The following is a 113,637-nucleotide window of genomic DNA, read 5'->3' as shown; positions in this document are numbered from 1 at the left end:
TACTAATCCAAGGGGCAGATGAATTAGAGGGAGTTAGTGAATGGGTGAATGGGGTGGAGATGAAAAGGAGATTTACCATGTGCTGTCGATAATTGCCACATTTGGGTGATGGGTACCTGGGCTGAAGGCTGAAGGGATGCGAGGAGTAATTATACTATTCTACTTTTTGTTATGGGAATTCCAGATATATACTTAAGTTTAAAACAAATGAACAAAACCCAAAAAGCTATGTATCAGATTAAGAGGAACTGGGTGCTTGTTTGGTTTCTAATTTGTTGTGTGTGACTTAGGTATTCACTTAAAATTTCATCAAGCCCTCTATTTTCTCATCTGTAAAATGAGGGCTTCATGACTGTGAATATTTATATCTAAGCATCTGGGCAATTTGACGACATTTGGTATCATGCAGGATTTTAAATCCTTTGCTTTTATTTATTTAAGCAATCTTTACATAAAACGTGGGGCTTGAACTTACAACCCCGAGATCAAGAGTCACATGCTCCACCTCCTAAGCCAGCCAGGAGCCCCAATCATTTGCCTTTTCTTTTTTAAAGATTTTATTCCTAAGTAATCTCTACACCCAATGCAGGGCTCAAACTCACGACCCTGAGATCAAGAGTCACAGGCACCACCTACTGAGCCAGCCAGGCGTCCCCACCAGTCATTTGCTTTTAAATAAAGATCTAATTCATGGTATTTTCTTAAATTTCACAATTTGTTTTCCATGAGTATGGTTCAGATTTAAGATAGAATAAAATCTTACTTCTAAATACCAGCAAAGTGTTCTTCGAACATTTCTTCTAATACTCTTCACTTAAAAAATAGTTTAATTTGCTTACTTTAACATTAAGCAAATTCATTAACATACCTAGTTACAAATTAAGGCAAAATAGACTGCTAGATTTCTAGAACTTTAAGAATTCAAAACACTGCATACAATAGTGTATTTCCCACTAGACGTATCGCACAATCTACCACATATTTTAGATATCTGCTATTCTATATTTTAAATAAACGTGAAGTTTTCAGTGACTTGAATTTTGGAGGAAAAAAACCTTTTAGCTATATTTTTTTTACCAAGTTATGATTTAATATTTATCAGATGTGTAAATATACAAACATGATAGCAACTTTAAAAACTTGTGAATAGTTGGCCTTACAAAATTACAACACACTGTAAATAAATCCCTCCCGCATTTTATACAAACTACATGATTTTGATATACAAAGATTCTGTTTTTATTACACTGACAATGTACAACCAAGACTATTTACAATGCAAAAAAAGTATATAAACCACAATTTAACATTTTGCTACTGGCAGCCACTATAGTTTAGGAGGTAGCTTTAATTAAACGAAATGAACAGAAGCCACATTTCCCAACTTGTGTTCTAAAAATAATTTACATAAGATAAAAATTCATTATATGCACAGTATATACAGTTTAATTATTAAACTGCAATCTAGCTTAATGTTTTTTAGTATATCCTGAATAACTAATATGGCAGTGGGTCTGCTATTGATTTAGCATATTGTTCAAAAACATACTGAACATTTATAACTTTAAGACTCCACATAGTGACATGTCAAAAGTCCATAGATAAGAATCAAGTAAAATTTTTAATTGTTAAAGACCTAGGCCTAAGCCTTATTCCGTTTTTCTTTTTCTTTAATGACACATTTGTTTTGTCTCACAAGAACACAGTATCTGAACTGTTGCATAGGCTCTTTTGTGTTTAAATCACAGTAAGGGGGAAATGTATGGAAGCTACCATATTAACAGCACAGGTTTAGGGGAATCTGGCTCACTAAGAAACCATTATAAGTGCTTTGTATCAATAATTACTCCCAATTTCTTCCACCTTGACACAATAATTTACCACTGTTTATCTTCTGTATAATTCAAACTATACGTAGGTAACATACCAACAAAATTGGAAAATATTGGTACAGCCAATGATATTAAGAACTGTTTATGAATGAGAACATTCCACGGAGCCATCAAATCCCTCAGATGCTATTAAAATCCCATATTAGTTAGTAGTTTATCCAAATCTACCAAACCCACACAACAATTAGTCCTTTACCTTTTCCTAGTGTGGTCACAAGACATTGAGGAAAAAAAAAAATCACTGTGAGCACACCAAAGAGATGCGTAATGTCTGAAAACCAAATGTTCAGCTATTCTTTTAAAATCTAACAGTTGTTAATATTGTTTTAAAAACATCTTCAGGTTTTAGATTTGTAAGTCACTTAAACAAAATTTATGATTCTATTATGTCAGAGATGGGACCCGAAAATGCAATAGGGTGATGATGCCTACTCTTCTACCCTCACAGTTCTACCTGGGAGACAATCCCTTTTTTGGCCCTGCAGTAAATTGTCCTGAGATTAATGATGCAACATTAGGTAAAATTAGCAAGACTTTTTCTTAGTTACATAAAATCACATTTTAAAACATTCTTAAAAAAATATTAACAGCTGTTCTTCATCTTGTGCTTAATTCAGAAACAGGTATAAATTTGCTTCTTAGGGATCAGGAAAACGACGTTATATTGCTATGATATACATAAATTCTTTTTCAAGTTATAAATTTGTTCCAAATAGACCACACATTGCTTGGACATTGCATTTTTTATCGACAGACAGTTTAGGCACTTGTTCTCTGAAAATGTCTGGTTTAAGAAATAAACTGCCACCTTCTCCTCCTTCTAAGTGACACACCAGGCAGTGATCACAGAAGTGCTTCCCAGATGAAAGAGCAGACGAGGGTTCAGTCTATAAACGCTGTGATTTTGGTTGATGGGGGAAACAGTTACAAACACATCAATTCAGTCTTTAACTCTTGGTAGATTGTAAGCATAGCGCACCAAAGGGAATCCTCGACTCTGATAGAAGCAGGCTCGTCCACAGGCCTGCACCTGCTCAGAACTGTCGGAGACAAAGGAATCTTCTTCATCTGCATAATCAGAGTGGGCCGACTGTGTGCCGCAGTCGGACCAGTAGCTGTCTGGTCTTTGGCAAGAACCCACTGCCAATGCAGGACAGCTGTGTGATTTTATTAAGTGTTTGCATGACACTGGCTTTGTCAAAAGAAAAGATTCACAGCAGTCACACACAGTCAGGTTGCCCTGCAAATGTGAGTACATGCCACAGTCATAGTAGAAATCCTGTTCCACACAGCCAGCTTGGCTACTGATGGAAACCGAAACCGACCCGCTTTTCTTGGTCATGTGTCGCTTCAGTAACTTCCAGTCTTCTTTAAACTTTGGGTTGAAGAAAACATATAGGACCGGATTCAGGCAAGCGGGCAACGGGAAAAATATCAGAGTAACGGACTTCATTATTTCAGGGCTGATGGAGATTGCAGTGATCAGTGGCGCAAACGAGAAAAATGCAACGGGGCAGAAAAAGATGCAATTGGTGAAGATGAGCCACGCAACATGCTTAATCATGCTAGAGTGTGAGTTCTCTGAAAGGTCCTCTTTTTCCAAGTTGCAGTAAAGTTTTGTATAGATAATGGCCATTAACAAAAACGCTAATGAGTTTAATAGCACTAAGGTTACAGTAAATCCTAACGATGGTGTTTCTCCTGTGGGGAATGGCAAGCATAGGGGTGATGCAGAATATTCCCCTCTATGGAAAAGTGGAAAACAGCCTGCCACAGCCGCTCCCAAAAAAGCCAAAAGGGCGGCAATCCGGAACTGTTTGAGAGGATTACTTTTCCCATTTTTCATTATATCTTTTGCAGATAAGCTTCTTTCGACAGCTGCCAACATTAATAAAAATATGGCACTTTCTGAGGAGAAGATAGCAAGAAACCCAGCTATTCTGCACCCACTGCCAATCTCCCACCAAATGCCAAATTCAGCAAATCTGCCCCAGGACACGGCATCCAGAAAAGTTAAGATGCCGGTATAAGCTCCCATGAATAAGTTGGATACAGAAATCAGGCCTATGAACAATTTGGAGGAAGGCAGTGATGAACAAGACACAAATGTTGTTAAAATGACAAGCAGGTTGAAAAACAACGCAACCAAGAAAATGAACCACACAGTAAGACGGATCATCCAACTTCCCAGTAAATATTCGCAGGGCTTAAAAGCACCTAAAACAAGAGAGAGAAATAAAAGATAATTTAGAAAACACCATATTCCCATATGCTATGGATTCAGAGAAGAACTAAAGATGGTTAATCTAGGATATTTAAATGTGCTACCAAAATTGAATTGAACCAAATTGAAAAGATTACTATTTCTTAGCTATTTTAGTCATTGGACTAGGCAATTTTAAAAAATAACTGACTTTAGGGGCGCCTGGGTGGCTCAGTTGGTTGAGCGGCTGCCTTCGGCTCAGGTCATGATCCTGGAGTCCCGGGATCGAGTCCCGCATCGGGCTCCCTGCTCAGCATGGTATCTGCTTCTCCCTCTGACCCTCCCCCCTCTCATGCTATCTCATTCTCTCTCTCAAATAAAATAAATAAAATCTTTAAAAAAAATTGACTTTAATTTCTTTTATTAAATATTTGGTAAAGCCGTATAGTGATATGCATATATATAGTACAGTATCTTATATATGAAAAGTACTTGATATACTGAAGGCTTGGAATCAGATAAACTAGGGTTTTAATTTAGGGTTCATAACTTGTTGTTCTTCCTTGAGAAAGCAGCTTAAACTTGTATAAATTTCATTTTCTCGCCTATGGATAATAATGCCTATTTCGGGGCGCCTGGGTGGCTCAGTCGGTTAAGCGTCTGCCTTCAGCTCAGGTCATGATCCCAGGGTCCCGGGATCAAGCTCCGCATCGGGCTCCCTGCTCAGCAGGGAGCTTGCTTCTCCCTCTCCCTCTGCCTGCTGCTCTGCCTGTTTGTGCTCTCTACCTCTCAGTCAAATAAATAAATAAAATTAAAAAAAAAATGCCTATTTCATAGCATGGTGTAGCTTAAGTAAAATTATATACAAGAGGTACCTAAGCAGGTTACTAAGTACATATAGTTGGACTTCAATAAATGAGGTCCTTTTCTTCCTCCTTCCTAGTCCTAATTCAGCTTTTAAAAATTATATATGTACATGTATGTATGTATACAACTAGTTTTTCCCACATTTCTTATGGCTTTCAAGGGCAACCTGATGAAGCTGGTTAAGACAGGTATAATTATACCCACTTTTCATCCAGAGAAATTGAGATGTCAAAAGTGTTCGATTGACCTGACAAAGGTTATTCAATAAGACAGTGAAGTGAGAGCAAAACCACATGGATGTTAAATACATACCAATAAAATCCTGTGAAACTTACACTAGGATTCCAACAACTAATTTAGTAACTAAATTGTATGTTCTAGTAACGGGCTTTGACAGGCTAGTTATGTCACAAATGACAACTATTTTATTTTAAAATTAGTAAAGAAAAATGAAATGTTGTTTACAGAGCACAAGAAAACTATGTATTACAGTTGCCTAAAACACATGTTCTGATTTATCCTTCTAAACTGTCAGGAAGTTTGATACATCCCATAAGGCATTTTAAATCACTGAGACATTCACAGACCTAACAATACATCCCTGCAATATTTGTCTTGTGATATCCCAAATATCACAAGAAACTTTAAAAAACATTTTTAATTAAGTAATTAACTATTTTTATTCCCCCCCCCACCCTCAGGGAGTGTTAAGAGGAAGCTTTCACCTTTATCTCTGTATCTGAACTCATCCTCCTTTCAAGGAAGAAGGAGTAGTAGCTCATCTGACCTGAGAGAACAGTTCACCCTTTTGGAAGGTGGAGGTAATTTCCCTCAAAAGCAGGCTCCACCCCAGCCTCTGTCTTTGAAAACCTGCTGCCTCCTCCAGTTCTAACAGAAGGACCCCACTCTCCGCTACTTCCTGCTTCTGAGTGAGCACATGGGTGTCTGTGTGTTACTACAACTGAGTGGGGAGGCAGGCCTGCAGTGTATCTCTACTGCAGCCTGGGGAGTGAGTTTCAGACCAACGTTCCTCCTGGCCAACTAAGGAGGAATCCTTAGAGAATCCCTGCCTGGTCAGGTCTAGTCTCCCCTTTAAGAAAGCTGTTCCCTTCTCATTGGGTTGTCAGTTCCTTATGTACATCCTCCAGCACAAGGACCCCAGTAAGGCCAGTGAGCAAGCTGCACCCTCTTAACTTCCAACAATTTATTCAGAAACTAGACAAAATACATTGCCTAAACAAATGATTCTTGCCAATTCTATTCTCTCATCTGGTCACTTTAAGTTCATTCTCTACATAGGCACTGTACTAAGTATTTAAAAGAATACAAACAAAGTCCCTTAAAAAGCTCACGATTTGGGGCACCCGGGTGGCTCAGTCGGTTAAGCTTCTGCCTTCAGTTCAGGTCATGATCCCAGGGTCCTGGGATCGAGCCCCACACTGGGCTCCCTGCTTAGTAGAGAGTCTGCTTCTCCTCCCTCTGGCCCTCCCCTCTGCTCGTGCGCTCTCTCTCTCTCTCTCTCTCAAATGAATAAATAAAAAATCTTTAAAAAGCGGGGGGGGGGGGGGCACCTGGGTGGTTCAGGCAGTTAAGCGGCTGCCTTTTGGCTCAGGTCATGATCTCAGAGTCCTGAGATCAAGCCCCACATCAGGCTCCTTCCTCAGAGGGGAGTCTGCTTCTCCCTCTCCCACTCACCCCTGTTTGTGCTTTCTTGCTCGTTCTCTAAGTAAATAAAATCTTTAAAAAGAAAAACCTACTTCATAGCATACAAGTTAGCCAATTATTTGTTTTTCCTTTTACAGTAAAATTCCAAATCCATCTTCCCTCATAGATGAGGCCTAATCCAACATTACATCACAACTAAATATGTGGTCTCATTTTAGTAACTTTCCCAAGTTACTAAAGTTTGATGAAATAAAGTAGAAAGAAAAGGAAAAGCAAGGTTGCATTTAAGAAAAAAAAAGGATAACACTAAAAATCCTTGCAGATTCAGTAACTTCTAGAACTAGTCCTAGAGTTAAAGAAGCGCTCAATTTTGCCTCTCAATTTTGAATGCACATAACCCTCTGGTGAGCTTGTTAACACCAAGACTCCAAGTAATGAAGTCTGGGACTGAGATTCTGTAAGAGATGCCTAAGCTCCGGGTACACAGACCACACTTTAAGGCAGAAGGCCTTATGACATCATCTAGTCCCACTCCTGTTACAAAAAATCACATCTTTCCCCCACACATTTCAGATATATTTGCCTAATGTTCATTTAAAGCAAGAAACTGCAGCAAAATGTGTTGGGCATACCTGTGGAGGGTGTACAGTGGATAATTATTTGACTATGTTCTTCATTTTCCACACTGCTTGTGACACCTGCTACATCAGTGGGACCTGAATATATAACATAAACTGTGTTTAATTCAAGCTTTATGCAATTGAAAAGAGCCACACTTTTCTGCAATCTTCTCTCTTGTACAGGATGTAAGTTCAGCTTGCATGAAGCTTCCTAACAAAGATGCCAATAACACAGTAAATGCCATTTTCTCCCATATTTCATATTTATCCTTCACAAATGATCACAATAGCAGAGACTTGAATTAATGCCATCAAGATTGTTCTATTTTTAGAAGTGCATGCACTCGCCTTTATCCTTTGCCACACTGTGGTCTTGGAGGCTAGTATCTTCCGTGTTTGAATGTGCATACGAGTCACAACCCCAAAATGCACAGCACTGATAAGCATACGGTACTGATAAAGACCTGGAAAAAATGGTAAAATCTACATTGAATAACAACTTCACAGACATGCTTTTGTTTTGTAAAAAGTACTTCCATCTTTAAGAGCCCCAGGAGTCAAAAGACCTGACTGTCACATGCTTTAAAAGCTGGTCATTAGCCTCAGTTTCCTCATCTGTGAAAAGAACTCTCCTGTCAGATGACATCATGACTTTCTCTTTTCATATAAGATATGCTTTTAAAAACTGAATTTAAAACAAACCATATTTAAAATCTAGCACTAATAACTGCAATTTAAAGTGAAATCTTATCAGACCCCTTTTATACATGAAATAACCATGCCTAATTTATCATATGATACTGGTAGTTTCACTTAAAAATCAATGTCCCAGATGCTTTGCGACTGTATACCACTAAATGAATGCACTTTGTTCACATAAGTATAGTAAGCATATTTATTCTCTTCTCCCACAGTACTATCCCCAAGCCCTGTCTCCACTGCATCAAATGTCTTTATGAAGTATTAGAACATTGTGTCAATTTTCTGTAGGTTCACACTTATGTGGTTCCTGCCACATTTTTAATGACAAATCTGCTATATAAAAAGCTAGTCTGATGAACGGCTATGTTCTCTCTCTGACAGTCTCAAGGGCTCCAATTCATATTCTCAGAAACTATGGAATAATGCTCATGTTCTATTTTTTACCAAATTTGTGAGGACTGAGGTAGAAAATACTCAAATTATAGCCTCCCAGAGAATCTGGGAACCACAGCAAAAAATTAGCATACTCTATAATTTAGGGGGCCACCATAACTTCAACAAAAAAGAAAAATAAGCAAAAACACACCTGAGATTAACAAAATCTTTTGCTGCTAAGGCCTCTTTTAGCTTGAAGTTGCCAACAAGTTTCAGTTGATTTAGCCCATTCAGGCCTTCCGTAGGAAATGAAGTTAATTCATTGAAACTTATATCTCTGAAATGTGAATCAGACTTCAAGTTAACTCCTAGGATGCAAGTTACACAAAACATCCGTACATGTATAAATATCATAAATATTGGAGCTCTACGGGGAAGTTTGAGTGTCCTGAAACAATAGATCTGGCATTCATCTTGCCATCTAAGAAGGCATTAACAATATGAATGCAACTTAGCATTTACACAAGGGAGCAACCAAACAGAAAAATATTTCCAAAGTACAAGGCTAACACACAAGTTTCTGTAGACTATTCATTTCTTTCATGATATTACTGCACAAAATCATCAACTTACAGGTTAGTTATTGACCCAAGCTTGGCAAAAGCTCTGTTATGAATTTCATGGATCAGGTTTCTACTTAGATCTCTGCAATTACAAGAGTAGCATGTTAATCTTTTCAAATAAACTCAAATTGCAGTTACTTTGACCACACTGTGGAATCCGAGGTAGTCACAGTATCTCTGATAAGATAACAAATCTTATTCATCTTGCCCAACAACTTCATGTTTATGTTGAATCCCTCCCCTTCACAAAAATCTATTTCTTGGAATGGGTTCCATGGAGCAGTAATTCTAGTTGGTATCTGTTTCAAAACAGTTGTGAATTTTCTCCACCTTATCATTCTGGTACTAGTTCAAAAATATAAATGATATGATATAACCTTTGGTACTATTAAGTAGGCAAAGAAAAACTCAGCTCCTGACAAAGCTGAAAATAAAAACAGGTTTTATACTATTTGCCTTCTCAAAGGTCAGTGATAAGGCCCCGAGGGAAGACAAATAATCAATATGTAAACAAGAGCATTCCAGAAGGACTTCAGATATCATTCTTTCCCAAGCAGGAAATAAAAATCCTATCAACACCAAAGCTGTGCTATATTCAGAAACACACCCTGAGAAATTCTGATCTTGCAGAATTAATAAAAACAGAGAAATAATCTGCAACCACACAACCACACTTAAACTGAGCATTCATGGAAATTTAAAGGCTGGATAAATTCATTCCATTACACATCTCCTGGATCACAGAACCACAGACAAATTTGGTTCCAAATCATGAAAAGGCCAGCTTTTCATTGTTGTCACTTATCAGTGCTCTAGAAGTGATGGCAGCTAGGAGCCAGTCCCCTTCCTCACTACTGCCCAGACCCCCACACAGTAAGACTGTCAGACACCAGGAAAGATCCCAACCTCAAATAACATATTTTCCAGGAGAAAGCATTTTCAGTTTCTTACTGGGAATCCACTGGAAGACAGGATTCAATATATGTAATTTCACTTCACCTTCAATTTTCTAATTTTCTCCGTATTTTAAAAATGGTCACTATATCAGCGTATTGTGTTTTCTGCACTCAAGTTCTGTGAAGGCGGGGACAAGGCCTGTCTTAGCCACCTCTCGATCCCCAAGTGCTTAAGAGAATATTTGGCACAAATACACACTCAAATACAAATACATTTTTTCCAATGAGTGCTTCTGCTGCGTATTAGCTATATTTGTGACGATACATACCCCAGCACAAGGGTCAGCACATTTTTTCTGTAGAGGGCCAGATAGTAAATATTTTCACCTCTAGGTCATATGGTCTCTACTCCCAGCTATTCAACTCTGCCACAGTATGGTAAAAGCACCTTTAGACAACACTTACACAAAAGGGCATGGCTGTGTTCCAGTAAAACCTAATTTACAAAAACTGGAGGCAGGCTGGACCTGGCCCACAGGCTAGAGTTTGCCTACCTCTGCCCTAATGGAGTGGCAAACCTCATCAGTATGACAAGAAAACAAACAAGCTCCATCTCTCAGGTTATACACATTATGCTTTTTCACTTACCAACATACAATAAATACGTAAATCAGCTAAGGTAAAAAATACTAAATAAAAAGCTAAGGTAAAAAAAATACTGAAAGTGGATTATTGATAAAGTACCATGTGGTAAAATTTGAACAATATTTACACGTAATAAATTGTATCTTTAAGTATATCTATCATGGGAATTGTAATGATATATTAATTTATAACTGGACAAAAACTGTATTTGTTTCTAATAATCAGAAAGAAACTTACAGAATCCTCAGAGATATCAGGCCTTGAAAAGTACCTTCTTTTATTTGGTGGATCTGATTACGTTGCAAAGAACTAAAAAAAAAAAGAGGAAGAAGAAGAATGAAAGAAAAAAGAGGAAAAAAAGAAAATTATTTTTGATTTTGAAAGATAACATTTCTTCAACTTTTTCTAAGTTTAAATACTCATTCATAAGTAACACTGATTGATCTTATTGAAAGTAAAGACAGCTGCTACTTCCTTGTCTATAACACGAAAGGGTTAGACTAATTGGTATCCATCCCAAATTATACTGGGAATTAATGTATACCATCTAAATTCCTTAACAACCCCGCTCAGGAGAGCCGGAAGACAACATGGTAAAAAGGATCCAGGACAACACAACCATACCAAGTACTGTAGAAAGAAGGCCAGAGGAAGAAAGGGATCAGGAACGGGAGAATTAACGTCTTCCTCTCCCTTCTCCCAACCAACTGCCACCTGAGCTTATAGGTACACAGTAGGCATCCATGTTTAGTTTCCCTCGATAGCCAAGAATAGTTTTTGTTTGTTTTTTGTATACACAGCCCTCCCCCTATAATGTCTCCCAAATGCCTCATAAGTACCTAGGAAATGCTGGTTGCATGACCATGCCTAGTGCAATTTGACATTCATTCACAGAAACACCTGATTATATGCATCTATTTCCTTAATGTTTCTAATTTCTTAATATTAAAGTCATTATTTAAAATAGGAAACATTCAGTGAATCAACAATAAACCACAGCAAAAAGAGTAAGTCAAAGACCAACTTACATTTCTTCCAGAGCATGGCAACCATTAAAGCTTGGAAGGTCTTTTATATTGTTGTAAGACAAGTCCCTTAAAACAATGAAAATTAACAAATTAATTTCTATGTCATCAGAACACTAAGTTAGAAGAGCTATACTCAGAAGGATTGAAAGCAGCACTAAGATTTGTAATAAAGAGAGAGCTGAAGAAAAGCAACTATTTTTTTCTAAGACTTGTAAGCTTCTAGAGTACCTCAGTGATATAGCAGGCTTACGATTTGCAAACTTCAAGTACATAATGTTGAGTATAGACAATATAAAATATATTAAAAACATTTAAATGTTTTTTCAATTTTTAAGTAAAATTATTAAAAACATTAGGCATATAAAATTAAATATAAAAATATGGAAAATATATAAAATTACATCTAAGTGGTAGATTATGTGGTTTTTTATATTTTTATATTATTTATATTATAAACAATTTCTATGTTGTTATTTAATTATAAAGCTGTGAGAGGTGGTGTGCATAGCTCACATTTTCAAAAAAAATTACATTAAATCAAATACAGGGACTCAATAACTCTCAGTTAATCCCACTGCAGTGTTTCCTCAGTAGTGGTCACTATGTTTGATACTCCACAACATTTAATGATTTACTTCATCAGTCACTTATTTTGTTACTATCTCTCTCCACTGAATACTTATTAACAGCTTAGTAACTTAATTGTTTGTTCTTGTGACGTTTTTACATCCTTTATTTACTTTTAATTTCCAGGATAGTTTTAAGTTTTTGGAAAGCTCCATGCTTAGCTGGTTCCTGACCCAAGGAAGATTTGGGTTCTGCTTCGGTTATGGATGAAAGAGAAAGACATGGAGAGCTGACACTCCTGGGGAGTCCAGATAAGAAAAATACCAAGGAAGAGCCTAATCTGGTTTTACTTTGTTCAAAGTAAAAGTCTCAAGATCTGTGACATATATATCACCCTAAAACCAAATTGAAATAAACGTTACCTACGCCGGTCACGAAAACACCTGCTCATTTCCATAAAGGGTACAAATAAGACATAATTCTACCCTAAAATCAGCTAATAGCTTATCAAAAATAAAACAATATATGTGATGCTCATACAAGAAGAAGTATAAAAAGGGAAGAGGGACCCAACTTACAAAGTCCTAAGCATCTTTTGTTCTTGGCACAAGTTACTGGATATGCTGCTTATCTTTGTGCCTGTCAAGGTCCTGTGGAAAAACAATGTTCATCTAAGAAATGGTTCAAGTTGAGATGGTAAACAAAATGCTATTCTCACATGGAAAAAGAAACAGATATTTGCCCATGAACTAAAGTCTGTGTATCCTACTGCCTACTTACTCCTTAAAGTCAGGCATGTGGGAAAATGAATTAAGCTTCCATTATGGATTTCATTTTCACAGTAAGGCAGAAAAGCTTGTGACACGAGATGTTAATATTGTCCAGACAATGAGGCTGATTTCTCATGTGGACCAACAGAAAAACACTAATCCACAGCCACAGCCTGACTACAATCACCTGCAACACCACCTCATACCCAAAACATGCAAAGCCAACTTAGCACCCTGCCTCCCAAACCTAGCCAACCTAACTCACCATTTTGAAATGTTCTCTTCCTCCCTCCCTTTCCATGTTCCCGTCTGCAGTCAATACGAATTTCTGTGCTCTCCTCCTTTGTGGTGTGTCCAGCATCTGACCCTCTCTTCATTTTTACTGCTATTATGCAGATCACGCACGGAATGATGCAGAGAGGGGTGTAGGAATAGCAGGCCACCCAGAGGAACGCCAGTGGTGTTAAAGGTGTTCATTTAGCAAGGGGATTATTCCCAGGACCTCTTTGTGGTCCTTCCCATCTCTAGTCTCTCTCACCTTCCTCATACCACCTGCTGCCATGTACTAGACACATCCAAACTACCTTAACAGTCAAGTTTAAACTCCTGAGCCCAGTGCTTCCTGATCCCTTTTTCCTGACATCTTGACACATGTGAAAATCATAACATTTATGTGACCTACTCTGGTAAGGCTCCTTGTGGCTGGAGACCCTTAGCCACCTCAGGCTCTTTCTGGCTGTCTGGAGGGCTGAGGTCAGCAAGAGCTTGGATCCATCTGTACCCCATTCACAGACCATCCACTGGGAAGATTTGCCATAACCAAAAGTTCAACGTTTAATGGTTGCCATTTTAAAACTGTGACCCAAATGATTTTCTAAATTTCTCCATATCACACTGCATTCCATTAAACACATGGAATTCTAGCTATATGTGAGCATCTGTATTCCATCCCTGAGGAAATTTTCAGTATTCCCCATTTTACTAAATCCTGCCTTTCTAAATGAAAGCCCCAGCTCTGGGAAACCTGACAGTATTCAATTTTGAAAACATTACACCGCCTCCCTAAAGCTTTCTCCAATACTCTATATCAATTGCCCCACTTCTGAATTCCTAAATCACTGCTTCGCATTTGGCATTTACTTACTGCCTTACATTTTCAGTGAACTTTTCAGATAAAATATCCATATACCAGGCTATCCTCTACCTGAGCTGACTGAATCCAAACCCAATATATATCCATCTCCACGCATGCTATTCACAAAGAGAGATTACAGGAATCAACACAAACCCAGCATCATCGCCAAAAAGCACTGGCACCCTGCCGACAGGCCTGCACGTTATATTTACACTATCCCTCTTCAAAGATCTGCACTTACAGACTCTCCAGATGGACAGTTCCAGTCAGATTGGGGAACTGCTGTACCATGCTTGCACCTCGAATGACTCTTTAAGAAATTGGGAGAGAAAACGTAATTTAAAATAAAGAATTTTCATGGATAATATTTTCATTTTATTTTTTGAATACTTTAAAATTACAGTACTACTATACCTAAAAATAAAATCAGTTTCAATTCTTGAATGTACCTGAAACTGTGAAAATTTAGCCAAGTATTCACATAAATAAGAACCATCATAAATCTTCAGAATTGTCCTTTGGACTTTCGCCCAAGGGAAAAAAAAAATAAAAGATTTTTGTCTTCTGGAGCTACAATAATACATTCTAGTTTTCTATTAAAGCAACTGCACAAATATTCAGGTATGTTTTAAAATTTGTATAATACTAAAAAATAAGTAAAAATTTAAAAAAACAAAATTTGTATAATACTTACAAGGAATGCAGATCAGATAAATTGTGAAATGCTGAGTTCCCCACAAAAGACAGAGGATTATCATACAAATGTCTGTAAAAATACCCAAAAAAAGTAAAGTTTTCCTATGTTCACAAGCCGTCCAACACTACATTTATGTTCACAAGTCCATATATCTAAAAGCCTAAATTTCCATTCTTCATCGAGATGTCTGGCATCGTACAGACATGCTTTACATGATTCTATATTAAAACAAACCTTCAGGGGTGCCTGGGTGGCTCAGTTGGTTAAGCGACTGCCTTCAGCTCAGGTCATGATCCTAGAGTCTCAGGATTGAGTCCCACATCAGGATCCCTGCTCAGCGGGGAGTCTGTTTCTCCCTCTGACCCTCCCCCAACTTATGCTCTCTCTCATTCTCTCTCTCTCTCATAAACAAAAAATCTTAAAAAAAAAAAAAAACCTTCAAAACTACTTACATAGTTCTTAAGAGTGGATTGCCGTCAAATGCTCCGTCAGGGATAACAGAAATAGAATTACTATGAAATAACCTAAAGAGGGAGGAGAAAAATATTTTGAAACACATGTCCCCTTTGAAATAAATTAAAACCTGAATATCTAGCCCTGTTCAGTATTATGTGAAACACAACTGATAACTACATGAAAATTCCAAAAGTGTGAGGAAACTGAAGTTTTAGTTCCATCTCATCCTTTCCAGGACCATTTCCTAATTCTTCTTAAACCCACGGCTTAACCTGGTATCTCTCAAGTCTCTCATACACGCTGAGCGGTTGCTTTGTCAACAAAGAACTTTAGACCATGAGTGAGAATCATAAGGTGATTTTTAACCTCCATATTCCTCCGTCACCTGCATTTAGTTCTTAAGCAATGCATTTCAGAGTATTTACTGTCAAGGCATGACACACCAGCCCCGTGATGCCATGTACATTCCTATCTCTGCCCTTGACAAAGCCAACATCTCAAATGCTCCCTTAGCCTTTCATTTATTTAAATATTTCCACCCTTTTGGGTGCCTAGGTGGCTCAGCTGGTTAAGTGATCTCAGGGTTGTGAGCCTGGGTGGCCCAGGTCATGATCTCAGGGTTGTGAGATCGAGCCCTGCATCTGGCTCTGCACTGGGCGTGGAGTCTGCCTGAGATTCTCTCTCTCCCTCTGCCCCTCCCCCAATTCATGTGCATGCATGCTCTCTCTCTCAAATAAATAAAATCTTTACAATAAATACACACACACACATATCTATCCTTTTAACTCCAGTCAAATTCTTTCTCTTTAGCACTACCTTTTCCAATGACCCCAGTTCTCAGTGAGGTCTTTTTCTGGAATGATTCATTTAGCACTTATTTCTACCTAGCAACTGCTCTCTGTCTTACGTGGTCAGCCCCCCCAGTGCCAGTAAGTCTCCAAGCTCCTAACTGGCAAGGACCATACATTATGGCTCTTGTTTCAGCAGTATGGAGCCGAGTACAGAAATCTAGGCTCAAAACTGTCTGCGCTAACATAATCCAGTCTGTATAATCAGATGTGTGTCTGTGTGTGTCTGTGTATTGTGATATATGTAATGGAGCAAAGTTTTCAAATCTCACTGTCAGAACATTAAGTGATGAGTTCGAAGGATACTAAGGCAAAGAGAGAGCAAAACAATACTCACAGCTCTTTTAGGCTAGGAAGGGCTTTAATAGCCTGAGGAAATTCCCCCAAGTTATTATAATTCAAGTCCCTAGGAAAAAAAGGGGGAAACATGTAAGAACACTAAAGAGTACTCACAATTTATGAGGCATTTTGGTACGAATGTATTCCTAAAAAAATCACATCTTCTGGATGGTAATCTCTCCTCACCAACCATAGGGCCATTTAAAACCCTGTGGTTTACCTTACACCTTTTCATAGAATACTGAATAGAAAAAAAGAATCATAATTCATCTATGACTGTTTTAAGTTCATTTTACAAGGCCAAGGAATTCTCAATCACATATTATTCATGCATTAAATAAACAAGTCATCTGAATGACATTTCTCAGGAAATTCACCATAAAACAGAATTTATGGAATATCCATTTATGAATGACAATAGCCTGTAACCAAGGTTTCTGTTTGGGGTTTGGAGTGACTTCCTGAAATTCTGGCATGAGGGCAGCTGACCTCAGCCCTACTATCAGGTGGATGACCAGAGATAAGTATGAACAAGGGGAAGGACCAGGATGGCTTCCCACAATTATTGTTTTGAAGCAGGTTATAATTTGTTGAAGATGTTACATTAATTAGGAGACAGAAAGGCCACAATGATCTTGATCTGTACTAAAAAGTCTTAATTCTGAGTGTTTAAGTTTTCTTTTATAACCTAAATAGCATGTTGGCATATGATTATCATGGTTGATTTCAGAATGAGAGTAACATAAAATCAAAGGCCCAGCTCTTTAGGCACCTATTTTGTTTTTCTTTTCTACATAGAAAGAAAAATGGCAAATAAAAATTTAGCTGGGAAGAAGAGGTTTCATTTTCATATAATTGGAAGAGTATAGATAGTCTAGTATTAGAAGATCCATCTGGTCTTCTGGTACACTGGTATTTATATACTTAGTAAAGGAGAACTGAGCTGGGAACTATCTTCTTCAAGAGCTTCAACCTTCAAATAGCCATTGATGTTCATTATCCTTTGGTTGTTTAGACAGGAAAGTAGATTAATAAAGAACTAAAAGATTTTAAGTCTTCTCATTAACTGACAACTAACCAGAATAGTCAGTTTAACAAAATACTACAAACCCTGAGCATCCCAATCAAATATTACTAACCCAACTAATTGGGACATTTTCTGAGTTATTTATTATACCACAATAGCAAATACTATAAATCTTCTAATAAAGATCCTACTCTTAATTACACGTAGCTGCACGATGTCTTTGCTCAGTGGTGCAATGCACAGTTGAAACAGCCAGTATTCCCAAATACTTTAACTAGTATGAATAACAATAATAAGTATCCTAAGCAAAATGGAAAAGTTTATTTCATTTAGCATATAAGAAAGCAGAGAAAATATTTAAACCTAGGGTTAATAATTCAGTAAGGCAAATGAAATCATGGAAAAAAACAAAAAAAGATTTTTTTCCCAGAATTAATTTTATAAGGTTCAATGTTCCAAAACTGTCATACATTTTAACAAAACCAAAATTTTTGAGAAAGTAGACAGACAGCCCGGCAGATTGAGCTGCATTTTACACGTACTTTTGAAAGAAATATCAAGTCTAAACTTGTGCACCATTTTTAGCCATAAACTGAGATTAGTATTCCTAACTGTGTTATTTGATGGCAAGAATTTAGTCATGTATTTAAGCCAAATAATAGTGAATTGAACTCAAGACCATTATTTTTCCCTTTTCTGCAAGGAAATACAAAATTCCATCAATATCACAACGTAACCATCTGAAATACAAATCAACTTACAAGGTCTCCAGGTTATCTAGTCCATCGAAACAGTGCTGACCCAAGTTTTTAATTTTATTGTTATGAAGATGCCTATGGAAAAAAGCATCGAAATGACTTTTACATCACCCAACAGCAACTATTATAATGTTTTATGCGTCTAAATTGGCTTTTAAAGGAACCATGTAAACATTTCAGCCTTTGACTAATGAACAACAAATAGCAGGTATCTCTTGATCTAGGCTACACAGACTCGGATTCACTGAACATGGAATGCCAATGGAAAAGGAAAGGATCTCTCGTGGAAAAATGGTACGCATATTGAAGATTCTTTACTATTTACCCATATCAGAAGAAAAGCTCTGGTGAGCCTTTCACTCTGTGAAGTGACATTTTTGGTGAGCTCCCCCTGTGAGGAAGTGAGGGAACCAGCATGGAGGGAAGCACATCACTTTACACCAGTGAGAGTGAGTAACAGATTTTAAAAGAAATGCCATTTTTTTATGTCCAAGTTTTCAAAGATTAAAACACAGAGAATTATATACTCTTTGAGCAGACAAACTGGTCAAAAAATGAAATATCACTGAAACTTATTTTCTGTGAGCTCCTGAAAATAATGCCCCTTCTTTTAACACTGAATGCATTGCTGGTACACAAGTAAAAGCTGTCCAAGTATTTGCTGAGGGTCCCAATTTCTTCTTATGATTACAAAAGGCCACATATCTTAGAAAGATTCAACAGTGATTGGATGTTAATTTTTTAATTATCCTATCTTGTATTTTTAAAAGTCAGCACATCCAATTTTGTTTAAAAAAAAAAAAAAAAGGCAACTTCCCCAAACAGGTATCTCTTCGGAAGCATAATCAAAAATGTGGTACTTTCATAATAATTTGTCACAAGAAATCTGCTTTTGGCCGCTAATTCACACAAACATATGGTATTTAAAGGGAATGATACTTACAGAACTACCAGGCTTGAAAGATTGGTAAATGCATAGTCAGGGATGCTTGAGATTTTGTTGAGAGCCAAGGTCAGTGCCTGCAGAGTCGGCAGATTGCTGAGGGGATGCACGGGCACCTCCGTCAAGCTGTTGTCATCCAGCCACAGATGTCGTAACTGAGCGAGCCCCTCAAAACTGTCCTCGGGGACTGAGGTAATATGGTTGGCATCCAAACGCCTGACAGAAACAGAAACAACCATGTTCAGGAACGAATTCTAGCAGAATGAGCCAAATCACACACAACTCTCAGTTTTCAAAACAGAAAGGAGTTACCAAAATAACCAGTCATGGCAGTCCTTATGTCTTCAATTTCTCTAGAAAGTCTCATAAACTCTAACAACTTTACTAAGACCATAGTGTGGAAGTCCGTTCTTTCCCTTCCTACATAACAAAGGGATGAATGCAAATCTCAGTCTCTCAAGAGTCTTTGGCTAAGAGTAACTATAGCAAGACGATTTTTTTTTTTAAAGAAAACTCAGAAAGTTCAAGCTAGAATTTTATGTTTCAGAATCTATTTAAATCAAAAGTACAAAAAAAGAGAAGAAACTAAGCTGAGTAAATAAGCTACTGTCCTTAAAATTTTACATCACAACTAATATCTGATATTAAATTTAACCACTATTTTGACTTGGAACTGAGGGGAAAAAATAAGGAAATATTTACCCCCAAAAAATGTTTACAGCAAGAGATTATTAACAATCATTATTACACCACCAGCCAAGTTAAAACTATAGGTGTCATGTACTGGTCAAATAACCCTCTCCTCTTCTCTTAGCACCAAGTTCAAAATTAACAGTTACTAAGAAAAGACAAACTGTCCACAGGAAAAATTAAACAGCTACTCTGGTCAATGTTATTGTGGCCTTAGGGTTTCTTTAAATTTTTCCCAAAATTCTGAAATTAAAGACACCTTGCTAATAGGATTACTCACACTTAAAATTAAATCCCCATCTAAAAATCTGGAAAATAATGTCCTAAGTATTATTATCAGTGTAATTGGGCATAACTGTTGGAATAATCCCTTTTTGACACAAAGACAACCTGATATTAATATGATGAAGGCCAGGCAAATCACAACTGTCTTCATGAATCCCTTGATGATATAACTTCACTACTTAAATTCATACCTTTCAGGTGTGGACTTCTTTGGTGAAAATCAGGGAACACAAAAAATGTGAAAAGTCAAAATGACAGCATATTTTTAAAGACATGGATTTTGGCAGCTGTCGAGATCAGGAATTTCTGACTTTTAGAGGGGTGCCTATGCCTTCTGTTGCCTTACGCTGCTCCAGCTTCAGGTCTGCCATAATTGCCCCTTTCCCCTCCAGGCAAATGCTGAGCCCTGCACCCAACCACCTGCTCCAGCCTCAGATTAGCAGGGGTTAAAGACCCTTGGTCCTGGTGAGAATCTGATGGTAGCTTCTTTTTGATAAAGTCGAGATAAGCACTAAAGAGGACAGCACAGGGAACTGAGCAGCTAACTTAAGAATTCATTTAGGAACAGACATTTTTAGGCTGTTTATTCCTTAGACTCTCTAGCACCCATCCCTGAGAAGAGACAAGCATCCTTTATATACAGACTGGCAAAGTCCTGGCTATGGAGCTGCTTAGGAGATTTGCTTTAATGTGTGGGTATTATTCTTTCTCTCTCCCTCCTCTCTCTCTCTCTCTCTCTCTCTCTCACACACACACACACACACACACACGCATACACAATCTTGAGGAACTCCCACTCAGGGAAAGAGAGACACTGGACATATAATCAACCATATAATGTAACTAAATATTTAATGCAATTAAATTCTACTTGTAGTTGATTTAATTATCTGCAATTCATTCAACACATCTAAACTGAGCATCTTGTTAGGCACAAAAGATAAAAATGATGAACACATACATGTGGCCTATCCTCATGAGACTGACATTCTAAAGGAGAATGACCCACAATACAATACACTTTAAAAGTGATTAACACATTAACTTAAGAAGTGCTATGAAATAAATAAACAGGGTCATGAGATAAAGACCAACAGGGACTAAGGGGGAAGGGTAGCTACTTAAAATGCACTGGTCAGGAAAAGCACCTCTAAAAAGGTGCTATTCAAACTGAAATCCAGAGGGCAGAGATTCAGCAGAAACCAGTGCGGTGTGGTCCCAGCAACTCCCAGAAGATCAGTGATCAGAACACAAGTGGAAGGTGTGGAGGGTCCAGCGAGACATAGGGGATGCAAACAGGGACCAAGTTATATAGACCTGGTAGGCCAGGCAAGGGGTTTGGATTGTACCTTAATTGTACAAACTGAAGTCCCTTTCCAGTTTCTCAGCATTAGAGCAGTTCAAAAGTTTAAATTGCTTATGTTATCTTATTGATGATAATGTGCATTCATATTCAACAAAATAATGAGCAAGGCTCGCCCACATATGCACACAACACTCTACTGAAATTAAGCCCTCTCTATAAAAGCGTTTCATTAAGATGTGGTAAAATACTATAAAGATAGCTATCTGTACCTTTTAAGCATAATTTCAGTATTATATACACCACTTATGCTCCTGCAGAATTCTGTACCATGTACTCATAGAAAAGAGATGGCCTTTGATTAGGGCAAGATATCCAGGCAAGTTTTGAGCTAAGATAGTAATGAAACTATCTTCTTCTTTTTTTTTTTTAAAAGATTTTATTTATTTATTTGACAGAGAGAGACACAGCGAGAGAGGGAACACAAACAGGGGGAGTGGGAGAGGGAGAAGCAGGCTCCTTGCAGAGCAGGGAGCCGATGTGGGACTCGATCCCAGGACCCCGGGATCATGACCCAAGCCGAAGGCAGTCGCTTAACCGACTGAGCCACTCAGGCGCCCAATGAAACTACCTTCTGTGCAAAATAGTAATACAACAATAAACACACGATTTCCCCTGTGCTAAAAACTTCCCCAAATTGTAAAGTCACCCATAAGTAAGAGATCAAAAGGAAGAACTCTGGAAAAATGAGACACTTAAATAAGAAGCTAAATGAGGCAAAGGATTTGTGGTGACTCAGTGGTTAATCTTTACACCTCAATTCACATGCGGATGTTAGGGGTACACTCATAAATGTAAAGAGTTTGCCCCTACACCAAGATGAATGTTTCACAGAGAAACTGTCTTAGAATTACGGCTTTGTACCAATAACCTACACATTTAATATTCATCCTAACTAAGAGACCAAGAAAATACTATCACTGGTTCAGTAGATGCATGAAAAGCATCAGATATCTCACGTGGGTAGATAACGTGGGCTTGTTTAATGTAATCTACCCTTGAAATGCCATCTGGCAAGAAAGAACTATTACTTTAAGTGTACTTTAGTTGTTAAAGGGTTAACATTGTATTAACTGAATTCCCTTACTATTTTTGTCTTTAAAATGTGCTTCTCTTCCCTATTCTCAAAAGCCTGTTTTATATCTTACTGAGACTCGATACTTTTTTCCTTGCCCTAAATGAAATTACAATAACAAATAATCCCATATGCAGATTTCACTGATGAATGTCTGTTATCAACATCTATTCTGTGTAATCAAAAGCTTTCCCTTTTTTTCTCTACTTCTAACTTACCAGTAATGTATATATAATAATATTATATTTTGTTACCAGTTTCAAGTATAAATTGTTAAGATAATACATTATTGTGGAAAACCTAGGAAATTTAGTCTTTGAAATCATCCTTTACTATTCAATAGAAGTGTGATCCAATTTAAGGGGAAAAGAATCCAGTGGAGCAAATCCTGACATGTCATTTTAATAGCCTGTTCAGATAATGCTTTAGCCATTTTCGTGGCTTTGTGGAAGGCTGTTGTGCTACCTTTGTACTAACACTGACAATTCACTTTCAGGTTTTATAGTCATCCTCACACCCTCGGCATCAAACCACTTCTGGTCAATTTCAACCCCAAACGAACTTTGCTCCTTATAAGCACTACAGAACCACAAGGAAATCTTTCTTCTAACTCGGGTCTGAAGATCAGATTTGCAAACTGAACAAGTGCCGATAAGACTGTTTTACACCGGGACAGAATTTCAATTGTATCTAACTTGACTGCTACACCCACTATGCTAACAAACCCATGTACATTTCCTTTTTAAGTAAAACAGGCCTGACACTTAGCTCCTTGTATTTCTGATGCAGATAAAAACATCCCAATGCCCTTTTTAAAAAAAAATGGTTTGCTTTGACTCCTCTCCACCCCCACCCCCATCCCAATTTTGGAGATAATTTAAACTATGCAATTCGCTCCATGAATGATGAGCACAACATCCTTTTTTAAAAATATTATTTAAGAGGGAGAAACCTACTGTGAAAAACACTTTAAATCATCTAAATTATCAATAAATGTCATGTGGACGTTAATGTGCTTATTGACCACAATCTATTTGTATGTGTTCTTAGTAGTTTTTCTGTTCTAAAACCCAAAAGATTTTAGCTTTGTCTTTTTCAACCTTCCAACTAGATAAAAGGACTGAATATTTTGATCATTTTAGTGTTGGGAAATGAGAACAATTCTGTATGAAGTTCTTGAAGTAAAATGAATTCTGAAGAAGCACAAGAAAATGACTATTTAAAATATCTAATGAATTTGGCTCTGATGGAGGTAAAAGGACTCCCTCTGTGTACATCTGTCCAAGGTCAGAAATGGTGTAGAGGTGACACAGTCACATGTCTATGAAGGAACTCATTCCAGTTGATACACTGGAGTCTACTCAGACTCTACTCAAGTAGTTAAGGCAAATAATGAATCCTATGTTCCACAACTTGGCCTTGTGGCAAAAGTAGCTATTTAATATATTTCTACCTTAAATTAAACTTCTATTTAAACTAGAAATTAGGGGCTTCTGGGTGGCTCAGTCAGTTAAGCGTCTGCCTTTGGCTCAGGTCATGATCCCAGAGTCCCAGGATCGAGCCCTGCATCTGGCTCCCCGCTCAGCGGAGAGCCTGCTTCTCCCTCTGCCCCTCACCCTGCTCGTTGCTGTCTCTCTCTCTTACTCTCTCTTTCTCTCAAATAAATAAATCTTTAAAAAAATAAAAATTAAAATTAAAAAATAAATTAGAAATTAAATGGTGAATGCGTCGGATACTCCTTTTTTATGACCTTAGATACATTTTAAAGTTTAACCTCTACAGTGTATAATATGCTTTATAGTACGTATTTTTTTAAAGATTTATTTATTTGAGAGAGAATGAGAGCGCACGCAAGCAGGGGCAGAGGGAGAGGGAGAGAATCTCCAGCAAACTCCATGCTGAGCACAGAGCGTGACATGGGGCTTGATCTCACGACCCCAAGATCATGACCTGAGCCTAAATCAAGAGTCAGACGCCCAATCAACTGAGCCACCCAGGCACCCCTTTATTAGTATATGTTTTTATTTTCACATTAACTAGGAGATTATCTAATCTAAATGAAAAGGTAATCTTTTCCAGTGATGTGTTTTGGGTGCAGTTAAAAATGGTTTTATAGGGGCACCTGGGTGGCTCAGTTGGTTAAGCATCTGCCTTCAGCTCAGGTCATGATCTCAGGGTCCTGGGATCGAGTCCCACATCGGGCTCCCTGCTCAGCGGGGAGCCTGCTTTTGAGTCCCACATCAAGCTCCCTGCTCAGCGGGGAGCCTGCTTCTCCCTCTGCCACTCCCCCTGCTTGTGCTCTGTCAAATAAATAAATAAAATCTTTAAAAAAATGGTTTTAGGGGTGCCTCGGTGGCTCAGTCATTAGGCGTCTGCCTTCGGCTCAGGTCATGGTCCCAGGGTCCTGGGATCAAGCCCCGCATTGGGCTCCATTGGAAGCCTGCTTCTCCCTCTCCCACTCCCTCTGCATGTGTTCCCTCTCTCACTCTCTCTGTGTCAAATAAATAAATAAAAGCTTTTTAAAAAATGGTTTTACATCAGCAAGCAGAGACAAGCAGTTCAATCATTTTCAATCAAGTCTTCTACTATAGGCGTGTCCTACAAAAGCATACATTTAAAGTTATTTCAAAGGGCAACAACAACAAAAAAAAAACGTATGGGACAGATTAGATTACACAACTACATGATATAGTTAAAACCTAATTTTGTAATCCAGAACAGGTACATGTGCTAACTATTACAAGTTTTTATTCAGAGTGATTCTCAAAACTTCCATGCACATGAGAATTTCCTGGGGCAATTTTTAAAAATATAGCTTGCTAGATCTTCCCTTTAAAGAGAAAATACCATTACTTCTAGGATATGGCCTACGGGTCTGCATTGCAGGTGGTCAAAGTGCCACAATTTCACAAACTACACCTTCCTCCCACTGTATTTGGAATTAGGACATGAGCCGAAACAATGTACATTGGTATTTGTTATTCTAGTAGAATGACAAACTAACCAAGTTCCTTGTTTTAATGAATCCTTTTTTCATTACTTTCAAACATTCCCATCACCTAGTTATGTAAATTGGGTAAACTAAAAATCGAAAGAAAGCACTGATAAAATATATCATTATTACTATTGGCAGATTCCACAAATGTTTCTTGAACACCTACTACATGTCAGATATTGTTACAAGTGCTTTTCATGCATTCAAGTATATGACAAGTAATGAGCATACTACTGTATGGAGAATTTTAAATAACTTGCATAACTTCACACAGCTAGTAAGTGGCAAAGTGGGGATCCCAAACCAGACAAACCTGATAAAAACGCTAACAGTGTTTCCTAATCTTGGCAAAAAGCAAATTGCAATAATCACATGCATCAGTTCAGTGCTTCTTACTCTTTTTCCGGAAGATGTCCCTTGAGACAGAGGAACTGGATCTTCCAGTCCCAAAGATGAGAAAAACTAAAGTTGTAGTCCTAACAGCACTAGTTTATAACATTCATTCTAGTCATTAACAAATATGTTTATTTAATATAAAAATTGGTTGTTTCTTCAAAATCTTCCATGGATTTTTCATGGCCCCGGTGATACCATTGGCGGGTACTTACCTAATCCACCCGCCGGAGGGGGAAGGGAGGTATGGGTTTGTGTATCAAAACAGTGGAAGCAGTGACCACTGTCCTCCAGGTTCATATACACGCAGATACACACACACACACACACACACACACACACACACACACACACACACGGGAAAGAATGCAAAAAAGGACAAAGTGAAGTGATATATGAAAAACTTTTGGGGCGCTTGGGTGGCTCAGTTGGTTGAGCATCTGACTCTTGATTTCGGCTCAGGTCATGATCTCCAGGTTGTGAGACGGAGTCTCTTGCAGGGCTCTAGGCTCAGTGGAGAGTCTGCTTGGGCTTCTCTCTCTCCCTCTGCCTCTGCCCCTCCCCCTACTCACTCTCACTAGCTCGCCCTCTCTTCCTAAAATAAATAAATCTTAAAAAAAAAAAAAAAGCTTTTGAAATTAATGAAAACCAAGCATCTGAACATGGTAAAAACCAAGAATTGAAATCTTGAACACTCCACATAAAACCAAACTCTCCTCAAAAGGAAAAATTTGGGAAGAAGGCAATACAAGAGACTAAGTTACCAACCCCATTGTGAGTTCAGGGTCCACAGATGAATAATTATAATCAATTTGTTCTGATTATCATTACCGCCTAAAAGAGAAACCTCTCTGTAACTGGGACCATCATGGCACAAGACACTAGAACTTCTGTACACACATAACTCTGATTCTAAAGAGGTGAAGATCACCTGCCATATAAAAGCTCCTGGAATTATACCTAGCCGTGTATGCTTGTGACTTTTCTCCCAGCATCTGAGACAAGAGAGGGAGTAAACTGAACCACCTCCTTCTCTCTCTCACCAAAGGGCATTTTGATAACAGCACCTGGCCATCTCCAATTTATCCCAGATGAGAGATTAAATCTCCCCTTTTCCTGGGATTCCAGTTCTTTACACTTTTAGCAGCCAGAGTGGTCTACTAATGATTCAAGAATACAGAAAACCAAAAAGCTACTTACAAAGACTGCAAAGCACTCAGTCCTCGAATGGCTTCACTGGGTACTGTTTTCAACTGATTGTTTTGCAGGGTTCTGGAAGGAAATTTTTGGTTAGTGAATAACAAGCACTTGTTACTATTTTTTCTTAGAAGAATTCAGAGCCATTTCTATCCAAAAAATATTTCCAACGGCAGAAAAGGGGGAGAGATCAAGGTGGAGAGCACCCAAGGAAAGAAAACTGCAAAAAAGCAAGAAGCATTTGCTATAAATCCAGAAATGAGACCTAAGCTGCTATCCCTAAGCCATCTCGTCACACAGACCTCCTGGCAATACACATTTCCAGGGGTGTTTCACTCTCAGGAATTAAGGCACCCTAATTAATGTTCATCACCCTAGGGACTGTTAATGTTAATTAGGAAGCACAGCAAGTTAACTGAGAGGTATAACAAGCAAACCTGTTGGAATCCCTAGTGCCTTTTCAAATTGGAATAAAGCAGAGCCTAGAAATATGGGCATTAGGTCAAGGCAATTCTTCCAAGAAGACAGCAGACCCTGGGCTCTTAGGGAGCACGGACATGCCCTCAGTGAATGGAGGGCCAGAGCAGAAAAGGAGCTGTAGAAGAGAGGCATAGATCAATACTAAAAATGAAATCTTTATTATTTTTGCCTGAAGCCATTTCTAGTCATATTAATAAAATGACTTCTTGACATGAATCATAACCACAGAATGAAGTGGTAAAAGCCACGTAGAACTCCCTGAACCAGAGAAGTCTGGTGACTTGCAGAGGGTTACCCAGCAAAGTACTGGCAGAAATGGGGCTGGCAGTCAGTTTACCTGTTCCCTAATCTGCCATAGTCCAAACCCCTAAACCACTGCCAGGAATTTACTTCCTGGTCCCTCACAGATTCTGTAAATTATAGGCATCTTAATTCCTTTTAGCTTTAAAATGATATTAACATTTTGAGCTTTTGTAAGCCTTTTTTCCCCTTTAGGGTCAGCTAATTCAAAGTTTTTACAGCTATACAATAAGTAGAAACAAAACTCTACCAATAAAGCTTAAATATGATTTTGATTCAATCCATTAGCCCGACAAAAAGCCTAAGACATTCAACTGTAATGCACTGAAGGTCAGAACACCTATTATTTAGAGTTTTAACTTTTGTTATCTAGACCCAAGGTTGCCTAAATCAACCCTCGCCTCCCACACTACCCATTGGCCACTCCTTAAATCTTTTTAATCCTGAACTAAAAGAAACTGTGCTTACCCTAGCTCCAAGCATGTTGACTATGCAAAAAGAAAATACACAGCCAGCTGTGAAACTCTAAAATTGCATTACTTACAGAACTTTGAGTTCTTTCAACCCAGACAAGGCCTTTGGGTGGATAAAAGAAAGGTCGTTGCCAGCCAATCGTCTAGGGGGAAAAAAGTAGCAAGAAGGAAAAAAAAAAGGTAATTTAGGCCCTTAAAAATTCAGAACTCACAATAAACTAATCTGTGATTAAGGCTCTATGTTAAACATTTCTCAAGTCTATCTGACATTAAACATGGACTTAAACCTTTGCTAAAGCGATCCCAAGATTCTTCCAATGAGATAAATGTCTCTAGAATTTTTTTTTAAACTCCCAATACAATAATTCAAACAGGCACATTTTTATTCTGGTGAGGTCAAGCAAGCCAAAACACATTAAACCAAATTAAGTTTGCTATTCATGGTCACTCTCTGCAGCTTGCAGTGTTTTCCAAGTGCCTCATAAATACAGACCACTGGTCAGCAGGCAGGAGTGTTTATACCGATCAGAGCAAACCAGTCTGTTAAGGAGGAATGCCTTCTGGAGGCAAGTCAGCCTGTTATCTCTCCATTACCAAGGGCGGCATTTTCTGTGCAAAAGGGAAGCAAAAAGTGAAAGTCACTGTAAGCATAATTTTCCAAGCAAAGGCATGTGTGTGTATATACACACACATACATACACATGTGTATATATATGCATACACACACACATACATACAAACAGGTGAACTGAAGGAAGGTTTCCAAGCACTGACTTAGAAATGACAGTTGTGTGCCCATATGTTAAGCACAGGACTGTCCCAGTTTCCTGGTTTCACGAGGGGTACTCTCTCAAGCAACAAGATTTTTTATCTGTAATTTTTTTTTAATGCTCTCTCCCTCCTTGTTTCTTAGGATCACATAGTCATCAAGTCATATTAATTTCTCCTTTAAAGGTTCTTTTTTCATTCCTTTCTCTTCTCTCTGCAAGTACCCTGCACCCTGGAGCCTTATTCATCAATTCACTAATTCACTAAAAAGTTTCATTCATTCATTAACAAATAGGAGTGTCTACTAAGCGCCAGGCATAGGACATCTCTTCTTACACTTCCGCCCCCACCCCACTTTCCAATACGCTCCTCTTATACACCCTGATTTTAGGGACACAAGGAAAGCTCCTTCATTTGAAGTCACTGAGGTCTGAAACTCTACCATTCAGATGCATTATTTTCTCTGGAACTCTTTGTCCCAGTTAAAATGCAAATAGCCCTGGAAAGGACAATATATGATCCTTACCTAGCATTAACACAGAAATGTGCCCTGAAGGTGTGTATGGGTGGGGCGGGGGGGGGTGGGGATGCGGGATGCGGGTGGAGAACCAGAGGACTCAGAAACCAAGAATGAGTATATAGAATTATTTCTTCAGTAGCAAGGATCACAACACTGACTTCTCAGGCAACACCACAGGTGTAACACAGGGTTTATGCCCCTAAATGAAATTCCTCCTAAAAAGCCTCTTACCACACACTTTGATCTCACAAGGCACCCTAGCACCTTTCAAGCCTTCCCAAAATCCAGCCTCAAAATAGCTTACTTTGTACCACTAGTCTCTTGGCCTTTTACCTCCTAGGGTTCACCATATGTAAAATGAGGGATTGGAAAAGACAGTTTTAATACCTCCTGAGGGTTAAAAATATTTAAAACTATTTCTCCTTAGCAATCCTCTAGGTTCTAGACTAGTCAGTGTCACCACTTGTCTTTAAATGCTTCACCTCACAACCTCACCTTCGCTCCTTGAATACTCAACTCCAGTGTTACTTCCATGAAGACTTCAGTTCTCATGAACATGCCTCATGTGTAAATTCCTAGAACTCGTAATTAAACACAAGCTACACTCTATTAGTTGTTTCTTGCACATTAGTCTTGTAGGTCAAGTACAAACAGTGCCCAGAACAGGGCATGCATCTCACACTTCTGTTATTACCCACCAACGTGACAACTCATTAGTCAGAAACTTATTTCTCAGAATTTCCCCCTCAAAAATGCCCGCCATTCCAATGCCATAGCATCCCACAGTCTACCTTAGGGCAGGCTTGGTGCAAGCTCTCTCAGGGGACTTTCTATGCCAGATTCACTAACTAAGATTCAGTTGATAATGCTGACAGCTGAAATGGGAGTGTTTAAAAGATCACATTTTAAAAAATCAAATTGTTAAAAAAAAAAAAAAAAATCGAATTCCACCATAAGGGGCAATAGCCTTCTCCCCTCCAGGGCTGCAAGTAATCAGGTGACTATGACTGTTCTTCCAAGTTATCTGAAAGATGTGCCTTAAAGTCTGGGGTGCCTGGCTGGTTCAGTCGGTAGAGCATGTGATTCTTGATCTCTGGGTTATAAATTCTAGGCCCGTGATGGGTGTAGAGATTACTCAAAAATAAAATCTTAAAAAAGTGGGAGGTACCTGGCTGGCTCAGTTGGAAGGGCAAACAACTCTTGATCTCAGGGTTGTAAGTTTGAGCCCCACATTGGACGTAGAGATTACTTAAAATCTTTTAAAAAAGAAGGATTAAAAAAAAAAAGCTCAGGTCTACTAAAAGACAAACACTATAAACAGACCGAAATTGTTGTAGGATTCTTTTTTTTTTTTAATTTATTTATTTGTCAGAGAGAGAGAGAGAGCACAAGCAGCACTGTCAGAGTGGCAGGCAGAGGGAGAAGCAGACTCCCCGCTAAGCACGAAGCCCGATGTGGAGCTCGATCCCAGGACCCTGCGATCATGACCTGAGCCGAAGGCAGACGCTTAACCGACTGAGCCACCCAGGCATCCCTTGTTGTAGGATTCTTAATTTTTTGTCTCTAATATTAGTTTTTAATGTCCCCATATCTATGGGCTTTCCTTGAGGAGTTCAATTTATTATACTAGGGCTCATGAAAGAAGAGTATTTTATAAAATAACAAAGGAAGTGGCAAAATGCAGAGCGCCTGATTACCTATACTTGTCAACAGAAGAGAGTGTTTAACCACATTAGCCAAGATATTTGCTGCCTTTTCCCAAATCTCTGCCCCCTTTATAAGCCAAGGGAAAACTAAAGTAACCTAACTTCAAAAAGTATCCTCTCTTTCTCTACTACCTATTGTTCATAGAAATAACCAAATGAGCTCTCTGCATGCAATTTCTCCTGAAATACAAGCCCACTATCTGGAGAAATAAACACGTGGAGGATGCAGCAGATGGTGATAATGCAGAGTAAGAAGGCACACTATCGTACACTACTACAATTATTTCGTTTCTTACTAGAATAAACATATCACGTGGAGCCTTTAGGAATGCATCAACCCATGCTTCCCAAGCTGCTGTGTTCATGACTAATAAACACAACAGCTTGGAAAAGGCTCTACAGATCCAGCAATCGCATGACCTAAAGTCTCATCCCATTTTGCTTCCTACATGGGTCTGTATTTCTTATCGGAGATGCTGGGGATGCTTCACATCCAAAACCTCAGATCCGGAAGAGAGCAAAGTGAATAAGTAACAGGGTCAGGGACAAAGTTCCAAAAACTCTGAAAGAAAAGAAACCTATGTAATGAGCTCACAGTAGTTGCAGGCACCGAGATACATGGTTTACAGACATTCTTCCATTTTAATCATCTTGTTGCTACGGCCCCGCTTCTCTGAGTCCCTGAGAGGCTGCGTGGCATAAGGCACACGGAAGGGAAATGGAGGAGCCAGCATTCCAGTTCTTGCCTGGCTAGCTTCAATGCTTATTCACGTCAATGCCTCTGGTGTGTCACCAAGAGGTTGGGAAATAATTCCCAGAGAGGTGGAACAGAGTGGACTTGGGCAATAGCCTTGTTTTGAGTATCAACAGCTCCCCCCCAGTAGACTGGAGCTCACAAGCCGGGACGATAGCATTAGGAGCTCAGAACTGCAACTATGGAGGAATTTCCAACAGACCAACAGTGCCATCCTTCCCACAGCAATGGGAAAGGGGGTAAGGATGGGATCCCTGAGTGCTCCCAGGGTGAGGGCAAGCCCTAAACTCACTGGGACTTTACTTAGGACATAGAGTATTCTTGGTTGTGCTTCTTTTAATGCATCTCTCATGGAAAAGAGGTGGCTGGTCCTGAGGAAGGGTCCCCAATTGTCCTCTACTAGCAAAGACCAGCCACTTCCAATTCTATACCTGGGTTTGTCTGTGCTAGACCCAACAGTTTTCTCAAAGTCTCACATCATGAGGATGTACTGGCTGGCCCCAGAAAACCTTTTTATTTTGCTAAATGAGGATATATAGATATCTACTATTACTATTCTTCCAATGGCTGTGAAGACCTAAGGGGGAAATGATCATTAGTGTAAGAACAGAAAGGTGAACATGGTATAATTTTCTGTGTGCTAAGGGTACAGGGTCCCAGGCATCACTTCTTTCTCATCTATACCCTGTAGCTCCTGTCTCCAAAGACCAAGAGCCTCCTTGCAAGGTTTCAACCCATTCACTCTTTTGCTCTTCCTGCTGTCACCTGAGCTTAAGCCCTCAATTCCCCTCCACCTTCCACTGGCTTACTGCCATGAACCTCCACAAGACTCCTGCCTCAACCACCTAATTATAATACTGTAAGAGCTAAATCTTAAAAAAGCACAACTCTGAGCATTTTCCCAAAGGCTTTTTTCCCCTGCTGACTTAGCTGGAACTTCACTACGGATCCTCTCTTCCTTTCTTAGCTGATTCTGCAACGTTCCCTGTGTCCTACAGTTTAGCACACCGTGCTTTTCCACCTCTGACTCTTTGCTCATAACACTTCCTTCACCTGAAATACCCTGACTCCAGTCTCTGCCAAGTGAAACATTACTCATCATTATTGTCCAAGTTGGATACTACCACAAACATGAAACCATCATGGTATCAGCTTCCTTTGATTCCACTGGTACTTAGACGAAGCTCTCATCGGGCACATCTTCTTTTGCCTCTAGTTACTACAAACTTGTCACATCTCCTTAAGTTGTATGATATGTCCCTTATGGGCAGAGACCAAGTCATATTCATTTTGTATTTTCTCGCATGGGACCTTACGTATAGCAGACACTTGGTATTTGCTGTAATGCCTCAGCGAAGCCCTGGTAGGAGTCTGGATTTGACTGCTACTAAAAGAGTGGGGAAAGCTTCCTGTTTATCTTCTCTTTTCTGCATGTTTTCTCCTCTTGTTTCATTTCTGCTCCCCTACTGCCCTTCACTCTCCTGACAAGAAAGAACTACTTGGCTAGATCTTAAAGTGCTATGGCAACAATTTTCTTTCTTAACATCTGCCGGGAGTACATTTTCTTAGGGAAGGGTAGGGGGTGGACCTTAAACACGGGAACACCAATCCACTGGTCAACAGTATTATCTCAACACACTCTGGGTTGTGCACATGATCACACAAAATTAAAACAAGTCTAGCAGGACTTCAAATGGGGACACAGTCTACCTCAAGGCAACTCCTATTTATTCTGCTTGTTACAACAGTCTCAAAAGCAGAGAGTGCAAAGACAGGGCGGGGAGAGACAGAGAGCGGGTGGAGGAGAGGGAAAGGGCAAGCCATTAGACTTCCGCTCTCCCACTGGATCTGGAACACTTCCAGGAAACAGGATACAAGTGGCTCAGTGTGTAATGTCTTTATGAATCTGTTGTGTGCACATTTATTATTCATAAGGTCCATGGATTCACATTAGCGGCTCTTTCCGGGGAAGCTAGAGTTTTGAATTATATCCTCTCTTCTTAATGCATATGCTACATGATATTTCGATCTGCCATCCGTCCCAGAAGGGGGAAGCAGGAACAGCGCTGGTTATACGGGCACTGGTCAATGGTGGGTATGAACAAGTAGGCCACATTTCAGTATGTAATTCGCGCCAGAGGGTGCATGCTTTCATGAAATGTGCTGAATTAGATTGGGATTTCTTCACTTGGGAAGCAATTTTAAGAAACAAGAGAGGCAACTGTGAAACATAATAAAACAGTTGGTGTTACTTCTCTAAGAAAGGCCTGGATTTAGGTTTCTTCTGGCCTATTACAGAAATTTCATTGTAGCCATTTGGCTGGAATTCTGGCCAAGAACCAGGGGACTCAGAACTATAATCCACACCCTGACTAGACATATGTACCAAGCCGGGAGGAGGGCAGACGAGGGTTCAGTAGCTTCCAGCAGCTGTCATGGGGAGCCTGGCATGGAGAAAGCAGGAGCTGAAGGAACTGCAGCAGTCGGGCCCAAGCCGGAAGCACGTGTGCACACGAACGATTTCTCTAGCATACTACGGAGAGGTTGGGGGTAGAGGACAAAGCCCCCCGTCCATTCGTGTGCCTACCTTCCTTCTGCAGAGGTGGTTACCCGATGGGCTCCCCTACGCTACTGTCAAGGTCTGACATAGAAGTACTTGGCACACCACCCTTCCCTTCTGAGCTATATTCATCTACCCCTTCCACAATGTCTTCTCTCCTCCCTCACCACTTCTTTCTACACCTACGTTTCCCCACCTGACAGATCTTCATTTGAAGCCACACATAGGAACTATCACAGATCGCACCCAAACACGTCCAGGCTGCCTCTCCTGCTCCATTAAATTCTCTCATGCAGGTGGGTCAGCACAGCATCATGCTACATGCATCAAAACTGAACTGGGCAAGTATGGCCACAGGAAACCATCTAACGGGAGGTGAGTGGCATTCTCTTAATACATGTAATTTGAAATCCGCAGGTTCTAAAATGTTGGCAACCATTTTAAAGTAAAAGCAAAAAACGCTGCAACACATACCTCTAATAGAAGTCCTCAACCATATATCTATTTATGTATTAAGGTCCTACTATGTGCTTGGAACTCTGCTGCCTCCTGTGAAAAATAAAGACCTCAAGAGGTGCACTGGTTTCCAGGGATTGATATTTAGTATCAATATATATTGCCAAAAAGTTGGGGCGCCTGGGTGGCTCAGTCTGTTGAACGTTCAACTCTTGGTTTTGGCTCAAGTCATGATCTTAGGGTCATGAGCTCGAGCCCTCTGTCAGGCTCCGTGCTCAGTGGGGGGTCTGCTTGAGTCTCTCCCTCTCCCTCCCGGCTCTGCCCCTCCTGTGTGCTCTCTCTATATATATATACAAAATAAATAAATAAATCTTTAAATATATATATATGTGTGTGTGTATTGACAAAAAGCAGCATAACTGTAGCACCTCTTCATTTTCATTATCCTACTATACTGGCCCTCATTATCACCATCTCCCTATTGTTTTTTTTAAACCGAACAAAGTGCCTCTGTTCCCTTTGTGCCTTGCCCAAGGTCCTATACCACAGCTAAAAATGTAAATCCTAGAAATAAAACAAGATAAATAAGGTAAAATAATGTAAATTCCAGAAACAGAACAATGTTGTTTTGTGTATTTTCTATGAATGGCTTTAAGAGAACCAAAGGATGTAGTTATTTTCTTAGTAAACAGAAGGGCTAATAACTAAATAGCTCCCTTTGGACATTTTTCCTATTAAGGTTAAATAAACTTCATCTGACAGTGTTTTACTCACCCTATTTCTTCACATGCCAGGAAGAGTTTTACATCTTCATATAATTTTATGTAAGTGCACGTAAAAATTGAATGTTTTAAGGACATGCATGTAATAAGAACCCTTATTAGAGAAATTCCCAAGGTTTTTAAAGTAGATTTCCTTCACAGAGAAGAGGAAAATTATTTCATATATCTATTTGAATATACCTACATATATCATAGGTAAAGCAATAAAACCCTGGCAATGGTCACATTTCCTGAGCAGAATTATCCTGACAACCTCTGGCAATAAACACATGCAATATCCACCCATATGAGAAAATATGTTATAGCTTTTAAAAAGTTTTACAACTCACATCTACCCACAAATATTGACTTTCGACTACAGGCCAAGCACCATAGGTTTGGCAAAATAAGTACTGAGTTTTCCCAAGACACTTCTCATTTCATTTCTTTTAAATAAGGATAATTCATTAAATATAAAACTTTAGTGGAATTTAGTTTTTACATAGTCTGATATAGTTTCTGACATCAATAAACTCAAAGTAAGAAAAAGTCCTTTGTTCTAATGTTCCTCCCTCAATTTCAAGCTCAAAAATGTGGTTACCTTCACCAGGTGATACGGAAGTGTGTAACAACAGGCCCTGCCCTTAGAGAAAAGTCAGAGGAGCTGGAGACACAAGTGCACATTGATACACCTTGAGCACAAAATAACAGGGCACTCAAGCCAGCACTTCGTGGAGAGGAACAAAGAAAGTGCAAGAGGAACTTGGAAAAGAAAGACCAGGGAAGGCTTCCGATGGCAGAAAGGGCTCAAAATGGACCCGTATGGAATGCGTAAGGTGTGAAGAGGAGAGAGAGGAAACATGCTTATCAAATACTCATTCATGCCTTCCTGGCAGAGCCTGGTTTGTTCAAATATCACATCCTTCACATGACGCAGCTCCGTGAGTAAATCTTGATTGGTTTTAACCGATCATACTGATCCCATTCCAGTGACTTGGTTTAGAGCTGGACCTGTGAGTCCAGCTCTGGTTACAGGAAGTCTGCTGGGGGTTTCTGGGAAAGGTAGCTTTCTTCCTAAATGGGATGCAGTAGAAGGGATGACTCTCTTCTCTTTCTGGATGCTATCATGTCTAAATATACTAACTAATTGCCCAACCAATAACCATTCTTCCCTTCTTACCTAGTAACAGAACCCTGATTTTGGTCTAGACAACAATATGCCCAATTCAAAAGCCATACTTCCCAGCATCCCATTGTTAAGTGTGCCCATGTAACTAAGTTCTAGACAATGAGATGTGAGCAGAAGTATTATATGGGAGGCTTAAGATGGCTTCTTGAAGCTGACTACTGGGAAATATCCCCCTCTTTCTTTCCTCCTTCATCTTTCCTGTTGTCGAGAACTGGGTCATGATGGCTACAGCTTACGTAGATGGTTATTTTGTGATCTTGACATGGTAGCTATACAATGAGAAGTGCAGAGTATCAGATCCTACATCCCTGCTGACTTTGTGATGTACCATAATAGTTCCCTAGATACGTGTGTGTGTGTGTGTGTGTGTGTGTGTGCGCGCGCACATGCACCTTACATACTTAAGCCATTGTTGTTTGAGATAATGGGTGCTTACTTTTTCTTCTGTTATCTACCTTATCTTTCTAGGCATCCAGATTTTAAAAATCGGATATACTTTATTTTTATGATCATTTTCTTAAAAAGTTAAGTGTGTCTGTGATACAGACTTTTTAGCACCTCCAACATTATCTTCTTTGATATAAACATATAGTCTGAACTAAGAGGTAGTGAAAATACCTATTAGGGGAAAATAATAAACAAATTTCGAATTAAAGGTTCTACTAAAGCATATAATACTATGTTAAACAAGCATGGATTGGTGAAGAATGGACAATACATGGAAGAAATGACTTAGCCTATTTCCTCGCTGGAAATTATATTATGCTAGTAGAAAGGCAAATACATATTCACTTACTTGAAGTCACTACTATTTTTAGTCAAAGAACAAATAATTAGCTTTGATTAAAATACATAAATAAACCAGCAAACTGTGGTTTCAGTTGCTTGTCTACACTTTCTGAATCCCATGTCAAACCTTTTAACAATGAACTGCTTGATTCTCCTGCTTGATTTCCCCTGAGTACCTGACTTATCAAACCCAAAATGTGAGTACACCCCATGTTTCATCACCTCTACTTCTTTTTTTTTTTTTAAAGATTTTATTTATTTATTTATTTGAGAGAGAGAGAGAGAGCATGAGAGCGGGGAGGGTCAGAGGGAGAAGCAGACTCCCTGCTGAGCAGGGAGCCTGATGTGGGACTCAATCCCTTAACCAACTGAGCCACCCAGGCGCCCCATCACCTCTACTTCTAAACTTCAATGTACAAGACAAAGTTACAGAACCCGTTGGTTCCACTATAAATATTACCTAGGCTTTAACTGAGACCTTTCTATATTCTTCATTGATCCTTTGTTCATTTCAGATTGACTCCATTAAACAACCATTCCCTACAATATGTCTAGTTACTAGACTCTAATGGGCCGAGATAACTATGGTTTCTTTCTGCCAGTCTTTCTTCCTCCTTCTGCTTCCTTTCAGGGGGATTGTCCACCTGTAGTCCCAGTGGGTGGGGATGAATTCATAGGCCAGATTGGACCATGCCATCCCAAACAAAGTAACTGGTTCAAGGACAAGCACATGAGGTAAGTCTGGCTAACCAAAGTCCTCCTCAGAGTTTTCTGCTGAAAGCAGCGAGGAAGACTTTAGATACTCATTTGGGATCTCAAGATGCAAAGATGTGCTCGGGGCTACCAAAGGCTTGATTTCCCACCATATGGAGACAGGCTATATGCAACAGGAAAGAATGAAGCCAAAATACAACATTAGAGACAATCAAAGTTAAGAAATGGAGGGCATGAGAAAACCCTCATAATGTTTAAACCTTGAGATCGAGTACCATCTGAAGTCAACTCCACCTCTGGACTTTCTAGTTCTCCATGAAACAATAAATCCTCTATTATGCCTCAGCTGAGTTTCTGTCTCTTAATCCCTAGGGACTCCCGTCAAATACAGTACATATTCAAAGCTTTAGCTACTCTCCCCAAACCAGAAACCACCTACAGCAGTCCCCACAGGCCAGCCTCTTGATGCACTTCTTGACCCCAAAGTCAATCTCACAACTCCACTGAAATGATTCTTTAAAAAACTTAAATGCAAGGCCTTTTCTCAATATCTGGCCACAGGTACCTTTCTCCAGCCTGTCAATGTTGATCCTTCATTTCTTGTGACAAATCTCTCCTCCCACAGCTCCTGGGGCACAGTTCTGCCCTAGTTCTCCTGCTCCTCTGGCACTTGGTCTTCTTCCCACACCCAGATTCAAGTGTTTCCCAAGGAGTTGTCTTTGGCTTCCTTCCCTTTTCTTTTGCCCTCTCTCTCGGCAAGCTCTTTTCATCTCGTGTTTCCAGTAATCACCTTAAAATAAAGGACTCCCAAATATAGACCCATAGTACTCTAATTCTATAATCTATACCCATGAATCTCTATCCTGGACTCCACGCCTAAATTTCCAGAGACCCCTACTCATATCCCATCTAAATTCTACATGTATATTCAAGAATAATAGCTTCTCTCCCAAAACAATTTCTCTTTCTGTATTGTCTATATGTCTGCATCCTTATCAAAGCACACCAGACTTCTGGTACTCCTAAATGAAAGTGTTACAGATGTCACCCCCATCACACTAGCTGAGACATCCTCTTGATTCTACTTCCATGCATCTTTTGCAGAGGTTCCCTCTTCTCTCTTATTGCCTCTCATCTGCCCTAGTTCAGATTCCCATAATTCTCACCTGGACTATTGCCATCAGCATCTTCATTTGTCTCCCTGTACTGTCTCAATCACAAACATCCTACTGTCTACGATGAGATTACCTTCACCTAAGGTCATATCTGGTCAAGTCATTTCTTAGCTCAAAAAACTTCAATAGTCACTCAAAAGTAGAAACTCCTCATTCATCTGCCAGGAAAGAGGCCCAAGACTGAAGCTTCAGTCTGGCCCCAAACTCCTTTCTAGGTTTCTTTCCTATAACTTCCTTTCAGGAACTCAGCACTACAACAAAACCAAACACCACATCATTCCGAACACCTGTACCAGTCTTTATATCTTTTCTCATGCTCCTTCTTCCACATCTCCTTATGAATTAACTCCTACCATCCCTCAAGACTCTCCAGAAATACTAACTCTTGGATGAGGTCTCCCCTACTCTTTCTTAATGAGTAGAAATTTCTTTCTCCTTTGAACTCTCCAAACTCTAATACACCACCCATCTGTCTTGAAGGCAAGGATCCCATTTAATTCAACACTGAACATAGAGTTTTACCTAACAAAGTTTGTTGAATTAACAAATTGTCTTACAAGTCTTTCCCCATCCTCTCCACATCTACAGGGGCATAGCCTGGGATGAAAGCCAGGTCCATTAATAACATGCTATGTAACCTCGGGCAAGTTACTTAACCTATCTGAGGAAAACCTCAGCTTCCTCATCAGCAAAACGGGACTGAATATGTAGTTCAGCATTTTATGAATTAAAACAAAACCATGTATATTCAGGGAGAGGGTTATCCAATACATAGCAGGTTCAATTAGTACAAGCTCTCTTCTCATTTTTCTTTTTCCACCCTTCCTCCTTAATCTGACAGCTTTCCAAATGACACAGAGAAATTAAGATGAACCAGACAAGCCATGTCCCTCTGTGAACTCACTGTGTACTTCCGAACAGTAAGGGCAGTGATCTTTGCTACCAAATCATCCCAACAGAGCACTAGAAAGGGCAAGAGAATGCCCCTAAGAATAGAGTATTTTTAACTATCAAACATCACCAGAGGAACTGAGAAACTCTTTTACATTCTCTGGGGAAAAAAAAGATTTTTTGAAATTTAAAATAAATTATCAAGACACAGCAACCTGATACAACTTGTGGTTCTAGACTGTATGCTGGACCAGAATTTTATTTTTCTTTTGCTATAGAGAATTATCTATGGAACAGCTGTCAAATTTGAATGAGAATTACAGATCAGACAATAATATACATCAACACTATTTTTCTGAGTTTGGCAACTGTACTGCAGTTATCTAAATGAGTATCTTTGTGTTTGGAAGAACAATGCAGTGTTTAGTGGTAAAGGGGAATTATGACTGCAACTTACTCTCAACTGGTTCAGGGAAAAAATGTACATACACTTTAGATCTCCTATCATGTGCATGTATATGGAAAGAGAATATTAACATCTGGGGAATCTGACTAAACGGTATGTGCGAAAATTCTTTATGCTTGCAACATTTTATAAGTCTGAAATGTTATGTACGTGTGTGTGTATCCATGTTCTATATTTAAGTTTTGGCTATATTAAACTATTTAGTTTTGATCCACTGTTTGTATCTGATTCGAAATCTCCCTGTTCAAATTATTCACTAGTCCTCTTTTGCAAAGTAATGCCTTAATTTAGAATTAATTGTCCTACAGATGAAAAAAACGAGTGAGCTTGAATCGTACTCAGAGATCTAAATTTTACTTTAGCACTGTGAGTCTTCCAAAGTCAAAGTACATTTTGAAACAAATGGAATTATACTCATCTTCTAGAATGTATTAAGCAATAAACTGTACAAGTGCCAGAGCTGGCAATGGTTTCTACCTGCTACTGCAACATCTAAACTCAAAGTAACATCCACGGACTTTTTTTGGTGGCAGCCTATGGAGAAGCAGTTGGATATTCCCTCTGCTGTTTCTAATTAAATCATTTTCACAACTCCACATTTCAGCCATTCCCCAAATGCCTATCAATGCCCTGCAGGTCTCAATGAAAGCCAAAATTAGCCGTGCCAGCATCACATCAGACGAGATTCTGTGGATGCTGAGTGTTTTCTAAGAATTCTGGCTTTCCTTTGACACTGCTAAAAGAAACCTATATTGACCCATTCCAGCTTCCATTCCCAAGCAAAATAACCTCTCCCTGAAATACTTCAAGAAAAAGAAAGACTGTAATATTCATGAGGATTGGTGAAATTTACCTCACTCCTATGGACATAGCTTTTATGGCCACAAAGCACTTTTACATAAATTATTCCATTTTCCCTTTACAATACTACTGTGAGGAGCTCCATGTTAAAGAGTGGGAAACCAAGGTGCAAAAATCAAGAGACTGTCCCAAATTTTCAGATGTATGTATTGAATTGAATGTTTTTGTATTCCCAGAGAGGGGGAGGAAAATCAGTGAATGGCATCTAGTCATTTGGGGCAAAAATCCTAGTCTCCTCCCTACTGCTCACCCTCATATCCAATTCAGCTCCTTCAGGATTAAGTCTAAACTGTTTAGCTTAAAAAGTCCCTTTATGATCTGGCCTCATATACTGATACTTCTCCATCTTTCAATATTTCAAATTTCTTTATATTTCATTAGGAATAACTGTTACTAAAACAGCAGTGTTTTAACACTTCTGAAATGCCTACCTCTATGTCTCTGCACATGTTAAAAGGTTCTTCCTGGAGCACCCATACTTATACCCATCTGATAATTCCCAGGTGTCCTTCAAGATTCTGCTGAAGCTATTCTAGGAAGCCTTTCCCAAATCCTAGAATATCAAGTAAATGTATTACTTTAGGCTTTCACTGACCTTACACACACTTCTATGACAGTCTTCATCATGCTGTACCAAGTGATAGGTCCATACATTTCTCCGGACCCATGTTGTACAACTGAACTTTCTTCAAATACAATAGCCCCTAGCCACAGGTGGCTACTGAGTACTTGAAAGATGGCTAGTTTAACTAAGGAGCTGGACTTTTTATTTAATTTTAATTATTTTAAATGTAAAACTAAATAGCCACCTAGAGCTAATAGCTATGATATTAGCACAGATACAGACTGTCACCTCCAAGGACAAAGACCATATTTACTTGTCTCTGTACCCCTGGTACCTACTACAGAACATGGCACAGAGCAGGATTCAGTGCTTGTTGAAAGAATAAGTAAATGTTTAAGTATCTATAAACACTTCTTATGTATTGCTGGGAAGTGATTCCACCCAATACTCCAAGCAGTCTGGATCATCATATAAAATTTGGCCAACCCGGTTACATCTTGTAAAGTGCACCTCATTAACTATAATGGGGAAAAAAAAAAAAAAACCTCAGCAAATCATTCATTTTGACTCAGGGCACTTCAGCTTCACAATCACTCTTAAATGACTTCCAGATGACTTCTGGATAAATGGTTACACTGTTTATGAAATATTACAATAGTCATGGCAGCATCATTTTGGAATGTCAAAATCAACTACAGTGTTTTATTAAAAAAAAAATGGGCTTTTTACCATGCTTTTATTAACATGGAAAAAAATTCCTTTAAATGCCTGAAGTATTCCCAGAGTATGAAAGAGTATTCTGAAGTATTCTTTAAAAATACCCATCAGCTCTCCTAACTGAATTCATTTTTGAAATACCATCCAATATTTGGAGAAAATGTGCTGACTTGATTCGATGGGCTCCGTCACTGACAAAGCAGAATATAGAGGGAAAGTAACCTACCTACAAAGAACTAACAGTCAAATGCAATTTGGTTCCAGTGAAAAGTCTCAACTGACAGAATTCATGAGCTTGACATCAGAGATTTTAAGAAATCCAAGATGTGAACTTCACAAAGCAGAGACTAAGCATGTTTGACTCCATATCCAGGCCCTCACTGCACAATCCCTTAGAGTGGCGCTGGCAATGCAAGGCATCAACAAAGGTGGTATGCACCCAATCACCCCACCCAGAGCTAGGAGAGCCTCTCCATCTCCTACCTGGTGCATCACACATCCCACAGTAGTTATACAATGGATGAACAACATTTGTAAATGTCCTTTCATTGTATAATTACTTCTGTAAAGGTAGACTAATCCTAACATCTAAAACTTTATAAATAAATATATAAATAAATTTATATATTTATAAATATATAAATAATAAACAAGAATAAATAGGTAAAGCATCTTAAAAGCTTGACTGGTGGGAATCAGGAGGTAGGGGCTTCAAACACATAATTCACTCTTTTTTAATTTAAATTTAAAAAATGAATAATTAGGGGTGGGGTAGGCAAAATGGGTGAAGAGGGTCAAAAGGAACCAACTTCCGGTTATAAAATAAGTAAGTCATGGGGATGTAAGATACAGCATGGTGACTATACTTAATAATACTGTATTGCCTATCTGAAAGTTGCTGAGAGTAAATCTTAAAAGTTCTCATCACAAGAAAAAATGTGTAACTAATGGTGATGAATGTTAACTAGAATTATTGTGGTGATCATTTCATAATATATACAAATATTGAATCATGTTGAACACCTGAGGCTAGAATGTTATAGTCAATTGTATCTCAATAAAAAAATGAATGCCATTTATTACAAAATAATTAATATTCACTATAGGAAAAACAAGAGAGGCAAAAATAAAATATACATTTAATTTTTTTACCCAAAGATAACATTTAGTATTCCACTTTTTTTTCTTGCGCACTTTTAAAATAGTAAAATAAATACTAGCTACTATTTACATAACACTTGCTCTGTTTCATGCACTGTCCTAAGCATTTAATATCTATTAATTCATTCTGTCTTCACCAGAATACTATGAGGGAGACTGTTGCTATCTGTACCTTATAGACAAAGAAACTGAGCAGAGGGAGGTTAAGTAACTTGACCCAGTTCACAAGCTTAGAAGTGGCAAATAATCTCTGTTCAATTTCTGCTGTGGGAACATTGTGTTCAGCTTAGTGTGGGAAGAAAAATTTCGCCTAAACTTCATTAAATCCTTAACTGCTATTGCAATGGTCTTGTCAGAAGCAAGAGAGCACATATAACCTACCTGGCTTAGATTTGATTCCTGTTTCCCATGTTGGGGGACAGGCTGAACTAAGATAGGAGACATTCGCTGACTTGGATCTAATACTCAACAGCTGGGCTGTAGGATACAATCTGTAATATGAATTTAGATTCTTTCAGGGCTATATCTCTTTCATATTCTTAGTATCAAACTGTCGCCTTCTTACCTACATGTATTACCTAATCCATTAGCCTGGCCTTTAAAAACCTATATTTAACTTGATTTAAGTCTGATTTTATTTTATTTTTTACCTGGATTCTCAATATAATGTATAGTTTCCAACTACTTTAAAATGTAATCGTGCCTATTTTGATCACAAACTTCAAAAAAGTGTGGAAAGCAAAATGAAATGGAGGTTAAAACAGATGGAAATAACTTCTCCACAAGGTAAACTATTAAACTGGAAGTGTGAGCTGCACTTCCTAAGAAGTTTCTGGACTGCACTTCCTAAGAAGTTTCTGGACTTCTTCTCCTGAAACATTCTTAAAGGTGTTCTAAGAGACTGGATGTTCTATGCCTTCTCCCAATCCCCAAATGTGCAAATGTCCCAAGGGACCTACACTCAGTTTTCTGCTCACTTGCAACATTACTGTCTCCTGCATCATGACCCTAAAATTCCTTGTATTATTTTTTATGGTTGTGTTACCCACACAGCAACTCCTTTGGCAACAATAGTAATTACCCTAGCCTTGTTATCTCAGGATAACACTGTACTTGTGTCATTGTAGCAAAAAATTCCAATGAAAGTAACATTTTTAGGGCGCCTGGATGGCTCAGTTGGTTAAGCGACTGCCTTCGGCTCAGGTCATGATCCTGGAGTCCCGGAATCGAGTCCCACATCGGGCTCCCTGCTCGGCAGGGAGTCTGCTTATCCCTCTGACCCTCTTCCCTCTCGTGCTCTCTATCTCTCAAATAAATAAAATCTTAAAAAAAAAAACACTTAAAGAAAGTAACATTCTTAGTTCTGGCATTAAAAAATAACTTCAGCAATTACACTGCTTAAAAAAATCAAGTTTCCCCCCAAAAACCGTGATTTCCAGGGCACCTGGGTGGCTCAGTCGGTTAAGCATCTGCCTTCAGCTCAGGTCATGATCCCAGGGTCTTGGGATCAAGCCCTGCATCGGGCTCCCTGCTCAGCAGGAAGTCTGCTTCTCCCTCTCCCTCTGCCGCTTCCCACTGCTCTCTCTCTCTCTCTCTCTCTCTCAAATAATCTTTTAAAAAAAGAAAAAAAAAAAAAACCATCATTTTCTCCTCACAAAACTCATTGAAACTAAGCTGTCTGAGTGCCCCCTAAGAAACATTAGGCTACCTCTTTTGTAAGAGCTTCCAAAGAGAATGGGGAAACAAACACACAAATAAAACACATTTCTCAAAATATTACTTACAGCTCCTCTAGAAAAGGAAAGTTCTTAAATGCATCTTCTGGTAATTGAGTAATGTTGTTCATACTGATATCCCTGGAAAACATAAAGTTAAGATTTTTGACTAGGTGATATTAGACTAAAAGAACTTAATTCAACAGAAAAATAATTAGGTGCTGGCATCTGTAAAGAAGTGAGAAAAATGAGCACAACAAGTCAGACAGAGGGATAGCCACAATTTGGCTTCCAAATGTAAAGTTAAATTTTCTTTCATAAATTATGTTCCATAATTTAGAAACAAACATAGAAATGTACCCAGATCCTGGGTACCCACTTCCCACTTTAAGTATTCTTGAAAAAAAAAAGAAAAAGAAAAGAAAGAGAAGGAAAGAAAGAAAAATGCCTCAAACTACCTACAATGAGTGGGCAAGTTTGATTTCCCAGGGCTCTAGTATTCAAAGTGCTGTACCTGATAAAAATAAACAAATGAATACCCCGGGGCTTGATAAAAGATTTGCAGGCAAGGGTGGCTTAAGTCACTGTCAGGGACAATAAAACAGGTTGTAGCTGTATTCCAGTCATATTTTCTGCAAAACCTATAAAAGTCCTCCAGGTAATAGTTGTAAGGGGATTTCATTTTTAGCCTAGGAACAGATGCAGCCTAGAGACATGTGCATACATGACGGGTATGCTGTCCATTTCCAGCTTTTCCTTCGAGAAGCAGCAGGAAGGAGAGAACTCACTTGCTGATATAACTTAACAATTAACTAGTTCAAACAGTTAAAAAAATATATTTATTAACCATTTCCTTCTTCCCTGGCAACTGCCTCCTCAACTGGTTTTCTCTTTCCACACTGTGTAACACGGATCCCGTGCAAAGCAGGTTAAGACAGCCTCAGTGGGAAAGTCCCAGCGTGCACTGGGCCATTGCCTCACTCAGGGTCCTCTGCTTCTTGTCCGTGGCTGTGCCCTCAGGTCTCTCGGTTCTAAAAATCACCAAGAAAATTCACAACTGGGACCGCCTCATCACATAGGAAGGTAGAAGAGAAATCAGCTAACAACAAAACACCAAAATCAGCTAACAATAAACACTGTGATTTTTATTAATTTGGTCAAGTGAAATTTTCTTTTCAAAGAGCTGACACCTTCAGTACCAAGGTAGGTGAATCCCTTCTCCCTACATTTGCCACTCACTAAAATTTAGAAATGGAATGTGCACTCCTCTTCATGAGCCCTTCCCAAGGCAAGTCTGGAAACCTTCCTGGCTTAGGAATACCAGTAAAAGCAGGCATAAAACCAGCAAAAGCAGTGTGGCTGCTAATGTGTAGACAATACGGACACCGTGGTTAAGACCACATGTACTATCTCCCCTTACAGATGGGAAAACTGGGGCTTCCTGAGGCACAGAACTTCACCCAAGGCCACCCAACAAATGATGTCACAGGAAATGTGACCTCCAGAGTCCATGACTTTAACTGCAACACTGAGTCTTCCCAAGGTATCGTGTGAATTCCTTCTGTCCGGTGGTTGTCAAGATACAAAGTAAACCCACGGTCCTACCAAGGTTTGTAAAAGTGAGAGGGATACTGTCCCCGAGACCTTGGTACAATCATCAGTGAATCCTGGGGAGAGCACTTTTGCTTGACAGTTTAAAAAAAGGAACTATAAATAGCTTTAGAATTTGAGGAACCAAAGTTCATTATAAATTTGAGCATGAAACTGTTCTAGAGATGAATCCTATGTCCATAGAGATTCCCATGCATTCCAAAATTTTATCATTGAAAATAACTCAAAATCTATTAAAGATGATTTATAAGAAAAACAAAATTAATATACGTCTCAAGGGATTATCTTTTTTTTTCAAGGAATTATTTTTAAACACAGGCCCTGATGGTACTTTAGTCAGTGATTGATATCCTTGGGCAGGGGAAGGCAAACCTTCTGTTTTTCATAAACACTCAAGCAAGATACTGGAGAAGTAGCAGCAAAATCAGGGTCTGAAGAAGCAGGCTCGACTCCTGCTACTGCCACATAGCCACTGTATAATCCTGGGCCTCAGTTTACTCATCTGTAAAATGAGAGCACTGAACTGACTGGTTGAGGGGCTTCCCGGCCTGAAATTGTATACTTCTATGATTCACCTTTTCCTGCAGTTTTCATGGAGGGGCCCCTCCTCCCTGATGAAAATATATGCAGTTCATTTTGTGGAAAAGGCATGTTTCTGAAAAATCTACCATAACACAAAATTTAAAGACTATTAGTTTGCCATTATAAAACCACTGAGTCATTCCTGCTGGAAACCCATTTGCCCTTAACCAATAAAATCATTCTTAAGCATACAACAAAACGTTTAGTCACACTGAAATGCAAAATAATAATCTGAGTAAGCAGTGATTCTGTAAAATACAACGTTGATGCTCTTTAGCCATTCCAATAAATGGAGAGAAGAACAACCACAGTTTATTACTTTACAAAAGGAGGTACTCCATACAGTTTTCCCTGAATTCAGGCGAATATCACAGTAACAGAAAAACTGATTACTTGCCTCACCATAAAAAGACACATAATTAGAAATTATACCACACTATTCTCTGCATTCCAATTTTTTAAAACCCATACACCTATATAATTCTCTCATTTTTTCCCCTCAGAGTAACAAGACATGACAAGTAGTTCTGCTGTGAGCTATAAATGCAATTAGTAGGACTCCATATTTACAAACTAACATGTTTTAAACACGTGGTGAGGTTTTGTTTCAAAGCTTCAGATTCTGGAACAACACTTGTTTCCAAAATGTTCTGAATTTCACATACCTAGAGAGGTTCTATCTTTATAGGTATTTTCCCTCCCATTTTCTGAGTTTTAGTTAAACAAAACATCTGAGAATAGGAAGGAAAAAAAAAAAAAAAGAAGGGGGAACCTACAAGATGTTATCTCCAGAGAAGCTCTGGAAACATGTGGTTACAGATTATAAGGTGGGTGGGTACTCATTTAAAATAATGAGGGCTAATGGTGATAAACAACCTACAGACAAGTCTTAGAGAAGATTCCAGACCTGACATCACCAACACCAACAACATAGCTTATGGTTGGAAAGGATGCTGGGGATGATAAGTTAACCGTAACAATTTACAAATGGAAGCCCTATGCCATAATTACAAACATCTCAGGCTCACAAGCCATATGAATCATTAAAATGCATAAGTTAAAAAAAATTTATATAGAAAATGTTCAGCTAAAAGGTAAACCTTGGGATCAGTGGTTTGACATTCATATGAGCAACACAATCTTAGCAGTCACCTCTAATATTAAACCCACTGACTTGCCATCCTGGGTCCCTATGAAGAAAATAAATATAACATAGAAAAAAAAAAAAATCGGGTGACTGGGTGGCTCAGTAGGTTAAGCGTCTGCCTTTCGGCTCAGGTCATGATCCCAGGGGCTTGGGATTGAGTCCCGCTTCGGACTCCCTGCTCAGTGGGGAGCCTGCTTCTCCCTCTGCCTCTGCCTGCCGCTCCTGCCGCTTGTGCTCTCTCTCTCTCCCTATCACATAAATAAATAAAATCTTAAAAAAGAAAAAACAAAACAAGGAAAAAAAAAAAACAAGGAAATCATACAAGGTCAGAACACCACCAACTCACAAACACCCCCCGAGGGCAAGTTCAAGAGAGCTGATGGCCTTCCTTGGAGTTAGCCTGGTATATAGTTGGAAGTACACAGGCTTAGCACCACAAAGACCAAGATCTACCTATGAATTTACTAGCTGTGTGATCTTGGGCAAGCTGTTCATCTTTTCTTAGCCCTATCTTCTTCATTTGGGAAAAAAAGAGGCAGGAATAACTAAACCTCGTAGACTGCTGATGATCAGAAAATGTCAAGTTACACACAAGAAGCTAAGTTAGTAATAAGGTATTAGCTTACTATCATCCATATTGCCGCTCCTGGAAGCTGAGTCCAATGTGGTGAAAGCTAGCAGGCCAAGCATCACACCACCTTTGGTGGTCTTCCTCCCCAGAAAGAAACCAGTTTTACACAAGAAAAACACTCAATGATGCAGAAGACCTAGAATCGGGAGTCATTCCAACTACAAAACTAGACTCTAAACTCCAGAACTCCAAATGTCAAAGATCTTTAAGCTAGAAGAGCCCTTTGAAGTCAAACACTTCATTTTATTTTATTTTTTTTAAAGATTTTATTTATTTATTTGACAGAGAGAACACAAGCAGGGGGAGGAGCAGAGGGAGAGGGAGAAGCAGGCTCCCCGATGAGCAGAGAGGACGTGGGGCTCGATCCCAGGACCCTGAGATCATGACCTGAGTTGAAGGCAGAAGGCAGACACTTAACCAACTGAGCCACCCAGGCACCCCAAATACTTCATTTTAAAAGAAAAAAGTTGAGGCCCAGGTGTTCATAGAGTCAAGTACTGGAAAGATAGGGGCAGAAGGAAGAGGAACAGGCAGAGAGAAGGGAAGGAAATTATATTCTTATAGGAAATTTTTGGAAGGACAAGGGAAGACAAGAGCCATTTTCAAAAGATTAGGAGGGCTTCACATAGTTTAGTGATAAGAAGGGAACAGAACCCAGAACTTTAATGGGGTGCTTGACTATATTTCTTCTACATATATTTGTTCCAGAACAGACTTCTTCATACTTCGTTCTCTCAAAGTACACCAACCAAAACAGAACATATGTCTGCATATTATACCAACACAATGCAACACTCCCAAATTTTTACCACAGAGATCAGAATTACAAAAAGCACATTACCTCACTAGAAAAATAAAGCTGATTGCTCAAACACCAGCAGTCACTGGTTTCAAAATTAAAATTTAAAGGGTACAATTGTTTAATTGAAACTGCAAAATCTCCCCAGTGGTTAAACTCTCATCTTTTTTCCCCTCATAAAATTCAGTACTTCTAAAGTATCTACAGAGTAAAGAGGAACATCATGTTTCAACAAGGTACCTTTTTAAAATCCCCATAAAATGCTCCCGAAGCAAGCCTAACCTGTTTGCTGATGGCCAAGCATGTACCACCATAGACTCCGCCATTGCACGCTCGCTGGGTCTGGGCCTCCTGCCATAGAATTATTTAATTTTCAATATACTGTGATTGACCCAATGTTATCTAAATTTGAATAAGCCCTCCTATTTGTACTAGATAAAACCGTACTGCTACTACCACACTGTTGTTTATATCTCAAATACTACCCAGCCATTTCAAGTCACTAAATGACATACAGGTGCTAGAGAACACAGGGTTCTCTAATGTAGTCTCTAGGAAATTGTTGTGTCTTTAAACTCAACAAACATATGTTAAAAGTGAATACTATCCCAGTGACTTTTCTAAGGTCTTTTGTAATGAGCCAAAAATTTCAGGTCAATCTCCCATTCACAGATGTCTACAGTATGAACAAAAATGAAAAGCTAAAACTACATTTGAAAAATGCTTCTGGTGGAACAAATTTGAAGGAAGGGTCTCTCTTGTCCACCAGCAGTGCCGAGACACGGAACACCAGAGTTCTAATCAAAGCCCATGAAGAGTTCATTTCTTTTCTGACAAGGATTCCCTACCTTTAGGCAAGCGATCTCTTTTTCTCCCTCTTTCTTTCTAGAACAAAAGTGATCTATGTGTATATTTTTTAAAACTGAAATACAGGGGCGCCTGGGGGGCTCAGTTGGTTAAGTGTCTGCCTTCAGCTCAGGTCATGATCCCAGGGTCCTGGGATCAAGCCCCACAGGGGACTCCTTGCTCAGCGGGGAGCGTGCTTCTCTCTCTCCCTCTGCCTGCCGCTCCCCCTGCTTGTGCTCTCTCTCTCTCTCTCAAATGAATAAAATCTTTAAAAAAACGATTAAAAAAAAAAAACCACCCTGAAATACAAAGAAAACCATCCACAATATCAATTCCTAGAAATAACCACTGTCCTATTTCATGGGTGTCATTACAGATTTTTTTTTTCCATGTACAGTGTATATTTTTACAAATGTGAAATCATATAGTTCTGAACATGTTTATCTATTGGCCCCTAAGATTATTCATTTTCAAGAGGAAATAAAAACGTCTCTGAAAATATATTTGACTAAAAGTACAAATATTACCATCTAATATATCCTGATGCTCTTTGTGGCAAGCCATACAGCATGGGGTGACAAAGTCCTTGTTAGTGAAAGCCACTATGCTAAAGGGAAAAGAAGCGAATTAGGGACTTTTCTGTAAAAGGAGATATTGTGTCACCCATTTAACACTCGTGACATATGTGCAAGGCAGCTTGCTAGGATGGTGAGGCTCCTGTGTCAGAAGATGTGCCCACAGTTATTTCCTTTTTTAAGTAAAATCTATCACTCCACTCTATTTTCCACTTACTATCACTATATATTTTTGCAACATCCAATCAAGTTTAACTTTTAAAATATGCATTATTGCATTTTGAAAGCAACCAGAGCAGCCATGTCTTTGTGAAGATGCTGCTCTTTATACTGCAGAAATGAAGCCAAAACAGTTTATATGCCATTTCACTCAGATTTTGCTCCCGAGATATTTTCCTGACCTTACATGTTTTAGCACTCCTAGAGTCCAACTAGATGTCTCAACAGACACCCCTCTAATACCATGTGCAACATTTCTACTGCAGTTTTAGGCAGCAGGAGAAACTGGCTCCATATTATCTGGAGCGTTCCTTGGTGTTTCAAACACAAAGATGCAGTGCTTTCCAGAGGAAAGAATCCAAAACTTGCTTCCCTGCAGGCTTGCAGTCCTTAAGAAGGTATCTGCTACAACCCACCATAATGATACTTAAAAATAAATTTTAATTACTGCAGTGAAAAGTTATCACCTTGTAAAGTCATTATCTATTTAAAGTACTTGAATATCCTAGTATATAATCTTCCGAAGAATACAGAAAGTCTAGAGAAAATGCCAACTTCAAATCTTAAAAAATGAAAACTTTTTTTGCTATAGGAAATATAGAGAAGAATGTTTAATTCATTTTACGATCATCTACTCTAGTGGGTTAAAACCTCTACTTCAGGCCCTTTTAGAATTTTTCTATTAATGACTATATTGCCATTGCTAAGAAAATGAAAAGACATGAAACAGACTGGAAGAAAATATTTGCAAAACATGTAAGAAAAAGGAATAGTATCTATAATATAGAAAGAACTCTCAAAACTCAATAAGAAAATAAACCTGATTTTTAAGTGGGCAAAAAGATTTGAGCAGACGCTTCACTAAAGATTATACAAATGGCAGAAAGCACATAAAAAGATGTTCAACATTAGCCAGTGGGGAAATGCAAAATAAATCATAAGATACCACATCATACAACTATAAGAATGGCTAAAATGTGACCAAAAAAAAAAAAAAAAAGGCTGAAAATGCCAAGTCCTGATGAGGATATGGACCAGCAGGAACTCTCATACACTGCTGGTGGGAATGCAAAATGGTTCCACCACTTTGGAAAGCAGTTTGGCAGTTTCTTATAAAATTAAATATGTGCTTATGACCATACGACTCAGCAATGCAAGGTATAAATAACTTTCAAAAACTGGAAATAACCCAAATACCCTTCAGTTGATGAAGGGATAAAGAATCTTTGGTGTATCTATACAATGGAATAATATCCAGCAACAAAAAGACTACTGATACAAGCAGTAGCACGGATGAATCTCAAATACTTTATGCTAAGTCAAAGCCTGACTCAAAAGGCTACCCACCATATTCCATTTATATGGCATACTGGAAATGACAAACTTTTAGAGACAGAAAACTGACCCCTGGTGGCCAACAGCCGGGGGGATGGAGTGGGAGAAAAGGTGGCTACACAAGGGCACAGGAGAACTTTTTCATGTGAAGGAAATGCTCTGTATCTTGATTTTGATGATGGTTATATGATTATAGGTATCCAAACTCTTAGAACTGTATATTAAAAAGTGAGAGTTTTACTGTATGTAAATTAAACCTCAACACCAGCCTTTTCTAAATAAGAGCATATATATTACCTCCTCACGTTTCTCCCACAGGAAAAATAATTAATCCTATGGCTAGAGGTTCTCTTTCCCAGCTTTACCGAACACCAAATGATGTCACACACAGCTGTCCACTTACAGCAGGACATCGGGCCAAGCCTCTTCATTCTCTCTTTACTAAGCACTTACTAGGTTTGTGCCTGTGTGCTGGGCACTGGGTATATAAAGACAAGTAAGACAGTGTTTACCTGAAGAGCATTCTGAGACAGTGGAAAGGCGATAATAAACGACAAGTAAACATTGTGATATGAGTGGCACAGCAAGGGAAGATGATCAACCAAACTTGGAACTGGAGAAAGACTTCCAAAGGCCAGGCTGTTGTGCCAAGGTGTAAAGGACAGATATTACTTTAGAGAGGGCTGCTATTTCAATCTGTGCACTCACTCATTAGGTTGGCACTGTTTCTCAGCAGAGACACAATTGGCATGTTGAGCAGGATAATTCTTCATTATTCCAGACAACCTTGCTCACTATAGGGCACTTGGCATCCCTGTTCCCACCAGCACACTAATTAGTGCAACTAAAGACATTCCCCAAGCACTTCCAACCTTCCCAAACCAAGCTGGTAGCACAGAGAGGGAGATGAAATCTATTTAGCAAGTAGAACATGGCATTTTTAGAAATATATATAATAAAGAGCTAATATCAAAGTTAAGTACATCACATAGAAAAAGAACCAACAGGGCACCCGGGTGGCTCAGTAGGTTAAGCATCTGCCTTCAGCTCAGGGCATGATCCCAGGGTCCTGGGTTCTAGTCCCGCAATGGGCTCCTTGCTCAGCGGGGAGCCTGCTTCTCCCTCTGCCTGCCGCTTCCCCTGATTGTGTTCCCTCTCTCTCTCTGACATATAAATAAATAAATAAATACACAAAATCTTAAAAAAAAAAAAAGAACCAGTATTGTTTCACAGCAATCGTTTAGATTTTTGCATATATATTGGTTCATGATGTAAAATGTAGTCCCCACTGGATTCATGGGGAAAAAAAAATTGAAAGATTTTGAACAAGGTAACTTGTTTGTTTGGGTGGGGGTTGCCTCCAGGCACAGGGACTATCACCTGCGAAAGCACCTTCAAATGAGATAAAACCAGAGTGGTGAAAGAGAGAAAACTATCCAGGAACTTGAACATTACAAACTAGCATGGCTATAGGTGATGAGAGAGCTACCAAGATTAGCAGAATGTACATCCCCAAAAGCCTTGTTAATTTGACCTCTAGAAATCGGAGCTGCAGGGGCGCCTGGGTGACTCAGTAGGTTAAGCATCTGCCTTCAGCTCAGGTCATGATCCCAGGGTCCTGGGATCTGAGTCCTGCATTGGGCTCCTTGCTCAGCAGGGAGCCTGCTTCTCCTTCTGCCTGCTACTCCCCCTGCTTGTGCTCTCTCTTTCTCTGACAAATAAGTAAATAAAATATTTAAAAAAAAAAAATTTAAAAGAAATCAGAGCTGCCTGAGGAAGGTTAAGCATGGCAAGTTTACTGCAGAAAGATCACTCTGGCAACTATATATTACAATGGAGGAAAGGAGGGAAGGAAGAAATTCAGACCTTCTGGAAGGCAGCTTCCCTGACTGCAAAATATTGTGTACTTGCTACTTCTCAGGTCCTTTCCAAATCTATCATTATGACTCCTATTTTGGCATTCCTGATTCTGCACATTCCATGCATAATTAGTAGAAAATAAGCAACTCTTAGATTCATGTTTTTCCTATATGTGCAGACACATTTGCTTGTGTTAGCAAGTGTGTGAATGAGCACAGACTTTTAAAACATACCCCCTTCAGAATTACAAGGGTTCAGCAATTAAGAAAGACGCATGACTTCATTTCCAAAGGTAATATTTTATGCTGTAATTGTTTATGCTCTCAATGAAGCAATACAGCCTAGGAGACATTTAAGGGTGTGTTCTTCAAGGAGATGCTAACCCAACAAGTTAGTAAAGGGATAGAACAAAACACTGGTGTGAAAATACCATACCACAACGAAAGGCAGGTGTGGTTGAAATTATACATCCTTAAAGGGGTACCTTTAAAAAATAAAAGTAGTCAGGCTAATTCAATATTTTCCAATATTGAAACAAGTTCCACTTGTTTCTGGAGTTTTTTTGTTTTTGTCTTTTTAAACAGAGTCTAGTTGTCAAGTGTGGGATGTGCTCTAACGAGAAAAATATAAAATGCTGGAAATCTGGAGTAATGTTTACTAAATGGCAAAGAAAAAAATGAATGCCAAAGAGAAAAAGAACATTACTTTTCTTTCTATAGTTTGATCAAGTATCCTAGCATCTGGCATCACATGGAACAGACATGGGTTAAACTCTAATATTCCTTGTTTTCTTGCTACTTAACGGGTGTTCTCAGGCATTCTTTGGGTGTCAACAGCTGTTCTGGTAACCCTAACAAGGACAAAACAGTGCTCATTACCAGCCAAGACACACAGACAGAATGGTATTTCAATAGTCCATTTAACATCAACAAGAAGTATTGTAAGGATTGTCAGCTGGGCAGACTGGAAACACTCAATTACTTCATCCTCGCAGACAAAATACACTATTCATAAAGAAATCAATCCAACAGCATTTATTATGGTAAATATTCTAATTAACTAAACGGTTTATGTTTTATTATGGCTACACTTATTAACACAACTGATAGGAAAACATTACTTCATGGTCCTGCCTTCAAACACGCACACCCACGAAAACTTCTGTTTAGACGCGCATTTTTTTAAACTTCAACTCACAACCAATTAATGGGTTATGAAATCATTTTAATGGGTCATAGCCAATTTTTTTTAATTTAAATAGGAAAGAATAGAATAAAATAGAAAAAATCAGAAAACACCAAATGTAGTAACAGTATTGTTTCAGGGAATTTTGGTTCAGTGTATGTGTGTTTCTGTCTTACTGACTGCAAAGTCTCAAGTTCATATACATCATCTGTGAAATATAGTCAGAACCACGAATTCAAGGGTTTGGCTATTAAAGCCAAATATTTCTTATTCTTCCCCCCCTTGGATGGAGTCCCAACTACAGCTGCTTTCTCAGCACAAGGTTGGGTCAATGCATTTAGTAACCTTGAAAGTCTTCCTTCATCTATAAACTTCCCTTTTGGAATTGCCTTGCTGCACCCCATAGATTTTGGACCACTGTGTTTTCATTTTCATTGGTCTCAAGGTATTTTTTTTTTTAAGATTTTTATTTATTTATTCATGAGAGACAGAGAGAGAGAGGCAGAGGGAGAAGCAGGCTCCCAAGGAGCAGAGAGCCCGATGTGGGACTCGATCCCAGGACCCTGGGATCATGACCTGAGCCGAAGGCAGACGCTTAACCATCTGAGCCACCCAGGCGCCCAAGGTATTTTTTTTTTTTTAATTTCTTCTTTGATCCCTTTATTGACCCACTGGTTGTTCAACATCATGTTGTTTAGTCTCTACACGTTTGTGTCTTTTCATTTTCTTCTTAGAATCTATTTTTAGTTTCATTCTGTTGTGGCCTAAAATGTGATCTATCCTGGAAAACATTTCATGTACACGTAAGAAGAATGTGTATTTTGTTTTTGAATGGAATGTTCTGTATATATCTATTAAGTCCATCTGTGGTAAGGCCAACGTTTCCTTATTAATTTTGTCTGGATGATCTATCCATTGATGTAAGTGCGGTGTTAAAGCCCCAGTTATTGTTATTTTACTACTGTTAATTTCTCCCTCTGTATCCATTAATATTGCTTTATGTATATATTGCATCCATATTAACAAGTGTTATGTATTCTTGTTGAATTAACCCTTTTCTCATTATGTAATGCCCTTTGTTGTCTCTTGCTATTGCCTTTGTTTCAAAGTCTATTTTGTCTCATAAAAGTATTAGTATCCCAGCTTTACTTCTGTTTCCAATTACATGAAATATCTTTTTCCATCCCTTCACTTTCAGTCTGTATGTGTCTTTAGACTTTGGGTGAGTCTCTGGAAGGCAGCATATACATGGGTCTTGTTTTTTATCCATTCAGCCACCTTATGTCTTTTGATTAAAGCATTTAGTCCAGGGTGCCTGGGTGGCTCAGTTGGTTAAGCGACTGCCTTCGGCTCAGGTCATGATCCTGGGGTCCCGGGATCGAGTCCCGCATCAGGCTCCCTGCTCAGCAGGGAGTCTGCTTCTCCCTCTGACCTTCCTCCATCTCATGCTCTCTCTCTACCATTCTCTCTCTCTCTCTCAATAAATAAATAAAAATCTTTAAAAAAAAAAGCATTTAGTCCATTTACAATAAATAAATAAACTAAAAATAAAGGGCACCTGGCTGCCTCAGTTGGAAGAGCATGAGATCTTGATCTCTTGATCTCAGAGTCATGAGTTTGAGCCATACATAGGGTATAGAGATTAAAAATAAATAAATATATAAATACATAAACAAACTTTTTGTAAAAAGGCATTTAGTCCACTTTTTTTTTAAGAGAGAGAAAGAGAGAGAGAGAGTATACACATGAGTGAGGAAAGGGCAGAGAAAGAATCTTTCAGCACTTTGAATACATCATGCCACTCCCTTTTGGACTGCAGTTTCTGCTGAAAAACTGGCTGATAGTCTATGGGGTTAGGTTCCCTTATACATAACTGCTTTCTCTTGATGCCTTTAAGACTCTTTAGTTTTTTCACATTTTAATTATAATGTATTCTGGTGTGTATCTCTTTGAGTTCATCTTGTTTGGGACTCTCTGCACTTCCTGGACCCGAATGTCTGTTTCCTTCCCCCCAATTAAGGAAGTTTCCAGAGCTACTACTTCTCCAAATAAGTTTTCTGCCCCTTTCTCTCTCTTTCTTCTCCTTCTGGGCGCCTATGATATGAATGTTAGTATGCTTCATGTTGTCCCAGAAGTCTCTTAAACTATCCTCATTTTTTAAAATTCTTTTTTCTTTTTGAAGTATAGTTTGGGTGATTTCTACTACCCTGTCTTCCAGATCATTAATCCCAGCTTCTGTATAACCTAACCAGCTGTTTATTCCCTCTAGGGTATTTTTCGCCTCTTATATTGTATTCTTCAGCTCTCATTTGCACATTCTTATATTGTCCAGCTCTTTCTTGAAGTTCTGTGTCCATCCATTCTTCTCTCTATGGGGGTTCCTAGAAGAACATGATAAATCACTGTACATCCAATAATCATCTTAAGCAAGAAAAGCTTCAATTTCTAAGACATTGAGGCACTGACCTCATTATAGGGAGACAAGAAGAAAATTCTAAATGATAAGGTCTAGGCCTAAACTCAGAGACAGGCTGAGATTTCACCAACATTTTAATGCAGGCTTTGTGGACCAATTGCTTGCCTTCAGGTTATGAGGCATGTGGTACCCCTCCCAAACACACATACCACACATTCTCCCTTCTCCCCTCTGATAGACATTTTTAAAAAGGCTTATAAAACATATTCTATCCTTAAAGGAATGACTCATAATTGTAACTAAGATGACTCAATCATTTCTGTTGATTATAAGACAACAGACATTGATAATGATGGTTTATAAAAAGTCACTCAAGATATTCCCTTGGTAATGACTTGAAGCTATGCAATCAAATCTGAGATAGTCCTGAATCTTTGAGCAAAAATTCTCCAATTTGGTTTTGTAATACTCCTGGACAGCTCCATTTGTAGCAAGTCTTCAAGTTCTAAGAAGTCCTGGAAACAATACTAATTCCTTTTAATTTCTGCAATCAAAATGGATCATATGGTCCTTTATTTCTTACCTTGGACAGAAAACAATGGGCTACCCTGAAATTTGGTTATTAAAAAAAGAGCGACACAGATGCACTCTAGGAACTCCAAAGTATGTTCCGAGTTATTGCTTTAGGTTATCTAAGAAAATCTCTCAGTTCTGGAGTTGACAATGTTTGTTGGAGTTTTGTTATTAAATGGTAAGCAGAGAAGAAATAATATCTTAGAAAACAAACTCCTGAGATGCCTGGGTGGCTCAGTCATTAAGTGTCTGCCCTCGGCTCAGGTCATGGTCCCAGGGTCCTGGGATCAAGCCCCATGTTGTGTCGGGCTCCATGCTCAGAGGGGAGCCTACTTCTCCCTCTCGCTCTGATGCTCCCCCTGCTCATAATCTCTCGTGCTTGCTCTCTCTCTGTCAAATAAATAAAATCTTTCAAAAAAAAAAAAAGAAAAGAAACTTCTAAAAGAAAGAGAATACTTAATACCTTAACACCCAGTGAAACCAGATACACACTCCTAACTCTCACACACACACACACACACACACACACACACACACTCCAAAAAGAGCTTAGCCTATAATTAAAGATTGTATGATTGGAAGGTCAATTCAGATACCAATAAACAGGATGCCACTAAACCCCAGTCTGCCTGAGACAACCCCAGTTTACACCTATTGTCTCGGCATAATTATTAATGGTGCTCCTTTTCCCTCTCAGAGGTACAGTCATTGGAATGATAAATGACAGCAGTAGGTTTGACTGAATGATGTTGAATGAGTTGTGATGGGAAGAAGTGGAAATCTTGGTTTGGATTGCCTTGGGGAAGGTCTGAATAAAAGGCTAATTCCATCTGTATAATACTATATGGATAATAATAATATGATCTGTAGAGTTGGTAAATATCGCTTTGATCAATTTCCCGTTCCTCCAGCTGGGCCATAAACTCCATTAGGGTGGAGTGTGTGTTTTGCTCACTACTGTGTCCCAAGCCTGTGGCATACTGTGTGGCCACACTTGAGTGAATGGCATGCCAGACACTGTTAAATGCTTTAACGGTCATGGTAGCAAATACATACTTAGCATTTCCAAAGAAATAAATTTAAAAAAAAGGTTTAATTTTCCAGTTATCTAAAGGAAGTCAACGGCCTGGTTGTGGGAGGAAAGAAAAAATAGGGCACAGGAACTATCCTCTTTTTTACAAATTTTTATAATTGACCTGATTATGGAACAGTGAGGAACACAATATTTCTTATGGATAGCAAAGAGTGTTAATGACAGATTTCCTCCCAAAGTCTATTGCTATAACCAAATAAAAACTCTACACACAAACACATTTTGGGAAAAGCAAGAAAGAGAGCAAAGTGTTCATTTAAATACAAGTTCCTGGACTTAAAAATAGCTTGGGAGGAATGATGTAAATTTGGACTTCAGTAAAACTAATTTTTCTTCCTCAAAATTTTAAAATACAGGCTTTGTCCTAAAAATAGCATCTCATAGAACCACTAAACTAGAAAGCATAGTTGTTAAATGCTTCCCCCAGAAGCCAAACCAAATGCCTTGGGTTTGAATACAGCTCTGCTCACTCATCAGCTATGTAACCCTGGACAAGTCCCTTAGTCTCTATGTGCCTCGGTTTCCTCATTCAAAATGGGGATAAGACTTCTGACTGCAGAACATCACTGTGAGGGTTAGATGATGTGACTTCCAGCTGGTACGCAGCCCAGCACCTAGCCCACAGCCAAAACTCAATCAAACTCTACAATTATTATTTTACTGTTATCATCAGCTGATCATCATCTAATCTCACCATTTCATTTTAATAATGAGACAACTGGGGCCCACGGAAGTTAAATAATTAATTAATTAATTAAAAAACCAAGGTCAGAATCAAAAAGATAAATCCCAAGGGCGTCTGGGTGGCTCAGTCAGTTGAGCATCCGGCTATTGATATCAGCTCAGGTCATGATCCCAGGGTCCTGGGATCTGAGTCCTGCATTGGGCTCCTTGCTCAGCGGGGAGCCTACTTCTCCCTCTCCCACTCCCCGTTTGTGTTCCCTCTCTCACTGTCTCTCTCTCTCTCTGTCAAATAAATCAATAAAAAATAAATAAAAATAAAATAAATAAGTAAATCTTAAAAAAAAAAAAAGGATAAATCCAAGTCCAGCGATCTTTCTACTATCCTCAAATGGAGCATGTGGTAATAATGTTTTTTGCAATATGCTTTGGAACTTGGGAAAACAACTTCCCCAGGAGCAATGTATTAAGTGGTGCTTAGATTGTGAGGTTAATGGGTAAGCCGTTCGCAGAGCCCCTCACTATAGTTCAACTAATGAACAAATGTTACAACCAAAACATGGAAACAGATAAACCAACACTACCTGTACTCAACCAAGTAAACGCTTGAAAAGTCTCTTCATACCTACTAAGAATACTGGTCCTTGAAGTTTAAAATGAGGCAAAATTGCTAACGTGCAATTCTGGACACCTTTATAAGAGGTGATACACTGACGGTGATATGTCAGTTGTACTTAAAGAATTTATACCTTTGGCTGTTGTTCAACAAATCTTTACTGGCAGGATGAGTAAACTGTTCCCTCTGATCTTAAAAAAAAGGTAAAGAGAAGGGTGTCCAAAGCTAAAGGAACAGCCTGCATGCAGGTGGATTCTAGAGGACGGAACCAGTCAGGAAACTGCAAGCAGGCTGGCCTGGCTGGAACGTGGAGTTCAGGTGAGGTGCAAAGCTAGAATAACTGCAGAGGCTCAGATTACTGAGGACACGGGTTGTCCATGTAACAAAGTGTTTGAGGACAGAAACAAGAGGCTCTGGAAGATTTTTAAAAGGAACACGAAGAAGGCTGATTTGCAAAAAAAAAAAAAAAATTCTGGTGGGTGGGCACAATTTTTACATTCTCTATGCCTCTACAACTACGTTCGTTGACATTGCATGAGGGTGAGGGGCCTGGGTGGTTCAGTCGGTTAAGTGTCTGCTTTCAGCTCAGGTCATGATCCTGGAGTCCCTGGATTGAGTCCCGCATCGGGGTCCCTGCTCAGCGAGCAGCCTGCTTCTCCCTCTGACCCTCCCCCCTCTCATGTACTCTCTCTCAAATAAATAAATCTTAAAAAAAAAAAAAAAAAGAAATTGCATGAGGGCACTCTGCTACTGGCCTCCAACACTGACGGTAGAAGCAGCAGCCCCATGAAACTGCCAGGGACACTGTAAGAATGTGGTGGGGTTATGATTTGTGAAGCTACACAGTATTCCCTTTACCAGAGCCCTGGGGGAAAGTTCTCTCTGACCTCAGTTCCAAGAACAGCTGTGTTTCTCCTGCACAACGTGTCCTTTTTTGTCTTATGGACAAGATGGAATCTCTCCCCCTTCCTGTGGGGTACTAAGATTCTCCAAGCTCAAACTGTAACCCACCCCCTTCCACAAATGTATACCTTCGGTGCGTAGCTTCAGTAATTCCTGTCTGTGAGTGATCTTTTCTTGTTCTAATTTAAGTCTGGGATGGTGCTAACCTGCTCATCCACTTATTCTGTATTTTGTTACACGTTTTTGTAAGCTATCCTAAATTCTTTTTGGGAGAAGGTGGATTATGCCAGCATTTTGTGAGCACTCCCTGGGTGCCTGGCATACGCCAACAAATGTACAAACACATCTGGTGGTGGTCTGAAAGGGTGACTGTAGAGGCAGGAAGGTTGAGGTGGAGAGCAACTGTGAAGGATAAGGAGATCTAGAACCAAAACCAGCAGCACAAGGGACACAGAGGAAAAGAAAGAAGAGCCCTCTCCGAGCTTCATGATTAGAGGCTGAGAAAAAAGGGTGAACCTTACAGAGGACACTGTGGTGGTTTGTCCAGAGCTTGGACAGTGATTCCTGCCGCGAGCTGGGGACATAACAGGAGGGATATGTGCACTGGGTCTGTTCGGTTGTGTGGCATTATCAGCAAGTGGTTGTAAATTCAAGCCCAGGACTGAGGACATGTCAGGGAGGGGGTAAAGGTGTAGGAGTTGGCAACATGGAGAATTAAAACTGCAGCAGCAAATGGCATGGCCCAGAGAGGATGTGCACAACAAGAAAGAAAGTGCCTGAGAAAAAAATTTTAGACACAAACTCAATTTGAGAGACAAAGAGGAAGGGAATGATCAGGAAGGTGAGGGAAGAATCTGAAGGAAAAGCTTCAAGGAGATGAAGTACTACGCTGTCAAATGCTGCCAAGTAATCAGTAACTATATTAGCCACGGGATTGGGTAATTAGATCATTTGTCAATAGGTTTATCACAGCATGAATCTCATGAATATTAACCATAACTAGAATTTTTTTTTTTCCTTTTTATTTTGGCTCTGGGAAGAGAACAAAGCAAGGGAGAGAATTTCCTGAGGTAACTGGGCAAGATTTAAAAGAGAAAAGGAAAAGTAACACAAGGTTTAAAGAGGATGTGTGTAAACATGTGAGGAAGAGCCTGCCGGAGGTGAACTGCCTGGGCTCGGATCCTGACAGGGAAAGGGGGACCTACACTCTGTCTCTTCCTCCTGCAGGGGCCGGAAAGGGCAGGCGCAGGAGGGTGGGTTCCACCTTCAGTCAGCAGCTGAGGCTACCATCTGAGCACACCTCCTGAGGCGGCCCTGGTGTCCACAGAGCCCCCAGATGTCTGTGACTGAGTACCTGGCATCGACTCCATTCTCTATGTCCAAGGGCATGTATTCTCGGCTCACTCTCACTTTGAATGTATTCCTTCCACCCCTCCATCACAACTCTCTATTTTGTTCCTAATGTGTTTTCTCCGCTCTTGCTCAGCTATGGTAATTAATTCAAATACACCATCACTTAAGTGCCAATCAAAGCGCCAACGAGATCTAAAAGAACAATAGTGTGCTTATATGCACAGTCTATTAATTTAAATTACCAGTTGAGTCACTACATGCCAACAATTAAGCAATGACACACACACAGATTATACTCCACATGAATATAGCTAAACCAGACCTCTCAGAGAACGTGTTGTCCTGGATAGCCGAGTTTTCCAGATAGCTGAGGGTTCACCCTCTGGGGAACGGAGGGGCATGCATTCAAATAACTTGGTAACAGCTATTTTTCTAAAATGCTCTTTGCACTTCTCTGCTTTCTAAAACTGCACATATAATATATAATTTAACTGTTTCCTGGGACCCCACGAGGAGCTTCCAATGTTGTGATAAACACCAGAACAATAGCTCCATCCTTTCTCCCCACCCTTTCTCTCATGGATGGACCACTGTAGTAGCCTCCAAGCTGGTCTCCTTGCTTCCATGCTTATCCCTTTCCAATGCAACCTGCACTTAGCACCCAAAGCAATCTTTTCAAAATAAGGTCCAGTCCATTCCACTCTTCTCCTTAGGATTCCGTTTGCTTCACACATGTGGACTGTTAAACATGTCCATGTCCTATTGCCTATTAGCCCCAGGTCTTGGGCAAACGCTTAGTCATGGTAGTTCAGGACCAAAATGCTGTTCTATACAGCAAAGCACTGTTACTCTCTCACGGACAAACAAAAAGGCATTCCATATATCAGGAGCACAGATCCCACTTTAGACGGGCTGTCTTTACAGTTCCCTAAATGCCCCTTTCCACAGAGCCTTTTCCAGCTAAACACCATCTCTCTCCGCAATCCCCATCTTTGACCTTGCTTTCCAAATGCTCAGAAACAAAACAAGTACAGTTGACCCTTAAACAACACAAGGGTTAGGGGCACTGACCACCCCAACTACTCCCCACACAGTCAAAACTCCAAGTACAACTTTTGACTCCTCACTTAACGGCTAATAGCTTACTGTTGACCAGAAGCTTTACCAATAACATAGACAAGTAACACATAGTTTGTATGTTATATGTATTATATACTGTTTTCTTACAATAAAGTAGGCTAGAGAAAAGAAAATGTTGGGCGCCTGGGTGGCTCAGTTGGTTGGGCGACGGCCTTCAGCTCAGGTCATGATCCTGGAGTCCCGGGACCAAGTCCCGCATCGGGCTCCCTGCTCAGTGGGGAGTCTGCTTCTCCCTCGGACCCTCCCCCCGCTCAAGCTCTCTCTATCTCATTCTCTCTCTCAAATAAATAAATAAAATCTTAAAAAAAGAAAAGAAAATGTTATTGGGGGGGTTGAGGGGCAGAGGGAGAGGGAGAGAGGGATAATCTTAAGCATGGAGCCCAACTTGGGGCTCCATCTCACAACCCTGAGATCTTGACCTGCGCCAAAATCAAGAGTCAGCCGGACACTTAGCCACCTGAGCCAGCCAGGCGTCCTGGAAAGAAAACATTATTAAGAAAATCATAAGGAAGAGAAAAGACATTTTCATGAAAATACAACCAGTGTTGTTCAAGGATCAACTATTTAAAAAGTTACAAGTTTTCTGGGACGCCTGAGTGGCTCAGTCTGCCTTCGGCTCAGATCATGATCCCAGGATCCTGGGATCGAGCCCCACATCGGGGTCCTTGCTTAGCAGGAAGCCTGCTTCTCCCTCTTCCACTCCCCCTGCTTGTGATCCCTCTCTCGCTGTGTCTCTCTCTGTCAAATAAATAAATAAAATCTTTAAAAAAAAAAAAAAGCTACACGTTTTCTGGAAGACACCTGCAGTTGAATGCAACTGCCCAGAAGGTGGGAAAGCAACAGGAGAGGTAGTGTGGGGAAATGGCCACCCTGTTCTCAACAGAAGTCTCCATCCCAGACAAGGCCCAACAGCAAATACAAGGCAGCCATTTCTTCTACTTGAATGATATAAACAGAGGAAAATGAAGAAAAAGAGAAATCATGGAAGAGTAGCTGACATAAAACAAAGGAGTTGTAGACATACACAGAGCTTACACACAGCAGCAAGTATCTCCAATATCCAAGACTATCCCACAGCATGGCACTGACAAGTCAATTCCCTTTCTCAAGAACCTGTAGGGGCTCTCCCCATTGCTCATAGTGCCAAATTTAAGCTCCCCTTCCCCCTCGAAGTTGAGGTACTCTCTCACCACCTTAACTCTCTTTTTCTTCCCAGGCTTCTCCGACACTCTCCTGCTCCCATCCCCTCCCTGCCACCACAGCCCACCTTCTCCCACTTTTGTTCACACTAGACCAGCGCTACTCAAAACACGGAGCCAGTCCATAAACTGTTAACATGCCATCATGAGACCAGCAGAGATACTGAAAGTTCACATCCTAGCAAATAGGTAAAATCATTGTATGCCAAAAATCGAATAATAAAAACTTTGGGTTGGTATTTTTCCATTGTATTTTTTTTTCTTTTTCCATTTTATTTTTCCAAAAGTTCATCTTTGTGGGCGCCTGGGTGGCCCAGTTGGTTAAGCAACGCCTTCGGCTCAGGTCATGATCCCAGGGTCCTGGGATCGAGCCCCTGCATCGGGCTCCCTGCTCCGCGGGAAGCCTGCTTCTCCCTCTGCCTGCCACTCCCCCTGCTTGTGCTCTCTCTCACTCTCTCTCTCTGTCAAATAAATAAAATCTTTAAAAAAAATAAATTAAAAAAAATAAAAGTTCATCTTTATTATGTTTTACAAAAGTATCAAACCACACTGGATCTGAAATTAAACAAAACTGGCCCATCACCACAGATATTTTAAGGAACACTGCCCTAGACCCCTCACATGGGACACCCCGCTACTGTCCCCCCCTCAACCAAATCTAATTTTCTTCAAGGTCGCTACAAAATATCCTTCCTGAACAATCACACTCAATGTGGACCTTCTTCCCCAAAATGTATACCCATCATTACTTCGGCTGCTGAGATTTTTTTTTTAAGGAACTGAACAGATTATTTGTCCTATTCCTGTGCAAATTCCTTATGTTGAAAAGCCCTGTTTTATTTGCTTAATGCTTCTCTTCACCCACTGCACAACACAGAGACAGCACAGTGCAGTGGTTCAACTTCTGGACTAAAACCAGACTTCAAAATGAAGTCTAATTTCCCAGGGCTCTGGCCAAACTCTGGCCATCAGGCCTGAGGCAAGTCCCCTGACTCTTCTGAGCTTCCAGTTTCTCTTCTGGGACACGAAGCTGGCGTGGTATGCAAAGTCTTCCCAATTCTAAAATTAAATGATGTTTATCTGTTAGAAAGGTTCTCAGGCTCCTCATGGGCAAATGGGAAGACATCTGCTCTGCCACAGGTCTGGGGAGATAGGAAGGCGTTTTTCAAACTATAGAGCCCTCTGTGAACTTGAGGTATTATCACTCCTACTGTGCACATAGTAGGTGCCCATGCAGAAGGCTTGGCACACAGAGAATTCAAGTAGTCTACCTCAAAAACTGAAGGCTGGGAAGGAGAGGAACCTCAAAATGCTGACTAGGGGAGCCACTAACTAAAAATAAAGGCGATCTGGTCTGGAGAAGATGAGCTTGAAGGAAGGAACTGAAGCTCTCCTGTGGATCAGAGAAGACGCATCCTTTGCTGTCGGTGAGAGGACTAGGCACGATGAACAGATGCTACAGATGGGAAAGGAAGACGGAAGGAAATGAACAATTCCTAAGAGTCTAATACATGCTCAGTGTTTACATCTGTGTGCCCTTTCAATAGTTAGAACTCTGGCCTCCATATCCAAAGAACAGTAATATTTACAGTAGAAGTCTAAGGTCTTTCTGCTACACTGAATGAGGAGGCAGAATATGTCACAAAATATAACAGAAAAGAACACCTTCAGTGCCTTTCCCCTCCTCCCCCCCCCCCCGTTTCCCCCTCAACCTCCCTTCAGTGCCTTTCCCCTCCCACCCCTCCGCCTGGGTGGCTCAGTTGGTTAAGCGCCTGCCTTCGGCTCTTCCCACTGTTGTGCAACCATCACCTCCATCTATCCACAAAACTTTTTTTCATCTTTAAAAAACTGAAACTCCATACCCATTAAACAATAATTCTCCATTCCCCACTACTCACCAACCCCCCCACCCCCTTCCCAGCCCCTGACAACCACCATTCTACTCTGTCTCTATAAATTTCAGTCAATGCCTTGGAGCTGTTCAGTTAGGAGAGGCCACTACCTCCGTCATCAGAGATAGATACTTAGGCAGTGGCTAGAAGGCCTCTGACAAGGACACGAGACAAGAGTCCTATAATGGACGGGACTTAATAATTCTGGTACCATATATCAATAGAGCAGCAAATCCCCAGCCCCAAACCCCACACAACTGGAGAAACCAATGCAGGACTGACAATTCTTTGACATGTGAGAACATTTACAATACATCCATCAGCTTATTTTAAAAGGGGGCAGGAGGGATTTAATACCAAAATAAGCAAAAAGGGTATAATCTTAGAATAAAAGATGGCCCTTTAGGGGACTAAAAGTAGACTTATTTAAAAATCATGACATTACCTCTAGTTTTCATATTTCACCACCATGCAGTCCATCACACAAGCAGGTGGGAACCAACACCCTTACATCAGATGGCTTTTCTGACTAAAAATTTAACTCAGAGATCATGATGCTCCAACTGGATACAAACTCTTTTAGTTTCTCATAAATGATCGAATTCTGTAACAGCATTATCCTTTCTAGATAACATTTATTTGACCAAGTGCCACTTCTGCTAACCAACACTACTTTCCAAAAACCAAAACAGCTGGCTTTTAGTGCCAGTCACTGTAGCAAATGATTCACATGCCTTATCCTCTCAACAACCGGAAGAGACAGACACCATTGCTATTCTCATTTTACAGAACTGTAAAATGGAACTGCTTCAAAATGACCTCGCAGAGGTGGCAAGCCAGAATTCAAACACCCAGGCAGCCTGTCTCCATACTCACTGCACCATAATGCTTTAAAAAACAAAACCAAAGAACTGTGAGGCACTAACAAATTATTTTAAGAAATGTTCTAAAACCATCTACATACCCAGGAAATTTATCCTATAAGAATGGGAGTTTCAGGGCGCCTGGGTGGCTCAGTTGGTTAAGCGACTGCCTTCGGCTCAGGTCATGATCCTGGAGTCCCGGGATCGAGTTCCGCATCGGGCTCCCTGCTCAGCAGGGAGTCTGCTTCTCCCTCTGACCCTCTTCCCTCTTGTGCTCTCTCATTCTCTCTCTCTCAAATAAATAAATAAACAATCTTAAAAAAAAAAAAAGAATGGGAGTTTCACCATAAGAGACTCTTAATCGCAGGAAACAAAATGAGGGTTGCTGGAGGGGAGAGGGGTGGGGGGATGGGGTTACTGGGTGATGGGCATTAAGGGGGGCACGTGATGTAATGAGCACTGGGTATTATATACAACTGATGAATCACTGACCTCTACCTCTGAAACTAATACATTATATATTAATTAATTGAATTTAAATTTAAAAAGGTATAAAAAAGCTAAAAAAAAAAAGAATGGGAGTTTCATTTGGTTTGGTGGAAAGTGAAGCCATTTAACTAAAACATGTATTGCATAGTTTTTCCTCCATAATTTTTCATCATGTATGTGGGAGAAAAAAAAAAGAAAATTGTTTTCTTTTCTTTTTTTTTTAAGATTTTTATTTATTTATTGAGAGAGAGAGAGAGAGAGAATGGTAGAGAGAGAGCATGAGAGGGAAGAAGGTCAGAGGGAGAAGCAGACTCCCTGCTGAGCAGGGAGCCCGATGCGGGACTCGATCCGGGGACTCCAGGATCATGACCTGAGCCGAAGGCAGTCGGTTAACCAACTGAGCCATCCAGACACCCCAAGAAAATTGTTTTCTGAAACATCTGAAAAAGATGTTTCCTAAGAGCCCTACAATTTTGTAATTATAGTTTACAACAAGGTAGTGAGAATCACTACTAGGCCACTTACCCTTGTCACAGGTATTAACTTAATATCATTTCTTCCCAGTGTTATCTTGCAACTATCACACACTTGCAAGTAAGTATCATAAACATCCAGGCCTAAATATGATGTGTTTGCAAATCCTATATCTGTATGACGGGCCTCTTGCTTGGCTGTACCTTAGCCAGCCAGTCTCTGCACTGTAACCAGAAGGGCTAATGGGGGGGGGGGGGGGAAGGAGGGGAAAGGCACTGAAGGGAGGTTGAGGGGGAAACGGGGGGGGGGGAGGAGGGGAAAGGCACTGAAGGGAGGTTGAGGGGGAAACGGGGGGAGGAGGGGAAAGGCACTGAAGGGAGGTTGAGGGGGAAACGGGGGGGGGAGGAGGGGAAAGGCACTGAAGGGAGGTTGAGGGGGAAACGGGGGGGGGAGGAGGGGAAGCCACTGAAGGGAGGTAGGTTGAGGGGGAAACGGGGGGGGGGGAAGGAGGGGAAAGGCACTGAAGGGAGGTAGGTTGAGGGGGAAACGGGGGAGGGGGAAGGAGGGGAAAGGCACTGAAGGGAGGTTGAGGGGGAAACGGGGGGGGGAGGAGGGGAAAGGCACTGAAGGGAGGTTGAGGGGGAAACGGGGGGGGGGGAAGGAGGGGAAAGGCACTGAAGGGAGGTTGAGGGGGAAACGGGGGGGAGGAGGGGAAAGGCACTGAAGGGAGGTTGAGGGGGAAATGGGGGGGGGAAGGAGGGGAAAGGCACTGAAGGGAGGTTGAGGGGGAAACGGGGGGGAGGAGGGGAAAGGCACTGAAGGGAGGTTGAGGGGGAAATGGGGGGGGAAGGAGGGGAAAGGCACTGAAGGGAGGTTGAGGGGGAAACGGGGGGGGAGGAGGGGAAAGCCACTGAAGGGAGGTTGAGGGGGAAACACTAAAAAATCTGGCATACATCTGCCTGTTGGGTCACTAACTAGATTTAATTTCAAATACCAACCCCCCCCATTTTATTTTGGTTCTTCTGCTGTTTCCACCCAATATTTAGGCAGCAACATGAGCCATAAAAGTTGGAATGGATCTAAAATTGGGGGGATGGCAAGGCTAAAATGACTGGCCCAGAGTGCAAACTGCCACTTATGTGGCTGAGCCAGGACAACCAATGTAAACATGTAAGTTAGTCCAAACATACATACACTCGTTTTCATTTTAAACCTTATTTTGCATCTTAGTAATTTCTTCCTTAAAAATAGCCAAGGAACCCTACAGTTTGGGCCAATTTTTTTTTTTTTAAATGCTGTTTTGAAAAGAAATAATTATCCATGCATGGTGGACAGACCAATGACATGCTATTTTCTAGCACTGAAAAAAGTTTCAAAATGGTAGCTAGGACCCATCATTAAAACCAATGTATCTCCATAAAATGCACTTTCTACAGAGTGCTTTATTAATAAACAGTGAGTTAAAACTGAGAAAGAGTGTCTATTTTTACTGAATGCCACCTGGTCAGGTATTTCCTGCAAAGAACAGGGATTAGATCTGTCCTTCTAATCCTTGTCACTCTAAGCATGGAAGAAAGATGCTTCAACTTCTAAAGTCTATGGATTTTTACCTGAGTCTCATCTGAGTCAGATGTTTGTGTATGCTGATGCTAAATGAAGCCACAGAGAGGATCTAGTTCATCCATCCCTACCCCTGCCCCCAGAGCTTGTACTGATAAGTAAATCTAAGGCCCAAAATGGGACAATTGCTTTTTTCAAAGCCACACCACCAGAATCAAAACCAGAATTTAGGTGTCAGCATTTCCTGCATTCCTCCCAATACAAACTGGTAATTAATGTGTTACATAAAAAATCTCAATCTAAAAAATTCAAGAGAGATTGCAAAATAAATGCAAATCTACAAAGACTATCTATTTTTCCTTACCTAAGAACTGAAGAATGTATAGCAATGGTTCTCAACCAAGGGTAATTTTGTCCCCTGAGGAGACATTTGGCAATGTCTGGTGGTATTTTTAGTTGTCACAACTGGAGAGGTGGGGGTTGTTTCTGGTATTCAGTGAACAGAGGCGAGCGATGGTGCTAAACCTCCTACAATGCACAGACAGGCCCTGTGATGGTTAATTGTATGTGTCAATGTGACTGGGCTACAGGGTACCCAGATTGTTAAACATTATTCTGAATGTGTCTGTGAGGGTGTTTCTGGATGAGATTAACACTTGAATCTGCAGACTGAGTAAAGTTGATTGCTTTTCCCAGTGTGGGTGGGCCTCACCTTAACTGTTGAAGACCTGGATAGAACAAAAAAGTAGAGTAAGGGGAAACTGTTTCCTCTGCCCATCTTCAGACTGGGACATCAGTCTTCTCCTGCCTTGGAATCCAGACTCGAACTGGAACTATACTATCCGCTCTCCTGGGTCTCTAGCTTGCCAACTGCAGCTCTTGGGACTTCTCAGCCTCTGTAAGAGTCAATCTCTTATTTATATCCTACTGAGTTCTGTTCTCTGGAGAACTCAGATAATACAGACCCCCCCATAATAAAGAATTACCCAGTTCAAACTGTCAATGCTAAGGCTGAAAAACTCAGACAAGAATATTGACATTTTCGGGGCGCCTGGGTGGCTCAGGTGGTTAAGCGTCTGCCTTTGGCTCAGGTCATGATCCCAGGGTCCTGGAATCGAGCCCCACATCAGGCTCCTGGCTCAGCGCAGAGCCTACTTTTCCCTCTCCCTCTGCCTCTCTCCCGGCTCATGCTTTCTCTCTCTCTCTCTCTCTCTCTCTGTGTGTCTCAAATGAATAAATAAAATCTTAAAAAAAAAAAAAGAATACTGACATTTTCATATTAAAGATGTGATGTTATATTTAACATAAAACTTATTATTTTAACCATTTTTAAGTATATAGTTCAGTGGCATTAAGCATATTCCCACTGTTGTGCAACCATCACCTCCATCTATCCACAAAACTATTTTTCATCTTTAAAAAACTGAAACTCCATACCCATTAAACAATAATTCTCCATTCCCCACTACTCACCAACCCCCCCACCCCCTTCCCAGCCCCTGACAACCACCATTCTACTCTGTCTCTATAAATTTCAGATGGTTAAGCATCTGCCTTCAGCTCAGGTCATGATCCCAGGGTCCTGGGATCGAGCCCCGCATCAGGCTCCCTGCTCGGCAAGGGGCCTGCTTCTCCCTCTCCCTCTGCTACTCCCCTTGCTTGTACTCTTTCGCTCTGTCAAATACATAAATAAATCTTTTAAAAAAATTTATTAAAAAAAACCCTCATATGAAAGGAATTACACATATTTGTCCTTTTGTGACTGGCTTATTTCACTTAACATAGTGTCTTCAAAGTTCATCCATGCTATAGGACATGTCAGGATATCTTTCCTTTTTTTTTTTCCCTGATGAATACTTTTTACTTTATTTAAATGTCTTTTAGTAGCAATCCCAGAAGAAAATGCTATTTGTAGGAGTATGTGTAACTGAAAAAAACTTTTTTTTTTAAATTATGTTTAGGCAATTATTCTTTTGAAGAAAGGTAAGCCCGCATCAAGTATCTCATACTTAAGCACAGATTCCAAACCATAGTTTGTAGCTTTTTTGGATATCTTTCCTTTTTAAGGTTGAATGCTATTCCACTGTGCGTATGTACCACATTTTCTTTATCCATCTATATCGATGGACACTTTGGTGGCTTCTGCTTTTGACTACTGTGAATAAGGCTGCTATGAACATGTGTCCAAATATCTCTTCAAGACTGCCTTCAAATCTCTGGGGTATATACTCAGGAGAATTGCTGGATCATATGGTTCATTTTTAAATTTTTGAGGAACTACCATACCGTTTTCCATAGTAGCTACACCATTTTATATTCCTTCAAGTGCATTCTGAATTGGCAAGACCACCCATTTCTGAAGTTTCCTTCTGTCTACCTCTCTGTGCTCTACTTCCTTCCTATTACCCTGGCTCTTTCATGAAGCAGGTAGTGAACCAATACTTTTAAAACTGGAGTACCCTTAAAGAAACCCTAGGGAATGATTTTTCTTAAATATGAATAGTCACCCTCTATTTTCCTTGAGGTACAATTTCTATAATGCTTCTTTACCAGGGTGAAGGGGTGTGAAGAGCATGAAAAACATACAAAGAAATACACCTGCATGCCTAGGAGATGACTCTTCCCCAAATTCATTTTTTTAAGACTTTAAGTAATCTCGGGGCACCTGGGTGGCTCCATTGGTTAAGCATCTGCTTTCGACTCAGGTCATGATCCCAGGGTCCTGGGTTGGAGCCCCGCATCGGGCTCCCTTGCTCAGTGGGGAGTCTGCTTCTTCCTCTGCCTCCCCTGCTTGTGCTCTCTCTCTCAAATAAATAAATAAAATCTTTGGGAAAAAAAAGATTTTAAGTAATCTCTACACCCAACATGGAGCTTGAACTTACAACCCCAAGACCAAGACTCGCATGCTCTACCGCCTGAGCCAGCCAGGCTCGCTACCCTCCAAATCCATTCTGAAAGCCACCTCTGACTCCAGTCTGTGAAACCTGATGGAGATTGTTCCCATATAACTTTGAGTTTTCCATGTGGCACCCTCTTCGAGAAAAAGTCTTAGGATTTTTGTGATCTCGTATTTATTAAAAAGATTCTGGGGAAAAAAAAGATTCTGGTTTTATAGAGCTAACAGTACTACTATTGAATATTCAGTCCAAATTCAGTCATTTCCAGGAGTTAATTCTTGGAGAAATGTAGCTGGACATACTTACCTATGGGACAATAGGTCCAAGATGTTCAGAAAGAGTTTGAATTCCAATTAATGTGTAACTCTGGTCCCACAAAGACCTTTAGGCTTGTCCTGATTTTTAACTAAGAAGTATGCTTAACACACCTACATAAAGCTGTGTGAAAGGGTAATGAGGTAATCTTTCACAGACCTAGGAGTCCTGAAAACAGTGGTTCTCAAAGTGTGATCTCAGGATAAGCAGCATCAGTACCACCTCGAAATTTATTAGAAATACAAATTATTAGAAATGCAAGTTAGAAATGCCTACCCCTGGTCTACTGAATCAAAAACCTGGGGAGGAGGCGGCTGAGTTTTACTTAGCCCTACCCCTGGTGATTCAAATACACGTTACAGGGAGACAACTGCCTGCAGACCTTACAAAAAGCACTTTTATCCTACTGCTAGCCAGTGACTTTGTGAAGCAGGCAGAGCTAGGGAGTGTCCCTTATTTTAAAAATGAGGAAACTGAGGCCCAGATCACCTGACTTGTCTAAAATGACATAGCTAAGGAAATGGAGAATTAGAACAAATTAGTTTTAGTATTATGTAACATGTAGGGCTAGAAAAAAATTGGGTATCACATAGCCAAGCAGTCTCATTATAGAGATGAGGCAGCCAGAAGCCCAGAAGGCTACATGATCTGAATAAGACCACACAGCATCATAATGGAAAGCTCATTCTCCAACAAACCACTTCTCTAACTAACAGTAAATACCTCCTTAAAGATGAGTCTATGAGTCGCTTTTTATTTCCCTGAGGCGTGGGTGGTAGGTACTTAGTTTGGGATCTACGAGGTATTTCACCAAAAAAGCAGCAAAGATGACTAAGTAGCTATCATCATTAAACAAAAAGACCTCTGATAAGACAACAAGATAAGGTTAAGGATACTAGCGAGAGACTAAAGGAATGGACAGCAGACCTTAATTTGGCCAAAGAAAGAAATGAATACATGGAGAGAAAGTAAAAGAGTCAAGGGACCTGAAGATATAATGAGGTTGAAAACTTTGTCTAGTGAAAGGCACGGAGAAACTGAGCTAACAACAACAATAACGGGTATTTAGCAGTTTGGGGTGCTAGCAAGGTCTAGAATATGGCCATGAGAAATGGCTGAAGTGGAAGTGAACCAGGGCTCCCCAGTATGATGGAAAGAGGGAAGTGAGAGGTAAGAGCACTGAGAGGCTTATCCATGTGCAGTAAATAATACAACTTATGGTGGCGTAGGGGTGGCAGAAAAGAGAGGACCACAAGCTCAGCACCTAATTCTTTTTCTTTTTAAAGATTTATTTATTTATTTTTGAGAGAGAGAGAGAGTGCATGAGTGGGGGGGAGGGGCAGAGGGAGAGACAGAAACCCCAAGCAGACTCCTCACTGAGCGAGGAGCCTGACATGAGGCTCAATCCCAGGACCCGGAGATCATGACCTGAACTGAAATCAAGAATCAGATGTTCAACCAACTGAGCCACCCAGGTGCCCCCTAAGGCTTTCCTAACGGGGACCAACAGAGAAGCCAGTAGATGACAGTACCAGTGAGGTGTTGGAACCAAAGGTCATGCACCACAGGAGGAAGAGAGGTTGTGAGTGAAGAGGGAAACTCAGTGACCTACAGGCAGCAGTGAGGCATGGCAAGAACTTCAACACTAAGATCTTAATGGTGGGGGAAGATGAGCAACACATAACCAAAAGGTTGCAGGGAAGCAGTGTCTTCAAGGAAGAACCGGTGAAGAGGCGGCAGGGGTAGGACAGAGTATCAGCCTGGGGAGAGTCTCAGGAAACGTGGGGCAAGGATTTCGGATGGAGAGGAGGAATGGGAAATCACACTGAGGGGTCAGAGGTACAAAACCCAGCTCCAACACCACGTCTTCTGGGAAGCCTACAATCACAGCAAAATTACTCACTGTCCCATGGGGATAAAAATGCTTCCGAAGACTCCAGTAGCTAACAAACTGAACAGCATGTTCAACTCAAACTGAATTCCATGCAGCTACACAATTAAGTTACCCCGCTTGTTACAAAAATGTATTTTGTTTTACAATTTGGGGGACCTCACCTTTCCATTTTAACGTAGTGGCTTCTATAAAGTTCTTTAAAACTGCCTATGATATAATCATCTTCAAAACATACCTGAGAGCAGGTAATGAGTTAAGTGTTATTACTGCTTTGTTGCCAATAAACACAGAAATTGAGCTTTCCCAGGATTATGGAGGAAGACAGAGCCAGACCTGAGAAGACTCTTAAATGAATTGTAACAATGGCTCTCAAAGACCTAGTCAGTATTCCAGGCTGTTGGCAGATGCTCTACAAAGCAGAGAGGGGTCATGATGGTTCTGTCCCAGGCCAGTGAAGAAGAGAAAGCTGCAGAGGGAAACCATTTATTCTCATTAAATTATCCCTGGAAACTCAACCCTCTGCTACTTGAAAATCTCATAAGAAAAAAACTAATTGGATAAGAAACCAAGTTGCTAGATTCTTGCCCCTTGGCTTCAGATTTCGGTATTAGGAGCCACCCATCAAAAGAGAAAGGGAATTCACACAGATCAAACATTTTCTGCGTGCCAGGCACTGTGCTAGACACATACACCCTCAAATCATTTAATCCTCCCAATCACTCTGAAAGACAGGTATTTTAAACTCCAACTAAGAGAATAAGCTAAGAAAGGTGAAGAAACCTGCCCAAGGAGACTGGACAGGGTGCTTTGTCCACTGTACCAGCATGCCGCAAAAGATAAAAAGGAAAATGTAGAGTCTTACGGAGGGAAATCATGGCTGACCTCTGGGACCCCAAAACCCCTCCTCCTGCCTCACTATCTAAGAGCATATCAGAGTAGGGTGGATCTGAGAGCTGACCCCTGTGCCCCTCCCTCAGCTACACCCCATTATTACACGTTCATTTAATACCGAAGGCACATGGGAGAGTCCTCTCAAGTTACATTCCTACCACCGAATGCTGGAGAGGCCAGAAGTCTGCACGAATGGGTAGGTGGTCTCTGAGACCCATTTGCCCCACCTAACTAGTCTGTGTATCAAAATAGCTAGAGACTCAGGCAACACCACTCTGTCTTCCACTAATTACTCTGCAACTTTAACAAGTCAAGGGGGTGGGGTGTGCTTAAAATTGGGGAAAAGTTGAAGCAGCTTACAAATGTACTTAACAAACATATAACTTTAGCGTTGGAATTCCATACGTAAAAAGCTGTTTAAAATGTGTACATATACGTTTACCCATGTGTACACACACACACACATAGATGTTATTAGTAAAAAGAGAACTGTGGTACAGCTAGAACATTAAAATCGCCCTTTCATGATAAATTCCAGGGCATATTCATAACAGGAGTCAGACAGATTTTGTTTTCCACCACATAGTTCTATAAAAATAAACTGTCATCACAACATCCTTGTGGTAGTAAAAGGCCATATTTGCCTGCAGTTAAATCCAACAGCAGCTGCTCTATGGAAAAAGACGGCCCAATAATTGGCTTCTTTCACCTCTGTTAATCACGAACAAAAGTGTCATTCAGTTTCAAAATGGACAAAATGCTCCAATGGATGGTCAGCTAGCTGAGCCAATGGGGTGGAATAACAATAACCCTGTAGCATTTTCCTTTTTCCTTTTGTTTGGTCTTTCAAAGCCCTTAATTAAGACCTGCACAAAGCACCCCTACAGGCTTTTTTCAATGAGGCATTACACGCCTGTTTTCTTGTATTTAAAGAAAAAAAATAGCAGGGATTTTCTGAAACACATTAAACAGAATACACAATTTCCATTTATTTGCAACTGAAATACTGTTAAAATTTTAGAGCTTAAATATTATCATCAGTAACAAAGCAAGTTCTTTCCATTTCAGGCTTGGGGAGTGGACAGTGAATAAGGGGTCGTTCAGAAGAGAGGTGGGGAAAGCTGGAGCCGCGGGAGGAGAAGAGAGAGCCGACTCGAAGAAGCGTCACAAAACCATTTCCCCAGAAATAAAACTGTTAGCAGACATAATTCAGAAAGATCTAGACTGGGCTCTCAAACCTTTCAATAGCTTAACATACACTGAAAGAAACAGCAAAATGTGTGAGACATTATTCGAGCAAACAACTGGACCACAGAGATAAAGGGTAACGCAAGTCATAAGTGAATCTGCTTCTTACACAGTCCTTAAAAATCGCATAGAAAAAGATCAAGTATTTTTACAATTAAACAAACTCTATAAGAACTTTGTACAGTTCTATAATTGATTTCTGCCTCTAAGTCCCCCCCCCCCCGCATCTTGGCCTTCACAAAGCTTCACATAATTATAGTGGATAAGAATCAGAATGTCTAGCTTTAAAAATATCCATAGCCTAATTAAGTTTTCATTATTCAATTTTCTTTTTGCACAACTTAAAAAAGCCTGTTGTGTTCATGTTCAAATGCTCTGAAATACAATCTTTCCGGGTTTTAGACTGTTCTGAAAATATCTAGTTCTGCCCATAATTTGTTCTTCCCTCCCCCTCTTGCAAATATCCTGAGTGACAGCTTAATGTGACAGCTTTCTTGCCACAATTCACCAAAGGGGAGTGGCAGGTAGGGTTCTTGGAGAATAAATACCTAACAAAGCCATCATTCTGGGGAGTTACTTCCAAACTGTCAATCCAATCCATCAAGTGGAATGCGCTCTACTATTCTCTTGTAAATGTGCTTATTTCAAACAAGGCAGAACTCTCGGGCAGCTGCCCCACAGAAGACTGAATGACCCAGCTCAAATGTCACCTCTGCTGCGAAGCCTTCCAGCTCCCCGAAGCAGAGTTAAGTTCCTTTCCTCTTTGCTCCCACAGCCTTTGTTCATCCTTCCTTATGGCACTCCCACACTGTATTTTGTGTTTATCTCTGTCTTCTCCACCAAAGCAGATCACCCATGGAAGCTCATGAGCCAGCGTGGTGGAGTGGAGGGTAATATAGCCTCTGGAGTAACACAATCTAGGGTCCAATCCTGGTTAGAGATTATAAAACATACGACCTTGGACCTGTTACTTACATTTTGTGCCTCAGTGCTGTCAGCTTAAAATGAAAATAAACAGAAAGCAACAGTGTCAATGTAAAGCTCTTTGCCCAATGCCTGGTACAAATCATGAGTATGACTAATGTTGGGGCACCTGGGTGGCTCAGTCAGTTGAGCATCTGACTCTTGATTTCACTCAGGTCCTGTTCGCAGAGTCCTGAGATCAAGCCAGGCCTCTGGCTCCACACTCAGCAGAGTCGGCTTGAGTTTCTCGCCTTCTGCCCCTCCCCCAACTCGTGCAAGCGCAAACACTCATGTGTGCTCTCTCTCAAATAAGTAAATAAATCTTTAAAAAAAAAAAAGTATGACCAATGTTAAAAAAGGAAGTAGAGTCCCTGTGTTTTCTCCCCCAGTGAATACAGCAGCACAGCTGGGTAATAGGTAGGTACTCCATGTTCATGGAAACTATTTTTGCTAAGCAAGTTTATTTATTAATAAAAAGTCACGAGTAAAATACAATTCCCAAAGGTAATCTTTCCATATCCTTCAATTTATTCAACATTTAAGAGTACGTTTCATGCGAGGGGCACCTGGGTGGCTCAGTGAGTTAAGCATCTGACTCAATTTTGGCTCTGGTCATGATCTCAGGGTGGTGAGATAAAACCCCAATTCAGTCTCCATGCTGGCTGTGGAGCCTGCTTAAGATTCTCTTTCCAGGGCACCTGGGTGGCTGAGTTGGTTAAGCATCTGCCTTCAGCTCAGGTCATGATCCCAGCCCTGCCCTGGGTGGGAGTCTGCTTCTCCCTCTCCCTCTGCCCCTCCTCCCTGCTTATGCTCTCTCTAATAAATTCAGAAAAATCTTTAAAAAAAAAAAGATTCCCTCTCCCTCTGCTCCCTTCCACCCCCCCCCCCTCAAATGTATGTTTCATGCAAAGCACAAATACAGGCAAGGGAATAGCTAAAAACATATTGAGTGAGATCTGATTCCTACCCTCAATGAGTTTACAAGCAATTCTGAGCATGAGGCATCTAGAAATGTATGCTGATTACATTCATGGCTGATTGTGTTTCACAATAGATTTGACTAATGTGCATTTTCTCAACAGTGTATTAAACCATCAAATATTTAAAAGACTATGAACAACCAATGTGTCTCATTTAGCCAAGGGAAGTAAGAGTTTAAGGATGTTATATTTTACATACTTCAATGAACCCTGTAATTCTTACTAATGCTCCATGTTACTATAGTGCATGCGTCGGTTCCAGGTCCATGCCCTCTGGTTCTAAGAGAACAGTTATTGCTGTCCGGAGCACCGTAAGAGTCAAAACTACTTAGGCATGAAATTTTAAAATCTGGGTCATGAACAAATGTGTAGCAAAATCACTGTTTCCATTGTGCTCTTTTCAAAGACTTTATCATTAAGTACAGAATCATTTGTTTAAATGATGCAATTTTAGTAGGACCTACTTTAATGAAATCATTACTAATTTAAAACCCTTACAAATTAAAATAAATTATCCAGAGTTTTCAGTTGTTCATTAGCTGGAAAGAATGTTATGGAACCAAAATGATTTTGCTAGACATTTGTTTATGACCCAAATCCTTTTGTCATAAAACACTAATTTCATGAGAATCTGAATGCATTAAAGCGATCTATACCTATTTGCATTTGACAACATCAAGGCAGATTTACTGCATCCCACTCTCTTTAGAGGAGTAGCCACAGACCAACACAAATGGGCTCCTCAAGCCAACAGCCAGAACAAGCCCCCTGAAGGCAAGCAGGGGCACCACCTCTTATCTCCTCTTACCAGACTAGATCACCAACAAGCATCTTTTCTCACACTCTCATGGATATTTCAAATTCAAACAAAACTAAGAAAACGCCCATGATGAATTTTGGTTGCTTTTCTTATTTTCCCATGGAAGTATACAGACAGAGGGGGGAAATCTCACCTAGGTGACAATATCTAATGATCGTAAGTTAACTACACTGTAACAACAAATCAGTCTATGTCAACAGTCTGATTATCTTCATCCAAGAGAGAGTGGTATCCATCCTCTTAACACTGTCCACATATTTACTAGCTGTAAAATAATCAAAGCCTACTTAAATATACTGAATATTGGAACCATCTGAGAGTTTAAAAAGGATAATATTGAATTTATTATTTTATCAGAATAAAGCTTAGCAAATCTATTTCATTCATTGTGTGAAATTTTGAAAGTATCATTTATGAGTGAAATTCTGTTACTTGAGACAATACTTAGAGAAATCAAATGGCAAATTTCTGGATTATGTTGAGTATTTTAAACTCTAAAAATACTCTAGGAAATATATTCCAGAAAGGCTCCAATTCTTTCTGCTGTGCTTCCTAATTTTTCAACAACTGCAACTGTTTTATTATCTACATCTCTTCAGTAAGTATTCCTTTGATTTATTTCTTCTGTTAACAAAATGAGTTGTTCTCCTAAAAACTGATCATTTAAGGCAAAAATGCCTTGTAAAGCATGGATATTGAAAAGCAGAACCTGGCTACATAAGACACCTCCTGTAAAAACATTTTTAATTAGTGTGATGAATGTGATATTTTACTTTCTAATGAATTACCTGTACCTCCAACAACAGAATGGCATGGAAGTATTTTTTATTGTAGAATATCCAATTACCCTATGATGCCATTGTTATTCTACACCTTCTCTGAGAGAAATGGAGCAGTTAATATTGTTTAAGGAATGGAAAGGGATAGAATGTTGAAGCTGGGTGACAGAGGCCTTAGGAGTAAAGCACTGAAACTATGCTGTCCCATTTCCCACTGCCCCCCAGCACCCCAATGATTTTAAATAAGCCTTATAAATCGCCTATAGAGACATGGGAATTTTACTCTACTTGAAACAAAGCCCTGGGCAGAATTAATACTTTCAACTCCTCCTGGCAGAATATTTTCAATTCCTTGCAGAAAATAGACACTTTCAATTCCACAAACCTCCACTTGGAAAATGAAACAGAACTTCCCGTAACGTTGTTGCCGTGAAATAAAAAATACTCTCACGGAAAATTTTTCTCTCATCTCCATTCCCGGCTTTAGGCCTCTAGATGCGATGAAACCTATAGTAAAAACTAACCAAGCTAAAACAAAGACATCTCTTTGCCAACCCTACTTAAACCCTTCCATTTCATCCAGCAAGTCGGAGCCCCATGTTGACAGTGACTCCTTCTCTAGTGATCTCTTCTACACTAGAACTGCATGGGGCTGCCTTACAAAAACACTTCTTTCAAACACTAAAGCTTTTTTTTTTTTTTTTAAGAATCTAATGTTATTTGCGAAGTTGGCATAACTGTTCAGTTAAAATAAGGAAATGTTAAATTGAGAGAGAGGGAGACCACAAGAGAACTCTTTAGTACCATTCAGTCATGCATTTTCCTGCAACTTCACACAAACGTAACACCCCACTGCTGTAACGAAGAGCATCCCCCAGGCACACCCAGGCACACTGCTCAAGCACTGAGGCCTAAGTCACAATGTCAAAGGTATAAATTATGGGCCCAAAGACAGCTCCAGGCACTGCTGGGCATGGAAATGCTTTCTGAGCAACCATGTTGTTCCAAACAAACTAAATGCTTAAGAGGCTAAAGGACAGTGGAGGCAATTATTGGAAGGAAATTTCTCACTAGGCCAGAAAGGAATAATTAAGTCTTTGCACGCTAAATCACATCACTGGGGTTAACAATGAAGTAATCAAGTGTAAATGGTGACAAAGCCCATCTATAGGACTCATGAAAGGAAATTAAGGTTGTGGGTAATCTAGACTATTGTTGCTTAAATACCACAAAAATTAGTCCCTAAAACTTCATTCATTTACCCTCTCTTTACACAAATGTGTGTGCTTTTTGTGGGAGGCAAGAAATTGGTTAATCCAGCAATTAAGGCAAATATACTGAATCATCAGAAGTAAAACACCACTCAGCTACTAATTCACAGGCAGAGATCCAACATCATCCCCATGCTACTTAGACTGTACCAAGTGCTTAGAAACAAAATCCTTCCATAATAAAAGGCATAGGGGTTTTATTCAAATATATGGCTAAAGCCATTTAAATGATAAACTCAATGCATACTTTATATCTTACACTTTTCTATGTTGCAGGTCACAGAAGAGAATTCACACACACACACACACACACACACACACACACACACGGAGGAGACTTAAGGAAGGAAGCGGGGGAGAAAGATGGAGGACACATGCCTAATCTCCCAACAACTGCTCAATATCAATTAAAACTGGTTATGTTCTAAGGGAGCAAAATAATGTTGACCTGAAAGTTAAAAAGTTTAGATTCACTTACCATCTGCAACGATGTGGATGGAGCTAGAGTGTATTATGCTAAGTGAAATATGTCAGTCAGAGAAAGACAAATACCATATGATCTCACTCATATGTGGAATTTAAGAAAGAAAACAGATGAACATATGGGAAGGGGAAAAGAAAAAAAGGAGAGGGAAATAAGCCATAAGAGACTCTTCACAACAGAGAACAAACTGTTGATGGAGGGAGGTGGGTGGGGGATGGGCTAGATGGGTGATGGGTATTAAGGAGGGCACTTGTGATGAGCACTGGGTGTTGTATGTAAGGGATGGATCACTGAATTCTACTCCAGAAACCAATACTGTACTGTATGTTCACTAACAAAATTTAAGTTAAAAAAATAAGTAAATAAAAATAAAAAGTCTAGATTCAGACTGGCTCTGCAATCTCAGTTTATCATCTCACCTCAGAGACTCAGTTTCCCCATCTTATTTAAGGAGTGAGGCCAAAACAAAGATTTCTCAAACCCTAAACTGATTTGGTGTATCTGTTGTTGTTTTTAAATAACTTCAGACTCATCAAAATTTGCAAAAATAGCACAGAGTTCCTACGCATCCTTCACCCAGCTTTTCCAAACGGCAGCATCTTACATAAGCATAATACATTAACTAAACCAGGAAATTCACTGTGGTGCACCTTTAACTACAGACCCTACTCAGATTTCACTACTTTTTATATGCACTCATTTTTTAATCACATGTATGGATTCATGCAGTCATAAGGAACTGCTCCGTTACTGCAATAAAACAAAACAAAACAAAACAAAAACTGGCATATTACTCTACCTGAAATGAAGCCGTAGGTGGAATTAATGCATCCAATTCCTCCTGGCAGAATATTTTCAATTCCTCGGAAAAAAAATTGGGACTTTTTTTTTAAGATTTTATTTATTTGACAGAGAGAGAGAGAGAGAGAGAGAGAGAGAGAGACAGCAGGAACACAAACAGGGGGAGTGGGAGAGGGAAAAGCAGGCTTCCCGCTGAGCAGGGAGCCCGATGTGGGGCTCAATCCCAGGACCCTGGGATCATGACCTGAGCCGAAGGCAGACGCTTAATGACTGCGCCACCCAGGCGCCCCAAAAGAGGTACTTTCAATTCTACAGATTTCCACTTGGAAAAGGAAAAAGAACTTCCCATGATGTGTTGCTGGGAAATAAAAAAAATACCCTCAAGAAAATTTTGTTCTCACCTCCATTCCTTGCTTTAGGCTCCAGATTTACTACACCTATATTAAAAACGAAGCAAAATAAAACAAAGACATCCCTTTGCCATCGCTACTCCATCACCTCTTCCTGCTTCCCCCTTTAAAGTCACACTGCAGTCTTCCCACCTCTAACCCTAGCAATCACTGACCTATTCTCCATTTCTAGTGTTTTAAATGGAATCATACAGCATATGTAACCTAAGATTGGCTTTTTCACTCAGCATAATACCCTTGTGGATCCATCCATGTTGTTGCATGTATCAATAATTTGATCTTTTATTGCTGTGTACTATTCCCCTGCAATGATATACCAGGTTATGATGGCACAGTGATTTTATTCTTTTTATGTTTTAATTATCACTATGGGGTGAGGAAGAACTTTTAAGTTGTGCTTTGCCATTGCTTAAGATGGTTCATATTTAATAGATGCTTCTTAATCAGTAATTATCTTTTTTGGGGGGGGAATAGACATACTTGTATTTTTTAATTTCCTAAAATTAAATTTGTATTAAATTTGTATTATTTACAACTTAAGACATAAAAACATTAAAGTCACATAGAAAATAATTACCCAAATGAGAAATAAAAGACCTAAATTAGGGTAGTAAGAATGAAGATAAAGTAGAGGTTGGATACTATGAACATTTCAGAAAGATTTTATTGACTAAGAAGATAAAGGGATGCAAACTTTTTAATTCCAGGCAACAGAACAGTGGCCATTGACAAAATAAAATCAGTAATTACTCTGGACATGATCAATTTGAATATTCAGATAGACATTTTTATTGGAAATATGAATCTAGATCTAATGGAAGAAGTTATATTTGGGAATCATCCACAAAGAGTCAATAAATGAAGCTTGGGAAACAAATGAATATATAGAGAAGTACAGAGAGAACAGTTTTAAGGTGGCTTAGGGAAAGAACCAACATTTAGAAGACAACTGTGAAGGAAGTCACAGAGGTAAAACTCCAGAACTTGTTATGACCTCTTTGTGATACTATTTTTTAATTCCACCAATCAACATCACATCCCAGAGCCATTCCAGGACAAAAACTTCCTGAATATATATTTTTTAAGATTTTATTTATTTATTTATTTGAGAGAGAGAGAGAGAGAGAGAAACAGCATGAGAGGGGAGAGGGTCAGAGGGAGAAGCAGGCCCCCCGCCGAGCCGGGAGCCAGATGCGGGACTCCATCCCAGGACTCTGGGACCATGACCTGAGCCGAAGGCAGTCGCCCAACCAACTGAGCCACCCAGGCACCCAAAACGGCCTTAATATTAACTGCCCAAGTACTGAAGAAAATATGTTACTGAAGTGTGACTTATTTCTCTGTAATTTAAAAACTGGGGGTTTCCTGTTCTTTAAATATTCAAACTGCACAACACAATTTTAACTGAAGCTACTCTCCCAACCCTGTTTATCACCTATTACAAGTTTGTTAATGGACAAGTAAAATGCTCATAACAAATTTTTGATTATATGAAAGTATAATTCTATAACCTGCAGAGCTAACATTTGATGCATTTTCCTGGTCTTTTCAATGCCCCATTTTTATTACATATAGAGAAATATTCACTGAAGGATTACTAATTATCAAACTCAAACGCTACCACTTCATTGTGCTTCCAGCCATCCTGACACACAGAAGTTAAGTGATTTGCTCAGGATCACATAGCTAGAATTTAAAACCTGCTATTTACATCTCAGACTCCACAGCCCAATCTTAATTACAAAACTGCAATCTCTGCTTCTGACCTCTCCCCCATTTAACATAACTTCAGCATTTCCCAGAACATTAACAGTAATAAATTATTGGCAGCTTCACCTCTTATTGTATGGATACACTATGATTTATTTTCCTATTTACCTACCGTTAGCCAGATATGTGTATGTACTGTTAGTATAAATAACCCTGTGATTAACATCTTTGTATCAAGATCTGTCCCTATGATTACCTTATTGCCAGTAGTTATTTTAAAATAGTTATTTAAAAATGAATAAGGAAGGGCGCCTGGGTGGCTCAGTCATCAAGCATCTGCCTTTGGCTCAGGCCAGGATCCCAGGATCCCTAGATCAAGCCCCGCATCGGGCTCCCCGCTCAGCGGAGAGCCCGCTTCCTCTCCCACTCCCCCTGCTTGTTTTCCCTCTCTCGCTGTGTCTCTCTCTGTCAAACAAACAAAATCTTAAAAAAAAAAAAAAAACGAATAGGGAAATTCACACACACACACACACACACACACACACACACACACACACACTGGCAAGTAGTTGCCAGTGATCCTCTGATTTCAGTTTCTTAGCTTTCATATAGAATGAACAATTACAGTAATACAGGCTGAAGGAGAACAAAGGTAGTATTGATATACAACAGGGACAGTCTAAAACAGCATTTGAAAGCATAGTTCAGTTGCTCAACATTAGCAGCAGAAGGAATAGGAAAAAAAAGTAAAGCTATCACAGAAAACCCAATTTATTATTACTAAAGTTAGCTTTTGTGGAGGACTATAGGTCACATACTAGCAGTCTCATTAATAATGTGACCATTACCCATAATCAAAATTTTCAAAAGTAAAATTATATACATATATAATGTAATACAAATATTTTTTTCTATCCTTTAATTTCCAAAACATGCTCATTCACATCTGATAGTACATACATCCTTTCATGATAGGCCAGGACATCCATATTATCCCAATTACACAAAAACAGATGCAAAATAGAGTTATGTGACTTCCTTGCTCAAAATTAGAAGACTAAGTGTGTGTGCATATATATTTTTAAATCTCTTTACTCCCATTCCATCCTTTTGGCTAAACTTTATTCCTATAGTATCTGCCCTTTTTATAGTCCCCTCTCTTGTGAAAGGCATCGTTATCCAGTCACTCCAGCCAAATCTTCTTCTTCTCCATTCCCCCACCTCTAGTCCTCAAGTGCCAACAAGACATCATCCTAAACCTTTCTGGGATAGATCTCTTCTCCATTAGAATTCCCTTTTGCAAGTCCATTTCTTCATAAGTCTGACATGAAAGATTTTAATTGCTCTGCCGCAGTTTTCTCTTCTTTACTCACTGGTGACAGCTCCAGGTCTGTTTGCTTTTGTAGTTCTTGTATCATGGTCATAGTCTTATTGACAGTAGCACAAATGCGGTTCTTAAGTCTCTTTCTGCTCTGCAGCAATCGGTTTAAAGCGTGCATGCAAAGTTTGATATCGAGACTTTATTGCTGACAATTCCTTTAAGAGTGTAACTGGATTTTTCATCAGTTCCAGCTTATCGACCTCCGCCTCCATGTTGAATAGTTGACATTCCTCCAATCAGTAATTATCTTAATCACTCCATTCAAGCCTTCTCTGCCCTACTTAAATAGTGAGCCCCCTTCATCCTGCTTTATTTTTTTTAAGATTTTATTTATTTATTTGACAGAGAGAGATACAGCCAGAGAGGGAACACAAGCAGAAGGAGTGGGCAAGGGAGAAGCAGACTTCCCACGGAGCAGGGAGCCTGATATGGGGCTCGATCCCAGGACCCTGGGATCATGACCTGAGCCGAAGGCAGATGCTTAATGACTGAGCCACCCAGGAACCCCCTGCTTTATTTTTTTTCACAGTTCTTAATATTACCTGACTTCATATGTTTATTGTATTTATTTTTTAACTGTCTACCACCACCGGTACCCCATCCCATGCCAGGTGAATTACATGAAGGCAGGGATGCTGTCTGATAACTGTCTCCAGCACCAAGAACAGTTCCTAACACATAAAGCACTCACTAAATGTTAAATGAATTAATTTTTTGAGTATTGATGTATTCTCTCAATGATTATTTTGAAGTTGAAAGACCACTGATTCCATGAGCCATTATACAAATACTAGTGGTTCTCAAAAAATGGTTTTGAACTGATAAAATTATTTCTGTGAAACCTTTTTACTCACCTGCATGAAACAACTACCGCCTACAATTTCAACAAAGTACTGGGCCCATGAAAGACTGTACAAAACACAAGGAAAAAGCACAGAAAATTTTACCATGTGACAAGCTTAAGGCACAAGCAACTCAAGTCAAAAGTCTTTTTAGGGGAACCCTCCTACACTGTTGGTGGGAATGCAAGCTGGTGCAGCCACTCTGGAAAACAGTATGGAGGTTCCTCAAAAAGTTAAAAATAGAGCTACCATACGACCCAGCAATTGCTCTACTGGGTATTTACCCCAAAGATATAAATGTAGGGATCCAAAGGGGTACGTGCACCCCAATGTTCATAGCAGCAATGTCCACAATAGCCAAACTATGGAAAGAGCCAAGATGTCCATCGACAGATGAATGGATAAAGAAGATGTGGTGTGTGTGTGTGTATACACACACACAATGGAATATTATGCAGCCATCAAAAAATGAAATCTTGCCATTTGCAATGACATGGATGGAACTCGAGGGTATTATGCTAAGCGAAATAAGTCAATCAGAGAAAGACAAGTGTCGTATGATCTCACCGATATGAGGAATTTGAGAAACAAGACAGAGGATCATAGGGGAAGGGAGTGAAAAATGAAAACTAGAGAGGGAGACAAACCATAAGAGACTCTTAATCTCAGGAAACAAACTGAGGGTTGCTGGAGTGGAGGGGGGTGGGAGGGATGGGGTGGCTGGGTGATGGACATTGGGGAGGGTATGTACTATGGTGAGAGCTGTAAATTGTGTAAGACTGATGAATCACAGACCTGTACCCCTGAAACAAATAATACATTGTATGTTAAAAAAAAAAAAAAGGAAGAAAGAAAAACAGGTTTCCTTTAAAAAAAAAAAGTCTTTTTAAATGTTAAAGGTTTATATAATCAAAGAAAAGACCATCTTTTCTGATAATGTGCTTTATTCTCCTTTGTTTTGTTTTTAACATACTCTGGAGGGCTACCAATGATTCTGGGCAAGTCACACAACTAAATGTAAGTGGACTTCCGCCCTGTTATTTAAACCAGATCAACTGTTTTTGACTAGCCTTTTTTTTCTTTTTAAAGATTTTATTTATTTATTTGAGAGAGAGAGAGCACAAGCAGGGGGACCAGCAGGCAGAGGAAGAGAGATAAGCAGACTCCCCGTTGAGCAGGGAGCCTGACAAGGGGCTCGATTCCAGGACCCTGGGATCATGACCTGAGCCAAAGGTGGATGCTTAACCCACTGAGCCACCCTGGGGCCCTGTTTTCAACTAGTCTTAAAAGAACTGGACTGAGGAGGGAGGGAAGTTCTGAAAAATGTAAGCAAAAATTTGGTGTTACGATTTATGTAATTGAAAGGTTTAGCGATGAATAGATATCAGGCCTATAAACATAAAAATGTATGTCCTGGGGGAGGGGGAGGAATGGACTTTTTGTTTCCCAAATGGAGAGAAAGACCTAGCCTCTTTGATGAGTGGTCCATAACACAAAGAAGAGTGTTAGCACCACTGTACTAGATGATCTTTAAGATTTAGAAGGGTCCAAGTCTATATTCCAAGGGACTGAGAACTCTTCAAGCAGAGAACCAAATGGATCTAACATCTCTGGAACTAATTCCTCATCTATAAAATAAGCAGTTCATGATATCCTCAACACCAAGACAGATGGACGCCTACATCTAGAAGTAACACCAAAGGACACTGGCATACCACCCATTCAACCGAATAACCTTGGTCTGAAAAACCGAGATCTGATACCCCATCTACAAAACCTCGTTCATTACCTGTGTGCCCTCTCCCCTGTAGTTTCTTCATCTCTAAAACACAGTGAACAACAGCATGTGTTTTAGAGGGCTATTAAGAATAATAAATAAATAATAAAAATAATTTTTTTTAAAAAAAAGAGTATTAATAGACAACACGTAAAGCTCTTCCTGTATAATGCCTGGTGCTCAATAACATTTATTACTATTAGCGTCTAAGTTAATAACAAGATGATGATGATGGTTATCTGAATGGAAAGACAGGCCATAAAGAAGACCAAGACTGCAATGTGAATTAAATGAAAAAGGAAAATGCTTCCAGGAGAAAACCTTTAGAGTCACCAAATAACGGTACAGCATGGGGCTGGCTGTCACCCCATTCAAAGTCAACACTGCGGCCCCATATTCAATCATGAACAGCCCTGCTGCTAAAGAAAAGGGCACACAGATCCAAATAGGAGCCCATCCAGTCTGTAAAATATTAACAGCTTAATAAACATCAGTTCATACAATCAACGTACACAGTGTTCAAGTCAACGAGAAGAGTACCAACTAAATTAATCCCAAGTTGACTAAATGAAATGCCTTGGGGGGGGGGAGGCTCATGGGTGATTCACTTTTATGCTGACTTCCCTATAAAAACATCTTCAATAGGAGAGTCAGGAAATTCCAGTGAGTGAAAGGGAGCGGCTATATGGAAACCATAATGGTGCACACTTCGCTTGTTCATCTACTTCAGCGTTTTGGTTCAAAGGAGCACATTCAGAAATGCGCACTTTAAGAAGCAGAAAAATGAGCATGCTAACGGATCCTCATATACCATCTAAGTGAATTCCACAAAAGAAAGAAAAGGCAAGCCAAAATGCACACAACTGATACTTATTTTGCTGACACAGAAAAACACTATTAAAATAGAAAATGTGAACGCTTACAAAGAAGTACAAAAAGCAAAGAGACTGAGACATACTTTTCCAAAAACTTCGGCTGTGAATAAAAGGTCACTTAATTCTACATAGTAAATAGATTTTTTCATGTAAGTTACTCCTAAATCAAGTCAGTCTCCAACTATAAGTACATATGTAGAGGTCTGTATGCGTTTGCGGGATGCTTTATTTTCCGTTCTGATCTTTATTCCCCTGTAAAAACCTGTAGCTTCTCACCATTTCGTTTTTCATTTTATCTTCCCTTTTTCTAATAAACTGTCAACTATCCCAGCAAACTACAGGAGATACAAACAAATAGCAAACACCTGAGCTTCACAACTTACCACCCACTACCTGTGGGACGTTTGAGCAAGTTACTGAATCCTTTCAAATCTCCATCTACACAGCTATAAAATGGGAACCATGCCAGGGACCTAGAATGATTACCATGGAAATTACAGTTAACACATGTAACACACCTGATACACAAGTAGGCCCAGCAACTTCTCACCAAGTTCCCATTTTTTGAATCAGACTTTCCAAACATGGACATACTAAAAATTCAAACTTTTGTCACTATAAGCAAAATGTTCCACATTGGGATCATTACTCCACAAGTCTCTTCTCCACAAGTCCTCCACAAGGGGTATCCTAGTAACTGTCAGATACCAAAAAGGGAGCTAAGTATTCTCTTTCGGGGTGCCTGGCTGGCTAAGTTTGTAGAACATGCCACACTTGATCTCGGAGTTGTGAGTTTAAGCCCCATGTTGAATGTAGAGCTTACTTAAAAAACTAATAATTCTACTCCTTTAAAAAGTACATGCATTGAAACAAAATCAGTTTTTAACAGCGTTTGCTATTACTACATACATACATACCATGCTAAGAATATATGGAGGCTATAACTAATTGGTAATATCAAACCTTACTACAGCTCTAAGACATTAAAACCTAGGCCAACGTTTTATTAACATACACCTACCACTGGACCCAGGATCTCACTCCTGAGTATTTATAAAAATGAAATGAAAACCTATGTTCACACAAAACCTCTACGTGAATATTTATATTGGCTTTATTTATAATTGCCAAAACCTGGAAATAAGGAAAGCATTTCTCAACTGAAGAATGGACAAATAAATTGTGGCACGTGAATACTGGTAGAGCTGGACACTAAAAAAAGGGTACATCTTAGAATTGAGAGATTTAGAAGCATTTTCCTATGATATGAATTCAAAGTTATGAAAGTTAGTTAAGTAATCAAAGAAGAAAGATAGAACAGCCAAGACTAAACTAGTTATATTAGGATAAAAATATGAAGGCACTAAAAGAAAGAGGAGGACCTCAAATAGAACTCATTTGTGAAGAACCACAAAACCTAAGCTTTTGAAATTGTAACCTCCCAAGAGAAAAAAAAATTAAAGGAAATCTATGATAAGCAAAAATTTTAAAAAGGAATTACACTTATAAGAAAATGTGAAAGGCAATAATTTCTCTTAGCACATTGTTTTTACAGCTAATGTTCGGTAATGATACCAAGAACCATCAGAAATACCTTCTAGATAAGATATACATATACATTTAAATATTTGGTTATATCGGAGATAATATAGGAGCTCATTTCCTTTTCAGTAAATCCACTCCTGTCAAAACCAGCCCACATGTCTAGTAAACAATGAAACTAGAATTTCAGGCTGGGGTAACTTGGGTGGAAAGGACCCTGATGAAATATATGTCATATTCTCCTCCACCAAAGTCATGAATCTTCTCATCTTGGGATGTCATAGGTTTTGTTTTTGTTTTTTCTCCTTCTGGAATGCCACCTCAGCCAGGGTTGCGCCAAAGGCAAATTCTTTTAACACAGAAGACCTGAAAAAGACAACAATTGACTTACCCCTCTTTTTCACGTCCTTGGCCTCTCCTCCCACACCTGCTCACCAGCCTCCACACTGTGGATTCAGATGCCACAAAGCAAAGCCATTAATGCTAGCTGAACTGAAACACAGTCCCCAAGTAGAAGGCTGGTCCTATGCAACAGAAACCTTTAAAGGTCAATGCAGCAGTATTTGGCTAGTAGAGAATGATCAATTAGCCTTGAACTGACAAGAAGATAAACATGGAGGCAGACAGTCCTCGAGGCATGTTCTATTGGGAATCAAGCAACCTCATTCCCAACTTGTGTATCCATTAAACACATACCACATATCAAACCTGGGGGAACAGCATCCAAATGCCCTGCATACATACACACACACACACACACACACACACACACACACACACACACACACACGCGCGCGCGCGCGTGCGCACACGCACAAGTTCCCACTGGTGAAATATATGATTAAGTCAGAAACCCACCATGGAAGCAATGGAAGCAGGTCATACAAACTTAATTCAAACTGGTATTAGAAACTGATTTCTCCAAAACACAAAATTCCTTTTTCAAGAATGTAATGGGGCTTTGGAAAACACAGTCTGATTGCTAGCGGCAGAGCCTGTGGTTAGCACACAAACTTGCCAACCTACCATGAAGTATGAAGCCTTCTGCTGCATGCCCTCACAGCCCCAGACTGTTTGCAAAGGACAGGAATGAAATATTCCATATGTTTTCTTTGTCAGTGACATGGCTATTGAAAGCAAGGCCACGGTAGTCTCCCTGCTGAGGGACTGGGTCAAGCTATTCATGTGTAACCAGGCAGATGTCAAGATGGTAATGGGAAAAACATCTCAAACATTTATTTATTTATTTTTTTTAAAGAAAGAGACCCAGGGTAGAAAATGCACAACTGTATGTGAAACACTCAGCCAGTCTAAACGGTTGTGAGCCATGCTGTGTACGTTAGCTGCTGTTCTGGCTTTATCATTCATTTTCAAATCAGGTCTGAATCAAAACCCAGAAAAGTGTTTAAAGTTTCTGAGAATGATTCAACTGTGCTTAACAAGAATGCCATGTAACTTTCTAGAAATACAGAAGATCTTAAAGAATGGATTTTAGTTCTAAAATGACTTTATCCACAAAACTTGAGCATTAATCTAAATATAAAAAAAGACAAAGGTATCCAAATATCCAATAAAATACCACTTCTAAAGTACTTAAAAGTTCTCTCATAATCTGAATATTTCTAGACACAAAGCGATGGGAAGAAACAAGAATGTAGCTAAACTACCAATCCCGAGTAAATCTTATCCATCCCCAAAATGGAAAATGATCTGAGAAACTACAGTAGGCAGTCATTGGCATGAGGCTTCCCAAAGAGTTAGGCACGGCTTAATGAAATCCCCAGTGTTCCAAAATCTGGAAGTAGAAAATTCGTATCTAAAGATCACACCGACGGGGCGCCTGGGTGGCTCTGATGGTTGGGCGTCAGACTCTTGATTTCAGCTCAGGTGGTGATCTCTGGGTCGTGAGATCGAGCCCCTTGTCGGGCTCAGCTCAGAGTCTGCTTGGGATTCTCTCTCCTTCTTCCTCTGCGCCCCCCCACCGCCAAATAAAATAAAAAATTTTTAAAGATCACACTGACACTGCCTAAGGTCACATGCCTTTTTGCTATGGAGAGATACACTGTTAGGATAGCACCTTTCTACTTGACCACCCATCTCAGGAAAGCAGTGCCAATCACAGAGACCCAGGGGAGCAAACATGATGTCCCCTGAGCTCTTTTCTCCAGGGAAACTATAACTAACCAATCCCCTCCACCCAAATTGGGCTTTCCTGTTAAAAGGGGAGTAGTACCACCTATGAGAAGGTATCTTGATAAAAGTGTATATATACTCTTTCTCCACCTGGATCTTTATGGTTTTCTGAATGAAAAAAATCTGCCAGGTAAGTGGACTTTTCCCTATTAGCACAATGGCTCACTGTGAAGTCTACAACAGGCTTTGGACCTAGTATACATTCAAAGAACCAGAGAAATAGGGTTCACATACACACATGCAACTGCTTAGTCACTCCCAGAAGAAATGACAACAAATCGGGTCCTTGCCATCACTCCAACAGGTCATGCTGAAGTTTCCTAGGTGTGACCCTCAGAGACAAAGTGAAGTTACCTCTTTTTGCAGATGGAAAAGTCAATGTTCAAAGTGGTTATGTGACATGCCCATACTGATTTGGGAACTCAGGGGTCTTGATTCTTCGTGCCATACTTTCAAAAACAAAACCATTTTTGAAGGCCTGCTCATAAAGACAGGCCTATAAAAAGAAGACTCCAGAATAGTGACATAAAAAGCTGGATTACATGACCATGGACTCAAAATGACCTTGAAAAGAACAGAAGGCCAACAAGAAAATTTTCCTTTGTTACAAAGAAAGGAAAATATTAAGATTAAAAAAACTAATCAAATGAGATGAACTAGCAGAAGTAGCACAGAAAGGATGAAAGTGAGATTAGGAGAAACTGCTAAATGTCAGTAAACTCGTGTAATTTTAAAACATGATACTAAAATATTTGAAGTGTATTAAGTTCACTTGATATTCCCTTAATTCTGATCATATTGTGTAAGAATTCTGTCTATGCTTCAATCTATGTGAGATAAGGAGAGTTTGAAGAGGACCAAAGGGCAATTACCACTTTGGAAAATGCAAACACTGGACGAATCAAGTACCAAAACATGAGAGCATATGAACAGTCTTCAAGAACATTAAGGAACCTAAAGTTTAGTGGACATCGTTTTCTCTCTCCCCTACTTGAAAAAGAGTCAGTAGACTTTATTTTTTTTTAAAGCAAACTCTATGCCCAACATGGGGCTTGAACTCACAACCCTCAGATCAAGGGCTACGTGCTCTACCAACTAGGCCAGAAAGGCACCCCAAGAGTTGGTAAGACTTCAGAACAGAGTTCCTAAGGTCTAAAGTATTCAAGGGCTTGTGATCTTCTCTGGAGAATTCTCCTGCAGCCCTCTGAGATGGTTTCCACACAAGAAAGGTGACAATCTAGAACAGCGCAGCAACCACAGGTCTCCTCTCTCCCGGGAAAATCTGGCCTGCCAAGCCCTTCTCCTATGATCCATGTAGTTTCTCCAAGGGTCTCTTAGCATTTTCTCTTAGGGAAATGGGGAAAACCCAGAAGTTAATCAACAACACAGCCCAATCCCTAGAGTTTCAGTGAAAAGCCTGCCAACTTGGAAGTACACTCCCTATCCTGTACCTTTAGAACAAGAACCATGGGACACCTGAGTGGCTCAGTTGGTTAAGCAACAGACTCTTGATTTTGGCTCAGGTCATGATTGCAGGGTTGTGAGATCAAGCCCCCCATCGGGCTCTGTGCTCAGCAGGGTATCTGCTTGAGATTCTCTCTCTCCCTCTCCCCCTGCCCTCCCCACCTCCATGCTTGCTAGTGTTCTCGCTCTCTCCAGTAAAAAATACATCTTTAAAAATAACAGGAACCATGACAAGAGTGAGAATTGGGGCATCTACCTATCTTCCTAGGAAAACAGTTCTAATCAAGTTCTTCAGGGAGGTTTTGATGTCACCCATTTGTACTAAGTTACTGTCTGCTGTTTGTACTAGGAGCTACATGTGAGAACTTCACAGCCTGAGGGCGAATGGAGAAGTGAGACCAGAAGCAACATGGGCTCATTCCTCAGCCCTGCCCTAGTACAGCGCCGAGGTAAAGGTACCATCTCTCAGCCAAATTTATGTCACTCTTCTTAGGAGGGACAATTTCCCCAAATAAAACCTTAAAAACGTACAGGCCTGGGGAGAATTTACCTCATGAATTTTCTGAATGAGGTTCTGAAATCTGATTCAAGCATCAAAAATATTTTGTTGTCAGGGTGCACTAAGATTTTCATTCTTTCGATGGTCAACTTTATTTATTTTTTTTTAAAGATTTTATTTATTTATTTGAGAGAGAGAGAGAATGAGAGATAGAAAGCATGAGAGGGAAGAGGGTCAGAGGGAGAAGCAGACTCCCCGCTGAGCAGGAAGCCCGATGCGGGACTCGATCCCGGGACTCCAGGATCATGACCTGAGCTGAAGGCAGTCGCTTAACCAACTGAGCCACCCAGGCGCCCTCGATGGTCAACTTTATATTTAAAACTTCGTTAAAAAAATAAAAGGCTACATTCTATTGTAAAAAATAGAGGAAAAGAAAAAACTAGCTAAAGGGGCTTACGTAACCTTTTCTCTTGATTTTTAATACTTAAATACTTAAATTAAATACAAAGGATAAAGCATTATTAAATAACTTGAAATATATTACATATGCTTCCCCCACAAGTTTCTCACTAGCACAGACATCAGGCCAGCCTGGGATCGAAATGGCCCAGCTGCCTCCCAAAATATCTATAGTTTGCATTTCCTTACAAGGCTATTCTTACATTCTTATGGGCCAACACGTTGCCACGGGGGGGGGGGGGGGGGGGGGGAGGTGATTCAATGCCTTCCCCATAAGGTCTTCCAGTACAGAAAAGCTAGGAAAACCAGAAAAATATATTTTTTAAAGATGTTCCCTTCTTGGACCTGGACTGTTAGAAAGGCATTCCTGTTCCTCAATCACTTGCATCTAAAAAAAGAGATGCCCAATGCCAAATCTTGCTGTCAACTTAGTGCAGAGGGGGAGAACGTGGCTCCTGTGTGACAATTAAAATATATAATGCTTTAGAGATTGAAAAAACCATCCCAAACATTCAGAGTTTTAACTGCTTGTACATGACACAACATATTTCACTACACTTTAAGAACCTTGCTAAAAACAGTGCCAACCATACACACACACACACACACACACACACACACACACACATACACTAAAACAAATACTTGGGGGCACCTGGGTGGCTCAGTTGGTTAAGTGTCTGCCTTTGGCTCAGGTCATGATCCCAGGGTCCTGGAATCAAGCCCCGCATAGGGCTCCCTGCTCAGAGGGAGTCTGCTTCTCCTTCTCCCATTCCCTCTGTGTGTTCTCTCATTCTCTCTCCCAAATAAATAAATCTTTAAAAAAAAAAAAAAAGAACAAATACTTTCCGGGGGGGGGGGGTGAGTCCAGAGTATACTACTACATAATTACATCTTGCCATTTAAAAGAGGTATTTGAGTACAAACTTGCTGAAGTCTTTAGAAATTGAGGTTATTAAATGTATATGAACTATAAAGTCATGATCTGTCTCTTGCTAAGATGATTTCTAAACTCAATTTGGAACTCACCCAATTTTAGACCATAGAGGTGTTACCTGGTCTACAGTTTGACCATCAAGTAGTTAAACACAAAAGAAATGCCTGAGAAGGCAGACAAATTAGCCATTTGTATAAGGGTAATGATTTGCTAAATGCCCTAGCATTTTTTTTCTTCCCTGGCAGAACTTTAAAATAGAGCATTTTATCATCTTAATGAAGCTCTGGAAAAAAAAAAAAACTAAAGTTCACTTAACAAAGTTGGGGGGAGAAAAAGGAAAAAGTTATCCATATTCTTTTATATATAAGAAAAGCTGTTGGCAGTGCCAGAAACTTGAAGGCTGCCTAAGACAGTTAAAGGCAAGCTGGATGACACCCTTCTAAAGCCAAATCCTTGAGATCTAGCTTAAAAAATTAAAAGAGCAAAGCTGTCTTATCTAGAACACTCTGAGGGTATATTAGTTACATTTTTCAGAGTGAAAGGCACATCTGGCAGGGCTTAATTTTTAACCCAAGTGTATCAACAAATATCGTACTTTTATGGAAATTTTTATTTTTATAGAGAAATGGTAAGAGACAGTCTTAGGAAAAATTTCAATGAATCACTAAAGGGTTCTGAAAACTTCACTTGCTTAACAGTTTACACAGGTTCAGAGAAATTCAAAGCAGTGAGACATCTGCCATCATCTACTCCAATATCCATCATTTATTGATAAGAAAAATTGGGAATGAAGGGATAGGCACAAACAAGGAGACCAGAAACCAAAATCCAAACTTGCAGGCTGTCAGTACTTTCACTATTATGAAGATGACTAAAATAAGAATTTGAGAGATAGACTGAAAGAGGCCAAGAAAATGCCTAAACTTGCCTGGATCCACCTCCCAGTACAAAACTTTGATCTTCCCTAAGAGATTAAGTTGTCAAATGTTACCTTACAATTCTAATGTTAAGAACCAAGTGCCTGGACATTAAATGCTTGCAATACCATCACTGTCACGAGCATTTAGTTCGACTGGAAATCATAAAACATTAGTGGTTACTGCAAAACCTTAAGGAGCCTTGAATAAGAGAATTACAGGTTCAAGTCCTGAGGGTTCAAGTCCTGAGTATCGTTCAGACCACACCCAGCACATTGTTGCCTTGTGAGGCAGTGAGCTCCCCTTCAATGGAAATATTCCAGTAGCGCTGGACAACTGGAGAAGTTTCCTGGGTGGGTGAGAGAGTCCATGATTTAGATAACTATACTTCCCTTAACCAATGGAGAGAACACAAGAAATATATTTAAAAGAAAAAAATTCAAGAGAAAGAAAACTCTTGGCAGTAAGAGTTGTTTACCTCCTTGTATTATAGGTGGAGAAACCAAGGCCCTGAGGGGTTAAGCATGTCACCCACTCAAGGTCACTAGTGTGATTTATTGACAGATCTGGAAACCAGCTCTCTGTATTCCCAGCAGAATGCTCTTTCTTCTCTTGTATTTAAAGAGAACCCAGTAGTTCAGCTGGTATGTAAAAGAAAGGCTCTAAACTTAAAGATATTCATATATTGGTCTTTTTTAACACAAAGTTCACTTGTATGTGATATTAATGCATCTCTAGGAAGACACACTACACAAACTAAACATTGAAACTTATAGATCCTAAGGCAGAAATCAAGAGATATCAAACTCTACCATCAAAAAAGGTATAAACCTTTAGCCACTGATGACTACCTGCTGGAGAATACAGGAGACATGGGAGAAAGCAGAAGAAAATACTTTTCAAATGATACTATTAAAAGAAGAAAGGTGTTTAGTGTAGTGATAAAACATACATCTTAAGGAAGAATCTGAGATGATGCTTCCAAAAGAAGAAAAAAACAACAGATTATTTTTAAAAACACTTCAAAGCCTCTCAGGTAACCATCAATTCTATATAGAAAGCTATAACCTGCCCAATGTACAGGATACGCACACCGTAAAGGTTGGAGAGATTATGACTAATTATATGGAAGTGAGGACGTTGAGTAACTTTTTGTACAGTATCCAAATTACTGAAACAGAATGATTTTATTTTCCGAGTGTTAAGCCATACCCACAGGAAACAAGAAGGGCTATTCTACCCTAGCAAAGCGCCTTAGCTAGTCATGCATTCTGCAACAAGTCTCCATGGCAAATTTCCTAACACACACTTCTAAACACAAAGAACTCCTCCTCCAAGTGAGTGGTAATGAACAGCCTTGTGCAACTTCACCCAGAACGAAATCCTGCTGCTCCTGGGATCTTTTACGAGAGGATCTAACATTATCGTCACCTTGCCATCCTAAAATTATGTTAGAATTATAAAATCATAGAACTTCTGGAAGCTACAAGCAAGCCTTAGAAATAATCCAGTGAATCCAACTACTTCATTTTTCAGATGAGAAAATTGTTACCCTTCCCCCTCCCCCCACCCCGCCTCAAAAAAAGGAGAATGACTTGCCCAAGGCCACAAAATTACTTAGTGGCAAGGTAAGGACTACCACCAAGGGCTCAGACCCATCAGTGTCTCCATGAAGCCACAGAAACGGCCTGTATAATCTTAAAACTGGTCACCAGACATAATCTAGGATGTGGAGACCTGTGCTCTGAGTCTATGGCACCCAAACATTGAGACAGTAACACATAAACCAGGGGACACACGTGCACAAACTTCTCCCCAACACCACTGGGACTTCATCTCTTTCTCTCAAGCCTCTGGGAGTGTAGGTGATTAAGAGTGACCTATTACCATTACTATAGGAATAACCTTGAATCCCTTTGATAAAATAAACTTTGGAATTTTAATACCAGTAAGATTACTTCCTTTAAAACACCTCAGGGTGAATTGTGACAAGCCAGTGTATTGTGACACAGGATTGAGAACTGCTTGCAAAATATAAATAACCAGTACAGGTGCAGCAAACTGAACACAGGAATCCCATCAACAATACTGAGGATTACGTCTGACTCTGCCCCCAGACTCGGATAAAGCAGCTTTCAGCAGGAAATAGGCACTGTTGGACGGAACAAGTTTAAACGAGCCTGAAGGAGAAGCAGCAGTATCCTCTCTCTGGGGCTTTCTCAAACCTGGACAAAAGACTAAATGCTGAGAATGCTGAATTTGGCAATCCTGTGTGGGAATGATGTCTGAATTCCAAGCCCCGAGTCTGCCTTCGGTGTTGGCCTTAAGTTATTCTCTCTTCACTGCAACATTTTTAAGTGCCTCCTGTGTACCAGGATCTGTGTACTCCAAGTTGAGTAAAATAAAATCTCTGCTCTTTGTCAGTCCCAGGGTCTCCAAAGTGGGATGCACACATCCCTGGTGGAGGTGAAGATACCACATACATATACCACTGAGTTGTGAGAATAAAAGAACTTTGATTAATCGGCCTCATCTTTTTAACTTGTAATCTGTGTTTGTGATTTTCTGTGTAATATACATGGGTACACATGCTCCAGAAATTAGGAAGAGGTGAGCAAAAGTTTGGGACCATGGATCTAATCCCCCGGTATGTAACTGTGGCTCACTAAAGCTATAACAGGACAGCAGATCAGAAGTACTTGGAAAAAGATCCCAGGTGATCCCAAATCCACTGGACTGTGCAAACCCACAGCACCTGCCCATCCTCAACATGGCTTTTGAGATTCACTGAACTAGCTGGTTTCTCAAAATGCAAACACACTGCCCTTGAAATGCCCTTTAAGTGGGGTAGTCCCATAAATATATACTTTTGAGGATGAAATGAAGAGACGGGATGAAATAAGGAGTTATCAGGAGGTCCGATCACTCTAGCTACAGGTCACAAGTGAAAAAGGAAAATGCAGCACATTTGCTCACCTCAGCAGCTCAAAAAGTGCCATGACGGTGCTAGTTCAGGCAACCTAATCTGGACAGTTGCCAATGATTTTTGTTTCCCAAGCCTCGAACAGTGAGTTCTGTACGGCTCCAAGTTGAGAATATGGCATTTTACTACCTCCAGTGAGTTCTAAAGGACGATGCTCTACAGACAGTAGCGTGCTCACATAAAAATGTGATATTTCTTTGTGGTTTTAGGTACTAATGTAAAATAGCCCTTTTCCTTATAGGACAAGTCTACTCACCAAAATTGGAGGAATCTACTAAACAAGGTCTTTACCACTGGTCAAAATAGCAAAAACATGCTTTTCTATGAATAAAGAGGCTTGAGAAGTGTCAGGTAAAGGCACCTCGCCTCAGTGAATTCCCTAAGTTTCAAAAGAACAGGAAAAAAAAGAGCCCCATCTCTACCCCAGTCTTCTTTCCCTCACTCCCCCTCAAACCTGCCCACTTAATGTACCTTTTTGCGAGCAAATTGCTCTTCACTGCAAAATGAATTTTTTTCAGTAAAAAAGTTAAATTTCACTATGCTGGAGGAAAATGATTTCAAATACATAACTAACACGTGAGACAGTTAAAATAAGGAGGGGGAGCTGGAGGCCAAAGAATGAAACAGATTCCAAGGCAACAGGCTGCAATACTCAATAAAACCCCATTGGCAGAGAGCAAGCTGAACACCTCCCACTACCTACCTGGAAACACAGCAATGCTCTGGCCTGCATAGAAAGGATTTCTTCACAGGGTCAGTTACTCCTTTAAAATTATTTATTTCTGGGGCGCCTGGGTGGCTCAGTTGGTTAAGCGACTGCCTTCAGCTCAGGTCATGATCCTGGAGTCCCGGGATGGAGTCCCGAGATGGAGTCCCGCATTGGGCTCCCTGCTCAACAGGGAGTCTGCTTCTCCCTTCTGACCCTCCTCCCTCTCATGCTCTATCATTCTCTCTCTCCCTCAATAAATAAATAAAAATCTTAAAAATAAATAAATAAAATTATTTATTTCTAAGAGGTCCCCTTCCTTGGCTATAAGGTAAAAGGAAACTCCCTTCACCCAAGGACCTCTCAGAATCCCTTCCTCTCGCCAAGAGTTCTTTCACTGTTCTTGATTTAATCACCCCTCTGGCCACACAACGCAAGAACAAGCGCATACACCAAGCCCTGCATTCAATTACCCTCTTCTTTAAGAGGTCGTACTTGCCAATACCACCTACAACACCTATGTCAGACTCCTCTTCTTTTCTGAAGGGAATGTCTGAAGCCTAAGGTCTCCCTTCGAGGGGGGAGATTTCAGAAGTCAGAACCATCTGAGTGACTTGCCCAGCCCCAGGCAGCTCAAAAGAAAAGTTCTGTGGATTAAGGTACAGCAGAAAATTGCTGCCTTCCATTCTAGAAGGTTGGGCAGAGAATATGCTCTGGAACTTTGATTTTCTTCCAACATCCTGTACTTCAGGTCAGCATTCTTCTTTAAAAGGCCTACTTGGGTAAGAAGAGTCTTTTCACCAGAAGAAACCTGCAATTTCACCCCTCCTTCCGTCTTGTTTTTGCCCGGCTCCCCCGCGCGCTCCAGAACCCTGGGCGTTTGTCAGTGAGTCCAGAGTGCAACTGGACCGAAGTGCCAGGTCGCTCTACCTGGATGAGGCCAAACTGGAAGGGGATTCACTCTGACTGAGGCACAGGTGTTTCTTCTCCCCACACGCTGGAACCCAGAAAGCTCCAGGTGTTTCCCCACGAAACGTGCCTAGGTCTGCAGACCCAGGCCAAGTTCTAGGCGCCCTCAGCCTACGGATTATGAAGCTCTTGCCAGCTGAGCCGGGGCCCGCGTGAGAAGGGAAGGTCTCCTGAAAAGGCTGCCAGGGGCAAGCGTTTCCAGATTCCTTCCTCCTGCTTGGCCCCAGATGCACTTGCGGGGGGTGGGCGGGTTAACTGTGCCCCAAAAGTCTGGGGGAAAAAAGCTGCTCGCGGCTCGGACCCAGACTGGCAAATTCTGGAAAGCCCGCCGCGCGGGAGTGGGTGCCGAGCACCCCACGCACAGGTGACCCGCGCCCGCTCCTCGGGACACTGGTAGGTGGCGTGGGATTGACCACTGGCTCTGCCCCCCCCAGCACCCCTTGTCCCCCCACCCCCACCGCCGGCGCCCTCACCCCTGTACTCACAGCGCTTGGGTGAAGGCGCTGAGCCCCTCGGGCACCGCCGTCAGCCCCTTCCCGGAGCAGTCCACCCGACGGTCCCCGTCGCAGCTGCAGGGCGCCGCGCAGAGAGGCGGCGCTGCGCCGCTGGGCTCGGCCGAGCCGCGCAGCCCCAGGGCGAGGAAGCAGAGTAGCCCCAGCGGGCCCGGCATAGCTGCGGCCGCCTCCCGCGCCGGCCTCTCCCGCGGCGCCGCTCGCTCGGCGCGCCTCCGCTGCCCTCCGACGCCCCCCGCCGCCCCGGGGCGGCCGGCCTGCGGGCTGGGGCGGGGGCTCTCTCTCGGCGGTCGCGCGGGCTCGGCCCCTTCAACAGTCCACGGTAGCAGTGCAGGGACGCGGGGCTCCGGAGTTTCGCCCTTCCCGCTGCCCCATGGAAGCGCAGAGGCAGCCCCGCTCCTCCGGCGGCTCAGGCCAGCCGGCCCGGCCGTGCGCAGCTCCCGGGGCCGCGCTCTGCCATCGCACCCGCCTCCCCGTCTCCGGCCTCCCGCCGCAGCCTCTCTTCAAGGTTGCGGAGCGCAGCCTTCAGCCATGCCGGCCCCTCGCCCCAGCCCCCGCCCGGCTCTGGTACAAACACCCAGGCTCCTGCTCGCTCTCTCGCCGCCGCGCTCAATCTCCTCCCGTCCTTTTCCCTTCTAGGGTTGCACGCTCGGGTTCCCAAGCCCCCAGCCGCTGGGTTATGCAAATCACTTAGGTACATGCAAAACTAACCCTTCTCCCGGAGCGCCATTGGCCCGCGGAGGTCTCGAGCTCATTACTATGCAAGAAGGGGAGCCGCCACTGGCCAAGAGTAGGACCAGAGGGGCGTGTTTATCGGGCGTGAGTGACAAGGTGGTGGTGGTGCTGGTGGTGCTGGTGGTTCAAGGCAAAATCCCCGACTTGGCTCGATTTGCGTGGCCGACTGCGGATGGAAGGTGGACGTCTCAGAAGAAGAGTCTGGTTTTGTTTTGTTTTGTTTTGTTTTGTTTTCCCTCCCCCACTCGTCTTCTTCCCTCTGCGGAAACTGGATCTCCTAAATTGGATGACCTGAAAAGCAGAACTTGCCTCCAGCATTCAGTTAAGTTTCAAATGACTTTCCACTGTTCCAAAGAGTGAGGACTTTGCGAGCTGTGTAAACGGAAAAAAGATTTTGAGGAGGAGGGGGAAAGCCTCCCTTCATCTGACATAAATATTTAGGTTTTGGCTATATACTAAATTAAAGCAGCGTACCCCCACAAGCTTCTCACTGCATCTGAGATCTTTACACCTATTTTGATATGCACTAGGTAGCTAAGTCTTAGCAGTTAACCACCAATGATACCAAGCTTTGGTGATCTCAATTCAGACTGCTTTCTCACGTTCTTTAAAATCCTGAAACACAGGAATCTTGTAAGGGGCAAAAGAGGTGATGTTTCTGAATACTGGAAAATTTCTGCAGACAAGAGAACATTTGAGTGCTAGGTGACTACCAGTGAGAAGTCAAACAGCAACTTTGGTGTCAGGTAATTATCAGCAGTCCTTCCTCTTGTGGATTTCTGTGGCTTAATAGACCCCATAGAATCATTATTTACACCAAATACTGCTTTATGGGCACCTCTTTTCTTACTTTCCACTGTGCCTTTGGGTTGTTTTACTATCATTATTAGACAGTTTTCATGAATACTTTAAGGCAGACGGGTGATACAAAAATATCCCTATCATAAAATTTACCACTCATGTCACCTAAGTAAAATTAAGGAAAATGGAAATAAATTGATACAGACCTAAGAAGTTTAAAATGAAACATTGCCATCATCTTTGCATTTGAGAGTTTATCTTTAAAATAATGCCCAGTTGGGCACATGACTAATATACAGTAAATTGACTTATATGCTAGAGAGTCAATAAATGCAAACATGCCTTGACTTCAAGTTTTTAAGAATGACATATTTCCTCTAACTGTGGATCTGAAAGAGAACTCAAAGCTATACGGACAACCCTCTGGTTTTATAGATGAGCAATCTGAAGGCCTCGGTATTGTGTGCTGCCCAAGATCATCACAGAGCAACTCCTGGTCTCCTGGCTCCTTGTCTCGTGCCCTTGGAGCCTTCCCTAAATTGGTTCCCATTGTCTAAATCATTTCCATTTTTTTCTAGCAACTCTCATGAGAAAGCGAAGTGAGGAAAACCTGTAAATTGGGTTTCTTTAACTGATTCTTTTAAGACCACTCTTTATAACAACACTAAAAGATGACAGAATTTCTCCTGCCAAGATACCACTTTCTTATGCTGTTTTATTTTTTTTTTTTTGAAGATTTTATTTATTTTACAGAGAGAGAAACACAGCAAGAGAGGGAACACAAGCAGGGGGAGCGGGAGAGGGAGAAGCAGGCCTCCCGCAGAGCAGGGAGCCCGATGCGGGGCTCGATCCCAGGACCCTGGGATCATGACCTGAGCTGAAGGCAGACGACTAACAACTGAGCCACTCAGGCACCCCTTGTGCTGTTTTAAAAAGAGAATTATATATTATACTGATTGATATTTTTTTGCCCAAATAACTCATTTCCTTTCTTCTAAAGTAGTGGTTTTTAAACCTCAGTAAGCATAAGAATTGCATGCAAAGCTGGATTAAAAACACAAAGTGATTTAGTAGACTCGGGTGGAGCCCAGGAATCAGCATTTTGATGCACATCACATCAAAGTGAAATAGGGAGTTCATAAACCACATTATCCTTTGCTTCCAAGGAATAAAATATTAGGGCTGGCAACTTAGGTGAAAGGAGAGATTCAGATTTTGGAGAAAGGAGAGAGGTAGATTTTATTGAAGGATAAATTCCTATTGTCTATCAGGTGAAGAAGGTAAGAAAGGAGGATTCAAATTTGCAGCGTGTCCAAGAAGACACAATTTCAAGAGCAACGGACTTGGGTAAGGAAGAAAAGAGGTAATATCTGTAAAAGTGTTAATATCTCTTATAGCCCCTATAGTATATGTGCTTTACATTCAAGATAAATTGGCCAATTAGTCTTCACCTCTAGGATAAGATGTCCTAAGAGAGCAAAACAAATTAATTTTTAAGATTCTATCCAAGAGGGGTGCCTGGGTGGCTCAGTCGGTTAAGTGTCTGCCTTTTTTATATAAATAAATACAATCTTAAAAAAAAAGAAAGAAACAATGTTACAAATGTATTTGAAGTTCCCTTTGTACCTCTCTCCAGTCTTTTTCAACTTGGGAAGTCAGCCCTTTCCTACATTTTATAACTAATTTCCATGCATATTTTCAGTATTTTCATGCTGTGTATCCCTGACTAATATATAGTCTTGCTTTGCAAATATAAATAATATCATTCTGTACTCCTGTACAACTTGCTTTTCTCACCCAACCTGTGAGCTTTATGAAATATGTGTTCATGAACTATGTGGTCATTTTAAATTCATCTTTATTATTATATAGTATTCTATTTAAAGAACGTACCCAGTATTTATCCATTTTATTGCTAATATTAAACTTATTTCTATTTTTTCTAACAATGGTACCATGGATATTCTTGTACAAGTCCCCTTGTTCGTGCGTGCAAGAATTTCTCTAACATGTTTCCTTTATATACGTGTATGTATGTGTGTGTGTCTAGGAGTGGATTATGTGCACTCACCATTATTGGATGTTGTAAAATTGCTTTCAAAAGTGATTGCACTTATTTGTGCTTCTTGCGGCAGAGAATAAAAAGTCCCATTTCTCTATATCCTACCAACACCTGATATTGCAAGACTTAAATATTCATAAATCTGATGCATATGAAATGCCATCTCAGTGTAGTTTAAATTTGAATTTCCCTGATTTACAGCTGCATCTTTTCTCTATTTATTGGACATTCCATGGTGCTTCTCTGTGCATTTGCATTGCCTATTCATTTCCTTTGCCTGTTTGTTTTCTATTGGGTTGTTCATATTTGTTTTTATTGTTTAGGGCCAGATAGTTAATACTTTGGGCTTTGTCAGCCATATGGTCTCTGTCACAACTATTCAACGCTGTCACTGTAGCATCAAAGCGACCATAAATAATACATAAACAAATAGATGAGGCTGTGTTCCAATAAAACTTTTTGGGCAAAACTAGATGTTGGACTAGTTCGGGCCCATGGGCCATAGTTTCCCAGCCCTGTTTTATTGGTGCTAATCCCTTATTGAAGTCTGATTATTTTTGAAAACCATTTGCAGGATTATGTGAAATTCACAGGGACATACCTCAAAGGTGATCATCTTTTCTTACAAGTTGAGATCGAGCACTTTCAAATTTCTGGTCTCTGTGGTGAGCTCATGCTGAAGATTATATTGCAGAATGAACTAAGAAGAGCCAATTGCAAGCCAAAAAATGCCCCTCTTTCTGGAATGAATGGTCCAGAAAGAGTCCGGGGCACTCATGGTTTACTTACCTTATTTTCCATCCAAAAAGCACCCCAAATGTTTTTGACCTGAGGCAATCCCATGACCTATGAAAAGTGGCTACTGACTTTATAAAAGCATGGGTGCCAAACCTGCCAAAGTTAGAAGCTGAATATGTATATTAAAAATATGTTTATATTTATATTATTATGTTTATATTTATATATATAAACACACATACGTATAAATGGGTATCTATATGTACATATACATACATAAACATTTCAAAACATGAGAGATTCAGGGAATAAAGAAAGAATATCATACCCATCAGGTATCTGGTATGTATCTAATAGTTGAAGCCTCAAGAGAGATGCTACTGTTTCTAAGCTATCAGTCCTCCATGGTCGCATTCAGGGCTGGCAGAGCTCCCACACTGGTTCAGAGGCTGGCAGTCATGCTATCCTGGTCTTAAATCAGTGCTTTCACCCACTTGTCCTTTTCTTCTGTCTCAATGTCTCTAGAGTGGTCCTGTTGTGCCCAGGACCTATTGTTTAGGGATAATGTACAATAAAAACAATCACTTTGAAGCACACAAAATAACAATGTAAAAATTGTTGACATATTAAAAGTTGCCCTGTGGCCGGATTTGGGCTTCTGGGCCCATTTGCCTCCACTGCCACATGCACAGAACTGAGAGATCTTGGGATGTGAGGACTGGCAACTTCTAGTGTGACTGACTGAAGTCCATTCTTGAAACCAGCTCTTATCAAGACATCACTGAAGAGTTCTTAAGTTTCCTGACCTGGTTTGGACATCCTGGAGTCAGAGACCCTTTTCAGTAGTTCTGAAGACCCATACTGACCCCAAATTTGAAAACATTTAGATAAATATCAGAAATATTTTCCTGTTCATGCCTAATCCTTTCTAAATCCGATTTTCTTATCCTGATCTTTCCCTTTCAAATCTAACCCAACTGAAGAATGACGTTCAAGGGAACAATTTCTGAATGACAGAACCACATGTGGGCCCCAAGGCCCGAGTGCATAAACTACTGGAGAGGAACAGAACCAGGCACAGGTAAATAAGCATTATAGAAGCCAGGCATTGTAACAGATAGAACAGTAAAGGTAAAAAAAAAAAAAAAAAAAAAAAAAAAATCAGAATAGAAATCTACAAAGATTATCACCTAGTCACACTGAGAATTTGTTAGGACCAAAGTACTAACACAAAATTCAGTCACAGAATTGGGTTCCTTTTTACTCTCTCAGAATTCCAAATGAAAGTTTGAACGTTTTAGGAAGACCACAGCATAAAGACAAGATTTCAAAGAACTGCATGCAAAATGTCAGCATCCCACAAAACAAGTGCGTATAGAAGACTAGCGCTTGGGGGTAGTTCTTACCTGGCGGCTGAAACATCCCGGAAAGCTCTTCTTTGTCTACATGAACATATTTGGAAAGGAATCTAGGAAAGAAGGCAGTAAGAGAATTTAAACTCAAAGAGAAGCTGTGGGAAGATGGAGAGAGAAGACATCACATTCTGTAGATTCTTTCTATTCCTGACTTAAACACTAATATTGTGTCAAGAAGGACACTAATGAACACCTCATGGGTAATTTCAAAATCTTTCTTTTTGTCTAGTGACAGTTACCATGACTCTTCAAAATAAGGAGTGGCAATCACAATGAAAACTTTAATAATCCTAGGACTTTTGAAAATGTTTTTAAAATCTTTTTTGAAATGAAAAAAATCAGAGACAATGCTTTTAAAAATACAGGCAAACTATCAACCCCAGCAAAGAAAACTATGGAGACTAGATCAATGGTGTTGGACATTAGAATGATGCCAAAAATGCTATTCTTGGAGTCTGGTTGGCAAACTCTTAGTACTATTTATTAAACTCTTCTTTGCCTCCTGTTAGTGTTAAAATGTGTGGATTCAGTTCATACAATGCAATGAGAAAAGTTAAAAAAAATTTCAATATGAAAGTGAATGGAGAACCTTGAGGTGACAGAGAAATATATATATATATATCTTTTTTTTTTAGTGAGCTCTACAACCAATGTGGGGCTCGAACTCATGACCCTGTGATCAGGAGTCACGTGTTCTACCTACTGAGCCAGCCAGGTGCCCTGAGGTGATAAGCAGATTATAGTAACTTTACCAGTTTCCTCCTTTTATTTCAAAATAACACAAACTTGTAAAGATTTCCAACATTTTCCGGATTTATTTTTTTCAAGGAATTTTTACAATGTATTTATTCCTCAGAATCTACTCTGCCAGGGAGTAGAGTTTAGGTTAATGTAGGCCAATCTATATGTAAATCACCTGGGAAAGATGTTTAAAAACTTCCCCTCCATTGATTCTGATGTCACAGTCCTGGGATGGAGCCCTGGATTCTCAATATTTAAAAGTTCCTGATTCTGATGTAGTCTCCCACCCAAATTTATGACTCTCTGCTAGAAGATTTTGCAAGTTTGGGTCCTTTGAGAATCAAACACCGATAACAGGATTGCTCATGCCAGAAATTTATTAGGAGAAATGTTTCTGAGGAAAAATGGGGAGGGGTTGGACAGAGGGAGACCTTTTAGAGCCGTTAGACTGAGACACAGGTTTGACTCCAGGTTGGGAGAGAGGGAAGGACAAGAGGTTGGGTGAGTCTTAGAAGCACAGTTCTCTCAAGGTTTGGCAAGACCAGTGGGGAGACCCCAAGAGAAAATCACCATCAGAAGAGTCCCTTGTCTCCTGAGTAAGCCTGCCTTAGGGTCTTTGCTGCTGTGCTCGGTCCCTGATTGGGTCTAGCCCAGGGAAAATATGGTGAAGGATTTCCCGGCAGGACTGTGAGTCAGCCTCCCTATAGTCAGAGGTGCATTTCCATGGCAGCTTCACCAAAGAAGATATGGCAAGGAGTCCCTCCCTTCAAGCAGCTTCCAGTCCAATTTAATTTATGGAATTTAGAAAACCTAGGATTAGAAAGGACCTTAAGGCTTGTTCAGTCACCTGTCTGAGGCTGAAGAATGTGCAACAGTGTCTCTGTCACTCTTGGACACATCATATTCACATCCCCACTGGTAGCAGAGTCCATCTTTGAGCAATTTGGGCTGTTAGAAGTTCCATCCTCTGTGGTGCCGAACTCTTTCTCCTTGATACTTTAAAATACCCAGAAATACAAAGAAATGTGGAGATCATATGTAAAATCCCCTCATTTAACAGTGAGAAATCAGACCCACACAGGGTAGCTAAATTACCCCCGGCAACATATCTGGTGAATGGCAGATCTGGAGCTAATATCTAGGTCAATTGCTCTTTACACTCTATAATTGGATTAATTTGTGTTTTTAATTTAGAGGGAAAAGAGAAAATTTTTCACAAATGTAGTGTCATACAAAGCAAGGTAATCGCAATGCCTCAGATGGTCTTTGGTTTATTTAAGGAACGTGCCATGTCCTCTCGGAAAGGACTTTTCTCTTGATCAAACATCCTGTTTGGGCTCGGGTGAAGATAACGAAGAGGCAGAAAGCCAAAGATAATTTCCAGTTAACTAAAGTTGTTCATACTTAGAAGCCCAACAGTAATACTCTATGAATCCTCCCTCTGCACAACCCCTGACAATTTATATACCGAATGGTAGGCAGATATTCACCTAAGTTGGTTATTTGTAT

General features: G+C 40.2%; 1 protein-coding gene and 1 pseudogene across 1 annotated transcript; both read right to left on the bottom strand.

The window, feature by feature from the left end:
* Window positions 1–1,473: 1,473 nt before the first annotated feature.
* On the bottom strand, window positions 1,474–105,809 carry LGR4 (leucine rich repeat containing G protein-coupled receptor 4). Its single transcript, XM_028117690.2, has 18 exons — window positions 105,610–105,809; window positions 46,145–46,216; window positions 28,379–28,450; window positions 27,058–27,129; window positions 19,057–19,272; window positions 18,117–18,188; window positions 16,327–16,395; window positions 15,138–15,209; window positions 14,683–14,754; window positions 14,230–14,298; window positions 12,662–12,733; window positions 11,517–11,582; window positions 10,726–10,797; window positions 8,958–9,029; window positions 8,536–8,661; window positions 7,596–7,711; window positions 7,260–7,343; window positions 1,474–4,109 (listed from the first exon to the last, which is right to left on the bottom strand). The coding sequence occupies exons 1-18, from the start codon at window positions 105,792–105,794 to the stop codon at window positions 2,833–2,835; spliced, it is 2,856 nt and encodes a 951-aa protein (XP_027973491.1). The 5' UTR covers window positions 105,795–105,809; the 3' UTR covers window positions 1,474–2,832.
* On the bottom strand, window positions 88,866–89,173 carry LOC114219986 (SKA complex subunit 2 pseudogene; annotated as a pseudogene).
* Window positions 105,810–113,637: the final 7,828 nt, after the last annotated feature.

Source organism: Eumetopias jubatus, unplaced genomic scaffold (assembly GCF_037043125.1).
Source record: "Eumetopias jubatus isolate StellerSeaLion01/CBP00866 unplaced genomic scaffold, mEumJub1_p1.0 scaffold_13, whole genome shotgun sequence".
NCBI lineage: Eukaryota > Metazoa > Chordata > Mammalia > Carnivora > Otariidae > Eumetopias > Eumetopias jubatus.
Note: the sequence above shows the minus strand (reverse complement) of the source record. Positions and strands in the feature narration are given on the sequence as shown.

Excerpts from the sequence above, each read along its gene's own strand:
- LGR4 (XM_028117690.2), bottom strand. The coding sequence starts at position 105,794 with ATGCCGGGCCCGCTGGGGCTACTCTGCTTCCTCGCCCTGGGGCTGCGC. Across the intron at positions 28,451-46,144 it reads TTTCCTTTTCTAGAGGAGCT|ACGATTGGCTGGCAACGACC; the intron begins GTAAGTAATATT and ends TTTTCCCCCTAG. Across the intron at positions 7,344-7,595 it reads CAGTGTGGCAAAGGATAAAG|GTCCCACTGATGTAGCAGGT; the intron begins GCGAGTGCATGC and ends TTATATATTCAG.